Source organism: Pristiophorus japonicus, chromosome 21 (assembly GCF_044704955.1).
Source record: "Pristiophorus japonicus isolate sPriJap1 chromosome 21, sPriJap1.hap1, whole genome shotgun sequence".
Lineage (NCBI taxonomy): Eukaryota > Metazoa > Chordata > Chondrichthyes > Pristiophoridae > Pristiophorus > Pristiophorus japonicus.
In genome coordinates, this window is record NC_091997.1 from 79,771,363 (window position 1) to 79,915,541 (window position 144,179).

General features: G+C 48.6%; 1 long non-coding RNA gene across 1 annotated transcript; it reads left to right on the forward strand.

Annotated features, from left to right (window-relative positions):
* Positions 1 to 19,226: 19,226 nt before the first annotated feature.
* LOC139233732 (uncharacterized) lies at positions 19,227 to 85,761 on the forward strand. The gene is made up of 3 exons (XR_011588205.1): positions 19,227 to 19,304; positions 82,397 to 82,684; positions 85,596 to 85,761. It is a non-coding gene; the product is annotated as an uncharacterized lncRNA (long non-coding RNA).
* Positions 85,762 to 144,179: the final 58,418 nt, after the last annotated feature.

Here is a 144,179-nt window from a genome sequence, read left to right on the forward strand (position 1 = left end):
GGTATGTATGTAAACCTCACCAAAATGTAAGACTTGCCCACTAGGGGGCACACCTGTGGGAGACCTAAGGGTCACCTGTGCACCCTGGGGCAAGCAGGTATAACAGGTGATTCACCGCGCTGCTTCCTCACTCTGGAGTCTGAATAAAGAGACCAAGGTCACAACAGTTTGAGCTTGCGATACAGACCTGTGGATTTATTCTGAACATAACCCTCCACATCACGGCACAAATGGACTGCGGATGTCCAGGTTGGGCACTGGAACGGAGCTTGGGTTTTTGCACTAACTCGGGTGATATTTGGCTCAGTCAGTCGAAAATTCATATGACTGTGCTTTGTGAATTATAAAGAGGTCCTGTGGGTTATTGTGTCAGTTTTCTCTTGCAAGCGTGAATTATTGGCTGAATAATTTATTGTAATGCAGTACGTGTGCTACACTGTCTGTTTCAGCTCGCGTCCTATATGCAGCAACCCTTGCCAAAAAAAAACCCAGGAAGGAGCTTTAACACTTTGTACGTTACATTTTCTTCATGCCCAGTGTCGCAATATTAACCTTTCTTTTAAATTTGTCCACGGGGTGTAGACCGCATTTATTGTCCATCCCCAGTACATTTGAGCAGGTGCTGATGGGCCTTCTCCTTGAACCCCTGTGCTGATGCTGCTCCCACAAAGCCCCTCGAGCCCGCTCCGCCATTCAATTAGATCATGGCTGATCTGCAAGGACACCCTCAAGGCATTACAGGGGCGTCCTCAAAGCCTCCCTGATAAAGTGCAACATCCCCACTGACACCTGGGAGTCCCTGGCCAAAGATCGCCCTAAGTGGAGGAAGTGCATCCGGGAGGGCGCTGAGCACCTCGAGTCTCGTCACCGAGAGCATGCAGAAACCAAGCGCAGGCAGCGGAAGGAGCGTGCGGCCAACCAGTCCCACCCACCCTTTCCCTCAACGACTATCTGTCCCACCTGTGACAGGGACTGTGACTCTCGTATTGGACTGTTCAGCCACTTAAGAACTCATTTTAAGAGTGGAAGCAAGTCTTCCTCGATTCCGAGGGGCTGCCTATGATGATGATGATGGGCTGATCTGCACCTTAGCTCCATAGATCCAGATTCTTGTTGCCCACAACGCAGAAAATTCAATCTATCTCAGTCTTGATAACTCCAATTGTCTCAACATCCACAGCCTTTTGAGGGAGTGAGTTCCAGAATTCTGCTGCCCTTTGAAAAAGTGCTTCCTGATTTGGCTCCTGAATGGCCTGCTCCAATATTAAGAATTTGCCCTTGATTCTCCCACCAGAGGAAATAGTCTCTCTGTATCTAGTCTAGAGAATCCGCTTAACATTTTAAACACCTCGATCAGATCATCCGCAAACTTCTAAACTCGAGGGAATACAAGCCAAGCTTATGCAACATGTCCGCATAATTTAACCCTCTACGCCCTGGTATCATACTGGTCTTTTGTATTTGTGTTGTTAAAAAAGATATTGGGGCCGCTTTGGTCACTGAACGCTCCCGGTGAGGCGCCATGTTTGCGAGCGGTGCATCTTGGGAAATTGTGATACGCACCCCATGGTTTTGCTGCTGTGATTTCCAAAGTTTCTGGAGAATTGTGTGTGGCTGGGGCACTCCCAGGGCTTTCCTCATCACCCAGGTGATCGGGGTGTTTAAAATGTTAAAAGAATTTGAGAGAGTAGATACAAAAGAACATAAGAAATAGGAGCAGGAGTAGGCCATACGGCCCCTCAAGCCTGCTCCGCCATTTAATACGATCATGGCTGATCTGATCATGGACTCAGGTCCACTTTCCTGCCCACTCCCCATAACCCCTTATCCCCTTATCGTTCAAGAAACCATCTATTTCCGTCTTAAATTTATTCAATGTCCCAGCTTCCACAGCTCTCTTGAGGCAGCGAAATCCACAGATTTACAACCCTCTGAGAGAAGAAATTCCTCCTCATCTCTGTTTTAATTGGGCGGCCCCTTATTCTAAGATCATGCCCTCTAGTTCTAGTCTCTCCCATCAGTGGAAACATACTCTCTGCATCCACCTTGTCAAGACCCCTCATAATCTTATAAATTTCGATAAGATCACCTCTCATTCTTCTGAATCCCAATGAGTAGAGGCCCAACCTACTCAACCTTTCCTCATAAGTCAACCCCCTCATCCCCAGAATTAACCTAGTGAACCTTCTCTGAACTACCTCCAAAGCAAGTATATCCTTTCATAAATATGGAAACCAAAACTGCACGCAGTATTTCAGGTGTGGCCTCACCAATACCTTATATAACTGTAGCAAGACTTCCCTGCTTTTGTATTCCATCCCCTTTGCAATAAAGGCCAAGATACCATTGGCCTTCCTGATCACCTGCTGTAACTGCATACTATCCTTTTGTGTTTCATGCACAAGTACCCCCAGGTCCCGCTGTACTGCGGCACTTTGCAATCTGTTTCCATTTAAATAATAACTTGCTCTTTGATTTTTCCTGTCAAAGTGCATGACTTCACACTTTCCAAGATTATACTCATCTGCCAAATTTTTGCCCACTCACTTAGCCTGCCTATGTCCTTTTGCCGATTTTGTGTGTCCTCCTCACACATTGCTTTTCCTCCCATCTTTGTATCGTCAGCAAACTTGGCTACGTTACACTCAGTCCCTTCTTCCAAGTCGCTAACATAGATTGTAAATAGTTGGGGTCCCAGCACTGATCCCTGCAGCACCCCACTAGTTACTGGTTGCCAACCAGAGAATGAACCATTTATCCCTACTCTCTGTTCTCTGTTAGTTACCCAACCCCGTGAACTTTTATCTTGTGCAATAACCTTTTATGTGGCACCTTGTCAAATGCCTTCTGGAAGTCCAAATACACCACATCCACTGGTTCCCCTTTATCCACCCTGTTCATTACATCCTCAAAGAACTCCAACACATTTGTAAAACATGACTTCCCCTTCATAAATCCATGCTGACTCTGCCTGACCAAATTTTGCTTTTCTAAATGTCCTGCTTCTTTAATAATGGACTCCAACATCTTCCCAACCACAGATGTTAAGATAACTAGTCTATAGTTTCCTGCTTTTTGTCTGCGTCCTTTTTTAAATTGGGGCGTTACATTTGCAGTTTTCCAATCTGATGGGACCTCCCCAGAATCCAGGGAATTTTGGTAAATTACAACCAATGCATCCACAATCCCTGCCGCTACTTCTCTTAAGACCCTAGGATGCAAGCCATCAGGTCCAGGGGATTTATCTGCCTTAAGTCCCATTATCTTACTGAGTACCACCTCCTTAGTGATTGTGATTGTGTTAAGTTCCTCCCCCCCATAGCCCCTAGATCATCCACTGTCAAAATATTGTTAGTATCCTCTACCGTAAAGACTGATACAAAATATTTGTTCAGAGTTTCTGCCATCTCCATGTTCCCCATTACTAATTCCCCGGTCTCATCCTCTAAGGGACCAACATTTACTTTAGCCACCCTTTTCCTTTTTATATACCCTATAGAAACTCTTGCTATCTGTTTTTATATGACCCACGAAGCAAATACATTACACCTAGATACAAAAATCTAGCGAGCTCAGCCTTCAATCTACTCAACGACTGAGCATCCACAGACCTCTGGGATGGAGAATTCCAAGTTTGCAGATAAAGCAAAGATTTCAGAGAATGAAATGTAGGGTGCCGTGTTCGAGAAACTGAAGTGCTTTTGGTCCCATCTTGTTTGGTTAAATGCAGCCTGAGTGAGTCTGAGTGTGTGTTCTGAGTATACCTAACACCTCGCATACACTCTGTCGACAGGCTCTGACATGTAAAATCTTTGCCCCCCCCCCCTCCTCTCAACTTCCATTTACTATTGCGCAGAATGCCCCCTTGGGCCCAGAGGCCACCTCACACGGGCATTCGTCCATTTGTACGCTCTGCTGAAGCCGTCGCATCCTGTAACTCTTCAAGCACTCAAAAGCACTTAGCTGACGTGCAGCCCAGCCACTGATGCAAAATGCGCAACCCATTTGCCGGGCTGTGGCAACACGTTCTCTAAACTTTCCAGCCTTGCCTGCGAAAGACGACAGTTGCAGAACCTGCCACAAATGATTCTTACAATGGCAGTACTCCGTTCAGTCCGTTCAGACCAAACCCTGTTAATCCAGAGCCATGTTCCGTAATATAGGATAGGACTGGCATTTACACAGATTTCACAATCTCCGCTCGTCGCAAAGCCTTTTCAAGCCAATTAGGTAGCTTTGAAGTGTAGTCATTGCTGTAATCATCATCATAGGCAGTCCCTCGAGTCGAGGATGACTTGCTTCCATGTCAAAAAGTTCACGGGTATTTCAATGATGGACCTAAAATTCCAGGTCCCGAACTACATCTTGAAGGGTGGAAGATGCCTGTGTGTGGATTTTTTTTAACGTGTGGTGGCCGTTGCACACCAGCCACCGCACGGGCTTGACAGAGCTAGGTCTTGGTCCAGTGGCAAGGGTTAACCAAGATGACTGGACACCTGCTCTGCTGCACGGACCTAGTGCGCGCACATATCGCAGTGTGGGCTGGGCCCGTGCTGCCCCTGGGCCCTCGCCTCTCCCGGGCCCCGATCACATCCCTCTACAATCTCTCGCCGCTCCTTCGCCCCGACCTCGCCGCTCCTGCTGTACCTGCCCACGCTCCAATCACCGGCCTGGACCTTGATGACGTCCCTTTTCACTGCTCCAGCACGTGCTGCTCCCCAGAGTGGTATCCCGCCACGCTGCTCCTTCCGCTGCCCGGCCTGCTCCGATGGTGCTCGCAGGCCGGGGGCTCGTGCATACGTGCGTGCTGCGTTCAGGAGACCGACAGAAGAGAGCTCCCGCGCTCCTTATAGACCCGCAGTGTGAGCCGCCATCTCTCACCCGCTGCCTCAGACACAGCCACCTTACTGCTGTAATGTAGGGAGCCAATTAGCGCACAGCAAGCTCTCACAGACAGCAATGAGATAATGACCAGACAATCTATTTTAATGGCATTGGTGGAGGGATAAACATTAGCCAGGTCACCAGGGATAACTCCCTGCTCTTCTTCAAGTGCCGAGGGATCTTTTACAGCCACCTGAGAGAGCGGACGGGGTCTCTGTTTAATGTCTCATCTGAAAGACGGCACCTCCGACAGTGCAGCACTCCCTCAGAACTGCACTGGAGTGTCAGGTCTGGATTATGGGCTCAAGTCCCTGGAGTTGGACTTGAACCCACAACCTTCTGACCCAGAGGCGAGAGTGCTGCCCACTGAGCCACGGCTGACACACAAGATGGTGCAAGATGCCAGTGAGTTAAGCCTGCCGTATCGTTTAACTAACGGCAAAACTCTCCGCGGTGAGTTAGTCACAGATTCCAATCATTCTCGGCACAGACATTGAGGCAAAAACTGCAGGCAACTGATGAACCATCGACCCTCCCCTAAACAAGGAGTAAATGGGAGAATGATGCTGTGCTAAGATTCAGTGTGACATCAACATTTCCAAACACTCAAGGTAGCCCTGCACTACACATGTATAAAACTCCCTTACTTCTACTTTCAAGTTAGTGGCACTGAGAAGCAGACGGTATCCAAATGCAGACTGGTGCCTGACCTTTAGAGGTGGAGAGAGCTGCTGATCAGCTTCCAGAGGTCTCCTGACACAACAGAGTGCCTAGTAGATACGGTAGTCATGGCAACACGAGTAATTTTTTTGCCTCCTTAAGGTACAGTATTGTGTACAGTGTTGGTCTCCTTCCCTATAGGAGATATACTTGTCATAGAAGGAGTGCAACGGAGGTTCAGCAGACTGATTCCTGGGATGGCGGGGGGGGGGGGGGATTGTCCTATGAGGAGAGATTGAGCAGACACGGCGTAACTTCTCTAGCGTTTAGAAGAATGAGTGCCCTCCTCAGAGACATGGACCATGTACAGCAGGCACCTTAAAGCACTGGAGAAGTACCACCAATGCTGCCTCTGCAAGATCCTGCAAATTCCCTGGGAGGACAGACGCACCAACGTCAGCGGTCTCGCTCAGGCCAACATCCCCAGCATCGAAGCACTGACCACGCTCGACCAGCTCCGATGGACGGGCCACATCGTCCGCACGCCCGACACGAGATTCCCGAAACAAGCGCTCTACTCCGAGCTCCGACACGGCAGGCAAGTCCCACGGTGGGCAGAGGAAACGTTTCAAGGACACCCTCAAAGCTTCCTTGAAAAAGTGCAACATCCCCACTGACACCTGGGAATCCCTGGCCCAAGACCGCCCTAAGTGGAGGAGAAGCATCCGGGAGGGTGCTGAGCACCTCGAGTCTCTGCGCCGGGAGTACGCGGAAGCTAAGTACAAACAGCGGAAGGAGCGCACGGCAACCCAAGCACCCCACCCACCCGTCCCTCCAACCACCGCCTGCCCCACCTGTGACAGAGACTGTACGTCCCACATTGGACTCATCAGTCACCTTCGAACTCATGTTAGTATGGAAGCAAGTCATCCTCGACTCTGGGGGACTGCCTAAGAAGAAGAGAAGAATGAGAGGTGATCTCATTGAAACATACAACATTTTTACAGGGCTTGACAGGGTAGATGCAGGGAGGATGTTTGCTCTGGCTGAGAAGTCTAGAACCAGGGGTCACACAGTCTCAGAATAAGGGGTCGGCCATTTAGGACTGAGATGAGGAGAAATGTCTTCACTCAGAGGGTGGTGAATCTTTGGAATTCTCTACCCCAGAGGGCTGTGGGTGCTCAGTTGTTGAGTGTATTCAAGACAGAGATCGATAGATTTTGGGATATTAAGAGAATCAAGGGATATGGGAATAGGGAAAGTGGAGTTGAGGTCGAAGGTCAGCCATGATCTCATTGAATGATGGAGCAGGCTCGAGGGGCCAAATGGCTGACTCCTGCTCCTATTTCTTATGTTCTTAAGTAGTTGTTTAAGAAATAGATAAGAAATTAAAATCGAATAGAATCTTACAGGACAGAAGGAGGCCATTCGGCCCATCGTGCCTGTGCCGGCCGACAAAGAGTGATCCAATGAGTCACATTTCCCCCTGCTCATTCCCTATAGCCCTGCAAATTTCTGCTGTTCAAGTATTTATCCAATTACCCTTTTTGAAAATAACCATTGAATCTGCTTCCACCACCCTTTCAGGCAGCGCGTTCCAGATCATAACAACTCACTGCGTGAAAATAAATGTTAATACGACATTAGTGCTTTTGATCACAGGGATGTGCCATCACTGTATATAACACATGAGATTAAAGCAGAATTTAACATTGGCAGTTAGATATATTCTTCTGATCAACTTGGTTGCGTGTTTAACAGGAGCACAGTGAGCTCTTACAAACAGTGCACCATCGCCAAAATAAACTGGTGTCATTTGGGAACAGTTAAAGGGTATTGCACATCTGAATGCTTGGAAACAGGAAGTCCTTGACTAATGACACTGTAAGAATCGCTCATGCTCCTGACCAATGGACCAATCAAGACCAGTGTAAACCTCTCTAGGCCACAGTCTGCTATGCAAGCATCCACTGCTGACAATGTCTCAAACTTTTGCCGTTCATTGAATATATTTAAGGGGGAGATAGACATATTTTTGAACGATAAGGGAGTCAAGGGTTATGGGGAGCGGGCGGGGAAGTGGAGTTGAGGCCAGGATCAGATCAGCCATGATCTTATTGAATGGCAGAGCAGGCTCGAGGGACAAAATGGCCGACTTCTGCTCCTATTTCTTATGTTCTTATGTTCCCACAGATTGATGGACCTGGCTACCGCATGGAGTGCTTGAGGCAACTGGCACAGATACATTTAAGGAGAAGTTAGATAAGGACATGGACATCATCAACAACAATTTACACTTACATATATCCTTTAACGTAGTAAGACGTCGCTAGGCGCTTCACAGGAGCATAAGCAAACTAAATTTGGCACTGAGCTACATAAGATATTAGGACAGGTGAGTGTAGGAACGTTTTAAAGGAGGAAAGAGAGGTAGAGAGGTGGAGAGGTTTAGGGAGGGAATTCCAGAGTTTGGAGCCGAGACGGCTGAGTCCACGGCCACCAATGGTGAAGCGATTCAAATCTGGGTTACGCAAGAGGCCAGAATTGGAGTAGCGCAGAGATCTCGGAGGATTGCAGGGCTGGAGGAGGTTACAGGGACAGGTAGTGGGGCGAGGCCATGGAGGGATTGGAAAACAAGGATGAGAATTTTTAAATGAGGGACAAAAGAATAGAAGGATCTGCTGAAAGGGTGAGATGAAGTAAGCTGGGAGGAGGCTTGTGTGGAGCATAAACACCGGCATAGACCTGTTGGGCAGAATGGCCTGATTCTGTGCTGTAATTCTATTCTATTGTAACTGCCTACTGCCAATCTACAGACCCCAGCGTAGACCTTTCTACTGATAGAATCGAAGTTCTCATAAAATTAGAGCCAGGCATTCAGCAGTGAAATCAAGAAGCACTTCTTCAAAGGGAGTGGACTTCTGGAACTCCCCAGAAAGGCTGTGTATGCTGCAGGTCAACTGAAACTTTCAAGACTGAGGTCGATCGATTGTTATTGGGTAAGAGTAAGAAGAGATTCGGAGCAAAGGGGGGTAAATGGGTTGAAGTGTAGATCAGCCCTGATCTAATTAAATGGAGGAACAGGCTCAAGGGGCTGAATGGCCTGGCTTCTTTCTGATGCCACTTCTTTCTGACCTGCACATCACTTCTCAGGGTCATGTCCACTGCATTAAACTCTTCTGTAACTTGGTCGCAAAGTTTTGCTAGAAGACAGGGTTTCAGTTTCTTTTGTCCCATTCTTCCTTTGTTCTCAAGCACAACCCATCTCCTCACAATGATGTCGAGCAGGGGCTCAATTTCTTCTGCTAGAAATCTCTTGGCCCTTCTCCTTCTCCTTGTCCTTCCCTTGGATCTATCTTTTGAGGCTGAAATTTAAATGTCCATAGAAACATAGAAAATAGGTACAGGAGTAGGCCTTTTGACCCTTTGAGCCTACACCACCATTCAACAAGATCATGGCTGATCATTCCCTCAGTACACCTTTCCTGCTTTCTCTCCATACGCCTCAATCCCTTTAGCCGTAAGGGCCATATCTAACTCCCTCTTGAATATATCCAACGAAAGGCATCAACAACTTTCTGTGGTACAGAATTCCACAGGTTAACAACTCTCTGAGTGAAGAAGTTTCTCCTCATCTCGGTCCTAAATGGCTTACCCCTTATCCTTAGACTGTGTCCCCTGGTTCTGGACTTCCCCAACATCGGAAACATTCTTCCTGCATCTAACCTGTCCAGTCCCGTCAGAATTTTATATGTTTCTATGAGATCCCCTCTCATTCTTCTAAACAAGCCCAGTCGATCCAGTCTCTCCTCATATGTCAGTCCTGCCATCCCGGGAATCAGTCTGGTGAACCTTCGCTGCACTCCCTCAATAGCAAGAATGTCCTTTCTCAGATTAGGAGACCAAAACTGTACACAATATTCCAGGTGAGGCCTCACCAAGGCTCTGTACAACTGCAGTAAGACCTCCCTGCTCCAATACTCAAATCCTCTCGCTATGAAGGCCAACATGCCATTTGCCTTCTTCACCTCCTGTTGCACCTGCATGCCAACTTTCAATGACTGATGTACCATGACACCCAGGTCTCGTTGCACCTTCCCTTTTCCTAATCTGCTGCCTTTCAGATAATATTCTGCCTTCGTGTTTTTGCCACCAAAGTGGATAACCTCACATTTATCCACATTATACTGCATCTGCCATGCATTTGCCCACTCACCTAACCTGTCCAAGTCACCCTGCAGCCTCTTCGCATCCTCCTCGCAGCTCACACCACCACCCAGCTTAGTGTCATCTGCAAACTTGGAGATATTACACTCAATTCTTTCATCTAAATCATTGATGTATATTGTAAATAGCTGGGGTCCCAGCACTGAGCCCTGTGGCACCCCACGAGTCACTGTCTGCCATTCTGAAAAGGATCCGTTTATCCCGACTCTCTGCTTCCTATCTGCCAACCAGTTCTCTATCCACGTCAGTATATTACCCCCAATACCATGTGCTTTAATTTTGCGTAGCAATCTCTTGTGTGGGACCTTGTCAAAAGCTTTTTGAAAGTCCAAATACACCACATCCACTGGTTCTCCCATGACCACTCTACTAGCTCCAGATCCAGCTCCGATCCCAGTGTGTTCTCACAAGCTCTTGATCCAGACCAGGAAGTTCACTGGGGCTATGCGGACACACCCGTCATGTGGAAAAAGATTTCTTTTCCAGGCGCACGCTCACTGACTTTTTGGTGCACACTTGAATCTCCACCCCCAGATTCAACTTCGGGTACCACAGCACCATTTTACTTTGGCGAAAATTGTATTTTTTTTTCGGCGCAATTGGGCACAAAAAAATTCGGCAAAGAGGAAAATGGAGCCCACTAAAACCCCGGTTAATTGAGTTCAGGTTCCCCATGATGAGGCGTGCCGTTGTGAGCCTGCCTAATGAACTGGCAGGGTTCAGTTTGCTAATAAACCTTCTCGTTCCGCTTACAGCTTTGGTCTCCATATTTAAGGAAGGAGGCATTGGAGGCTGTTCAGAGAAAGTTCACTAGGTTGATTCCGGAGATGAGAGGGCTTGACTTATGAGGATAGGTTGAGTAGGTTGGGCCATACTCATTGGAATTCAGAAGAATGAGAGGTGATCTTATCGAAACATATAAGATTATGAGGGGGCTTGACAAGGTGGATGCAGAGAGGATAAATCCCCTCATAGGGGAGACTAGAACTAGGGGGCATAATCTTAGAATAATTTAAAACTGAGATGAGGAGGAATTTCTTCTCTCAGAGGGTTGAAAATTTGTGGAATTCGTTGCCTCAGAGAGCTGTGAAAGCCGGGTCATTGCATAAATTTAAGATAGAGATAGACAGTTTCTTAACCGATAAGGGAATAAGAGGTTATGGGGAGCGGACAGGGAAGTGGACCTGACTCCACGATTGGATCAGCCATGATTTTATTAAATGGTGGAGCAGGCTCGAGGGGCCATATGGCCTACTTCTGCTCCTATTTCTTATGTTCTTAAGTTCTTTACAGCAAATGTGTTGCTGTGAATTATTAAGCAAAGAACCCATGAAGCAAATACACGACAATACCTCCCATTTCCTGCCTGCCCCAAAAATAGGAAACAACCCAAGTCTTACTTCATTGGTTGAACTGTGTTTTATTGGTTGGGAAATAAGAGTAAAATATAAAATTACAGAGTAATTTGTTTCGTTCCCAAGGCCATTAATTAGTTCAGGTGGGAAAAAAACCCAGGGAATAATGGCTGTGCCAGTTTAAATTTTTAAGACTTCCGATATTTTCCTGCGTTTGTTAATTGAAATCTTTCAACTCAGTTTAGTGCAATTCAACAAAAAAAATATTTACAACTTGGTATCCTGTCATAAAAATGAAATATAGCCTCAAATATTTGTGCAACCGATTTATATTGGATAGGCCAAACGTGTCTGGCACTGAGCCTAAACACAGTGGAAAGGTGGATTTAACCACAAAAGGCTTTATGGGGGAAATCATTATAAAATGCCCTGTGGATGTAGGTTTAACCAGAGGGCTACAGCCTTCAAAAACTTGTTGTCCATTAACCTGTCCACTTTAATATACGTGGAAAAGAAACAGATTAAAGAATCACAAGGGAAATATCAGCTCCGTGAGTACTGGATAAATGAACGGTAGGTTTATGCTTTCAAACAGGCTTTTTGGGGCTGAAATTGATGGCCTTACTGCCCACTGCCGCTGACATTCCTCCTCAGGTTGTGCCCAGTGCCACTTTCGAAGTGGCCTGGAGCGGACGGGAGGGGAGAGCCACTGGGCGGGCGGCCGAGTGGCGTAAGTGGACACCTGCCCACCGAGATGCCAGATTGGTGCGGGCGGGAGTCGGCGCCAGAACGGGCGTGGACCACTGCGTGGAGGCCGGTCTGTCCCCGACGGTAGGTAATGAAGAGCTGAAAAAAAAAGGTTAGGGAACAATTTAAAATGTTTTCCTTGACAGCGACTTACCTTGATGGAGGTCCCCTGATGATTTTTTTTAATGTATTTTTTATTCTCAGGTCTTCGACCCTCCGTGGGCCCGACTTCATCTTCGGCGGCACTTGGGCGGCAAGGGCCTCTGCCGCCGAGAATGAGAGCTCCCGCCCGCTGACGCCCAGAGTGACGGCATGAGTCCCTCTTTTGCTGCCGGCCGCCCTTTCAAGGACCTTTTCGACAAACACCCCGCCCAGAGTACCATCAGGTATCTCAGCAGCCATCGGCGGTCCTCTGTGTGGCACTTGCCCTTCACCAATTTTGGCCCCCAAGTTTCTGAGTGTATTGTTACATTATCACCTCAAGACATCATTCGTTTACTCCACTTCCCTTTAGAATGTGAGACTGATTGGGCCAATTGTACAATCGAGGAGATGTTAACTCTGCCCTGAGCCTAAAGTCCAGCTGCCATCTTGAATTTAGGTTCTGTAGACCGATGATGATGACGTCATTGGCGCATGTTAATCAACAACAGCCTGCATTTATTCTTTTTATATTCGTTCATGGGATGTGGGCATCGCTGGCAAGGCCGGCATTTATTGCCCATGAGTAGGTGGTGGTGAGGCTTGGTGGGCCATTTCAGAGGGCAGTTAAGAGTCAACCACATCGCTGTGGGTCAGGAGTCACATGATAGCCAGACCGGGTAAGGGCGGCAGATTTCCTTCCCTGAAGGACATTAGTGAACCGGATGGGTTTTTAATGGCAATCTGGTAGTTCCATGGTCACCATAGCCTTCTGATTCCAAATTTATTTAATGGAATTGTAAATTCCCCAGCTGCCGTGGTGGGATTCGAACTAACATCTCCGGATCATTAGCTCAGGCCTGTGGATTACTAGCCCAGTAACATTGCCACAATGCTACCGTACTCCTCTGCACTGACAGCAGCCTCTACCCAAATACTCGATAATGTGCACTTTGAGTCATAGGGCTAGATTTTCCACTTTTTTTGCCTGCTTAATGCCTGCTTAACGCCCATTTTACCGCTGAAATGATGTATAACGCCCATATAATCACCCATTTAGCCACAAAATGGAAACTGATGGGCATTTTTCGGACACTTCTCGCCGAGCGTTACTTTCCCCGTGTGCCCACGTATTTTGGGCGGAATCATCAGAATGGGCGAATTCAATGCCCATAATATCGCCCAGCGTTAGTTTCCGCACGGAATTAACGCCAAGATTCAATAATACCGACCGCCCACCTATTTTTGTCGTCAAGATCACATTTGCCGAAACTAACGCCCAGGAGATCGCCCAGCATCACTTTCACCATCTCGCCCACATATCGCCCACAATATCGCTCGCCCAAAAAAACGCCCGGGAAAAGTGGAACTAACTGGAACTAATCACATGTCGCATCCTTTAAAAGTCTGCTCTGCTTCAACCTCGGGGGTGTTCAGATGTACTCTGGAGGTCTTTGGAGGTGATGTGAACATCTGTACAAACATCTTTATCATACTGTGAACGATTGGAGTTTAATAGGTGTCTTTGTTGGGACATTCCTTGTTTGTGACCAATCGGTGGAAAACAGAGAGCTATTGCAATGGGGCCTGTCCTGTCTCACCCTCTCTTGATGACCAATTACATGCAGCAGACTTGAGATCACCGAAGGTATGCTCCACAGCATTATGTGCCCAATGTAAGATGTGCCAGACTGATGAGGAGGACCAGACGTTATACGCCCCCACAAGTACGGGCAGAAGCATTCTTACCTCGACTTGCCTGACACCACCTGCCTTCGGAGGCTGCGCTTCCACAAAGACGTTATCACTGAGGTATGCCAGCTCATAAGGGGAGATCTGCAGCCTGCCAGCACCATCAGTACTGCACTGTCCGTCGAGGTCAAAGTCACCGTGGCACTGTCGTTCTATGCCTCGGGTTCTATCATGCCTCAGCTGGTGACATTTGCGGTCTGTCTCAGCATGCCACATATTGCTGCATTAGACATGTCACTGAAGCTCTGTATGCATGCATGAGAGACTTGATCAGCTTCCCTATGACCAGGGAGGCACAGAGTGAGAGGGCTCTAGGATTCTCCGAATTACAAACTTCCCCAATGTTCAGGGAGCAATAGACTGTACACGCATCGCGATGCGGGCACCTTTTCAGGATGCAGAGCTTTTCAGGAACCGCAAGGGATTCCACTCCATGAATGTCCAGCTCATTGTCGACCACCAGCAAATTATACTGGCAGTGAATGCTCAATTTCCGGGCAGCATCCATGCTGCTCACTTCCTGCATGAGAGCACTGTATCTGACTCGTTTAACAATCAGCCACAAGGTCAATGCTGGATGCTTGGCGACAAAGGATATGGTCGCGCCACGGCTAATGAGCTCCCTGTATGACACCTACACCGAAGCTGAGAGGCGATACAATGAGAGCCACAGAGCCACTCACAATATCATGGAGAAAACCATTGGCGTGCTTAAGCAGAGCTTTAGATGCCTGGACCGCTCAGGAGGCGAGCTCCAATACCACCCTGAGCAGGTAGCTCAATTCGTGATGGTATGCTCCATGCTACACAACTTGGCTATCAGGAGGGGATAAGAATTGTCTGAAGAGTCTGACAGTCCACCTCACCAGAGAGAGGAAGAGGAGGACGAGGAGGCAGACACTGACATCGGCCCAGACAATCAGGCTGATGCTGAAGCCATGCCCCCGCCCCCCCTGTGGACCACATGAAAGGGCCCGTGGTGGTGTGATAGTTGCAAGAGCTTTACATCAGGAGCTCATCAATGAGCGCTTTTCCTGAAAGAACGTTGGTGGTATTTACAAAGCTGACACACTGCTGGGTGTGCAGGTCATACATCAATGATGGGCATCACCTTGGTGACAGTTAAAGTTTAAGTTAATTGAAGTTAAGTGTAATTATACCCTTTGATGTTAAGGAATCATCAGCGTGTAACGGTGCAGCTATCTGAGCCAATGCGTAACAAGGTTTTGTTAAATAAAAAACATTTAAACCGAACATTTGTCTAAAATCATCAGTATGTCTGTAAAAACCAACCCTTCCCCCTTCCCTGCTTCTCCTCCCCACCTCTACCCCTTCCTCTCCTGACTCCAAGCCACCTGGCCGAGGAGCTCCTCAGGTGATGCTTCATTGGGCGGGGGGGGGGGTGCGGGTGGTGACGGCTGAAATGCTGCTTGGACGGATATGGGAGAGGACGATCCTGAGGTGGGAATGTGCTCTGAGCCAGAAGCAAGATGTTCCTCCTGGCTCTGATGTGTCGTTGGCAATGTGGGTGCGGCAACTTGGGGTGCAGTGCCATGCTCCGGGACCACTGGGAGCCCTCTGCCACCAGTGTTCCTGGCTACCAGCTCCAGGGCCTCCACCATCCCTTCCATGTTATATATTATTGGACAAAAACTCAGGCTTAGTAGCCTTTTTGCTGCCGGTGAATCTCCCTTGTGCCTCCCACAGCAGCCAAATAAGCACACACCACAGCTGTTGTGTATGCATGCCTGTTTACTGTGTGATGTCTGTAACACTGTATGCAACATTGAATGTACCCTTGTACTGTACACACCTTACCGGTACACTAGAGGGTGCTGTTGCTGGAGACCCAGGGGTTACCTGCACACGGCAGGTAACCCAGTATAAAAGGAACACACAGCTTGTTGTCAGCACTCAGGAGCCGCTAATAAAGGATTGCAGGTCTGCAGAGTTTAAGTACCATACCCTGCCTCGTGGAGTCATTACTAAAGATACCTACATACACAACAACTGGCGACGGGTATACGGGATCACGAACTGCACGCTCAACATGTCTAACCTCAGCAACTTTCAGCAATTTACAGAGGGGGAGGATTGGGATGCTTTTGTGGAAAGATTGGAACACTTCTTTATAGACAACGACCTGGACGGGGACACACCAGCCACACTACCGAACAAACGCAGGGCCATCCTGCTTAGCAGTTGTGGGCCCACCATCTACGGTCTCGTCAGGGACTTACTAGCCCCGGAGAAGACAACCACCAAGAGCTATGAGGAACTTGTAACAATCAGACAGGAACAACTAAAACCGAAAGAAAGCATCCTCACAGCCAGGCACCGGTTCTACACTTACCGCCGACCTGAGGGCCAGGAAATTGCCAAGTATGCTGCACACTTAAGAAGACTAGCTGCATCGTGTGAGTTTGGCGACCACCTTAATGAAGAACTAAGGGACATATTTGTCATCGGAATCGGCCACGAGGGCCTCCTACACAATTTGCTCTCGGCTGACATCACGGTCACACTGCAGAAAGCAATTCAAGTGAGCCAGGCCTACATGGTTTCGGCCGGCGACTCCAGGCAAATACTGACCCAGGACACTAAACCGGCGAGCGCAGTGCACCGCATGGACACTTCTCAAGGCAGAAATGCTGCCCCGAGTCCCGCAACCCTGAGTCCGCCACATGGGGCAAACCGGATGGCCCCGTGCTGGCGCTGTGGAGGAAACCACAGGGCCCACCAGTGCCACTACAAAGATTATGCATGCAAAGGCTGCAAAGAAAAAGGGCACCTTCAGAGAATGTGCAGAAAAGGCTGTACTCACTGTGTGTCTCTGATGAGTTGGCTAATCACCGGGTCTCCCACACAGATGAAGGTGAAGCTGCTCTAACCCTGAGAGAGGAGTATAGAATCTTTACCTGCTCCACCGGAAGTTCTCCGTGGATGATGTAAGTCGACATCGACGGGGTCCCAGTATCCATGGAGATCGACACAGGGGCGAGCCAGTCTGTGATGAGCCAAAAGACCTTTGAAAAAATCTGGAGGAATCCTGCCACTCGACCAAAACTGTCTCCTGTCCAGGCAAAGCTGCTGTCTGCAGCAAGACCACAGAATGACTGCAGCACCACAAGAACATGGAAGAAAAGATCACCACTACCAGAACAAGGCTGCAGTACCACAAGAACGTGGAAGAAAGGAGCACCACAAAATGGCTGCTGCTTGGTGAGCAGCAGACCTGCATTCAAAATGCGAGTCAACATGGAGGAGTATCATGTGACATCAAGCGGCCAATCGGACTTGAAAGCTCCTTTAAAGGAGATCGGTAACCAAAACAATTTAAAGGGGAAGTTCCAACTATTTGAGTACACGGACTTTAAAGCTAAACATGCAATTAAAGGGTGCAAGTATGAAAATGTATGCAATGTAACCATGAATTGTGATGCTGGTTTAACTAAGGTGACTAATGAGATGAATGCAGGTGTTAGTAAGGTTAAGAACAAGTTTATTATGCTTAACAATAATGATAGAGATTGTGAAATGCCTAATGTAACCATGTCTGTTGAAACCAGGACACCCAAAAGTGATGCAAGTGCTAGAATATGTGTAATGCAGGCTCAACTATGTGTGATCAGAGCCAAGGTGTCATGTATACCGGTAGGTCACTGCCAAAGGACATTGGGTCCTACAGGGACCATGCTAATGCCAATGGAATCCCCCTGTGGGAGACCCCCAGGTCCAGCAGGCTACCTGACCATGTAGCCTGGACCTTTTGGAACGAATGTGATGCCCCTTGCAGGACACACACACACGCAGTGGGAGCAGACCCACTACAGGGACAGTGGTCAATGGGCAGCCCAGCCACCACCAATGGCAACCTGCACCAGACCATCCCTACAGCCTCTGGCCACCAGGGCCAACACCAGGAGCATAAGGCCAATACCCTCCAGCTTCCCTGGCAAACCCTGGGATGACCTGACCCTCATCCCCATTGGTGGACATGGAGCCCACCCAGTCTTGTGGCCCGGCCCACCACCCCACAACTACCCACATCATAGTGTATATACACCACCCACTGCCGCCGTGGCTACCTCCCTGAGGGATCCCACAACAGTGACACCCACTTGGTCTGTGTGTGAGGGAGGGGAAACGTACGAGGTCAGCCTCAAGCACAGGGGTCACACCTGGCAACCACACAACCCTCACCACCACCTCCCATAGCCCACCACTGATCACCTCCCCTGGTCATGACAATAAGGATATGAAAAATGCTCAGGGGGGAGTATTGTTGTGTATGCATGCCTGTTTACTGTGTGATGTCTGTAACACTGTATGCAACATTGAATGTACCCTTGTACTGTACACACCTTACTGGTACACTAGAGGGTGCTGTTGCTGGAGACCCAGGGGTTAGCTGCACACATCAGGTAACCCAGTATAAAAAGGGACACACAGCTTGTTGTCAGCACTCAGGAGCTGCTAATAAAAGACTGCAGGTCTGCAGAGTTTAAGCATCACACCCTGCCTCGTGGAGTCATCACTAAAGGTGCCTGCATACACGACAACAGCCATACAAGCTTTCAGTCCCTCTGAGCTCCCTCTCTCTCTATCTCTTCTTCTGCGCATGTCATGATGACCCTTGACCTCCTGAATCGTGGGAATCGAGCGTTGCCATGCCGTTGCTAAAGACTGTGACATTTTACGGCAGAAGGTCCGAGAGATTTAACGCTACCGCCCATTTCATATCGCTCGCGGTAACGCCCAATTTCAAAAATGGAGACTAGGTGCTTTGAGAATGGGCGAGAAGCAGCGATCTGGAAATCCATTTTTACCGCCCACGCCGGAAATAACGCCCATTTTTTGGGTGATCTGCACAAAAGTGGAAAATCTAGCCCATGGCACGGAAGGAGGCCATTCGGCCAATCAAGTCCATGCCGGCTAGCATTGGGTTAATCGTTTCGATCCATCGCTTGTTTAGAGTCTTCTTTGCCTGGCGGAACCTGGTTGGGAAGCGAGAGAAATAGGCAGGATCGAGGGGGAAGGCGGAGGTGGGTAACTTTCACGGCAAAGTTAACCGACAGCACGGGCCAAGGTGACACCAGCAATGAACAAAAGGTCATTCTGCAGAGAGCGGAGGCAAAGTGGAGACTGCGGGCCAGGGAGGAACGAAAGCGGAATGCAAACTGGGAGACAGCTTTAGAAGCAATTGAGCCGAGATTTGAAAGCCGGCGTTTCGCTCCACAATAAGACACCACACACATCCCCAGTGAGAGTTCGAAAAGTGATCTAGAGACGCTAAGCTTTACCAGGTGTCCGTGTTGCTTCATTGAATCGATCCAGACAGCCTGGGATAACTTTTAACCGCAAAACCAGAGGGATAGTTCACGTGCTTCCTGCAGCTTCCCAATCCCATCGCACGCTCCGGTATGTTTGAGCTTTTGAGTGGCGAGGGATCGTGGCTGAGATTCGGTGGGTGATCGTGGCGGAGGTTCGGCGAAAGTTTGGTGCGGTGTAGCAGCAAGAGATCATGACGGAGGAGAGGTGAGAGATTGAGGCGGAGGTGTGGTGAGTGTTTTTGTGGCGGAGGAGCGGTGAGAGATCGTAGCTGAGGTGCGGTGAATGAGGGTACGGGGCCCAGAGGAGGCGAGGGCCCAGGGGCAGCACGGGCCCAGCCCACACTGCGATATGTGCGCGCACTAGGTCCGTGCAGCAGAGCTGGTCTCCAGTTGTCCTGGTTAACCCTTGCCACTGGATCAAGACCTAGCTCTGTCAAGCCCGTGTGGTGCCTGATGTGCAACGGTCACACGTTAAAAAAATCCACGCACAGGCATCTTCCACCCCCTCAATTGGAGTTCAGGACTGGAACATCGGGTCCTTCATTGAAACATCTGTGAACTCATGTGGAAGCAAGTCATCCTCGTTCGAGGGACCGCCTCTGATGATGATTTGCAGCGGTTGCAGACATTAAAAGAGACCAATCGCAATTAAAAATGATAATCACAGTGGAAAGAGAGGAAAAAAAAATCAGGATTGTCCAGGCTGGTCTGGGAAACTAGACAAGGTCAACTCCACAATCTTGGGCAAAACGGTTCTGGGATCATTATCTGCACCAAGGTACTCTCACAAATAGAGTGAAGAGCTGAAGTCACCCGGTCAAACAGCCCTATTTCCCACCTCCAATATTCTTATAACTAATTAACATGAGTGTTTACAGAATATGAACAAAAAAAAACGCAATTTTCTTTAATTCCCCCAATCCTTTTTCATCCTGGTTACAACAAGGTCCAGGAAATTCGTCCTTAATTCCTGGAGACTCCAGGACAACCATAGAATGGAATCACGGGCCGAAATTGATGGCCTTACTGCCCACTGCCGCCCACATGCCTCTGCTCGAACCGCCCAGTGGCACTTTCGGCGTGGCCGGGAGCGGGCGGGAGGGGAGAGCCGCCGGGAAGCGCCCGCTGACGTCAGCGGACGGCCGATGCGCGCGAGTATACTCCCGCCCACCGAGATGCCGGATCGGTGTGGCCGGGAGTCGGCGGGAGTCGGTGGTGGACCGCTGCGCGGAGGCTGCTCCTGAATGGTGAGGGTCAAGATCCTGTAAAAAAGGTAAGTGGAATGTTTTAAAATTATGTCTTTACAGGGACTTACCTGGATGGGGGTCCCCTGAAGGTCCTCAGATAGTTTTTCTTGTGGGTGGTGATTTTTATTTTTACCTCTTCGACCCTCCGTGGGCCCGACTCCATCCTCGGCGGCACTTGGGCGGCAAGGGCCTCTGCCGCCGGGAAGGAGACTACCCGCCCGCTGACGCCCAGGTTGGAAGATAATTTTTGAAAGGTAAAATTGAGCCTTCCTCCTCAGGCAGTGCATTGAGGATCCTAACCACTCGCTGCGTAAAAAAGGTTTTCGTACGTTGCCCTTGGGTTGGCAATGCTTGTCCTGAATGTGAGCTGCCCACCTGTTCTGCACAAGGACCAGGAGCGCTCTGACCAGAGGGAACAAAGAGCAGCAGCTTTTAAAGGGCTGCTGCCCGATCTCCAAGTAGCTGCTTGTTTCTGTCTGGCTGCTGCCGAGACCATGGAATCTCGGCAAGGGACTGGTGCCAGGCGTGCCGCCTCCGATGAAGAGATATCGGCAAGCCAAACAAATCATGGTCCTTCCAACACACTCCAAATGTAGCAAGCTTGGCTCTGAATGAGGCTGGGTTCTGGGGGTCTTGCTCTTCCCCGGGAGTTCCCTGGATGATCTGTGTGAAATTTTCTCCAACTGAATGTTGGGAAGGCCGAAGCCATTGATTTCGGTCCCCGCCACAAACTCCGTTCCCCAACCACTGACTCCATCCCTCTCCCCAACTTCTGTCTGAGGCTGAACCAGACTGTTTGCAAACTTGGTGTCATATTTGACCTTGAAATTAGCTTTCGGCCACATATCCCCGGCATAACTAAAACCGTCTATTTCCACTGGCATAACATCGCCCGTCTCTACCCTTGCCTCGGCTCATCCGCTGTCGAAGCCCTCATCCATGCCTTTGTTACCTCTAGACTTGACTATTCCAACGCACTCCTGGCTGGCCTCCCACATTCTACCCTGTGTAAACTAGAGGTGATCCAAAACTCGGCTGCCCCGTGTCCTAACTCGCACCGAGTCCCGTTCACCAATCACCCCCTCGCTGACCTACATTGGCTTCCGGTTAAGCAATGCCTCATTTTCAAAATTCTCATCCTTATTTTCAAATCCCTCCATGGCCCTCGCCCCTCCCTATCTCTGTAATCTCCTCCAGCCCCCGAGATGTCTGCGCTCCTTTAATTCTGCCCTCCTGAGCATCCCTGATTATAATCGCTCAACCATCGGTGGCCGTGCCTTCTGTTGCCTGGGCCTCAAGCTCTGGAACTCCCTGCCTAAACCTCTCCGCCTCTCTACCTCTCTTTCCTCCTTTAAGACGCTCCTTAAAACCTACCTCATTGACCAAGCTTTTGGTCACCTGCGCTAATTTCTACTTATGCGGCTCGGTGTCAAATTTCTATCTCACAATACTGTTGTGAAGCGCCTTGGGACGTTTCACTATGTGAAAGGCGCTATATAAATACAAGTCGTTGTTGTTGTAATGTGGGAAATGCAGTAGCCAATTTGCGCACAGCAAGCTCCCACAAACAGCAATGTGATAATGACCAGATAATCTGTTTTAGTGATGTTGATTAAGGGATAAATATTGGCTGGGACACCGGGGATAACTCCCCCTGCTCTTCTTCAAAATAATGCCACGGGATCTTTTACGTCCACCTGAGAGAGCAGGTGCGGCTTCAGTTTAGCGTCTCATCCAGAAGACGGACACCCTGCAAACATTCCCACACTTCCTGCGATCCCACTGGCCTAACCTCTGCAAGTCCGATCCGCTACCCAAAGAAACACAGTGGAAAAAGAAACAGTGCACAGCAGCGGGAGTAATAAGTCAACAAACAGAGAAACCTGATAGCAGATCGAGGAGAATATTGATAACCCCTTGGATTTCCCTCATGGGTGCGGGTCACCCCAGTTTCAAGACCTGCATTCTGAACAACAAACGTCCCGCTTGGAGGCAAAATATCTGCTTCCCATTCAAGTTCCAACTTTAGCCATTTCAAGTGTATCCAGTTACAGCCCTCGTAATTCTCAGCTCCCGCTCTTGGCCCTGCGTCACTCGCTCACTGTCAATGGGCCCATTCATAGCTTCATTCCGGAGGCCGTGCCTCCGGGGTTCTTCCCACAATACCGTTGCTGGCTCAGTCGCTCCAATCTTTTGGGAAGGAGTTTCAAAGCGCATTTGTCGTCTAAGTCGTAAGCGTTCTAAAGCGGCCCTTGCTGGCACATAACACACAGCACAAGGGAGCAAAGCACGTTGCGTAGGACGATCCTCTAATGTGTCAGCCGTGGCTCAGTGGGCAGCACCTTCGCCTCTGAGTCAGAAGGTTGTGGGTTCGGGTCCCACTCCAGGGACTGGAGCACAAATAATCCAGGCTGAGGGAGTGCTGCACTGTTGGAGGTGCCGTCTTTCGGATGAGATGTTAAATTGAGTCTCAGGCGGATGTAAAAAAAAATCCCGCAGCACTCTTTCGAAGAAAAGCAGGTGTCCTGGAGAATATTTATCCCTCAAACCGCACAACAAAAACAGGTAATCTGATCATTATCACATTGCTGTGTGTGGGCGCTTGCTGTGTGCAAATTGGCTGCTGCGTTTCCCACATTACAACAATCCAACAAGTACTTCATTGGCTGTGAAGCAATTTGGGGCGTCCGGTGGTCGTTTAAAGGTGCTATATAAATGCAAGTCTCGCTTTCATTTATTCTGAACAAGTACTGCAGTGGAGTGAGCCCGTTCCCATTTTGGTTTGTGACCATCTCGGTGAGACGGATACAATTTTCCACATGTAACCTTCTGAAAGACTGCGGGCAGGAAATGCTAATCTGGAATGGATAAAAAAAGGTTCGGTTAATTCTGTCATTTACAAAGTTGAGTTCGTTTGCAGAGGAAATTGTTAATAATTAAAAACACGCACATGATCTTGGAAAGTTCATCTGCGAAATGACATCGATGGAAAAGATATTAAAAATTTGAAAAAAAAATTGCTCAGTCAAAGACGGAGTAATCATTAAAGGAAACTTTCAGTCCATAAACATGCAACAGCTGTTTTACTCAATGCTGCACAAAAGCTGACTTGTTTTTTTCACAGCCGCTAAAACAAGTTCTGCCTAATTCTGAGGTCTCCTTGATCATAAAGGGTCATCATCATCATCATAGGCAGTCCCTCGGAATCGAGGAAGACTTGTTTCCACTCCTAAAGTGAGTCCTTTGGTGGCTGAACAGTCCGATACGAGAGCCACAGACCCCGTCACAGGTTGGACAGGTATTCGTCGGGGGAAGGGGGGGGTGGGACTGATTTGCCGCACGCTCCTTCCGCTGCCTGCGCTGGACCTCTTCACACTCGCGGCATTGAGATTCAAAGAGTTCAACGCCCTCCCAGATGCACTTTCTCCACCTCGGTACCGGTCTTCGGCCAGGGTCTCCCAGGTGTCAGTGGTGATGTCGCACTTTACCAGGTAGGCTTTGAGGGTGTCCTTGTAATGTTTCTGCTGCTCACTTTTAGCTCGTTTGCCGTGCAGGAGCTCCTCATAGAGCAATTGTTTAGGGAGTCTCATGTCTGGCATGCGAACTAAGTGGCCGGCCCAGCGGAGCTGATCGAGTGTGGTCAGTGCTTCAATACTGGGGATGCTAGCCTGGTCGAGGACACTGATGTTGGTGCGCCTGTCCTCCCAGGGGATTTACAGGATCTTGCAGAGATATCGTTGGTGATATATCTCCAGCGACTTGAGGTGTCTTCTGTACATCATCCATGCCTCTGATCCATACAGGAGGGTGGGTATTACTACAGCCCTGTAGACCATCAGCTTTGTGGTAGATTTGAGGGCCTGGTCTTTAAACACTCTTTTCCTCAGGCGGCCAAAGATCTAAAGAACCTAAAGAACAGGTGATGGATGAAGAAAGCACAGGAGATACAACAACTGGCCGACAGCCACGATATGTTAGGATTCTTCATTGCAGTCAAGGCCACCTACGGTCCAAACTCCCAAGGCCCCACCCCACTCCTGGCCAAGAACGGGGAAACACTCATCAAGGACACCGAGGCTGTCAGGGCCCGCTGGAAGAAGCACTTTGAAGATCTCCTCAATTGAGACTCTGCCTTTGACTCGAGTGTTCTCGACTCCATCCCGCAGCATGCGACCTGCCACCACCTCAGTGAAACCCCAACGCTGCACGAGCTAGGCAAAGCCATAAAACAGCTCAAGAATAACAAGGCTACGGATGCGGATGGAATTCCTGCTCAGGTGCTAAAGTATGGCGGAGAGGCGCTGTTGGCGTGGATACATGACCTCATCTCTTTCATTTGGAGGGAGGAGAGCATGTCGGGAGATCTCAGGGATGAAGTGATTGTGACAATCTTTAAAAAGGGGGACAAGTCCGACTGCGGCAACTACAGGGGAATCTCCTTATCAGCCACTGGGAAAGTTGTCGCTAGAGTTCTCCTCAACCGTCTTCTCCCTGTGGCCGAGGAACTCCTCCCGGAATCACAGTGCGGATTTAGTCCCCTACGGGGCACAACGGACATGATCTTTGCAGCGCGACAGCTGCAGGAAAAATGCAGGGAGCAGCGGCAGCCCTTATACATGGTCTTTTTCGATCTTACAAAGGCCTTTGACTCTGTCATAATGGGTATCATCAGTGTCACCTTCTGATTGGGCAACTCTTGCCATTGCTGCCAGTCTCACATCTCTATCTAACATTCATGCACTCAGCTCATTGAATGCAGGCACAAAGAAGTAGCACCTCACCTTACAAATCTCTGGTCAGGCCTCTGTAATGTATTTGCTTCATGAGTTCTTTGCTTAAGAATTCATAACAACACATTGCCATCAAGAACTAGTTGGTTTATTAACAAAGGTTTAACAATCACATTACATATTGCCAGTTCATCCACTAGGCTCACAACTGCATGCCTCATCGTGGATCCCCTAAACCCAACTGGCTGGGGTTTTATTGAGTCTTGTGTACATCACGTGACTGGTTAAGCCACTCACATTGCAACAGCTCTACAACTATTTTGATAGAACGTTACTTCAAGTGCCCCCTTTTGTAAGGGCACAAAAAACCACAACTTAACGAATGAACTGTAAAGGAAACCTTGACAAATCAAATTAAATAAAAATGTTGTGCCCTGTTGAAATGATGCACAGCAGTCCCTCCGGCGCCCACCTCTCGCGGAAGACCGCGAGCGCACCAGCGGACACCGCATGCTCCATCTCCAGGGACACCCTGGCTCGGATGTAACCACGGAAGAGAGGCAGGCAGTCGGGCTGAATGACCCCCTTGACCGCTCGCTGCCTGGACCGGTTAATGGCCCCCTTGGCCATGCCCAGGAGCATTCCTAAGGGGAGGCCTTCCGACCTGCCTGCTCCCCTCCGCACAGGGTGTCCACAGCAGCTCTCCAAACCTGTGAGCATACTTAAAGGTGCATACATTATAGTCTCGGCTGGAGTAATGTGTCCAATTCTGGGCACCACACTTTAGGAAGGAAGTCAAGGCCTTGGAGAGAGTGCAGAGGAGCTTTACCAGGGTGATACCAGGGCTAAGCGACTTCAGTTAAGTGTAGAGATTGGAGAAGCTGGGATTGTTCTCCTTAGCGCAGAGAAGGTTAAGGGGGAGACCGAATAGAGGAGTTCAAAATGACGAGTTTTTTTTAATAGAGCAAGTAGGGGGAAACTCTTTCCTCTGGCAGGAAGGTCGGTAACTCGGGGTCAAAGATTTAACATAATTGGCAAAACAACTCGAGGGGAAATGAGGAGAAAGGTTTTCACAGGGAGGGTTGTTGAGATCTGGAACGCACGATCTGAATGGGTGGTGGGAGCAGATTCCACAGCAACTTTCAGAAGGCAATTGGACCTGTATTTGAAGATGAATAATTAGCAGGGCTATGGGGAAAGAGCTGGGACTAAATTGGAGAGCTCCTTCCGTGAGCCAACACTGGCACGAAAGGCTGAATGGTCTTCTTCTGTGCTGTATTCTATGATTCTATATGTAATGGTATATGTAATGTATGCACCTTGTGAGTATGCTCACAGGTTTGTAGAGCTGTTGAGTTGGGAGGGGCTTAGCCAGTCACGTGATGTTCACAAGACTCAATAAAACCCCAGCCAGTTGGGTTCGGGGGGGGATCCAAGATGAGGCAGGTGGTTGTGAGCTTGGTGGATGAACTAGTAATGTGTAGTGTGATTGTTAAACCTTTGCTAATAAACCAACTAGTTCTTAATAGCGATGTGTTGCTATGAATTCTTAAGCAAAGAGCCCATGAAGCAAATACATTACAGTTTTCATCTCCACCCTTGTTGTCTTTTCTTTCTCCTTTGAGGTGGCAAGGGTTTAATATTGTTTCCACTGCTCTCACTGACTTTCACATCCTCTATTTAAAGACACTTTGCCCTCCTGATCCTTTGTACCTTCCCTCCACAGTGCTGTGTGGCCAGCTGATCCCGCAGCAATCCCCATCTAATCTGACATAATTTAACTCCCAGAGCAGCGCAGGCTCTCTTCGCAAGCCCTCCCTTTCTGTGAAGGACATCGTTGGCCTATCAACCCTACCCGGCTTCATTCAAGCTCTCTGTGCAAACTTCCAACGGCTTCTCCCAAAAGGCCCATTTGTGACTTTGTCCCCCCGCCCCCCACGGCCCAAACGGAAACAAAGCGGTCCCGGCAGAAGGTTTAGGTTGCAGTCCCCATGAGTAACACTTTAAAATTAACATATAGTCACATTAAGTTGTCAGCTGTGGCTCAGTGGGCAGCACACTCGCCTCTGAGTCAGAAGGTTGTGGGTTCGAGTCCCACTGCAGAGACTTGAGCACAGAAATCTAGGCTGACGCTCCCAGTGCAGTGCTGAGAGAGTGCTGTCTTTCGGATGAAACGTTAAACCGAGGCCACTGCAGTTTGATCCCAATGCATTAAAGAAAGAAAGGCTTGCATTTATATCGCACCTTTCACAGCCTCAGGACATCTCAAAGCACTCTGCTTTCTCAGGTGGACGTAAAAGATCCCATGGCACTATTTTAAAGTAAGAGCAGGGGAGTTATCCCCGGTGTCCTGGGGCCAATATTTATCCCTCAATCAACATAACAAAAACAGATTATCTGGTCATTATCACATTGCTGTTTGTGGGAGCTTGCTGTGCGCAAATTGGCTGCCGCATTTCCCACATTACAACAGTAACTGCACTCCAAAAGTACTTCATTGGCTGTAAAGTGCTTTGAGACGTCCTGAGGCTTTGAAAGGCGCTATTTAAATGCAAGCCTTTCTTTCTCTAATGCGTTGGGATCAAACTGCAGTGTCCGCTACATTGGCAGAGTTGTTAATCCATTTATTTAAAACCGGTTAGCGCCGCCATTGAAACAGAAATTCCAAACGAAGATGAAATTTCAAGAGCCAGGTGACTTGTTGATTAATTTCTGCGTTCAGGGAAGTACCACCCTGCTACTGTGCTCCTGTGGTAAACTGATATAAAAGCCCTGGGGTGGGCTATTTTAGTAATAGGGGCAATTGTCTGGCACAGCCCCCCTATCCGTGCCTCGCAGTGTTTGTGCCCAGCGCTGCCGCAGGGAGCAGAAGTGAATTTTGGGTCCGGGGCGCTAACAGGGCGACGTGCGCGGCAATGACGTCACGATCTCCGGGTGCAGGAAATCGGGGTGCAACACCGTAGCGCCGCCCAATATGGCGGGAGGCGGTGTCAGCGCCCCGCCCAGTCACTGACGCTAACGGCAGACGCAAATACGCCCAAGTTCTCCACCCCAGTCTCCGGATCAGACTCAGGGAAATGGTAGGAGTGTTTCCTGACCCCTGCCAAGAGAATGGAAGGGCCAATCAGGAATCAGTCATTGGTCCCGCTGGATTGTCTCCTGCTGGGGCCACCACTCGACCCAGAACGGGACCCGCGCCCGCTCCCAACCGACCTCAGCCTTGATGAACCTGTCGGGCTGCTCTGGGGGGTGGGGGGGGGGGATCACAAGGGGTGGCATCAAGGTGAAGCGCTTCCTCTTCCCCTCAGGGTCAGGAGTTTCTGTCCAAAGTAAATGAGACAAAAACTCCGTGGATCTGGAGCCCCTCCCCTGGTCACTACTCTGCCAGAATCCAAGACCCTTTCAAAAGGGGCGGAGCTCCTTAGATATTCAGTACGCTCCCTCCCACGCCATTCATAGAATCATAGAACGGCACAGCACAGAACGAGGCCATTCGGCCCATCGAGTCTGCGCGGCTCGTTCAAAGAGCAATCCAGTCAGTCCCCCTCCCCCGCTCTTTCCCAATACCCCTGCAATTTTTTTCCTTCAAGTATTTATCCAATTTCCTTTTGAAGGCTGCGATTGAAGCTGTATCCACGCCCTCTCAGGCAGCGCATTCCAAATCCTAACCATTTGCTCCATTAAAAAAAGGTTTTCCCCATGTAGCCTCTGGTCCTTTTGCCAATCACCTTAAATCTGTGCCCCTTCGTTAGTGCCACTTCAACTATTGGAGACAGTTTCTCCTCACTTGATCCGTCTAATTGTGATTTTTGAAAGCCCCTATTAAATCTCCTCACGGCCTCCTCTGCTCCAAAAGGAGACCAACCCCAGCACCTCCAGTCCATGTGCTGCCCGTGCCGGGTAAATGGCGCCCACACCAGGTCCCAGGGCCCCCGGTTGGCACACGTGTCCCGCCAAACGCACTTTGGGTCGGGTCGCCAACTCTGATTGGAGATATTCCAGGAGGTGTCATCACATGACCTCTTCCCTCCGACCGTCCCGCCCCCACACTTCTGCCATTGGTCGGCCGACATGCCCATCCTCGCAGCATGGAGGCCCCAACCAGCGACAGGTCGGGGCCATAAAAGGAGCGGCGAGCGGCGGCAATGGGCAGCGTGGAGGCGTACTACTTCAGGGAGCAGAGCGAGCTGCTGCAGGAGGGCAACGGCAGTGAAGAGTGACGTCATCAAGGTCCAGGTCGGTGATTGGAGCGTGGACAGGTGCAGCAGGAGCGGCGAGGTCGGGGCAAAGGAGCGGTGAGAGACTGTTGAGGAATGTGATCGGGGCCCAGGGGAGGTGTGAGTTCGGGGCCAGGGGCCCAGGGGGCAGCACAAGCCAGCCCACACTGCGCTGAGTGTGCGCGCACTAGGTCTGTGCAGCAGAGCAGGTCGCCAGTCGTCCTGGTTAATCCTTGCCACTGGACCAAGACCTAGCTCTGTCAAGCCCGTGTGGTGGCTGGTGTGCAACGGCCACCCCACGTTAAATAAATCCACGCACAGGCATCTCCCACCCTTCAGGATGTAGTTTGGAATCCGGAATATTAGGTCCTTCATTGACACACCTGTGCACGCATCCTTTTTTGGCGTGGAAGCAAGTCATCCTCGATACGAGGGACCACCTCTGATGATCCAGCCTCGCGGCACCCCCCATTCCTACACCCAATTGGACGATTCTTTGGTTGTCAGTCAAACAACCCTTTTCCCCCCATGTCCAATTTTTTAACAACTTGGCAACGAAAACGTTCAAAGAAAATATCTTAAAACACTATATTTTTTTTAATGCTTTTTCTGCTCAGTCATGATTTTCCTCCTGGGTTTGCTCGCAGCAGTGTCCTGCGGATTGGTGTTTAATTTCCTGGAGACCCCAGGACCACCCTGGAGTGTTGGCAACCCGACCTTCGGGCAATCACAGGCCCCACCACCGCTGCGGACAATCAACCCCACCGCTTGGCTCAGTTCCCTTTAACTGGCCTCAGTTGCCGTGGTTACTTCCGTGGGAAGATTGCTGTTGCTTTCTCCGCAATATATTTGGGGAGCAGAGAGTGCAGGAAGTTACTGAAGCCACGGCAGCGAGGGAAAAGATGTTCTGACGTCGCTCAGGAATGTGGGGGACACTTGAAGGAGCACATGGGAAAACCGGGGGTGTGGGATATAGTAACGCCAGACCACTGCACTGACACAACACAGAGTTGCAAAATGAATCTGTATTCATTACCAAACAGTGGTCCGTGACCATTTAGCTTTTACATTTTTGCTGTGCACTCAAACAATTATACGTTTGGCTTCTTCCTCAAGAAAACTGGTTATTTTCCCCTCACAACTATCCTTCTCTGCTGCACCCTTGTCCATAAGCTTTCTTTAAAAGTGATGAATTTTTTTAACGATTTCGTTCCCATGGTTTCGACTGTTCCCCCCCCCCCCCCCACACACACACACACACGGGAAATTCCACCAACGAAGTAATGCCATCCCCGCCTGCGACAACGACAAACGTCCCGGGTCGCACTTTCTTTCGGAGAAAGCTAATCAAGTTTTAAGTTTCCTTTTCTTCTGACGCTGCCACAGAGCAGAAGCAAAAACAAAAAGTCTGCTGCGTCTCTCCAGTCACAGTCACCCGCGAGGTTTGTTTACGTAAAGGCAGAGGAATGCGGCGACATTGAAACAATATGCGGGGCAAGGTCTTGGCCTCCAGCGGGTAGGCCCGATCTTAGGCCTCAGGCTCCATTTACTTGAGGCCAGCCAGCGGCCAGGAGTCGCCAGGCAGCTCGCCAGCCGAGGAGGGTCTCAGTATCCGGCCCTCCGCATTGCCGACAGCGGCTCTCAGCTGGATCCTAGGGTGGTAATGTTATTACGGCGTCACTAACACTTTGCAAGATGGCTCTTAACTTGGAAACTGTCATCATGTGACTCTGCCACATGACCCTTTTTATTATTTACGTCAATAGTTGCATTACCACAGTAGTCCACTAGGGGGAGCAGGAGTCCACTAGGGGGAGCTCTATTACAACCAGGAGGGGGGGCAACCTGGAGAAGGTGGGGAGGAGTGATCAGGCGGGGTGGGGGGGTGGGGCGGAGGTGATCAGAGTAAAGAGGGACGATCGGGGAGGAAGGGTTAGGGTTAGGATGGCAGATCAGGGGCTCTCAAGTAGACCCTCGGAGGGGGAGGGAGTGAGGTAGTAACTGGTAGCAACCGGTGGGGGGGGGGGGCGGTGAAGCGAACAGGAAGCAGGGGGCCGATCACTGGGAAGAGAGACAATCAGGAAAGAAAAACTTGCATTTATATAGCGCCTTTCACGACCACTGGACGTCTCAAAGCGCTTCACGCCAATGAAATACTTTTGGAGTGTAATCACTGTTGTAATGTGGGAAACGTGGCAATTTACACACAGCAAGCTCCCGCAAACAGCAATGTGATAATGAATCTGTTTTTGTTATGTTGATTGAGGGATAAATATCGGCCAGGAACCGGGGATAACTCCCAGGCTCTTCTTCAAAATAGTGCCATGGGATCTTTTACGTCCATCTGAGAGAGCAGACGGGACCTCGGTTTAACGTCTCATCCAAAAGACGGCACCTCCGACAGTGCAGCACTCCCTCAGCACTGCATTGGGAGTGTCAGTCTAGATTATGTGCTCAAGTCCCTGGAGTGGGCCTTTAACCCACAACTTTCTGACGCAAAGGCAAGTGTGCTACCCACTGAGCCACAGCTGACACAATGGGAGGGGGCCGATCAGAGTATAGAGAGATTATCGAGCAGGAAGGGAGGAGTAGATCAGGGGTCCTCAGGTAACTGTTATTGGCAGGCGGGAGGGAGCGGGAAGGAGGTAGCAACCAGTAGCGGGGGGTGGTGAACCGATCGGGAGGGTGGGGTGTGGCCGATCGCTGAGAAGGGAGATGATCGGGCGGAAAGGAGGGGCCCCCGGGCACCACTTGGTCTGACTTTGCCAAGATGGCGGATGGTGCATTTTCAGCGGGTAACGAGCCCACGCGCCCACCCGCCTTGTTGCACCTGAGATAACGGCGACGGATTTCCAGGCCGTTTATTGCACAGAATTGCCTGTAGTCGCCTTCAAAATGGGGATGCAGCGAATGAAGCTTGAACGCTCACCATAGGACCCATGACAACTCCCGTCCCCCACCCTCGCTGAGCGAAGCCCGGCACTGAATGGGACCAACAACCTTGTAAAAAAAAGATAAAATGGCATGAGAATGGCTACCAGTCTGAATTTCTCAGATTGATTTCCCCTTCTGTAATGTCTGCACCGGTGAGGCTGCTCACGGGTTTGTAGAGCTGTTGAGGTGGGAATGGCTTAGCCAGTCATGTGATGTTCACAAGACTCAATAAAACCCCAGCCAGTTGGGTCTAGGTCATCCACGATGAGGCAGGTGGTTGTGAGCCTAGTGAATGAACTGGTAATGTGTAGTGTGATTGTTAAACCTTTGCTAATAAACCAACTAGTTCTTAATAGCAATGTGTTGCTATGAATTCTTAAGCAAAGAACCCATGAAGCAAATACATTACACCCGCCATTGCAAAATATATGTGTGCGCGTAGTTGTAGCATGCTGTTCCATGTCTGATCGGCACAAGAATAAACTCTCGACTTGCCTGGATGAGTGCAACTCCAACAACTCTCAAGAAGCTCGACATCATCCAGGACAAAGCAGCCCACTTGATCGACACCCCATCCACCACCTTCAACAGTCACTCCCTCCACCACCGGCGCACCGTGGCTGCAGTGTGTACCATCGACTAGATGCACAACAGCAACTCACCAAGGCTTCTTCGGCAGCACCTCCCAAACCCGCGACCTCGACCACCTAGAAGGACAAGGGCAGCAGGTGCATGGGAACACCACCACCTCCACGTTCCCCTCCAAGTCACACACCATCCTGACTTGGAAATATAATCGTCGTTCCTTCGTCGTCGCTGGGTCACAATCCTGGAACTCCCTCCCTAACAGCGCTGTGGGAGCAACTTCACCACACGGACTGCAGCGGTTCAAGAAGGCGGCTCACCGCCACCTTCTCAAGGGCAATTAGGGATGGGCAATAAATGCTGACTTTGTCAGCGATGGTCATATCCCGTGTACATATAAAACAATCCGTACACATGGAAGGAAAATTGTCCATTTACTCCACTGAGTCCACTCCTTGTGTAAAGTCCTGTCCCCTCAGTACAGATTCACACGAGGCATGTAGTGAAGTCAAGGTCACTCTGGACCTGCACCTTTATTTCACAGCTCTGGAATGCTGCACTTGCCTGAGACCTGTCCTTATATACCTGTCTCTTGCAAGTGCACACCTGGTGGTAAGGTTTGCTGGTGGTTACAGGTCATATCTTATTACAGTCATGTGTAGCATGTTAGGATACAGTTATATATAATAATGTAAGATACATGACATCACCCTCCCCCAAGGTCTTATTGTCTTTATAGGTTCAGTCTCTCAGGTGGTTTACGCTCTCGCGTGGAGCGTCTGAGTTGTGGTTCACTTGTTTGCCTTAGTGTCTGTTTTTCTTTGGGTGTGGTTGCTGGTATCTCGCCTGGGCAGTCTGTTTTGATTTGTGTGATTGTTGTTGACTCGCCTGGGCTGTCTGTTGGGATTGCCCTTTCCTCAGGTTGTTCCCTCTGTCTGTCCACCAGGTGTGGTGCGAGTTCCACATTGTAGTCTGCCTCTGGTTCCGCAGTGTTGTTGGTAAATCTGCTTTTGACTTGGTCTACATGCCTCCAGCAGGTTTTGCCATTGTCCATTTGTACTGCCAGTTGCCTGTTTCCTTCCTTGCCCGTTACTGTCCCTACAAGCCATTTGGGACCCCTGCCATAGTTTAGTACAAACACTTTGTCCCCTATCTCATTCCATCTCCCCCTCGAATTTCTGTCATGGTACTCAGTCAGCTTACGACGCTTTGCCTCAACAATTTCGTGCATGTCTGGGAGCCTTGTTTTTCAAGTCTTTTTCATCAACAGTTGCACGGGGGGGATCCCAGTCAGTGAGTGCGGACGAGATCTGTATGCCAGCAGCATGTCTTGTTTAATGATTTGCACTGCTCTCTCCGCCTGGCCATTGGAGGCCGGCTTGAACGGTGCCGTCTTGATGTGATTTATGCCGTGGTCAATTATAAAGTCTTGGAATTCTGCGCTGGTGAAGCACGGACCATTGTCACTGACCAATATATCAGGGATTCCGTGCATTGCAAACATGGTTGCGAGGCTCTCCACAGTGGTGGAGGTTGTGCTCGAGTTTAAAATGGTGCATTCGATCCACTTTGAAAATGCATCTACAACTAGGAAGAACATTTTGCCCATGAATGGGCCCACATAATCTACGTGCACCCGCGACCACGGTTTGGTAGGCCAGGGCCAGGGGCTCAGTGGAGCCTCCCTGGGGGCATTGCTGAGTTGGGCACAAATGGTGCACCTTCGGACGCAGAGCTCCAAGTCCGCGTCAATACCAGGCCACCAGACGTGGGATCTGGCTATGGCCTTCATAAGAACGATCCCCGGGTGCTCGCGGTGGAGCTCCTGGACAAATGCCTCTCTGCCTCGCAGAGGCATGACTACTCGGCTGCCCCACATCAGGCAGTCTGCTTGTAGTGATAGCTCATGCATGTGCCTGTGAAAGGGTTTTAATTCCTTGGGGCAGGCATTGCGAGCCTCTGCCCAGTCACTGGTTAGGACACATCTTTTTATTCAGGATAACGTGGGGTCAATGGCCGTCGAGGCTCTGATTTGGCGAGCCGTCATGGGCGAACCTGTGGACTCAAAGGCATTGATTGTCATGACTATCTCACAGTCCTGTTCGTCAGACCCTTCCATGGTCGCCAGGGGTAGCCTGCTGAGTGCGTCGGCACAGTTGTCTGTGCCTGGTCTGTGCCTTATTGTGTAGTTGTAGGATGCCAGCATGAGTGGCCACCGTTGAATTCGTGCCGAGGCGTTGGCGTTTATTGCTTTGCTCTCGGATAGGAGGGACGTGAGGGGCTTCTGGTCGGTTTCTAACGTGAACTTGGCCCAGAAAAGGTATTGGTGCATCTTTTTGACACCGTACACGCACGCGAGCGCCTCCTTCTCTACCATTCCGTACCCGCGCTCCGCCTGCGAAAGTGACCTGGAGGCATAAGCTATGGATTGTAATTTGCCCGCACTATTGACATGTTGCAAAACGCACCCGACCCCATACGCTGATGCATCGCATGTGAGAACTAGCTTTTTACCTGGGTCAAAGAAAGTCAAAACACTGTTGGAACACAGAAGGTTGTGTCCCTTATTGAAGGCGCGTTCCTGGGCGTCCCCCAAAACCAATCGCACCCCTTCCTGAGTAGCACATGGAGAGGCTCCAGCAGCGTGCTTAAGTTCTGAATAAAGTTCCCAAAGTAATTGAGTAGCCCGAGAAAGGCGCGCAGTTCTGAGACATTTCGGGGCCTGGGTACCAGGCGAATTGCTTCTGTTTTGGACTCTGTTGGGCGGATTCCATCAGCGGCAATCCTTCTGCCCAAAAATTCAACCTCGGGTGCGAGAAACAGGCACTTGGATTTCTTGACTCGTAGGCCTACCCAATCCAACCGCTTTAGTAATTCCTCCAAATTACGGAGATGGGAGTCGGTGTCCCTGCCCGTGATAAGTATGTCGTCTTGAAATACAACCGTCCCCGGGATGGACTTGAGCAGACTCTCCATGTTGCGCTGGAATATGGCAGCTGCCGACCTGATGCCGAATGGGCATCGATTGTACATGAAAAGGCCTCGATGTGTGTTGATGGTGGTGAGTAGCTTGGATTCCTCAGTCAATTCTTGCGTCATATACGCAGATGTGAGGTTTAATTTTGAGAAACGTTTATATCCAGCCAATGTGGCAAATAAGTCCTCCGCTCTGGGAAGTGGGTACTGGTCCTGTAGGGAGACTCTGTTTATGGTAGATTTGTAGTCCCCACAGATTCGTACAGATCCATCAGGCTTTATGACTGGAACAATGGGACTTGCCCAGTCGCTAAATTCCACAGGTGATATAATGCCTTCCTGCAGAAGCCTGTCTAGTTTGTGTTCAATCTTTTCCCTCATCACATAGAGTACAGCTCTGGCCTTGTGATGGACCAGTCTAGCATCCTGTGTGATGTAGATTTTGACTTTGGCCCCTTTAAAGTGCCCACACCTGGCTGAAAGTGATGTTCAAATCGCTTTCTAACTGTTGAGCAGGAGGTCCGTTCCTCTAATGACATGGCATGGACATCATCCCATTTCCAGTTTAGTTTTGACAGCCAGCTTCTCCCCAGCAGTACTGGGGGGTCTCCGGGGACAATCCACAGGGGAAGTCGGTTCACTGTCCCTTTGTGTGTGACAGAGAGCATGGTGCTGCCGAGGACTGGTACGATTTCTTTGGTATAGGTCCTTAGTTTGGTGTCGACCCTTGTGAGTTTTGGTCTGTCTCTTTTATGCGGCCACAGTTATTCAAATTGTTGAGCGCCCATGAGAGATTGACTCGCTCCCGAATCCAGCTCCATGTTGACAGATAATCCGTTGAGTAGGACCCTCATCATTCTAGGAGGCGTCCTGTTGTAGGAGCAGCGTTGATCGTTGACAGAAGCAATTCGCCTGGCACCAAGGCTCCGGAATGTCTCAGAACTGCGCGCCTTTCTCGGGCTACTCAATTACTTTGGGAACTTTATGCAGAACTTAAGCACGCTACTGGAGCCTCTCCACATGCTACTCAGGAAGGGGAGCATTGATTGTCTTGGCCCGCTGTACATCGGTGTCCCGGGTACTGTCCCCACCATGTTCTGGTCCGCTTTCCGACCCATCCGATTCGTATACCAGCCGAGCTGCCATTTTTTTGCACATGCGAGTCAAATGCCCTGTATATTCACAATTTCTGCAAACAGCCTGCTGAAATCGACATCCCCTTGCCGAGTGCCCACCCCCACACCTCCAGCACAGACCTGTTCCATTGTTCAAATTGTTCCCAAAGAATGAGCTGCGTCTGGCTGATCTCTCTTGAGCTTCTCTCAGTTTGTAGTTGATTGCTCGCATTGTGGATTGATGAGGTGTGAACGGCTGTTCTTGTGGCCCTTGATGGCTTCTGCCTGCTGTCGAGAGCCTGTTCTCCTGGTTTTGCCTGAGTGTGAGGGTAGCAGCTTGTTTAGTGGTATGAACTTCTTGTTCCGATATTTCGTTAGTTGTCGTATCTGCATTGTAAATCAACCTCGTTTCTTCTTCCCCGACCAAGAATGTCTGTGCAACCAGTGCTGCTGCCTCTAAGATCAGGTTCTTGGTCTCTATGAGCTTTCGGAATAGGCCTGCGAGGCCTATTCCTTCAATGAAAAAGTCTCTCAGCATTTCTCTCCTCATTTCATTGGAGAACTCACATAAACTAGCCAACCTCCGAAGTTCCGCCACGAAGTCGGGTATGCTCTGGCCCACACAGTGTCTGTAGTTGTAGAACCTGTGTCTGGACATGTGTAGGCTGCTCGCTGGCTTCAGGTGGTCTCTTACCAGTGTGCTCAATTCTTCAAACGACTTGCTTGCTGGTTTCTCGGGTGCCAACAGATCCTTCATTAAAGCGTATGTTTTCGAGCCACAGCTGGTCAAGAGATGGGCTCTTCTCTTGTCTGCCTTATCGTCGCCTAACCAGTCTTTGGTCACAAAGCTTTGCTGGAGCCTTTCTATAAAGTCCTCCCAATTGTCTCCCGCATTGTACTTTTCATCTGATCCGTTGTTTGCCATTCTGTGGATTCTGTAATCCTGTAACTCGTCGCCACTGTAAAGTCCTGTCCCCTCAGTACAGATTCACACGAGGCATGTAGTGAAGTCAAGGTCACTCTGGACCTGCACCTTTATTTCACAGCTCTGGAATGCTGCACTTGCCTGAGACCTGTCCTTATATACCTGTCTCTTGCAAGTGCACCCCTGGTGGTAAGGTATGCTGGTGGTTACAGGTCATATCTTATTACAGTCATGTATAGCATGTTAGGATACAGTTATATATAATAATGTAAGATACATGACACCTTGCAATTTGCACAATCATGGACTTTTCACAATTATCCCCTTGGGGAAAGCACAGGTAAAGGTTCCACAAACATTAAACGTGTAAACCTTCTCCTTAACTCCCCAGATATATTGAGCAAAACATCGATTCAAGATTATCGATGTATGAATCGATACCATCCAAGTCGAATTCACCCATGGCAATGCTGTGTTACCCGTAGAACTGCAGGAATGGTGTCCAAGTTGATCATCTATTTGTCCGCGCATCCTTCTAACCTTCAGTCCTGTCCCCTCCAAGTCACACACCATCCTGACTTGGAAATATATCGACGTCCCTTCATCATCGCTGGGTCACAATCCTGGAACTCCCTCCCTAACAGCACTGTGGGAGCACTTTCACCACATGGACTGCAGCGGTTCAAGAAGGTGCCTCACCACCATCTTCTCAAGAGCAATTAGCGATGGGCAATAAATTCCGGCCTTGCCAGCAACGCCTACATCCCAGAATGAAGAAAAAGAAAAATCCAATTCTGACTATATTTGTTTTTTGTAAGTTCTGAATTTCCTCTTCCGGCAAAGTCTGAGAGATTTCAGCGTTTAAATGAGCATCCCTTGCACTTCAGTTCAACTCCAGTTCTTTGCAAGCTTTTTTTTTATCAGATCGTTAATGTTATGTATGTAACTATGTAATACTTGCCACCAGAGGGCGCGACTGTTGGAGTCCTAATGGTCACCTGCACACATGTGCAGGGTCAGTATAAAAGGTTGGCTGCCATGTTGTTTAGGCACTCTGGAGTTGTAATAAAGAAGACGAAGGTCTCACTAAGTTTAGCTCACAGTACTCAGCCTCGTGGAGTTCTTCTAGACACAATAACTGGCGACGAGGAACAGAATACAAACCTTCAAGCAGCCATGGCTGCCATTGGAATATTAGAGAGATTCGTAGAGGGTGATGATTGGGAAGCCTTCGTCGAGTGTCTCGACCAGTACTTTGTGGCCAACGAGCTGGAAGGAGACACTAACGCGGTCAAGCGCAGGGCGGTTCTCCTCACCGTTTGTGGGCCTAAAATCTGCTCGCACCGACAAAACTAACAGAGAAGGAACATACAGAGTTGTGCACACTGGTTCGGGACCACCTCAAGCTGAAGGAGAGTATCCTCATGGCCAGATATCGTTTTTCACGCACCATCGCTCCGGGGGCCAGGACGTGGCGGATTATGTGGCCGACCTGAGATGCCTCACGGGACCTTGCGATTTTGGAGCTGTGTTGGGGCAAATACTGCGGGACTTTTTCGTGCTGGGCATCAGCCACGAGGTCGTTCTTCGAAAACTGCTGGCTGCCGAAACCCTAGACCTGAGCAGGGCCATTGAGATCGCCCAGGTATGCATGGCCACGGACAATAACACCAAACAGATATCTTCTCTACATCGAAGCTCACTGGCAAGTACTGTGCATAAAATTACGTCTCTAGCAGGCCGAACTGCATATGGCAGGGCCTAAACGTCTGTGGCTGCAAGACCTGTGATGACTCAGAGTCCACCATCGGGGGTGAATGTAAATCCATTAGCACCGTGTTGGCACTGCAGGGGTAATCATCGGGCCTGTCATGTATTCAGCCAGCATTGTAACCCATGTATAATCTGACCCAAGTTGTACACTGTGAGAACAATGACCACTAGGTGGGAGACACTCCTAACCTGGGTCTTCAGGTACAAAAGGGGAAGCTCCACCCACCTTCATCACTTGAGTGCTAAGGAATAAAGGACAGGTCACAGACTGACCTTCTCTCAAGCATGGGCCTCGTGTGCATTTATACTGTATAGTAAGGACCTATCAGGGCCCATCAATGTCGATTCAAGCACTACGTGCGCAAAGGCTGCGTAACGATGGGACACCTCCCGCGAATGTTCAAACGTGCTGCGACATACCACGTGTCAGAGGATGATCGATCTGGTGCAGATCACGCAGCACAGGCAACTCAACCCGAGGAAGAAGTTTATGGGGTACATACCTTCACCACCAAGAGCCCTCCTATAATGCTAAAAATCAATTGAAATGGAGTTCCAATATTCATGGAGTTGGACATAGGGGCGAGTCAGTCAATAATGAGCCAGAAGACTTTCGAGAAACTGTGGGGCAACAAAGCACAAAGGCCCAAACTGAGCCCGATTAATGCAAAGCTGCCTACCTAAACCAGTCATTGGAAGTACGGCAGTAAAGATATCGTATGATGTAGCTGTGCATGACCTATCATTCTGGATTGTTTCAGGCAATGGCCCAACACTGTTCGGCAGAAGCTGGCTAGAAAAGATTAGATGGAATTGGAACGATATCAAAGCACTATCTTCAGTGGATGACGCTCCGTGTGCTCAAGTGCTGAGCAAGTTTCCCTCGCTATTCACACCAAGCATCGGCAACTTCACAGGTGATGTTGTGTATCTGTAAAGCATGCACTCCCATGTTCCGCCACCAGCAAGTGCATCCCCTGAAGTCCCAAGGGATCCCAGCATCCCTTGGGAGCACTGTATATAAGCCGGCCCCTAAGGCCTGTTCCTCACTCTGGAGTGTCTTAATAAAGATTGATGTCACTGTTACTTTAACCTCCCTGTGTGCAGCCTCATCTGTGTTAGGAACACAACAGGTGCCAAGGTACAGATCCATCTAGGCCCCGATGCACGGCCCATCCGTCACAAGGCTCGGGAGGATCCATACATGATGAGGGAGAAAAGTCGCGATCGAACTGGACAGACTCCAACACGAAGGAATCATATCGGCAGCCAAGTTCAACGAGTGGGTCAGTCCAATTGTTCCAGTGTTGAAAAGCGATGGCACGGTCAGAATCTGCGGAGACTACAAGGTAACGATTAACCGAGTCTCACTACAGGACCAGTACCCGCTGCCCAAGGCAGATGACCTGTTCGCAACGATAGCAGGGGGGGATGTCATTCAACAAGTTGGACCTAACCTCTGCCTACATGACACAGGAGCTGGCTGAATCTTCGAAAACACTGACGTGCATCAACACACACAAAGGGCTATTTATATACCACAGGTGCCCTTTCGGGATTCGCTCGGCTACAGCCATTTTCCAGAGAAACATGGAGAGTTTGTTGAAATCTGTTCTGCACACCGTTGTGTTTCAAGACGACATCCTGATCACCGGTCGTGACACCATCGAACACCTGCACAACCTGGAAGAGGTTCTAAGTCGCCTAGACAGAGTGGGACTCAGGCTGAAACGCTCCAAGTGTGTTTTCCTGGTGCCAGAAGTCGAATTTTTGAGGAGAAAAATTGCAGCAGACGGCATTAAGCCCACGGACTCAAAGACTGAGGCCATCAAGAATGTGCCCAGACCATAGAATGTGATGGAGCTGCTTTCGTTCCTGGGACTCCTCAACTATTTCGGTAACTTTCTACCCAGGTTAAGCACGTTGTTAGAGCCTTTGCACATGTTGCTACGTAAGGGTGACAACTGGGTTTGGGGTAAATCTCAAGACACAGCCCCTGAGAAGGCCAGGAACCTGCTATGTTCAAATAAGTTACTTGTACACTATGATCCATGTAAATGTTTAGTGCGAGCTTGTGATGCATCTTCATACGGGGTCAGCTGTGTGTTACAGCAAGCCAATGTATCGGGCAACCTCCAACCGGTTGCATAAACATCTAGAAGTCTGTCTAAGGCTGAGAGAGCCTATAGTATGGTCGAGAAAGAGGCGTTAGTATGTGTATATGAGGCTAAGAAAATGCACCAATACCTATTTGGACTTCGGTTTGAGCTTGAAACTGACCACAAGCCGCTCATTTCGCTGTTTTCAGAGAGCAAAGGTATAAACACCAATACTTCGTCTCGCATCCAAAGATGGGCACTAACATTATCCGCTTATGACTATGTTATCTGCTACAGACCAGGCACGGAGAACTGTGCCGATGCTCTCAGCCGGCTACCATTACCCACCACCGAGGTTGCAATGGTGCAGCCCGCAGACTTGCTACTGGCCATGGATGCTTTTGAGAGCGAGGGGTCACCCGTCACAGCTCACCAGATCAGGACCTGGACCAGCCAGGATCCTGTGCTATCATTAGTAAAGAATTGCATCCTAAATGGGAGTTGGTTGGTCGTTTCCAGGGAAATGCAAGATGAAATTAAGCCGTTTCACCGACGCAAAGATGAAATGTCCATCCAGTCGGATTGTCTCTTATAGGGTAATTGCGTGGTTTTGCCAAAGAAAGGCAGGGAAACGTTTATATGCGACCTACACAGTACCCACCTAGGCATTGTCATGATGAAGGCAATTGCCAGGTCGCATGTTTGGTGGCCCGGCATTGACTCGGACTTGGAGTCATGCGTGCATCAGTGCAACACTTGCTCGCAACTGAGCAATGCACCAAGGGAGGCTCCACTGAGTCTGTGGTCATGGCCCCCCAAACCGTGGTCCAGGGTCCACGTAGACTTTGCCGGCCCCTTTCTAGGAAAGATGTTCTTAGTTGTTGTGGACGCTTACTCCAAATGGATTGAATGCGTAATCATGTCATCCAGCACGTCCACAGCCACCATTGAAAGCCTCCGGGCCATGTTCACCACCCATGGCTTGCCCGATGTCCTTGTCAGCTACAATGGACCGTCTTTCGCCAGCTCGTAATTCAACAAGTTTATGACCCACAATGGCATCAAGCATGTCAGGTCTGCTCCGTTTAAGCCCGCGTCTAACGGTCAAGCGCAGTCCAAACAATCAAGCAGAGCATAAAATGCGTGACGGACGACTCCCTGCAAACCCGCTTGTCTCGCATTCTGCTCAGTTACCGGACGCAACCCTACTCGCTCACCGGGGTTCCCCCGGCAGAATTGTTAATGAAGAGAGCTTGGCTCATTAGACGACGAGGTGATCTAACAGTATTTAAAGAAGAACTGTGTTCTCTCTCTTGAGACGTTAGCACAGAAATCTAGGCTGATGCTTGAGTTAAGTGCTGAGGGGATGCTGCACTGTCGGAGGTGCCGTCTTTAGGATGAGTCGTTAAACTGAGGCCCCATCTGCTCTCTCAGGTGAATGTAAAAGATCCCACAGCACTATTTCGAAGAAGAGCAGGGGAGTTATCCCTAGTCTCCTGGGGCCAAAATTTATCCCTCAATCAACATAACAAAAACAGATTGTCTGGTCATTGTCACATTGCTGTTTGTGGGGGCTTGCTGTGCGTGATTTAGCTGCTGGGTTTCCTACTTTACAACAGTGACTACACTCTAAAGAAAGGAGTTCATTAGCTGTAAAGCACTTTGGGATGTCTGGTGGTCGTGAGAGGCGCTATATAAATGCAAGTCTTTCTTTAAGATTTTATTTTTTCCAAAATACTAGTGTATATAGTCGGATATCGCTCCATTTTGATGGACAAGTCTCTGTAAATCCCAGCAGTACTTTAACAGCAGCACCTAAGACCCAGTTGTTTCCCTTGGTCAATGTACAGATGAATGACTGTAAAATGATGCCAAGGCTTTTAAAAATAATCCTTTCATTGCTAGTTCTTCTGGGAGTGTTCGGGTTGTTTAAAATGGCCATAAATAAAATGCTCTCATCGACTCACCACTTTATCCTGCCATACGGGCTGGCTTGGATCTTTCATTTCTTCTCTGAAATGTTTTGTTGCTGTTCCCCTCAGACGTACTCGATGTTGCAAGAAATAATCGCAATCACTCGGCCTGTTTCCGAGCCGAGATGAAACCCTTCCATGAACGTTGGATTCATTAAACAATCCGTGCCATATGAACATAGGAAAAAGTTCCATCAAGCCTGCCTCACACTCATGATGGCCAGAGTATCATGACTAGATATTCAAACCCCGCCCCCCCATTCCCATCTGCCCCCACCCCCGACCTCTCACCCTCCTCCGCAGCCATGACATCTCCTGGGACAATGACCAATTCTTTGGCCTCAAGGTGTCAGCTTGGCTCAGTGGGCAGCTCCCAGGCACATGGTCGTGGGTCCATAGACCCACTCCAGAGACTTGAGCACTTAGAATCACAGAATCAGAGGACGGGTACGGCACGGAAGGAGGCCATTCGGCCCGTCGAGCCCGTGCCGGCTCTTTGCAAGAGCACCTCAGACAGTCCCAGTCCCCATCCGCCCTTTTCCCCGTAGCCCTGCACAAAAAAGGTTTTCAGGCACTTATCCAACTCTCTTTTGAAAGCCACGATTGAGTCTGTCTCCACCACCCTCTCAGGCAGCGCATTCCAGATCCCAACCACCCGCTGCGCAAAAAGGTTTTTTCTTACGTCGCCTTTGGTTCTTCTGCCGATCACCTTAAATCTGTGTCCTCTGGTTCCCTACCCTTCCACCAATGGGAACAGTTTCTCTCTATCTACTCTGTCCAGAACCCTCATGAGTTTGAAATATAGTCTAGATCAATGATCTAGACTTGAATATCAGGGGCATGATTAAGAAGTTTGCAGATGATACAAAAATAGGCTGTGTGGTTGATAATGAAGAAGAAAGTTGCAGACTGCAGGAAGATATCAATGAACTGGTCAGGTGGGCAGAACAGTGGCAAATGGAATTCAATCCAGAGAAGTGTGAGGTAATGCATTTGGGGAGAGCGAACAAGGCAAGGGAATACACAATAAATGGTAGGTTACTACGAAGTGTAGCGAAACAAAGGGACCTTGGAGTGCATGTCCACAGATCCCTGAAGGTAGCAGGCCAGGTAGATAAGGTGGTTAAGAAGGCATACGGAATACTTGCCTTTATTAGCCGAGGCATAGAATACAAGAGCAGGGAGGTTATGCTTGAACTGCATAAAACACTGGTTAGGCCACAGCTGGAGTACTGCGTGCAGTTCTGGTCACCGCATTGCAGGAAGGACGTGATTGCACTGGAGAGGGTACAGAGGAGGTTTACGAGGGTGTTGTCGGGAGTGGAAAATCTAAGCTATGAGGACAGATTCGATAGGCTGGATTTATTTTCATTGGAACAGAGGAGGCTGAAGGGAGATCTCATTGAGGTGTATAAAATTATGAGGGGCCTAGATATATTGGATAGAAAGGGCCTATTTCCCTTAGCAGAGCGGTCAACAACCAGGGGACATAAATTTAAAGTAATTGGTAGGAGGTTTAGAGGGGATTTGAGGGGAAATTATTTTCACCCAGAAGGCGGTGGGGGTCTGGAACTCACGGCCTGAAAGGTTGGTAGAGGCAGAAACCCTTACCACATTTAAAAAGTACTTGGATGTGCACTTGAATTTACGGACCAAGAGTTGGGAAGTGGGATTAGGCTGGATAGCCTCTTGGTCGGCCGGCGCGGACACGATGGGCCAAAATGGCCTCCTTCCATGCTGTAAACTTCTATGATTCTTTGATTCTATGATTCTAAGCTGGTGCTCCCAGTGCTCGCATTGAAGGAGTGCCTTCTTACCCTTTCGGATGAAGCCCTGTCTGCCTATCCATATGAGGATGAGTGCCAAGGTCCCACACCACTATTTGAAGAAGATCAGTGTGGCATCCTGGCCAACATTCCTGTCTCATCCAACCCTGAGAAAAAAATAGCCGGTCATTCATCCCATGTGCAGTCTGTGGGAAATAGTCTTGTACACGTTGTCCGCTGTGTTTGCAGTCACCAAATGACGTGTTATTATTCATGTCAGTAGTTGCAGTACATCAGTTGTCCACTAGGTGGAGGAGTAGACCACTAGGGGGAGCTCTATTGCAGCCTGCACTTTGAAAGTTTGTTGGGATGTGATGAGGTGCTATACAAATTCATTTTCTTCATAATGGTAATTTTAGTGGAAAAACTGGATGCTTCTCAAAATCTCCATTATCAATAGGAGCAATTTCACTCTCAGGCTTGTTAAACTACTTAAATCGACACAATTGAGCCATGAAATAAATAGATTTGAATCAAAATCGATATTAAAATGTGTCTGCACACAATTTTATTAACTTATGTAAAATTAATATTAATAATTTCCCTACATAACAACAAAGACTGCACTTCATAAGAACATAATAGGAGCAGGACTAGGACATACAGCCTCTCGAGCCTGCTCCGCCATTCAATACGATGATGGCTGATCTTCGACCTCAACTCCACTTTCCCGCCCGATCTCCAGATCCCTTGGTTCCCCTCGTGTCCAAAAATCTATCATAGAATCATGGAAACATAGAAATTAGGTGCAGGAGCAGGCCATTCGGCCCTTCGAGCCTGCACCGCCATTCAATAAGATCATGGCTGATCATTCAACCTCAGTATCCCTTTCCTGCTTTCTCTCATACCCCTTGATCCCTTTGGCTGTAAGGGCCACATCTAACTCTCTTTTGAATATATCTAACGAACTGACATCAACAGCTCTCTGCGGTAGAGAATTCCATAGGTTAACCACTCTCTGAGTGAAGAAGTTTCTCCGCATCTCGGTCCTAAATGGCTTACCCCTTATTCTTAGATTGTGACCCCTGGTTCTGGAACTCCCCAGCAACGGGGACATTCTTCCTGCCTCTAACCAGTCCAATCCCATCAGAATTTTATATGTTTCTATGAGATCCCCTCTCATTCTTCTAAACTCCAGTGGATACAAGCCCAGTTGATCCAGTCTCTCCTCATATGTCAGTCCTGCCATCCCGGGAATCAATCTGGTGAACCTTCGTTGTACTCCCTCAATAGCAAGAACTTCCTTCCTCAGATTAGGAGACCAAAACTGTACACAATATTCCAGGTGAGGCCTCACCAAGGCCCTGTACAACTGTAGTAAGACCTCCCTGCTCCTATACTCAAATCCTCTAGCTATGAAGACCAACATGCCATTTGCCTTCTTCACTGCCTGCTGTACCTGCATGCCAACTTTCAATGACTGATGTACCATGACACCCAGGTCTCGTTGCACCTCCCCTTTTCCTAATCTGTCACCATTTAGATAATATTCTGTCTTCCTGTTTTTGCCACCAAAGTGCATAACCTCACATTTATCCACATTATATTGCATCTACCATGCATTTGCCCACTCACCTAACCTGTCCAAGTCACCCTGCAGCCTCTTAGCATCTTCCTCACAGCTCACACCGCCACCCAGCTTAGTGTCATCTGCAAACTTGGAGATATTACATTCAATTCTTCATCTAAATCATTGATGTATGTTGTAAAGAGCTGGGGTCCCAGCACTGAACCCTGCGGCACCCCACTAGTCACTGCCTGCCATTCTGAAAAGAACCCATTTATTCTGACTCTCTGCTTCCTGTCTGCCAACCAGTTCTCTATCCACGTCAGTACATTATCCCCAATACCATGTGCTTTAATTTTGCACACTAATCTCTTGTGTTGGACCTTGTCAAAAGCCTTTTGAAAGTCCAAATACACCACATCCACTGGTTCTCCCTTGTCCACTCTGCTAGTTACATCCTCAAAAAATTCCAGAAGATTTGTCAAGCATAATTTCCCTTTCATAAATCCATGCTGACTTGGACCGATCCTATCACTGCTTTCCAAACACGCTGCTATTTCATCTTTAATAATTGATTCCAACATTTCCGCCACCACCGATGTCAGGCTGACCGGTCTACAATTCCCTGTTTTCTCTCTCCCTCCTTTTTTAGAAAGTGGTGTTACATTAGCTACCCTTCAGCCCATAGGAACTGATCCAGAGTCAATAGAATGATGGAAAATGATCACCAATGCATCCACTATTTCTAGGCTAACTTCCTTCAGTACTCTGGGATGTAGCCTGTCAGGCCCTGGGGATTTATCGGCCTTCAATCCCATCAATTTCCCTAACACAATTCCCTGACTAAAAAGGATTTCCTTCAGTTCCTCCTTTTCGCTAGACCCTCGAACCTCTAGTATTTCCGGAAGGCTATTTGTGTCTTCCTTAGTGAAGACAGATCCAAAGTATTTGCCCAATTGGTCTGCCATTTCTCTGTTCCCCATTATAAATTCACCTGATTCTGACTGCAAGGAACCTATGTTGGTCTTCACTAATCTTTTTCTCTTCACGAATCTATAGAAGCTTTTGCAGTCAGTTTTTATGTTCCCTGCAAGCTTCCTCTCATACTCTATTTTTCTGCTCCTAATTAAACCCTTTGTCCTCCTCTGCTGAATTCTAAATTTCTCCCAGTCCTCAAGTTTGTTGCTTTTTCTGGCCAATTTATATTCTTCTTCCTTGGATTTAATACTATCCTTAATTTCCCTTGTTAGCCACAATTGAGCTACCTTCCCCTTTTTATTTTTACTCTAGACAGGGATGTACAATTGTTGAAGTTCATCCATGTAATCTATAAATTTCTGCCATTGCCTATCCACTGTCAACCCTTTAAGTATCATTTGCCAGTCTATCCTAGCGAATTCACATCTCATACCTTAAGTTCAGGACCCTAGTCTCTGAATTAACACTGTCACTCTCCATCTTAATAAAGAATTCTACCATATTATGGTCACTCTTCCCTAAGGGGCTTCATACAACAAGATTGCTAAATGGTCCTCTCTCATTACACAACACCCAGTCTAGGAAGGCCAGCTCTCTAGTTGGTTCCTCAACATATTGGTCTAGAAAGCCATCCCTAATACACTCCAGGAAATCTTCCTCTACCGCATTGCTACCAGCTTGGTTAGCCCAATCTATATGTAGATTAAAGTCGCCCATGATAACTGCTGTACCTTTATTGCACACATCCCTAATTTCTTGTTTGATGACATCCCCAACCTCACTACTACTGTTTGGTGGTCTGTACACAACTCCCACTAGCGTTTTCTGCCCTTTGGTATTCCACAGCTCTACCCATATAGATTTCACATCATCCAAGCTAATGTCCTACCTTACTATTGCGTTAATTTCCTCTTTAACCAGCAATGCTGCCTCACCTCCTTTTCCTTTCTGTATCCTTCCTGAATGTTGAATACCCCTGGATGTTAAGTTTCCAGCCTTGGTCACCCTGGAGCCATGACTCAGCAATCCCAATTATATCATAATCGTTAATAGCTGCCTGTGCAGTTAATTCATCCACCTTATTATGAATACTCCTCGCATTGCGGCATAGAGCCTTCAGGCTTGTCTTTTTAACACTCTTTATCCCTTTAGAATTTTGCTGTAATGTGGCCCTTCTTGATTTGTGCCTTGGGTTTCTCTGCCCTCCACTTTTACTATTCTCCTTTCTACCTTTTGCTTCTGCCCCCATTTTACTTCACTCTGTCTCCCTCCATAGGTTCCCATCCCCCTGCCATATTAATTTAACCCCTCCCCAACAGCACGAGCAAACACTCCCCCTAGGACATTGGTTTCTGTCCTGCCCAGATGCAGACCATCCGGTTTGTACTGGTCCCATCTCCCCCAGAACCAGTTCCAATGTTCCAGGAATTTGAACCCCTCCCTCTTGCGCCACTCCTCAAGCCACGTATTCATCTGAGCTATCCTGCTAGTTCTACTCTGACTAGCACGTGGCACTGGTAGCAATCCTGAGATTACTACCTTTGAGGTCCTACTTTTTAATTTAACTCCTAGCTCCGTAAATTCAGCTTGTAGAACCTCATCCCGTTTTTTCCCTATATCGTTGGTACTTATATGCACCACGACAACTGACTGGTCACCCTCCTTCTACAGAATGCCCTGCAGCCGCTCCGAGACATCCTTGACCCTTGCACCAGGGAGGCAACATACCATCCTGGAGTCTCGGTTGTGGCTGCAGAAACGTCTATCTATCCCCCTTACAATAGAATCCCCTATCACTATCGCTCTCCCACTCTTTTTCCTGCCCTTCTGTGCAGCAGAGCCACTCACGGTGCCATGAACTTGGCTGCTGCTGCCTTACCCTGGTGAGTCATCTTCCCCAACAATATCCAAAGCGGTATATCTGTTTTGGAGGGAGATGACCGCGGTTTTTAATGTACTCAATGACGATCGATCGCAGTTTTTAATATACTCAACGACTGAGCATCCACAGCCCTCTGGGGTAGATAATTCCAAAGATTCACCACCCTCTGAGTGAAGAAGTTTCTCCTCATCTCAGTCTGGGGGCATAATCATAGAATAAGGGGTTGCCCATTTAAAATTGAGATGAGGAGGAATTTCTTCTCTCAGGGGGTTGTAAATCTGTGGATCCGCTGCCTCAGAGAGCTGTGCAGGCTGGGACATTGAATAAATTTAAGATAGAGATAGACATTTTCTTAACCGCTAAGGAAATAAGAGCTTATGGGCAGGAAGCAGGGAAGTGGACCTGAGTCCATGATCAGATCAGCCATAATCATATTAAATGGTGGAGCAGACTCAAGGGGCCAAATGGCCTACTCCTGCTCCTATGTCTTATGTTCTTATGTTCTTAAATGACCGACCCCTTATTCTGAGACTGTGACCCCTGGTTCTAGACTCCCCAGCCAGGGGCTGGACTTCATTGGCTGTAAATATACTTCAAATGTACTTCATTGGCTGTAAAGCATGATGGCTCAGTGCCACCACCTTCTCGAGGACAATTAGGGATGGGCAATAAATGCCAGCCTTGTCAGCGACACCCACATCCCGTGAATGAAGTTAGAAAATATTACTGTTGTAGCTCAAGGCCCCTCAAGGGACGTAACGATGGACAGGGTTTCCCTGACAGGGCTAGTTGGGCAACGAATTATTCTTGTGCTATTCTTAGAAACCATCGAGAAAGCAGCTCGGCCAGAGAGCCCTGAGACCGGGTTGTGTACCTGCCCCGCTCGTCTGGCACCGTGGGCGGGCTGGGAATGCAGACTGGGGGACTGGAGGAGGAGAAAACAAATATTTTGATATTAATGAAATTGCTTCTACTTATATACGTCTATGCAACTAATTTTATGCTGACTGCAGATGCAGGAAGTACATTTTTCTGGGAATCTGTTAGCTATTAAAAAATCTTTTTTTAAACTAACTCCATTATTGAAGTGGGCTGACTCTTACCGCAACAAATAACATTTGGCAACTAGAGTTGTTAAAAAAACGATAGCTGAAATTTCCCATTTCACTTTGACTGTTCCAGCAACATTAATGTGCACATTCAGCGGGTGGGGCATTTGATCTGTTATTAGGGGGAATTAAATTATAATCCCATCAGCCCCCCCCTGCCCAAAATCCCTCAGGGAGACTGACATATCTCCCCCCTGACCCAGACTTCCTCTCCTTGTCAGTGTCAGCTGTGGCTCAGTGGGCAGCACACTTGCTTCTGAGTCAGAAGGTTGTGGGTTTAAGTCCCTCTCCAGGAACTTCAGCACATAAATCTAAGCTGACATTCCAGTGCAGTTCTGAGGGAGTGCCGCCCTGTCGGAGGTGCTGTCTTTCGGATGAGATGTTAAACTGAGGCCCTGTCTTCTGATGTAAAAGATCCCGTGGCACTGTTTCAAAGCAGAGCATCGGAGTTATCCCTGGTGTCTTGGCAAATGTTTATCCCTCAATCCCGATTTTAAAAAACCCACAGATTATCTGGTCATTAGCATGTTGCTTGTTTGTGGGAGCTTGCTGGGTGCAAATTGGCTGCCGCGTTTCCACATTACAACAGTGACTACACTCCAAAAGTACTTCATTGGCTGTAAAGCGCAATGAAACGTCCGGTGGTCGTGAAAGGCGCTATATAAATGCAAGTCTTTCTTCTCCTTATTAGACAAGTGACAGCTGTGGACGGAGACTCCGTGATCCAGGGGATCTCACTCCTCGGGCTCCAGTGGGACCCGGCAAAGTCGTGATGGTCAGTATGCCACAAATTCTATTCCCAGTGACTAGCGGATCTGTGGAACGTGGGAAAGCAGGAGCAAGGGGAGGCCATTCATTCCCTCGAGCCTATTCCGCCATTCAATGAGATCGTGGCTGACCTGCGACCTAACTGCACATGGGTCAGGCTGCTGACCCGTGCGGTGGACCCCGATTGGCTGAATTCCTTCAGCCGAGAGCTGGACCCGTTTCTGATTGGTCGCGTTAATCAGGGCCAGAGAGGTGTCCTGGTTTTTCGCCTCTCCCAGGGGATTACACGGCGGGGCGGGGTGTGCACGTATTGTGTAGCACAGGACATCACAAGTGTCTGGGACAAGCTCGATGGATCACTAGGTCCGACCCTGACTGTCATTTCTTTGTACATTGGCACACCCATTGTGTTGCACGCGTATTGTGTTCCACAAGGATGTGCATGGGCCCCTGAGTAGTCGTGGTGATCAGACCAGGCAAGAGGCCTGGACACCCAAAGACCCAAAACCTACTTACTCAGATTGGTCATGTCGCTCAGCGGGTGGGGTGGGGGTGGGGGTACAATAGGACCGCTAGGTTGCCGTCTATCTGGGCAACCCTCCTCCTAACCAGGCCACCCACAATAACGGGTGGGTGGGCGCCAGAGTTTCTGGCAGGTGGGCACAAAGAGTGACCCTTGCCCTCTGCGAGCAAGGATCCCCCCACCCCCCACTGCCCACTGACCCTGATAACTGTAGGCAGAGCCAATGCTGGAGGGAGACAGGAGGGTGCAACCCCCATCACAACCACCCAGATAACAACCAGAGGATGTTCGGGGGTGCCTTTGGTGTCAGCCGTGGCTCAGTGGGCGGCACTCTCGCCACTGAGTCAGAAGGTTGTGGGTTCAAGCCCCACTCCAGGAACTTGAGCTCATAAAATCGAGGCTGACACTCCCAGTGCAGTGCTGCACTGTCGGAGGTGCCTTCTTTCGGATAAGACGTTAAGCTGTCTGCTCTCAGGTGGATGTAAAAGATCCCATGGCACTATTTCGAAGAAGAGCAGAGGTTGTCCTGGCAAAAGTTTACCCTTCAATCAACATATCAAAAACAGATTATCTGGTCCATTATCACATTGTTGTTAGTGGGAGCTTGCTGTGCGCAAGTTGGCTGCTGCGTTTGCCACATTGCAACAGTGACTACACTCCAAAAGTGCTTCATTGGCTGTAAAGTGCTTTGAGACATCCGGTGGCCGTGAAAGGCGCTATATAGATGCAAGTCTTTTCTTTCTTGTTACTTATTTCGAAAGGAGCTTTATCCTAGATTTCCACCATGGAAACGACAGATCCTCCGCCCGGAGATATTACACCTCAAAGAAAGCTTCAAAACACGGGCCTTTTGCTTCCAATTGTTTTATTGGTGTTTCCGATACCGGGACTCGCTCTTATAATACTTTATTAGAACGAGAACCATATTTTCATTTTGTCCGATTTGATTTCATGGCAGTAATTGATATTTACCTTGCCCAGTGGAATGATAAAATCCACACCAGAGGAACATGATAACACACATGTGTGAATTCTCATGTAATCGTTGCCAGATGCACACAGCATTCTCGAATTCACATGAAAATGATAGGCAGGATAGAGGCAATGTTCAGTCCGTGAAAGAGTATCGTGCGACCTTTGACACCGAGCGTCCACCATTTTCTTTTTCTCGCTCAGAAGCCTGGGCCGAGTCAGATATTAGAAGAAATAAGCTCTAAGCTCAGTCCAAAGTGCAACTGAGCTTTACAAAGAGGCAGCTCTGGAAGCCTCTAAAACTGACACCGGTATGTTTAAAGCTGGCAAAATGGGCGTCTGAGCCACAGAGAGTCTTTCGAGTTTTCCTACACCACAACAGTGACTGCACTTCAAAAGCACTCATTGGCTGTAAAGCATGTCGGGCCATCTGGTGGTCGTGAACGGCGCTATATAAATGCAAGACTTTCTTCCTCATCCAAATACCCTACCTCGCACCGAGTCCCACTCACCCATCACCGCTGTGCTCGCTGACCTACATTGGCTCCCGGTTAAGCAATGCCTCGATTTCAAAATCCTCATTCTTTATTTTCAATCCCTTCCATGGCCTCGCCCCTCCCTATCTCTGTAACCTCCTCCAACCCCTACAACCCTCGGAGAACTCTGCCTTCCTCAAGCTCTGGTCTTGAGTGCATCCCCCACCATTGGTGGCAGTGCCTTAAACTTTGAAACTTGCCTGGTATATCTCTCTCCCTCTCTTTCGCTCCTTAAAACGCACCTCTTTGACCAAATGTGTCTCCTTCTTTGGTGCGGTCCAAATTTTTAAGATCTGATTACGCTCCTGTGAAACGACTTGGGATCTTTTACTATGATAAAGTTGCCATATAAATGCACATTATTATTATTGTAGCAAAGATTTTCTTCTTATTGAATTTAGCGCAAAGTGGTTGGCTGAGCATAGTGCAGGCAGGAAACCCGGGGAGGATTGCTCATTCATTATGGAGACTGTCTGATCTTTGAACCCTTAAATGAAACGGATGAAAAATTGGGCAGCTCTATGAGGCACCTTGCCCCAGCGGGATCCTTTACGCCAAATGCCATAAGAAGAAAAATTGCGTAAATGGTTTACTTGGTCTCACTCTCTTGTCTCTGAGTCAGCAGGTTGAGGGTTCGAGTCCCACTCCAGGGACTTGAGCACATAAATCTAGGCTGACGCTCCCAGTGCAGTGCTGAGGGAGTGCTGCACTGTCGGAGGTGCCGTCTTTCGGATGAGACGTCAAACCGAGGCCCCGTCTGCTCTCTCAGGTGGACAGAAACAAGCCCGTGGCACTATTTCGAAGAGTTATCCCCGGTGTCCTGGCCAATATTTATCCCTCAATCAACATCACTTAAGAAAAAAAACAGATTATCGGGTCATTATCACAGTGCTATTTGTGGGAGCTTGCTGTGCGCAAATTAGCTGCCCGCGTTTCCCACATTACAACAGTGACTACACTCCAAAAGTACTTCATTGGCTGTAAAGTGCTTTGAGACGTTTGGTGGTCGTGATAGGCGCTATATAAATGCAAGTCTTGCTTGATTTATTAGCCCACATTCACAAAAAAACCTTCAAGAAATTTGCATAGCGTCCCTCTATTTGTTGTTTGAATGTAGACGTAACAAGCACAATATTCATGATAGCTTCCAAACAAATTAGTTTTTAAATTGTTCTTGGGATGTAAGTGATGATGGCCCAACCATAATTATTGCCCATCCTTAGTTGCCCTGAGAAGGTGGTTGTAATGTATTTGCTTCATGGGTTCTTTGTTTAAGAATTCATAGCAACACATTGCTATTAAGGACTGGTTGGTTTATTAGCAAAGGTTTAACAATCACGCTACACATTACCAGTTCATCCACCAGGCTCACAATCACCTGCCCCATCGTGGATCCCCCGAACCCAACTGGCTGGGGTTTTATTGAGTCTTGTGAACATCACGTGACTGGCTAAACCACTCCACAAACCTGTGAGCATGCTCAAACAATTGTCAATACATTACAGTGACAGTGGGCCATTTTTTTGAACCGCGGTAGTCATGGTGATGGAGCTACCATGATGTGGGCAGGTACAGCAGGAGTGACGTGATCGGGGCCAAGGAGAGGCGTGAGTTTGGGGCTCAGAAGAGGCGAGGGCCCAGGGGCAGCACAGGCCAGCCCACACTGCGCTATGGGTGCACACTCGGTGTAAGGTTCAAAAATCCCCGGGTGCATTTTATGGAACACCCTAAGGACAAGAAAACTAATATGGGATCGTCCTATACATTTTAAGTGAACATTTTTGGCCAAGTTAAATCCTCAGACCAGGCAGGCTGGGAAACGTGTGGGCAGATACAGACATTGTGGAGTCTGGCTCACAAGCGAGACAGAGGCACTGGCCAATGGGGGAACAGTGCATTCTGGCAGGCCAATCAGGGGTCGAGTCGGACCTGAAGCGGGGAAATCCTCAACCAATGGGGACTACCCGGCCCAGTTCAAAAATATGACTTACCCCTAATCAAATTATGAATGTGGACCATCATCTACTTAATTAATATGGACAGTGGACAATAGTCCTGAGATCACTGCGGTGATGGCCCATCAAAGGGGAGGCCCAAACCGATTGACTCCTAGGACTGTTACACTGGACCAGCAGACTTTGAGGCACCAATGTGCACTGAAACAATACCCCTGTCCTCACACCTACCTGTACCTGTGACATCTTCTGATTAAATATTCAAAGCTATCTCCCCGCCCAAACTTACACAATGGACCACCAACTGAATTTGGGCGCGAAAAGGCCAGAACTAAATTGGATACAAATATAGGACCTACGGAACCACCGAGAGGGGAGAAGCAGCTGGAGCAGTAGGAGAAGGAGTCGAGGAGCAGTAGCAGTCACAGACAGACAGAAACCGAGAGAGAACGGAGACGGACTGTTACCGGCTGGGAAACCTACCATCGAACGGGCCCTGGACTCGACTTGTGTGCAGAATATACAACCCAACTACCGAGAGGCCCAACATCGCCTCAAGAAGCCGAGCCGCACACCGAACAACGCTCCGAGGCCAACCAGCTGAAGAACCAGAGACGGAAGTAACTGGGAGAGGCAACATTCACTCCAGCTACCCCGTAGACCAACCATCCTAAGGCTAACAAAATAACTGTCAAAAGGGATGGTAAGTATTATCCTGGGGTTTCTTTTCCCAACTGTCAGCCGAGGTCAGTCAGGTAAAAAGGGCGGTGGGGGTGGTCTTGGAAATGTCTTGTAAAGATAAAATTGTGTAAGGTTTTCGTTGTGTCCGTTTCTTCCCATAGATTTTCATAGTTTATAAGTGTGTGTCAGATATGTGTTTTGATGAAGTTTGACCTTGTTGGAAACTTACCGTGGTTAATAAATTGGACTTACCCGTTTTTTTTTTGTTCCCAGGACCACTCGTCTCTAAGTGTTTTGTTTTCCCTTGTGGAAGCTCATAATCCACCAAAATTCTGAGCTTAGAACCAGATAGGAGTGCTAGGGCGCTTCGCAGCCGCCAGTTTAGTGGTCAACGAGCCATAAGCTGCTGGACCGTCCCCTAGAAGGGACAGAGAGGCCCAATACACCAACGGCCACCAAAGACCCCCGTAATTGGGCAGAGCAAAAACCCCCTACATCGGTCTGTGCAGCAGAGATGGTTTCCAGTCGCCTTGGGTAATCCTTGCCACTGGACCAAGACCTAGCTCCGTCAAGCCCGTGTGGTGGCTGGTGTGCAACGGCCACTCCACGTTAAAAAAATCCACGCACAGGCATCTTCCACCCTTTAGGATGTAGTTCGGGATCCGGAATATTAGGTCCTTCATTGAAACACCTGTGAACTCATCCTTTTTTGGCGTGCAAGCGGGTCATCTCATTTCGAGGGTGATGATGATGGTGATGGAGTTACCGTGACGACGTTAGTTCAGGGTTATTGACCCAGCGACCATGAAGAAATGCCGATATATGTCTACATTGAGATGGTGTGCGACTTGGAGGGGGAACTTGGAGGTGATGGTGTTCCCAGGACATTGCTGCTCTTGTCCATCTGAGATCGGGAGGTTGGAAGGATATACAAATACATTCAGCGTTGGCCTAATATCGCTAACAACAGCAACTTCTGGTCTGTGACTTTGTGCCTTTAAAAAGTAGTTGGACAAACAGTCTATCTAAGTCCTGTTCATAATTGCTATTGCAGGCATTTCTTCAAAAGGATTATCTTAAGGAAAATAATGAATACTTAAAGCCATAAATTATTTACTTCAGATGAGCAAGGCTTTAAAATAGGCAGGTTATATACAGATTTGAGATGCTGATAACTTGTAGCTTTTGGATTTCCCCAGGCAACTTAATGATAGATCCACTTTTAGCCATCCCAGATGAAAGGTCATGAACTCTCAGTGTTCCATTCCCACGAATCTCTGGGGCCCTCCCTCACAAAATGAGCTTCCCAGTCCCTCTCTGTGAATTAAACTCAAAGTTCTTATGGCTGGAGGCAGGCTGTAAATGAATACATTTCCAGAGAGTTTGATAGTGGCGCTGTTAAGGTATTGAAAAGGAATGGTCATTGGGAAGGAATGTGGGACTTAAAGATATTTTGATGCCTTGGAAAAATGGTTTGCGAAGGAGTCGGGTTGGTTTGTCAGCACACTGCAATGGATCCAGTTCAACAACACCAATGTGTATTTATATAGCACCTTTAACATAGTAATATATCCCAAAGCGCTTCACAGGAGTGTTATGAGGTAACAAATTTGACACCGAGCCACATAAGTAGAAATTAGCGCAGGTGACCAAAAGCTTGGTCAAAGATGTCAGTTTTAAGGAGCGTCTTGAAGGAGGAAACAGGTAGAGAGGTGGCGAGGTTTAGGCAGGGAGTTCCAGAGCTTAGGGCCCAGGCAACAGAAGACACGGCCACCAAAGGTTGAGCGATTATAATCAGGGATGCTCAGGAGGGCAGAATTAGAGGAGCGCAGATATCTCGGGCGGGTTTGTGGGGCTGGAGGAGATTGCAGGGATAGGGAGGGGCGAGGGCCATGGAGGGATTTGAAAACAAGGATGAGAATTTTGAAAATGAGGCATTGCTTAACCGGGAGCCAATGTCATCATAGGTCAGCAAGCACTTGCTAAATGGCCACTGCATCGCAAACCTGTATGTGGAGGTGTTGGAGGGTCAAAAAAGGTAGCCTGCATTGCTGGAATCTGAGGGCAAAGAGAGCAGCGATAATCTTTTAAAAATTCATTCTTCAGGCATGTGTGTTGCTGACAAGGCCGGCATTTATTGCCCATCCTTAATTGCGCCTTGAGAAGGTGGTGGTGAGCCGCCTTCTTGAACCGCTGCAGTCCATGTGGTGAAGGTGCTCCCACAGTGCTGTTAGGGAGGGAGTTCCAGGATTGTGACCCAGCGACGATGGAGGAACGGCCGATATATTTCCAAGTCAGGATGGTGTGTGCCGGTTTTCGGATTTTTCCAAACTTCGGACCTCACTGTTGTCGCTCCTCGCCACCCACCCCCGCCCACCGATCCTCCGCCCCCCGCGGCTCCGTCACTCCTCACCACCCGCCGATTCCTGTCAATTCTTGCCACCCACGGCCCTCCGGCACGACACTTTTTACCGGTTTTTACCGGTTTCCTCGTCCCTCGCTGCCCAATGTCGCCGGATTGGAGACGCCCGGTGGTTGGGCTGTCGCCATCTTGGTGCCTCAAAAATGGCCAATTTTCGGACAATTCCGATTTCCGGACAGCCGGACTTGAGACGTTGTACCTGTACCCTTGTCCTTCTAGGTGGTAGCGGTGGCAGGTTTGGGAGGTGCTGCCGAAGAAGCCTTGGCGAGTTGCTGCAGTGCGTCTTGTAGATGGTACACACTGCAGCCACGGTGCGCCGGTGGTGGAGGGAGTGAAAGTTTAAGGTGGTGGTTGGGGTGCTGATATAGTGGACTATTTTGTCCTGGATGGTGCCATTGCAGTCGCACTCATCCGGGCAGGTGGAGAGTATTCCATCGCACTCCTGACTCGTGACTTGTAGATGGTGGAGAGGCTTTGGGGAGGCAGGAGGTGAGCCACTTGCCACAGAACACCCAGAATCGGACACAGAATCCAGCTCTTCAGATAGCAGTGTTACTCTGTGTTCTTGGAGATCTATGGGTAAAAGGGCTACTACAGATCTGGAAACAGACAATTGTTGTTGAAATGTGCGTAACATTGTGTACTGTATGCACCTGTGAGTATGCACAGATTTGTAGAGCTGTTGCACTGTGAGTGGTTTAGCCAGTCACGTGATGTTCACAAGACTCAATAAAACCCCAGCCAGTTTGATCTAGGTCATCTACGATGAGGTAGGCAGTTGTGAGCCTGGTAGATGAACTGGTAATGTGTAATGTGATTGTTAAACCTTTGCTAATTAACCAACTAGTTCTTAATAGTAATGTGTTGCTATGAATTCTTAAGCAAAGAACCCATGAAGCAAATACATTACAGATTGTAAAGTAAATTGTAATGATATAAGGGAAGTCTCCACTATGGAGGTCAGCCCATTACTGTCAAGTGTAACAATGTAACTTGAATCAACTTGAAACATAGAAACATAGAAAATAGGTGCAGGAGTAGGCCATTCGGCCCTTCAAGCCTGCACCACCATACAATATGATCATGGCTGATCATGCAACTTCAGTACCCAACTCCCGCCTTCTCTCCATACCCCCTGATCTCCTTAGCCACACTAACTCCCTCTTGAATATATCTAACGAACTGGACTCAACAACTTTCTGTGGTAGAGAATTCCACAGATTCACCACTCTCTGGGTGAAAAAGTTTCTCCTCATCTCGGTTCTATATGGCTTACTCCTTATCCTTAGAGTGTAACCCCTGGTTCTGGACTTCCCCAACATCGGGAACATTCTTCCTGCATCTAACCTGTCCAGTCCCATCATAATTTTATATCTTTCTATGAGATCCCCTATCATTCTTCTAAATTCCAGTGAGTATAAGCCTAGCCGATCCAGTCTTTCTTCATATGTCAATCCTGCCATCCTGGAAATTAGTCTGGTGAGCCTTCGCTGCACTCCCTCAATAGCAAGCACGAGACCTGGGTGTCATGGTACATCAGTCATTGAAGATTGGCATGCGGGTACAGCAGGCGGTTAAGAAAGCAAGTGGCATGTTGGCCTTCATAGCGAGGGGATTTGAGTACAGGGGCAGGGAGGTGTTACTACAGTTGTACAGGGCCTTGGTGAGGCCACACCTGGAGTATTGTGTACAGTTTTGGTCTCCTAACTTGAGGAAGGACATTCTTGCTATTGAGGGAGTGCAGCGAAGGTTCACCAGACTGATTCCCGGGATGGCAGGACTGACATATCAAGAAAGACTGGATCAACTGGGCTTGTATTCACTGGAGTTCAGAAGAATGAGAGGGGATCTCATAGAAACGTTTAAAATTCTGACGGGTTTAGACAGGGTAGATGCAGGAAGAATGTTCCCAATGTTGGGGAAGTCCAGAACCAGGGGTCACAGTCTAAGGATAAGGGGTAAGCCATTTAGAACCGAGATGAGGAGAAACTTCTTCACCCAGAGAGTGGTGAACCTGTGGAATTCTCTACCACAGAAAGTTGTTGAGGCCAATACACTAAAATTATTCAAAAAGAAGTTAGTTGTAATCCTTACTACTAGGGGGATCAAGGGGTATGGCGGGAAAGCAGGAATGGGGTACTGAAGTTGAATGTTCAGCCATGAACTCATTGAATGGTGGTGCAGGCTCGAAGGGCCGAATGGCCTACTCCTGCACCTATTGTCTATGTTTCTATGTTCTATGTCCTTCCTCAGATTAGCAGACCAAAACTGCACACAATAATCAAGGTGTGGTCTCACCAAGGCCTTGTACAACTGCAGTAAGACCTCCCTGCTCCTATACTCAAATCCTCTCGCTATGAAGGGCAGCATGCCATTTGCTTTCTTTATTGCCTGCTGTACATGCATGCGTACCTTCAGAGACTGATGTACCATGACACCCAGGTCTCGTTGCACCTCCTCTTTTACTAGTCTGTCACTATTCAGATAATAATCAGCCCTCCTGTTTTTGCCACCAAAGTGGGTAACCTCACATTTATCCACATTATACTGCATCTGCCATGCATTTGTCCATTCACTTAACCTGTCCAAGTCACCCTGCAGCCTCTTAGCATCCTCCTCACAGCTCATACCGCCACCCAGCTTAGTGTCATCTGCAAACTTGGAGATATTACACTCAATTCCTTCGTCTAAATCATTAACTGTTCAGCAGCAGCAAATTAATATGATTCCTGATGACTCAGTATATTAGGTAATGATTTGTGTAATGTATTTGCTTCGTGTGTTCTTGCTTAAGAATTCATAGCAACACATTGCTATTAAGAACTAGTTGGTTTATTATCAAAGGTTTAACAATCACACTACACATTACCAGTTCATCCACTAGGCTCACAACTGCATACCTCATTGTGGATGACTAGACCCAACTGGCCGGGGTTTTATTGAGTCTTGTGAACATCATGTGACTGGCTGAGCCAATCACAATACAACAGCTCTACAGAGCTGTGAGCACACTTACTGGTGCATACATTACAATGTGTGATACCTTAAACTTACAGATAATGTTTGGTTTCTGAAGAGCTGACCTTTTATTAGCATAGATGGACCACCCCCAGTATTTTCCCAACACAACAATTCCTAAATAATCCGTAGCGTGAAGTGCATCCAGACATTTCAAAGCACTGACAAGACGCTTATCAGAGACAAATCTTTATGAAACAGGTGTCAGCTGTGGCTCAGTGGGCAGTGCACTCGCCGCTGAGTCAGAAGGTTGTGGGTTCAAATCCCATTTCAGGATCTTGAGCACAAAAAAGTAGGCTGACGCTGCAGTGCTGAGGGAGTGCTGCACTGTCAGAAGGGCTTTCTTTCAGAGGAGACATTAAACTGAGGCCCTGTCTGCCCTCTCAGGTGGATGTGAAAGATCCCGTGGCATTCTTGTGAAGAAGAGCAGCGGAGTTATCCCAGGTGTCCTGGCCAATAATTGTCCTTCAACCAACAACATTTAAATAGATTATTTGGTCATTATCACATTGTGGGTTGTGAGACCTTGGCTGCTGTGTTTCCTTCACTACAACAATGACTGCGTTTCAAATGTGCTTTATTGGCCGTGAAGCGCCTTGGGACGTCTTGAGGTCGTGAAAGGCGCTATACAAATCCAAGTCTTTATTTCCTTTTTTTTATCAATTCTGACCCATGTTCATCCATCACCTCCTGTGATTAATTCGACTTCCCCTCATCCTCCAACCATTCAGCTGTTTATCGGATCACAAGCATTTCTCAATGTTGCTCAGTTACTTGGAATTGATAGCACAGAAGCAGGCCATTCGGCCCAACTCGGTCTGTACTGGCATTTATGCGTTTATGCTCCACAACAGCCTCCTCCCGCCCTATCAGCATACCCCTCTGTTCCTTTCTCCCTCCTGTGTTTATTTAGCTTCCCTTTAAAGGCATCTGTGTTTTTCGCTGCACCCACTCCATGTGGTTACACATTACATTACGTGATCGTGACGGAGGTGCGGCAAGAGATCGGGGCGGAGGTGCGGCGAGAGACCATGGCGGAGTTGCAGCGAGAGATCGTGGCGGAGGTGCGGCGAGAGATCGGGACGGAGGTGCGGCGAGAGACCATGGCGGAGTTGCAGCGAGAGATCGTGGCGGAGGTGCGGCAAGAGATCGGGACGGAGGTGCGGCGAGAGACCATGGCGGAGTTGCAGCGAGAGATCGTGACGGAGGTGCGGCAAGAGATCGGGACGGAGGTGCGGCGAGAGACCATGGCGGAGTTGCAGCGAGAGATCGTGGCGGAGGTGCGGCGAGAGACCGGGGCCCAGGAGCGACGTGAGCGGGGCCCAGAAGAGGCGAGGGCCCAGGGGCAGCAAGGGCCAGCCCACACTGCGATGTGTGCGCGCACTGGGTCCGTGCAGCAGAGCAGGTCTCCAGTCATCTTGGTTAACCCTTGCCACTGGACCAAGACCTAGCTCTGTCAAGCCCGTGTGGTGGCTGGTGTGCAACGGCCACCCCACGTAAAAAAGTCCACACACAGGCATCTGCCACCCTTCAGGATGTAGTTCGGGATCCGGAATATTAGGTCCTTCATTGAAACACCTCTGAACTCAGCCCTTTTTGGTGTGGAAGCAAGTCATCCTCGATACGAGGGACCACCTAATACTACACAGCCTTAGAGTGAAACAAACAAGTTCTCAGCTCATCCCAACACTCTCTCCTGACCCAGCACATACTGCGTGATTGGCATTCAGCTGGTTTCTGTAATGTTCCAGTCTTCTCATTAAAATGACTACATCGTGTCACCACAGCAGAGAAGCCGAAACGTACAAGTTGCTGGTTTGTTAATATTGGCCTAAAGGTCACATCCCCAAGTTTTAATATAATATAAAAAAAAATGTTTGAGACCTCTGGGAATTGGGAATGGAATGACCTTATCTGTAAAACCTTCCGCTGGCAGCAAGTGCAGGCATTTTTCCCAGACCATATAAGGAATAACGAGTGTTACGTAACCTTGGAAACCCCGTTCCCTGCAGCTGTTTTTTTCTGTTGACGGTTTTTGATTGGTGGAATTTGCTGAAGGCAGCAAGGATTGCGAGGGGGGGGGGGGGGCGGGGGTGGGGTGGGGGGAGAGGAGAAATGATAGCCCCACCAGCAAAAAGGAAACGTTTTATTTTTGATTCGTGTTTGAACTTTTCCCACCAGTTTTTTTAATGTGTAATAGGATTCCTATTTCCTTGAGGCTGGATTTAGAATCTTTCCCTTTTTGAAAAAAACAACATAGCCCTAATAGGCTTCAAAACAATGCAAAGAAATGCAGACTGTTTCACCACTGGTGGTGATCTTTCAGAAGCGCAGTGTGTTTGTTTGGGAGGCAGGGGGTTTTCTTAAGGTTAATGAGCTGATGAATAGATGACGTAACATGCTGTCTGCAAGAGTTGTTAACCCAGCAACTCTCAGTGTCGGCGGAGGTGCGGCGAGAGATCGTGGCGGAGGTGCGGCGAGAGACCGGGGCCCAGGAGCGACGTGATCGGGGCCCAGTTGAGGCGAGGGTTCGGGACCCAGAAGAGGCAAGGGCAGCACTCTCACCTCTGAGTCAGAAGGTTGTGGGTTCAAGTCCCACTCCAGGGACTTTAACACAGCAATCCAGGCTAACGTTCCAGAGCGCTGCACTGTCGGAGGTGCCGTCTTTCGGATGAGACGTTAAATCGAGGCCCCGTCTGCCCTCTCGGGTGGATGTAAAAGATCCCACGGCACTATTTCGAAGAAGAGCAGGGGAGCTGTCTCCGGTGTCCTGGTCAATATTTATCCCTCAATCAACATAGCAAATGTGGCCATTATCACATCGGTCGAGACGTGGACTATAAACAGTAGGCGAGCAGCGGCCATGAGCTGCGTGGAGGCCACCACAAGGTACAGCGCGAGCTGGTGCAGGAGGGCAACGGCTGTGAAGAGTGACGTCATCAAGGTCCAGGACGGTGGCTGGAGTGGAGGCAGATACAGCAGCAGCGGCAAGGAGCGGGGAGGGATGTGATCAGGACCCAGGGGATGCGTGAGTTTGGGGCCCAGGGGCCCAGGGGCCCAGGGGCAGCACAGGCCAGCCCACACTGCGATATGTGTGCGTACTTGGTCTGTGCAGCAGAGCTGGTCTCCAGTTGTCTTGGGTAATCCTTGCCACTGGACCAAGACCGAGCTCTGTCAAGCCCGTGTGGTGGCTGGTGTGCAACGGTCACTGCACATTAAAAAAATCTACGCTACAGGTATCTTCCACCCTTCAGGGTATAGTTCGGGTCCTTCATTGAAACACCTGTGAACTCGTCCTTTTTTTGGCGTGGAAGCAAGTCATCCTCGTTTCGAGGGACCGCCTATGATGATGATGATGATACAGTAGGCATCTCAAAGCGCTGAAGAAGTACCACCAATGCTGCCTCCGCAAGATCCTGCAAATCCACTGGGATGATAGGCACGCCAACGTTAGTTTCTCGGCAACATCTCCAGCGTCGAAGCGCTGACAACACTCGACCAGTTCCGTTGGGCGGGTCACATCATCCACATGCCCGACACAAGACTCCTTAAGCAAGCGGTCTACTCGAAACTCCTACATGGCAAGCGAGCCCCAGGTGGGCAGAGGAAACATTTCAAGGACACCCTCAAAGCCTCCTTGATAAAGTGCAGCATCCCCACCGACACCTGGGAGTCCCTGGCCAAAGACCGCCCTACGTGGAGGAAGAGCATCCGGGAGGGCGCTGAGCACCTCGAGTCTCGTCGCCGAGAGTGTTATGTATGTAAACCTGTAATTACCATGTCTAACCACCAGAGGGCTTATCCCTTGGAGTCCCAAAGGATCCCATAATTCCTTGGGAGCACCTGTATATAAGGAGGCCTCACAGGCTGGAGAGGCACTCTGAGATCTGTAATAAAGGATTATGGTCACACTTACTTTGAGCCTGCAGTATCTAATCAGACTCTTATCCAAGACATAACAACTGGTGACGAGATGCAAATGACGGACTCCAACGCAACAATGCAGAGAACTGTGGGCATCCTGGAGAAATTTTCGGAGGGAGATGTTTGGGAAACCTTCGTGGAGCAACTTGACCAATACTTCATGGCCAACGAGCTGGAAGGAGAAGCGAACGCTGCCAAACGAAGGGCGATCTTCCTCACTGTTTGCGGGGCATCAACGTATGGCCTCATGAAAAACCTGCTCGCTCCAGCAAAACCCACAGACAAGTCGTACGATGAGTTGTGCACACTGGTCCGGGAATATCTAGACCCAAAGGAAAGCATTCTGATGGCGAGGTATCGGGTCTACATGTACAAGAGGCCAGGAAGTGGCGAGCTACGTCGCCGAGCTAAGGTGCCTTGCAGGACATTGCGAATTTGAAGGACACTTGGAGCATTTGCTCAGGGCCTTCTTTGTACTTGGCATTGGCCATGAAGTAATACTTCGCAAACTTGTGACTGTAGAGACCCCAACCTTGAGTAAAGCCATAGCGACAGCCCAGGCGTTTATCTCCACCAGTGACAATACCAAACAAATTTCTCAGTACACTAGTGCTGCTGCAAGTACTGTGAACAAAGTAACGTTGTTTTCGAATTGAAATGTATGTGACAGGACTTACACGCCTGTAGCTGCACGTCTGCAGATGACTCAGAGTCCGCTATCAAGCGTGGTGAATACAAGGCCATTAACACCTTGCTGGCGCTGCGGTTGAGCCACCTTCCCCGTTTTATTTTTATTCCAAACAGGGATGTACAATTGTTGAAGCTCATCCATGTGATCCTTAAATGTTTGCCAGTCAACCCTTTAAGTATCATTTGCCAGTCTATTCTAGCCAATTCACGTCTCATACAATTCCTTTCCTTTCCTTTCCTTTCCTTACCTTTCCTTAAGTTCAGGACCCTAGTCTCTGAATTAATTGTATCACTCTCCATCTTAATAAAGAATTCTACCATATTATGGTCACTCTTCCCCAAGAGGCCTCGCACAACAAGGTTGCTAATTAGTCCTTTCTCATTACACATCACCCAGTCTAGGATGGCCAGCCCTCTAGTTGGTTCCTCGGCATATTGGTCTAGAAAACCATCCCTAATACACTCCAGGAAACCCTCCTCCACTGTATCGCTCCCAGTTAGTTAGCCCAATCTATATGTAGATTAAAGCCGCCCATGATAACTGCTGTACCTTTATTGCACGCCTCCTTAATTTCTTGTTTGATGCTGTCCCCAACGTCTGTACACAACTCCCACCAGTGTTTTCTGCCCCTTGGTATTCCGCAGCTCCACCCATACCGATTCTACATCATCCAAGCTAATGTCCTTCCTTACTGTTGTGTTAATTTGCTCTTTAACCAGCAACGCCACCCCACCTCCTTTTCGTTCCTGTCTATCCTTCCTGAATGCTGAATACCCCTGGATGTTGAGTTCCCAGCCTTGGACACCCCTGGAACCATGTCTCCGTGATGCCAATTGTATCATATTCATTAATTGCTGCCTGTGCAATTAATTCGTCCACCTTATTACGAATACTCCTCGTATTGAGGCACAGAGCCTTCAGGCTCGTCTTTTTAACACGCTGCCTGCGCTTGATTTATGCATGCCCTCGCGGAGGTGCACCACCAGGAAGGGCTAAATCCGGTGTGCAACGTCCCTGGTTGTGACACCGGCGCGAGTTTGAGCTCCTGCCCGACCCGCCCGCCACGCAGTGACCGCCTGGGAACCCCTGGGAAATCGGGTGATCCAACAATACCGACAGCAATATGGAGAGGTAGCTAATGGACTCCTAACATCAGTGTGATTATTTTTTTCTTGTAATTCTTGCGTTGTGGTGGTGTGGGCGATGTTTTGGGAATGTTTTTGTGGGTTTTTTCCCAGGTTTTCTTTCTCCCCGGGTGTCGCTCGGAGCGCTCCCGGCCCGGCTCTTTAGCTCGGGAGTTTCCCACCCTAACGCCCCGAGAGAGGTGTACAACGCCTCCCTTAGCGCTGCCCCCCCATACTCAGGGCCCAGCTGCACAATGTTACCGACTGAGGCGCAAACTGTCCCCGGGTGCAAACTTTACCGCCCCAAAATCATCAAAGCCGAAAATCCAGTTCTCCCAGTGTCTTGACCAACATTCTTCTCTCAACCGGTACCACTAGAAAACAGATTAACTGCTCATTGTTCTTTTCTTGCTGTACCTAGAACGATGGCTGTGTTTGCTGCCGTAGCAACAATGGGTGCCGTTTACAGCCTTTCATTATATGTGAAGGGCTTTGAGCCATTTCTGAGAGATATGACGAGGTGCCACCTTAATGGCAATTCTTTCTGTCTTAACCCATTAAAGCTCTGCAGTTGCAGTAAGGCTCAATGAGGGAGTGTAATTCTTGTGAGAGGCAGCTCAGTGAGTCAGCCAGTTGTGGGTTCAAGTCCCACCCCAGGAACTTGAGCACAAAAATCTAGGCTGACGCTCCAGTGCCGTGCTGAGGGAGTGCCACCAGTGCTCACATCTTTAGCATCATAGAAGTCCTGGCCAGTATTTATCCCTCAACCAACATTAGCAAAACAGATTATCTGGTCATTATTTCATTGCTGCTTGTGGGATCTTGCTGTGCACAAATTACCTGCCGTGTTTCCTACATTACAACAGTGACTACACTTCAAAAGTGTATAATTGGCTGTAAAGCACTTTGGAACGTTCTGAGGTTGTGAAAGGCGCTATATAAATGCAAGGCTTTCTGTTTCTTCAAACTGTCTCAACACACGAATGATAAACACCGTTTGCCGTTATTGTGACAGACAAACCCGCGATGGCTGGTCTCACATCCACTACCTGTGTGAGCGATGAGCAGGCATCATGTGTATGAGTGGCACCAACTGTCCATTAATTCAGGGAACCTTTCGAATTGCAGACGGAAAATTCTGAAGACATGACGGGCGGCATTTTCGGCATGCTGCCGCCTCTGTTTCCGCCCCTGGAGGGGTGGTAATGGCGGCGATGAGCTCTTCCGGGCGGGCGGCCAACTTCTCGCGCCCCACCGGAGTTTTCGGGGTGGTTTCGGCGGCGCACGGAGCATTACCGCCCGGGAGAGGCGAGCCGGTGTGCAACGCCCCCTGGTTGTGACACCGGCTCGATTTCTGGCGCCTGTCCGACCCTTAGAGCTCCATAGCGCCCCCTGCTGGGACCGGCTGTGAAAGCGGGCGGTCCGACCTGTAGCGGCTGCAGTGAGGTAAGTAATGTCCACCTCACGTAAGGGTGATTATATTTTTCTTTTTTTTTTTGCGGTTTATGTTGTGGTGGTGTGAGCTATTTATTGGGAATGTTTTTGGTGTTTTTTTTTTAAGGTTTTTTTTCTCCCCGGGCCTCTCTCAGGACACTCCGAGGCCGGCTGTTCAGCCCAAGATTTTCGCTGGCTCAGCCGGCCTAGCGCCCTGAGAGCGGTGTGTAACGCCTCCCTTAGCGCTCCGCCCCACACTCAGGGCCCAGCGGTCCAATTTTGCTGACTGAGGCGCAAACTGTTCCCGGGCGCAAACTTTACCCCCCCCATCGCCATTACTGCCCCGAAATGAGCAGAACCGACAATCCTGCCCCAGGTGGTAACTGTAGCGAGCTCAGGAGGAACAGGGGACTTTGGGCCTCTCGTTCCCAAAGTTCTCCACCACTGTCTGGGTCTGTTGTAGACTTGTTGGTGGAGATGGGTTGCTATAATTGGTCATTAACTCCATTGACGAAGGCGAACTGCATGGACCTCGGTCTTTGTTCATCTAGCAATTCCTGTGTTCCTAAAGGGAGCTACCACAAACTGTGAATAAATTAACTGTACTAAACCATATCTTAAAACCCTTCACCAGAAACAAACCCAGAGCGCAGGAAACTGATGAGATCAGATTGTTTGCACGTTTTACACCTGACCCATTCAAAGTTGGAAAGTTAATCAGGCGGGTGTGTAAAAGAAAAAGGAAAGACTTGCATTTATAAAGCGCCTTTAATCTGTTTTTGTTATGTTGATTGAGGGATAAACATTGGCCAGGACACCAGGGATAACTCTCCTGCTCTTCTTCGAAATAGTGCCATGGGATCATTTACATCCACCCGAGACCTCAGTTTAACGTCTCATCTAAAAGACAGCACCTCTGACAGTGCAGCACTCCCTCAGTACTGCACTGGGAGTGTCAGCCTAGATTTATGTGCTCAAGTCCCTGGAGTGGGACTTTGAACCCACGTCCTTCTAACTCAGAGGCGAGAGTGAAACCCACTGAGCCACAGCTGACTAGCCAAGTTTAGGCAGCCTGCCCTCATAGTTTAACCCTCTGAGCTTTCAATTGCAAATAAAACCCAGCAGAAGGAATCGTTTGTCAGCTCCAATTCCCAGCTAGGTTTCTGTACTGTCTGGCACCAGGAGTGGCCCTGGCAAAAGCGCTGATACGCCTGGCTCGAGTCTTTGAGAGGATAAGCCAAGCCACAGAGATTGTGCTGAGATCACCCTGTGAGAGGTTTAATAGTGTGACCTTACTCTCAACTCATTAATCACCTGACTGGAACTAAACACATAGCAAATAGACTGTCTTCAGTTGAAATGCTATTCTTTATATTTACAACATGTTGGCATTTCAACTTTAACCTTTAGAAATTCCACAATCGCAGTACTGACAGACTCCAGACTGAGCCCTGATCCTTATTTACACAGTCTGTTCTGAAATCCCTAGCGTCGATCATTTAGAGAGGATGCATGGTCACATCATTCAGTAATATTAACGAGTCCCTGACTATATGTTTTTCTCTGACAGTTATCTTACTACTGAATGAGAATGATGGGTACACATTTTCACCAATTGTGCAAGAGTTCAAAATGCCGAAGGAGAAGAAGGCGTTTAATTTCAGTCCGGGGCCTGGATGAGTGCAGCTCCAACCTCACTCGGGAAGGTCGACACTATCCAGGACAAAGCAGCCCACTTGATTTGCATCTCAGCCACCACATTTGGCTAGGCCAGGAGAGCAACTGAATATCCCGTTGCTTAAGAGCGTCCTAAGAGAAGCCGCCCTACAAAAAAAGAAGAATTGGGACAACAAATGAAGATAAATTGCAAAAAAAATATTTCTTTATCAGTCACCCATAAGGGAATAAGGGGTTATGGGGAGCGGGCGGGGAAGTGGACCTGAGTCCATGATCGGATCAGCCATGATCGTATTGAATGGCGGAGCAGGCTCGAGGGGCCGTATGGCCTGCTCCTGCTCCTATTTCTTATGTTCTTATCGCACTTATCTCATGCAGTCGCTCCTTCCGTTAGCGCTCCGGGACAGCTCCGCACGGCAGTTTTCTCTGGCGGGGTCACTAGGGGACGCTACGGATGCCACGCAAAGCCAAATTTGGCTTCCGTGTTGAACCGGGGGACATTGCACACCGGCGCGATGCTCCCGGGCGATGCTCCTCAGCGCCGTCGGTGCCGCCACGCTGAATTTGCCGAGCGGCGCGAATGCCGATGCTCGCGGCTGCAAACCCTTTAGCGCCCCTGTTCCCACCCTCGCCAGGAGCGCCGTCCAATGTATATGCTTAGGTGAGCAGTGGGACATGAGAACTCACGACCTGCTGACAGGCACGAGTAAAGTTCGCTGACTCAAGCTGGCACATATGGCTCTCATTTTATCTCGTTTCCGCAATGGCCAATGTCGATTCTTCTGAAGTTATTTCGAAGCTCTTCAAGGCGATTTGAAAGGTTACCCCCAAATTTAAGATAAACTCATTTTTGGTGCATTCCTTCAGACTTTATACACAATGTAAGGCAAGAAATGTGCCTTCATATTGCTCTTTTCAAATTCATCTAGTTCCCTCACATATGGACGTTCCTAGTGCAGTAAGCATTTGAAACTCCGGATTTTATATTGAGAACAGTTCATTTGGAAAACTTAAAGGAGGAGAGGGAGAGGTAGAGAGAGGGAGAGGTTTAGGGAGGGAATTCTACAGCTTGGGGCCCAGGTAGCGGAAGGTACGACCGCCAGTGGTGGAGCGATTACAATCGAGGGTGCACCAGAGGGTGGTGAGGCTGGAGGAGTTTGCAGTGATGGGGAGGGACGAGGCTTTGGAGAGATTTGAACACAAGGATGAGGGTTTTAAATTCGAGGTATGGCCAGCGTAGGTCAGCGAGCGCCATTAAAACCTCAGGTGAAGGAAAATAAAAACATTGTTTCTAAGGCACGCTCCTTCCGTTGCCTGCGCTTGTTTTCTGCACGCTCTCGTTGCCGAGAGCGTGCAGAAAACAAGCGCAGGCAACGGAAGGAGCGTGCGGCAAACCAGACTCCCCGCCCACCCTTTCCTCCAACCACTGTCTGTCCCACCTGTGACAGAGGCTGTAATTCCTGCTTTGGACTGTTCAGTCACCCGAGAACTCACTTTTAGAGTGGAAGCAAGTCTTCCTCGATTTCGAGGGACTGCCTGTGACTGACTGAATGAGAGTAAAGGAGGCGCAGAAGACGTGGAATCCCCTGGAAGCTAAATCAAATACAACATCTGGAGAGAAAAAAAACATGGCTGGATGGAATGCAGGAAGCAGGTGCAATAATGTCGGAATATTGCTGAAAACCACTTTCGTGCAAGCAAAGTCCATGTCCGGAGGTTGCTAGAGTTGGTCAAGAAATTGAGGGGAGCCTAATTCTCTCAGAAGGTACATTCTCCCAGATCCTTGCGCTCAAGGTTTTGAGAGGCACAGAGTTTGAAAGCAAGGGGATGAGTCCCGCTACTCTGCAAAGTATTAGGGCGGGATATCCCGGTCTTTGCGCTCGGGGTTTCGCCCCGGAGCGGCGTGAAAGGCGGCGGTAAGGTCTCCAGCGCCCCGTCGCGATCCTCCGGTCGGGTTTTGTGGCGGTGCTGAGCCAGACCGTCGGGGAGAGCCACGCCCAGGTGTGCAACGCCTCTGGTTGTGACACCGGCGCGAGTTTCGAGCTCCTGCCCGACCCGTGCGCCCGGAAGTGCGCCCCGCAATGACCGCCTGGGAAGCCGGAGCAGTCCTGTGATTCCGGCAGCGGAGAGGAGGGTAAAATACTCCAAAAGTAAGTATGACTGTTTTAAGTTTTTGTTCGATTTGTGTTGCGTTGGTGTGGGCAATGTTTTAGGAAGGTTTTTATAGGTTTTTAAAGTTCTCCCCACCGGCGTCTCTCGGAGCGCTCCCGGCCCGGCTCTCGAGCTTGGGATCGCCCCATGCTAACACCCCAAGGTAGGTGTACAACGCCTCCCTTAGCGCTGTGCCCCCTGACTCAGGGCCCAGCTGCCCAATGTTACTGACTGAGGCACAAACTGATCCCGGCCGCTAACTTTCCCGCCCCGCCGCCATTATCACCCCGAAATCATCAAAGCCAAAAATCCAGCCCTGTGTGTTGGTTTAAGTGATTACACTTCACAGTGTAGTGGTCGGCTATCCAGGATGATACCCTTGTTAAACGTGAGGAGGCCATTGGCCCTGAATTTCCACGATGTCCGAAGCCCTGTTTTCGTGCAGAAGCAAACGCCATTCGCCAGCACGGAGATTTCCTGGGTGAGTTCATTTGCATATGAGCATGTGCTGGTTCTGGAATAATTCATGTGTGAAAGTGTAAGCAGCCAAACCCCCAAGGAATTTGAGTGCCACAATGGAGTGACTGTTTAAAAGCACTCGGCAAACCTCTGTCTTCAACACAGACAGATAGGTAAGGTTACAGCTATATCAACGATTTGGATGAGGGGACCAAATGTAATAGAATCCACGTTTGCTGATAATACAAAGCTAGGTGGGGATGTAAGTTGTGAGGAAGATGCAAAGAGATTTCAAAAGATATAGACAGGCTAAGTGAATGGGCAAGAACATGGCAAATGGAATATAATGTGGAGAAATGTGAAGTTATCCACTTTGGTTGCAAAAATAAAAAGGTAGAGTATTTTTTAAATGTTGAGAGATTGGGAAATGTTGGTGTTCAGAGGGACCCGGGTGGCCTTGTACACCAATCACTGAAAGTTAACGTGCAGGCACAGCAAGTGATTAAGAAAACAAATCCTATACTGGCCTTTATTACAAGAGGATTTGAGTACAAGAGCAAAGATGTCTTACTGCAATTATATAGGGCCCTGATGAGACCACACCTGGAGTATTGTGTGCAGTTTTGGTCTCCTTACCAAAGGAAGGATATACTTACCATAGAGGCAGTGCAGCGAAGGTTCACCAGACTGATTCCTGGGATGGGAGGATTGTCCTATGAGGAAAGATTGAGTAGACTAGGCCGATATTCTCTAGAGTTTAGAAGAATGAGAGGTGATCTCATTGAAACATACAAAATTCTTACAGGGCTCGACAGGGTAGATGCAGGGAGGATGTTTCCTCTGGCTGGGGAGTTTGGAACCAGGGGTCACACAGTCTCAGAATAAGGGGTCGGCCATTTAGGACTGAGATGAGGAGAAATTTCTTCACTCAGAGGGTGGTGAATCTTTTGAATTCTCTGCCCCAGAGGGCTGTGGAGGCTCAGTCTCTGAGTATATTCAAGACAGAGATCAATAGATTTTTGGATTTTAAGGGAATCAGGAATAGGGGATAGTGCAGGAAAGTGGAGTTGAGGTAGAAGATCAGCCATGATCTCACTGAATGGCGGAGCAGGCTCGAGGGGCCGAATGGCCGACTCCTGCCTCTAATACTTCTGTTCTTATGCTCTTATCTTAAATGCTCTCTCTCTCAGCTTTGCTCAAATCTCCCCAATGCCATCGCCACCACACGTCTTTATGGCCTGGCAATGAAGGTGGCACATGCGCCCACACAGGGAGAGCGATTTGGTTAGATAGTGCCGCTCGGCAAATTGAGTGTGCCGGTACCGGTGGCGCTGAGGAGTATCGCCCGGGAGCGTAGTGCCGGTGTGCAACGTCCCCAGTATCCACACGGAGGCAACATTTCATTTGCGCGACACCCTTAGCGCTCCCTGGTGACCCCACCTGAGAAAGCTGGCATGGGGAGCTGTCCCGGGGCGCCAGGGGAAGGAGTGACTGCGTGAGGTAAGCGTGAGTGATATATATCCAGGTATAACGTCTGAAATCCGGATACCTCGGGACCGAATCATAGAAACATAGAAACATAGAAAATAGGTGCAGGAGTAGGCCATTCGGCCCTTCGAGCCAGCTTCGCCATTCAATTAGTTCATGGCTGAACATGCAACTTCAGTACCCCATTCCTGCTTTCTCCATACCCCTTGATCCCCCTAGTAGTAAGGACTACATCTAACTCCTTCTTAAATATAATTAGTGAATTGGCCTCAACAACTTTCTGTGGTAGAGAATTCCACAGGTTTACCACTCTCTGGGTGAAGAAGTTTCTCCTCATCTCGGTCCTAAATGGCTTACCCCTTATCCTTAGACTGTGACCCCTGGTTCTGGACTTCCCCAATATTGGGAACATTCTTCCTGCATCTAACCTGTCTAAACCCATCAGAATTTTAAACATTTCTATGAGGTCCCCTCTCACTTTCTGAACTCCAGTGAATACAAGCCCAGTTGATCCAATCTTTCTTGATAGGTCAGTCCCGCCATCCCGGGAATCAGTCTGGTGAACCTTCGCTGCACTCCCTCAATAGCAAGAATGTCCTTCCTCAAGTTAGGAACCCAAAACTGTACACAATACGCCAGGTGTGGCTTCACCAAGGCCCTGTACAACTATAGCAACATCTCCCTGCCCCTGTACTCAAATCCTCTCGGTATGAAGGCCAACATGCCATTTGCTTTCTTAACCGCCTGCTGTACCTGTATGCCAACCTTCAATGACTGATGTACCATGACACCCAGGTCTCGTTGCACCTCCCCTTTTCCTAATCTGTCACCATTCAGATAATAGTCTGTCTCTCTGTTTTTACCAACAAAGTGGATAACCTCACATTTATCCACATTATACTTCATCTGCCATGCATTTGCCCACTCACCTAACCTATCCAAGTCACTCTGCAGCCTCATAGCATCCTCCTCACAGCTCACACTGCCAACCAACTTAGTGTCATCCGCAAATTTGGAGATGCTACATTTAATCCCCTCGTCTAAATCATTAATGTACAATGTAAACAGCTGGGGCTCCAGCTCAGAACCTTGCCGTACCCCACTAGTCACTGCCTGCCATTCTGAAAAGTACCCATTTACTCCTACTCTTTGCTTCCTGTCTGACAACCAGTTCTCAATCCATGTCAGCACCCTACCCCCAATCCCATGTGCTTTAACTTTGCACATTAATCTCTTGTGTGGGACCTTGTCGAAAGCCTTCTGAAAGTCCAAATATACCACAAGAGTTCCCCGTTGTCCACTCTACTGGAAACATCCTCAAAAAATTCCAGAAGGTTTGTCAAGCATGATTTCCCTTTCACAAATCCATGCTGACTTGGATCTATCATGTCACCTCTTTCCAAATGCGCTGCTATGACATCCTTAATAATTGATTCCATCATTTTACCCACTACCGATATCAGGCTGACCGGTCTATAATTCCCTGTTTTTTCTCTCCCTCTTTTTTTAAAAAGTGGGGTTACATTGGCTATCCTCCACTCGATAGGAACTGATCCAGAGTCAATGGAATGTTGGAAAATGACTGTCAATGCATCCGCTATTTCCAAGGCCACCTCCTTAAGTACTCTGGGATGCAGTCCATCAGGCCCTGGGGATTTTTCGGCCTTCAATCCCATCAATTTCCCCAACACAATTTCCCGACTAATAAGGATTTCTCTCAGTTCCTCCTCCTTACTAGACCCTCCGACCCCTTTTATATCCGGAAGGTTGTTTGTGTCCTCATTAGTGAATACCGAACCAAAGTACTTGTTCAATTGGTCCGCCATTTCTTTGTTCCCCGTTATGACTTCCCCTGATTCTGACTGCAGGGGACCTACGTTTGTCTTTACTAACCTTTTTCTCTTTACATATCTATAGAAACTTTTGCAATCCGCCTTAATGTTCCCTGCAAGCTTCTTCTCGTACTCCATTTTCCCTGCCCTAATCAAACCCTTTGTCCTCCGTGCCGGATTTTGGGTTTTGCCGGATTTCGGACCTTGCCGCTCGCCGAAATGTCCGGTATTCGAACAATTCCGTTTTTTGGAAATCCCGGATTCGGGACGTCGCACCTGGATTTATTATTTTGCGATTTAACTGTATTTGGGGCGAGTAATGTATCGGGAATATTTTTTGTGAAATTTGTTCTGATTTTTTTTTTGGAGGGAGGCCTCTCTTAGGGCGCTACTAAAGCGGCCCTTTAGCTCGAGATTTTCAGTTGTTCACCCGGCCTAGCTACCTGAGAGAAGTGTGGGACACCTCCCTCAGAGCTCCTCCCCACTCTCAGGGTGCAACATCTGAATTTTGCTGGGCCTGGCGCCAAAAATTTCCTGGCACTAAATTTAACGCCCGCCCGACATTAGCGCCTTAGGAATGCTCGAACCGAATTTCTCGCCCAGAGTGTTGGAAGAAGGAGAACAGGGAGGTTCTCGGAGGAAGACCTTGATGTTTAAATGTTTAACATCATGAGGTATTTAGATAGAGTAAATAATGGCGGAAGGCTGGATAAGCAGAGTTCACAGATTTAAGGTGATTGGCAGCAGAACCAGAGGTGAAGTGTGGAAACATTCTTTTTACGCAACGAGTGGTTAGGATCTGCTGCCTGATAGGGTGGTTGGGTCAGACTCAATAGAAGCCTTCAAAAGGACAATTGGATAAATACTTGAAGGAGATAAAATTACAGCGATATGGAGAGAGCGGAGGAGTGGGACTGACTGGGCCAACACAGTCTCGATGGGAGGAATGGCCTCCTTCTGTGCCTATACTATTCTACGATTCTATGTCCTCTTGCAAGAGGTGCAACAAAGGAGACACAGCTGGAACTATGGGTCCTCTCATCATCATAGGCGGTCCCTCGAACGAGGACGACTTGCTTCCACAAGAGCTCACAATGAAGGATCCAATGTTCCACTCCTGAACTCTGTTTTGTATGTATAATATATGTATGTACCCTGTACACTCAATGTACAGTTACATAAGACCACTGAATGTATCTCCACACTGTATACACTATGCCTGTACCACCAGAGGGTGCAACTGGTGGAGACCTAGTTACCTGTACACATCAGGTAACCAGGTATAAAAGCGAGCTCACCTTACTGTACCCTCATTCAGGAGCTGCAATAAATGGACTAAGGTCACATAGTTCAATACCTTACCTCATGGAGTCATTATTAGAGTGCTTACAGGCACAATAAACTCCAATCGAGGGGGTGGAAGATGCCTGTGCATGGATTTTTTTAACATGTGGTGACCGTTGCACATCAGCCACCACATTGGCTCGACAGAGCTAGGCCTTTACACAGTGGCAAGGGTTAACCAGGATGACTAGAGACCAGCTCTGCTGCACTGACCTAGTGCACATACATATCGCAGTGTGTGTCCTTAAAGCCTGATACAGCAGCAAACCATGGGACACGGAGAGAGGTGGAACTGGAACTGTCGGCCATCTCTTATATTGCGCACAGTGCTGAGGGTCAGACCTAGTGGGCCCCTGGCCTGAGCCAAGCTGCCGAATTCTCCCGGCCTGGTCACATTGCTGCTACTGCTCCTCTGCCATTATAGAAGCGTGGTGTGATGTGCCCATGGGGAACAGCAACCCTTGCCCCCAGCTTGAGCAGAGTGTGGGTCTGGGGGCCGAGGGAAGTCGAGGTGTTTTTCTGGGAAGAGAGGAAAGTAAAGTGAAGTTCAGATGTCAATGATTAAAAATGCAAAGGAAGAGGTTAAGAAAGGTCGATCAGAAAAAACAAGACTTGCATTTATATAGCGCCTTTCCCGACCACCGGACATCTCAAAGCACTTGCAGCCAATGAAGGACTTTTGAAGCGTAGTCACTGTTGTAATGTGGGAAACGCAGCAGCCAACTTGCGCACAGCAAGCTCCCACAAACAGCAATGTGATAATGACCAGATAATCTGTTATGTTGGTTGAGGGATAAATATTGGCCAGGTCACCGGGGATAACTCCCCTGCTCTTCTTCGAAATAGTGCCGTGGGATCTTTTACATCCACCTAAGGGGGCAGACGGGGCCTCGGTTTAACGTCTTATCCAAAAGACGGCACCTCCAACAGTGCAGCACTCCCTCAGCACTGCACTGAGAGTGTCAGCTTAGAATTTGTTGTGTGCTTAAATCCCTGGAGTGGGACTCGAACCCACAACTTTCTGATGTGGAGGCGAGAGTGCTACCCACTTGTGATATATTCACAGAACACAGCACACACAGCTTCCTACATGGCAGGCAGCTCTCTCGGAAGCCTCCGGAAACTGCCTGGTTCTGTTTAATTATTAACTCTGCAGTTGCAGTACACAATACGTCCACATCCACAGTGTGGAGCTACAAACATTACAAGCTTACAGACATTACACCACTGAGCCACGGCTGACGAATAAGCGATCGTCTCCGCTGCTTGCCAATTCGGAAGTGCTAGACCTGGGGTTTTTTGCGTGTAAAGTAACAATGATTACAGCAGTGGCGATAACCCAGGAATCTTGTACAGGTAGAGTGATGCTACGTAAATGAACCCTGAGGGACTTCAACCGGCCTTACATTAGCACTGCTGAAAATATCAAGGACATTTATGTGCAGCACATACCGACTTAATGTGTTAAAACGCAAGTTTCCTCGATCTCTTTGGCATAATGTCATAACTATGGCGTTAATGTCAAAGATTGCAAGGAATTTTACCCCCCTCCACTCCAACCCACACACACACATTCTGTTTGCACAATGTTGTTATAGGTTTTGGAAAACATAGGCCGGGAATTTTCTCGGATCTGTTCCCGCTCATTCACCATAACTTCACTGCGAAAGTGACAGAAACCCGCATCTCTGGCGCAGTAATGGCAGCGGAGCAGGAACAGCATCAAGATAGTTCACCGGCTACAGTCTTCAATGGGAAAATCTGCGGTCTTATGCAACAGAATCAATAGTCTCCAGTAGAAGAATGTATAGCCTTCAGTGGGAGAATGTATAGCCTTCAGTGAGAGATCGTCCAAATACGAATTAGAAACCTCATGTAACTGCGCCTCTAATTACATCCAAATGCAAATCCCGATTCAATAAATATGTACATTCCGCAGTCATGTGGGAAAAGTGAAATTGAAAGAAGAAAGAAATAGTTGAAAAGAGCGAGTGGAAGGAAAGATTTACTGGCCCGCAAATGCGCTCAATGTCTTTAGTGGGACTTCAGTTTGACGGAGGAAATCTTGTTATATTCTCACCAATTTTCCGTCTTCACAATTATCCACCAAAGTTATTCCAGGGGAAAGCCTTGTGCAAGATATCGCCTCACTCCACTGACCATTAACCACATTGCCCTCCTATTTAACATAAGTTAACCTCACAGCCCATGAAAGATTAAATGACATGTCTATTATTTGTCGTACGTACATATTCCCATACATGTTAATAATAGAATCATACAATCTTACCACACAGAAGGAGGCCATTGAGCCCATCCAGCCTGTGTTGGCTCTTTGGTAGAGCTATCCAATTAGTCCCACTCTCCTGCTCTGTCCCCATAGCTCCTCAAATTCTTCTAATTCTCTTTAGTATCTGGTTCCACAGCACAGCCCTTTCACACAGTGCCATCCAGAGCATAACAACTCGTGTAAAAAATTTTCTCCTCATCTCGTTTGCCGTACTGTGTATGCAAGACAGAAATATGGTGTCTCTTGATTATCCACCAATTTTACTTATTCACTGGTGTAAGGGCCTGATCCATGTATTAGCTGTGCCTCAGTGGGTAGCACTCTCACATCTGAGTCCGAAGGTTGTGGGTTCAAGTCCCACTCCAGGAGCTTGAGCACATTAATCTAGGCTGACACTCCAGTGCAGTGCTGAGGGAGTGCTGTACTGTTGGAGGTCTTTTGGATGAGACATTAAACCGAGGCCCCGTCTGCCCTCTCAGGTGGATGTAAAAGATCCCACGACACTATTTCGAAGAAGAGGAGGGGAGATACCCCCGTTGTCCTGGCTAACATTTATCCCTCAATCAACATAACAAAAAAAACAGATTATCTGGTCATTATCACATTGCTGTTTGTGGGAGCTTGCTGTGTGCAAATTGGCTGCCGCGTTTCCCACATTACAACAGTGACTGCACTCCAAATGTACTTCATTTGCTGTAAAGCGCTTTGAGACGTCCGGTGGTCATGAAAGGCGCTATATAAATGCAAGCCTTTCTTTCTTCTTTCCTCTATGGTGGATAATGGAGGTTCCTCTCTACTTTCACCAAGTTCCGCTTGACCCACGCTGACCTACATTGGTTCCGGGTTCCTCAACGCCTCAAATCTTAAATTCTCTTTATGGCCGCACCCCTCCCTCTGTCCTGGAGATTCCTGGGTCCTGTTCCATTAGTGTGAGCATGGCAGAGCGAGCGGGAGCTCTGCTCACTTTGACCCAGGTCGGAGACGCCCTCCCAATCCTGACCACTCTGCACCTTGTAAGGAATCGTGGATCGGAAGAAATAGTCTGGTGCCAGTTCCCCAGTTCAGCAGTCTGTTTAAGTTGAGGACACAGAAGGATCCCAGTCATATCAGGAAAAGAGTTGTACAGAGGTCAGAGGTCAGAGAGAGAAAAACAGACCTTCAAGGTCTAGCTATGGCGATAAGGGATTTAGTAAGGAGCCTTAAAGCTAAGCAAGCTGTCTCTTGGAAGGGCAACAAGACAGAGATAATGAAGAAACCCTGTGATTGGACAATTGAATGGGTAAAAAAATGATTGATGCAAGGAATCCACCGGCCCGCCAAAATAAGGTATAAAAATGGGCAACCGAGAAATAAAAACAGGCGGACTGAGGAGAGGGTTTCGTCAAGGTGGGTCTCACATGGGCTTCGGCCTAACACCTTGGTCAAGCTCAAACCTCTGAGGTGGACCCCAGGCTGGCTTGGCCTAACACTTCTGCCAGCTTGGGATCTGCTCAGAGACCACCGCTCTGTCTCAACGTCCATCTGTTCCGGTCCGGGGCGGTACATCGTTCTCATGTGTCACGGATTGTATGTCTACTATATCTAACTCAATCGCATGTTGTATCTGATTATGCTGAAAACTGCCGCTCTTTAATAAAACGCCTTACAACTCCTAAGACCCGTTTGGGTAATCTGTGTGTGTAACCTGTGATCCAAACCTGAAGTCTTCCTGAGGTCTAACTGGGCCCAAGAAACATTTTTTTTTTAAAGCCTTTGGGCCAGACTTTCTCGAAAGGCTGAGAAGAACCAGCTAACCTTTGGTGAAAAAAGCTGTTGAGAATTTCCATTTTAAAGTTTAAAGTAAGTAAAACTAATCACCCGGCAAGAAAATGGGCATTGCACACTCATTGTCGGTGGTTTGCTCGGCGGCTAAGCGCAAAGTTAACAATATGGGCGGTCGTTACCGGAATGGACGGTAAGTAGTAAAATTTAGTTCCAGGCTGCGGTTGGGCCTAGGGAGGGAGAAAATTATTTTTTTTAATTTTCATTAAAAAAAAATGTACAAAGCATTCCCAAGACAGTTTTAACCCGAATCGCCGTGTTAAAATTATAAAAAAGTAATTAAATAATCATTAACTTATCTTTCTTTGCAGGGCACCCCGCTTACCGCCCTGTTTAAACAGCTTTTACAGGGCGGGTCTCTCGGCGATCTGGACGCCGGCGGTTGAGGCCAAACTTACGTCCTGGCGGTTGTTCTCGGTGTTGCACGTGGGCGGTCTGGTCCCGGTGGGCGACTTCAGATGTGGGCGATACCAAGGAAAAAACTTACCTGAAAACTCTCGCCGGGCGGAAAACCGGCTGTACCGCCGAGAAAATCGTCAACAATGAAGCCAAAAGTCTGGCCCATTGTCTCCCACTGGAACCAACTCCAACTGAAGAAGGTAATTGATCCTGCTGGGTTTGATGACCTTATTCCAGTCAATATTTCGGACCTTCAAAGGCCTCAAAGGGACTCTCGTCAAGTGTCAACTGATATGAGTTTTGCTGAGGCCTTCCAAGGGAGGGGTTTCCTGATGTAGCCCACAAGCTATGCCTGGCATGGCCCACTTGATGTTCAGAGGGTGGGCAGATCAGCCGTGCCTTCACCGTACTGCCGCCCCACCGAACAAAATTTAACGGCCAAGTCTAAACCAAGTTCTGGTCTATATTATGCTTTCCCTGGGCGGAAATAAGACTTGCAACCAAGAGTGTAACATAGCCAAGTAACGATACAAAGATGGGAGGAAAAGCAATGTGTGAGGAGGACAGAACAAATCTGCAAAAGGACATAGACAGGCTAAGTGAGTGGGCAAAAATTTGGCAGATGGAGCATAATGTTGGAAAGTGTGAGGTCATGCACTTCAGCAGAAAAAAAAACAATTATTATTTAAATGGAGAAAAATTGCAAAGTGCTGCAGTACAGCGGGACCTGGGGGTACTTGTGCATGAAACACAAAAGGATAGTATGCAAGTATAGCAAGTGATCAGGAAGGCCAATGGAATCTTGGCCTTTATTGCAAAGGAGATGGAGTATAAAAGCAGGGAAGTCTTGCTACAGTTATACAGGTGAGGCCACACCTGGAATACTGCGTGCAGTTTTGGTTTCCATATTTACGAAAGGATACAGTTGTTTTGGAGGCAGTTCAGAGAAGGTTCACTAGGTTGATTCCGGAGATGAGGGGGTTGACTTATGAGGAAAGGTTGAGTCGGTTGGGCCTCTACTCATTGGAATGTAGAAGAATGAGAGGTGTTCTTATCGAAACGTATAAGATTATGAGGGAGCTTGACAAGGTGGATGCAGAGAGGAGGTTTCCACTGATGGGGGAGACTAGAACTAGGGGGCATGATCTTAGAATAAGGGGTCGCCCATTTAAAACTGAGATGAGGAGGAATTTCTTCTCTCTGAGGGTTGTAAATCTGTGGAATTCGCTGCCTCAGAGAGCTGTGGAAGCTGGGACATTGAAAAAATTTAAGACAGGAACAGACAGTTTCTTAACCGATAAGGGGATAAGGGGTTATGGGGAGCGGGCAGGGAAGTGGAGCTGAGTCCATGATCAGATCAGCCATGATCTTATTGAATTATGGAGCAGGCTCAAGGGGCCGAATGGCCTACTCTTGCTCCTAATTCTTATGTTTTATGTAACCTCTCACAACCCAGGCATTTTGGGGCCTACCTCTGTAACCTTCTCCAGCCCTGCACTCACCCGCCACCACCCCTCCCCATCCAAACACTGTCCCACTTAATCTGGCCTCACCTTCTTTGGCTCGGCATCTTCTTTTTCACGTCTGTGAAGCACCTTGAGACGCTTCTCTATGTCGAAGTGCAAAATGCTGCCTTGGATCACTCTTTGCAACAGCCCTGGGGCACACACACACAGACTCGGGACAGAGATACTCCTTTTAAACATGTTTCATTAGAATGTACAAGCATAGGTCACATCAACATGCATTCAAAAGGCAACCAGCACAAATACTTAATACAGCTAGTTGCGATTATCACATTTGCCCACCAATGGAACAGGCCATTATTGACATTCCATTTGATCGGTTATGCTTTCTGAACAACATTAATCAAATCCATATTACATAGCATAAAGTTTCCACATAGTCAGCACGAGTCAATAGCCCGTGCTCGAGCTGCACTCCGCTTCGCGATATCGTCAAGAAAAGCAACATCATGGTGCCTCCGCTGACTGGGGCGGGGGCAGGGGGCAGGCAGGGTATGGGCAGGGGGCGGGGGCAGGCAGGGGGTGGAAGCAGGGGACAGGGGTGGGGGCAGGGAACGGAGGCAGGCAGGGGGCAGGGACAGTGGATGGTGGGCAGGTGCATGGGGCAGGGGGGAGGTGGGCAGGGGGCGGGGACAGGCAGGGGCATGGGCAAGGTGTGGGCTGGTCAGGGGGCGTGGGGAAGGGAGTGATAAGGAATGTAAGCTGCAAACTCTTTCAACCAGGCACATTCACTTCAGGGAGCCATAAAGGGCTTCCAACTCTGGTTGGAAGTATTCCTGAAGGAACAGCAATATATTTTCAAGTAAGGATGGTGTGTGACTTGGAGGGGAACGTGGAGCTGGTGGTGTTCCCATGCGCCTGCTGCCCTTGTCCTTCTCGGTGGTAGAGGTGGCGGGTTTGGGAGGTGCTGCCGAAGAAGCCTTGGCGAGTTGCTGCGAGTTCTGAAGTTGCTAATGTCAATGTTTGGACCAAAGGGTGGCAGAGTGCATGGGAAGAAGATGAGTTATTGCGGTCAGTGATCTTGCAATTTCTGTGCAGGAAGCCATGCTCAAAGGCATGAGTTGGAGATTGTAGCCCCTGTTTTCTTTTCTCCATCCCCACAAGGGTGTCTTCCCAGCCAGTCTGCAGGACAGAGGAATAATTGCCCCCACCACCACCATCAGTGTTCCTGAGGTTTACCTTAAATGTGCTTGCAGTACGAGGTCAGAACAGAAAGGTCAAAGCTGCAAAGCGTGAAGTGACAAACAGATAGATCAGGAGTCGGCTCGAGGCCACTTCGGGAATTTTCAGGAAAGACATCGTCAAATTCTAAATTTAGTCTCCCCAGTAGGGAGGAGACCATACCATAACTAATGAAGGGAGAAAGATTAAAGAAACAAAATAGAATGGGATTGGTCTCAATCATGGCTCAGTGGGTAGCAAGCTCACCTCTGAGTCAGAAGGTTGTGGGTTCAAGTCCCACTCCAGAGATTGGAGCACACAAATCTAGGCTGACACTGCAGTGCAGGGTTGAGGGAATGCTGCACCGTTGGAGGTGCTGTCTTTCAGATGACATGTTAAACCAAGACCTTACTTGCTTTCTCAGGTGGCCATAAAAGATCTGGTGGCATTATTTGAAGAAGAGCAGGGGAGTTCTCCCCAGTGTCCTGGCCAATATTTATCAACGAAAGAGTTGTCGACCTGTTGCAGTGTGAGTGGCTGAGTCAGTCATGCGATGTTCACAAGACTCAATAAAACCCCAGCCAGTTGGGTTCAGGGGATCCATGATGAGGTATGCAGTTGTGAGCCTAGTGGATGAACTGGTAATGTGTTGTGTGATTGTTAAACCTTTTGCTAATCAACCAACTAGTTCTTAATAGCAATGTGTTGCTATGAATTCTTAAGCAAAGAACTCATGAAGCAAATACACTACAGCTGGTTACAGATCCTATTACTGATCCTTTGCTTGAAGAATCTAGTTGTAGAAAGAAGGTGGGATATTACTCATTTATGAAGAAAGGTTTATTCCGTGAATTGGTGTAACCATGCTGAAATTTATCCTTGCCCAGGAAGTATTGATTTTACACCGGCTTCACAGGCAATAGTGAAGGTATAGAGCAGTATCATAGTGTCACTGGCACTTTCCAATGATGGAACTTCATCTCCAATTGAAGCCCATCGAACAGTTGGAGGTTGTTAGAGAAATCTAGCTACATAATTTTCATAAAATGAGCTACCTGCAGTTTTAAGAATTCTGTGCATTCTGATTTGAATTAGCATGTCGAAACCTGGCTAGTAGTACTATTCTTTTGTAAACTTCTTAGAAGGTAGTCTAATATTACTTGCTTTGAAATTATTCCAGCTTCCACTCTGAAGATTTTAATTCAATTTGTGTAAAAAAAAGCTCCCCAATATTTTAATCCCGATGAACACTTATGCTATAAACATAATCCTTAAAACGTGCGAATTGTGTATTATTTTTGCATACTCATCTACTAGAACAACCACAGCTTGGCGCCTTTAACTTAGTCTACGTTTCTATGTCTATGTAAAACAACCTGAGCAGCTTAGTGCCAGCTGTGGCTCAGTGGGTAGCACTCTTGCTGCGGAGTCACGAAGGTTGTGAGGTTCAAATCCCACTCCAGGGACTTGAACACATAAATCTAGGCCGACACTCCCACTGCAGTGGTGAGGGAGTGCTGCAGTGTCGGAGGTGCCGTCTATTGGATGAGATGTTAAACCGAGGCCCCGTCTACTCTCTCAGGTGGACGTAAAAGATCCCATGGCATTATTTCAAAGAAATAGAAATACTCCTGTCTGGCCTCCCACATTCGACATTATGTAAACTTGAGGTCATCCAAAACTCAGCAGCCTGTGTCCGAACTCGCACCAAGTCCCGCTCACCCATCACCCCTGTCTTGTATGCATGCTTGGGATTACTAGCCACTAGGTGGGGCCACTGTTGGAGGTTATTGGGCTGTATGTATGTCTGTGCAGCCCAGGTATAAAAGGCCAGCCATCTTGTAATGTAATCCCATAATAAAGCAGAGCCAGGTTTGTATCTGTGTTAATTTACCGCATTCAGTCTATCGAGTTATTACATGCATAACATTTGGTGACGAGGTAACTTAAGAACCTTCGCATGCAAAAATGAGCACAATTGGAATTCTGGAGAGATTTGTGAAGGGAGAGGACTGGGCAGATTTTGTAGCTCGCCTGGACCAGTACTTCGTGGCCAACAAAATGGAGGAATCCACTGATGCAGTTAGGCGCAGGGCGGTCTTCCTCATGGTTTGCGATCCGAAAATCTATGGACTCACAAAGAATCTTCACTCGCCTGCAAGTCCAATGGACAAGGACTATGAGGAATTGTGTGCTATGGTATGTGACCATCTCAAACCAGAAGAAGGCATCATCATCTCACAATATCGATTCTACAAGCATGTTCGTTCTGAGGGCCAGGATGTGTCGGAATTCGTTGCCGACCTAAGACGTCTAGCTGGACCGTGTAAGTTCGAAAACACATTGGGAGACATGCTGTGGGACTTCTTTGTAATCGTCATCAACCACGAGGTGATCCTGCGTAAGCTACTGGTGGTAGAAACGTTGGATTTGAGCAAGGCCATTGTCATGTATTCAACCAGCATTGTAACCCATGTATAAACTGACCTAAGTTGTACACTGTGAGAACACTGACCACCAGGTGGGAGACACTCCTAACCTGGACCTTCAGGTATAAAAGGGGATGCTCCACCCACCTTCATCACTTGAGTGCTAAGGAATAAAGGACAGGTCACAGACTGACCTTCTCTCAAGCATGGGCCTCATGTGCATTTATACTGTATAGTAAGGACGTATCAATGGCGACAAGAAACTGGGATTTAAACCACGCGAGCATGGCCACCAGCAGAACAGACGAGAGGTACTGTGTTAAGGAATGGTTGGGACAGAGATTCAACATTGTTAAAGCAGCACACAGTTCTCCAGGCAGACAAGGGCAGTCAGGCATGCCCCAACATGTAGTCGAACCCAGAGGGGGAGTTCGACAGAGACAATGGCAAGCTGAACAGCGATTCACGGCATTGCAAGGGACAATGGGGCCAGTAATGGGGCCATCAACACCTGTTAATGGTGCATTCAAGGACAATAACAGGGGCAGTCAGGGACGATCAACTGGCAAGGGATCTTTTGTTTCAAACCGCAACTCATGCTGGAGGCGTGGAGGCACACATTCAGCCGGAGTTTGCAGAGATGAGCAAAATACCTGCAGAAATTGCAGAAATGGACACTGGGGGAAATCGCTGGAAGCTGAAGTTCAGCGAGTTCATGTGGAGCACGTATACAGTTCATACACCAGGACGCCACCGATAATGATGAAAGTGCTCCTCAATGGCATCCCAGTATCAATGGAGTTAGACACGGGTGCCTGCCAGTCCCTGATGGGTATCAAACAGTTCGAAAAGTTGTGGGCATCCAAGGCCAGGAGGCCAAAATTATCGGCGATTGACGCACAGCTACGGACTTACACAAAGCAGATCATTCCAGTGTTAGGCAGCGCCACGGTAGTCGTGACCCACAAAGATTCGGAGAACAGGTTGCCACTCTGGATTGTCCCAGGGGACGGTCCCGCACTACTGGGGAGGAGTTGGCTTGCTGTCATGAACTGGAAATGGGGCGATGTCAATGCAATTTCCTCTGTGGAGCGAGTATCATGCTCACAGGTTCTGGACAAATTTGACTCATTATTTCTACCCGGCATTGGCACTTTCATGGGGGCCAAGGTAGTGATTCACATAAACCCAGACGCCAGACCAGTACACCACAAGGCCAGAGCGGTGCCGTACGTGATGCGGGAAAAGATAGAAGGCGAATTGGACCGCCTGTTGAGGGAAGGCATCATCTCGCCAGTCGAATTCAGTGACTGGGCGAGCCCGATTGTGCCGGTGCTCAAGGCGGATGGGTCGGTCAGGATATGTGGCGATTACAAGGCCACCATCAATCGGGTGTCACTCCAAGACCAGTACCCGCTACCGAGAGCGGAGGACCTCTTTGCGACGCTATCCGGTGGCAAACTTTTTTCAAAATTGGACCTGACCTCAGCTTACATGACCCAGGAGCTGGCAAGTGAGTCAAAGAAGCTGACCACCATCACGACACACAAGGGGTTGTTTGAGTACAACAGATGTCCGTTCGGGATTCGCTCGGCCGCCGCGATCTTCCAACGAAATATGGAAAGCCTCCTCAAGTCGATTCCAGGGACGGTGGTTTTTCAGGACGACATCCTCATTACGGGTTACGATACTGAAGAACACCTCCACAACCTGGAGGAGGTGCTACGCAGACTGGACCGGGTAGGTCTGCGACTGAAAAAGGCAAAGTGCTCCAGAGGTAGAATTCCTGGGGATGAGGGTAGCAGCAGACGGGATCAGCCCTACTGCATCCAAGACGGAAGCGATCCAGAGAGCACCCAGACCCCGTAACACGACGGAGCTGTGTTCGTTCCTGGGGCTCCTGTACTATTTTGGTAACTTTCTTCCCAAATTGAGCACGCTGCTAGAGCCGCTACATGTGCTCCTACGCAAAGGTCGCGAATGGGTCTGAGGGGACAGCCAGGAAAGGGCTTTTAACAGAGCACGCAATTTGTTATGTTCCAACAATCTGTTAATGCTAAATGACCCATGTAAGAAACTTGTGTTAACGTGCGATGCGTCATCCTATGGTGTCGGGTGTGTGTTGCAGCATGTCAATGCCAAGGGTCGGCTACAGCCGGTAGCTTATGCCTCCAGGAGTCTGTCCCAGGCAGAAAGGGGCTACGGGATGGTAGAAAAGGATGCGCTCGCATGTGTATATGCGGTAAAGAAAATGCACCAGTACCTGTTTGGCAGGAAATTTGAGCTGGAGACAGATCACAAACCCCAAACGTCCCTTTTGGCCGACAACAAGGCCATAAATGCAAACGCATCGGCCCGCATACAGAGGTGGGCACTCACGTTAGCCACCTATGACTACACAATTCGGCACAGAGCGGGCACCGAAAACTGCGCTGATGCACTCAGCAGGCTCCCACTAGCCACCACTGAGGGGGCTACCGAGCATGGTGCTGAGATGGTCATGGCTGTTGAAGCTTTCGGAAGCGAAGGCTCACCCTTGACAGCCCGTCAGATTAAAGTCTGGACAAATAGAGACCAGCTATTGTCTCTAGTCAAGAAATGTGTCCTGAATGGGGACTGGGCAGCCACGTACAGGGCATGCCCTGAGAAAATTTAAACCATTTCACAGGCGCAAGGATGAACTCTCGATTCAGGCCGATTGCCTACTGTGGGGAAACCGTGTAGTCATGCCCCAGATGGGCAGAGAGCTGTTCATCAGAGAACTCCACAATGGGCACCCGGGCATTGTCACGATGAAGGCAATTGCCAGGTCACACGTTTGATGGCCAGGGATAGATGCAGATCTGGAACTTTGTGTTCGCAGGTGCAACACGTGTGCCCAGCTGGGCCATGCGCCCAGGGAAGCCCCCATTAGTCCCTGGCCATGGCCCGCCAAGCCTTGGTCACGCATCCATGTGGACTAACCAGGTCCTTTCATGGGGAAAGTGTTTTTGGTTGTAGTAGACGCCTACTCCAAATGGATTGAGTGTGACATTTTAAATTCAAGCACATCCTCTGCCACGGTAGAAAGTCTACGGGCAATGTTCGCCGCCCACAGTCTACCGGACATCTCGGTCAGTGACAATGGCCCATGCTTCACAAGCACTGAATTCCAGGACTTCATGGCAGGCAATGGAATTAACCATATTAGAATGGCAAAGTTCAAGCCGGCCTCAAACGACCAGGCAGAACGAGCAGTGCAGATAATCAAACAGGGGATGCTCAGATTCCAAGGGGTTTCCCTACAAACCCGCTTATCACGCCTCCTGTTGGCCTATAGATCCCGACCACACTCGCTCACAGGGGTTCCACCCGCAGAGCTACTAATGTAAAGGATGCTCAAAACCCGATTATCCCTTATACACCCCACCATGAAAGAAATTGTCGAGAGCAGGCGCCAGTCACAATATGACTACCATGACAGGAATGCGAGGGCGCGATGTATTGATGTAAATGATCCTGTTTTTGTCCTCAACTATGCTGCAGGGCCCAAATGGCTCGCAGGCACTGTGGTTGCCAAAGAGGGAAATAGTTATTCTGGTAGTTAAACTTACCAATGGACAAATCTGCCGCAAACATGTGGATCAAACAAAAAGGAGGTTCAGCAACCCCATAGAAGAAGCAGAGGAAGAACACGATATAGAGTTCACTCCACCACAGGTGACTGAACACCGGAACCAAAGGGAGGAGAGCCCAGTCACTGTGAGCAGTCCGGACAGGCCTGAGGCACTGCAAACAGCAGACACTCAGGCCAGTGCCCAACAACCGGAGCCCCAACTCAGGCGCTCTAAAAGGGAGCGTAAACCATCAGAGAGACTCAACCTGTGATCCCAATAAGACTTTGGGGGGGGGAGGTGATGTCATGTATTCAACCAGCATTGTAACCCATGTATAAACTGACCTAAGTTGTACACCGTGAGAACACTGACCACTAGGTGGGAGACACTCCTAACCTGGACCTTCCGGTATAAAAGGGGAAGTTCCACCCACCTTCATCACTTGAGTGCTAAGGAATAAAGGACAGGTCACAGACTGACCTTCTCTGAAGCATGGGCCTCGTGTGCATTTATACTGTGTAGTAAGGATGTATCAGCCATCACGATTGCCCAGGTATGCATCACGACGGACAAAAAAATTAAAGCAGATATCATCGAAAAATCGGAACTCGGCAAGCACTGTAAACAAGGTTATATCATCATTTGACAGAGTTTCATATGGCAGGGCCTACTCGACTGCGTATGCGAAACCTGTGGCTGCCCAAAGTCTGCCAACGGGAATGAATCTGATTTCACCGTGTTGGCATCATGGGGGCAATCATCGGCCTCATCAGTGTCGGTTTAAACAGTACATTTGTAAAGGCTGTTCTAGACTGGGGCATCTCCAGCGCATGTGTCCGCAACTGAGCAAGCGTGCTGTGACACACCACATGGAGGATGATGACCAGTACAGCGCGGATCCGGATATGCAATCCGAGATACCAGAGGAGGAAGTGTATGGACTGTATTCGTTCCTAACAAAGAGCCAACCGATATTGATTAATGTGAAACTTAACGGTGTGCCGGTACCGATGGAATTGGACACGTGTGCGAGTCAATCAATAATGAGCCAGAAGAAATTTGACAATCTGTGGGATACTAAGGCTGTGAGGCCTAAGCTGAGTCCAGTCAATGCCAAGTTGGGTACGTACACTAAAGAACTCATAATGGTGATTGGCAGTGCAGTAGTCAAGATGTCGTGTGATGGTGCGGTTCATGATTTACCGTTATGCATTGTTCCAGGCAATGGTCCAACGCTGTTCGGCAGGAATTGGCTAGAAAAAATCAAATGGAATTGGAACGCTATCAAAACGTTGTCATCGGAGGATGATACTCCATGTGCTCAAGTGCCGAGCAAGTTCCCCTCGCTGTTTCAACCAGTCATCGGCAATTTCACGGCAGCAGATCCACGTGGACTCGGATGCAAGACCCGTCCATCATAAAGTTCGGGCGGTTCCGTACGTGATGAGGGAGAACGTTGAAATCGAACTGGACAGACTCCAGCGTGAAGGGATCATATCACCGGTCGAATTTAACGAGTGGGCCAGCCCCATTGTTCCCGTGTTGAAGAGTGATGGCACTGTCAGGATTTGTGGGGACTACAAGGTTACGATCAACTGAGTTTCGAAATAGGATCAATACCCGTTACTGAAGGCTGATGACCTGTTTGCAACGCTAGCCGGGGGGAAGTCATTCACTAAACTGGATCTGACGTCAGCCTACAGGACACAGGAGCTGATCGAGACGTCGAAGAAACTTATGTGCATCAACATTCATAAAGGACTGTTTATCTACAACAGGTGTCCTTTCGGAATTCGCTCAGCTGCAGCCACATTTCAGAGGAACATGGAGAGTCTACTGAAGTCCATCCCTAGAACCATCGTATTCCAAGGTGACATCCTGGTCACAGGTCGTGACATCACTGAACATCTGAATAACCTGGAAGAGGTTCTACATTGTCTGGACAAAGTGGGACTCAGACTGAAACGTTTGAAGTGAGTCTTCATGGCACCGAAGTCGAATTCCTGGGGGGAAAATTGCTGCCGACAGCATCAGACCTAAGGACCCGTAAACCAAGGCCATCAAAAATGCACCCAAGCCTCAGAATGTGACGGAGCTGCATTCGTTCCTTGGTCTACTCAACTACTTCGGTAATTTCTTACCTAGATTGAGCACTTCATTACAGTCACTGTACGTGCTGCAAAGAAAAGGCGACAACTGGGTTTGGGGTGCGTCTCAAGATAGAGCTTTTGAGAAAGCTACTAATCTGCTTTGCTCTAACAAACTGCTGGTACATTATGATCCGTGTAAGCATCTAGTATTGGCCTGGGATGCTTCGTCATATGGAATTGGTTGCGTGCTCCAACAAGCCAATGAGTCGGGTAAACTACAACCTGTTGCGTATGCTCCTAAAAGTTTGTCAAAGGCGGAGAGAGCCTTCAGCATGGTAGAAAAAGAAGCATTAGCCTGTGTGTATGGGATTAAAAATATGCATCAGTACCTGTTTAGTCTTCGGTTTGAACTGGAAACAGATCACAAGCCACTCAGTTCATTGTTTTCTAAAAACAAAGGTATAAATACCAATGCAACGTCCCGCATCCAGAGGTGGGCGCTGACATTATCTGCCAATGATTATGTCATTTGCCATAGACCTGGCACCGAGAATTGTGCCGATGCACTGAGCCGTCTGCCGTTGCCCGGAGGTGGAGACGCCACAACCTGCAGACCTACTGTTAGTAATGGAGGCTTTTGAAAGTGAAGGAACCCCTGTCACGACTCAACAAGTTAAGACCTGGACCAGCCAGGACCTGATCTTATCGGTTTTGAAACGTTGTGTCCTTAGTGGTGATTGGCCTGTCATACCCAAGCAAATGGGTGATGAGACCAAACCTTACAACCGTTGCAAAGACGAACTATCCATTCAGTCAGATTGTCTACTGTGGGGTAATCGTGTTGTTATGCCTAAGAAAGGCAGAAAGAAATTTGTACATGATTTACATAGCACGCATCCAGGTATTGTCATGATGAAAGCCATTGCCAGGTCTCATGTATGGTGGCCTGGAATTGACTCTGATCTGGAATCATGTGTGCATCAGTGCAACACTTGCATGCAGCTCAGTAAAGCACCAGCGGAATCGCCGCTGAGTCTGTGGTTGTGGCCATCTAAACCATGGTCCAGGATCCACATCGACTTTGCAGGTCCCTTCCTGGGAAAGATGTTCTTAGTTATGGTGGATGCATATTCTAAGTGGATAGAGTATATAATCATGTCATCCAATACATCCACAGCTACCATTGAGAGCCTTTGTGTCATGTTTGCCACTCATGGTCTGCCTGACATCGTTGTAAGTGACAATGGACCTTGCTTCACCAGTCAGGAGTTTCAATAGTTCATGAAACTCAATGGTATCAAACATGTGAGGTTAGCACCTTTCAAACCCACATCTAATGGTCAAGCAGAGCGTGTGGTCCAAACCATCAAACGGAGTATGAAATGTGTAACTCAAGGTTCACTGCAGACTCGCTTGTCATGCATATTGCTTAGTTACAGGATGTAGGAGGTGGTGTCTGGGGTCAGGTTCACCTCTGACCTTCTGAGTGGTTCGAATCACTCCCACTCCCTGGGTTCTAGACTTTGGATTTATTTGGGGATGTGATAAAGTGCAAGAGACAACTGCTTTGGTGCAAAGAACTTCGATTTTATTAAGGACAAGAAAATACAATGTCAAACTTGTAATCATTCAAATAAAGAACACTATAACACACATTCAAAGGGGTTACAGAAATAACACACCTCCCACCTCCCAATGCCTAACTCTGACTAGGTTAAACTCGAGGGCAAATAGGGACTATGCTCATCAATCTTTTATTGTCAGTTGGCGGTGGTTCGCGATTTCGGGGTTCGCTGGACTCTGTCGGTTCTGCTTGCCGTACCCCGAACGTCATAGAGGACCTCTCACTGCATAGTCTTCAGTTGGGTGGTGTCCGCTGATGCGGTAGCACATGTATTGGACTTATGGGGTGAGTACCCACTTTCTTTCATTAGCAATAGGTTTTAAAAGTCTCTCTAGTTAATGCTTCACCTGTTGGTAGTCAGGACTAGATTGTTGAGTGGAAACTTTCGAATCTTCGGTTTCTTCTTTGAGGAGTTTTGTTTCGGAGTTGGTCGATCGCGGTGTTTTCGATGGTACCACGCTGGCTATGGTCGGTTGCTGCCGCGATGGTGATGTCCGGAGTTACTGGGGCTGCTTTCTCTGCCATGGTGATGTTCTTCCTTTTTCACCAATAGCAGGGCAGTGTGGCGACAGGAGTGTCATCGAGGCTGGAGAGGCTTGTTAAAACTGCTACGGTGGTTTCTCTCCTTTCTTCCTCTGATGCATTGCCAGACATTTGTTAAAACAGGGCCCCAGTTATACTTTGGGAGCTGTTCTAATCTTCACGCCAAATCAACCCTGATTCTTTGTTTAATTTTTGGCGGGCTTGATATCTCTTTGTCATATTTTGGCGGGCCCATTAATGTTAACCTGTCTCGGATGTGTCGATCTTTTAAATTTGTTTCTTGATGGGGAAAAATTAGCTTTGGTATTTGCAATGTCTGCCTAGGCCTGGGTTCTCCATGCGGGCTGGATGTGCCATTGTCATTATGTATATACTGGATTGGTTTCTTGCTCAGGGTGATGGCTGGCTATCTCTGGGTTGATTGTTGCTATGTTAATGTCTCTCGGGGAGAAGGGTTTTCGAGTTTACATAATTCTCCAGACAATTTGTTTTAGCTTCAATACCCCAGCCAGTTTTAATACCCAAACTGGTTTCTTTTGAAGGATAGTCATCCTTCCCACAAGGACTCAATCTGCCTTGTAAAATCCCAAATTTGATTAAAACTCATAGTTTCTTCCATGTGCACTTCAGGATCTCAAACTTCCTGGTTGATAGTTTCAAATTAAATTTCCTTTCCAATGAGTCCAAACACTGGGGGGGGGGGGGTTTCCCATGAATTTTGCAACCTTACAAGAACAAGACCCCACACGCTTATCCGGGTCCCCCCTGATGAACTATTGATGAAGAGAAGTCTCAAGACCGAGTTCTCTCTTGTCCACGCTGACTTGAACGATCATATTGAATGTAGACGTCAAAGTCAGCAGTGGTATCATGATCGCGCTGCTGTGTCACGTGACATTTCTGTTAACGATCCTGTGTATGTACTAAATTATGGTCAAGGTCCCAAGTGGATCGCCGGTACTGTTACGGCCAAGGAGGGTTGTTGCGTATGGAGAAAGAATCAGACTGAACACTGTGAGCTCAAAGTAAAGTGTGACCGTAGTCTTTTCTTGCAGGTCTCCAAAGTGCCTCTCCAACCAGTGAAGCCTCCTTAAATACCTATGCTCCCAAGAGATTATGGGATCCCTTGGGACTCCAGGGGATGAGCCCTCTGGTGGCTGTACAGAGTAAATACAAGTCCACAGAGAAACAGAAACATAGAAAATAGGTGCAGGAGTAGGCCATTCGGCCCTTCGAGCCTGCACCGCCATTCAATAAGATCATGGCTGATCATTCACCTCAGTACCCCTTTCCTACTTTCTCTACATACCCCTTGATCCCCTTAGCAATAAGGGACATATCTAACTCCCTCTTGAATATATCCAATGAACTGGCATCAACAACTCTCTGCGGCAGGGAATTCCACAGGTAAATAACTCTTTGAGTGAAGAAGTTTCTCCTCATCTCAGTCCTAAATGGCCTAACCCTTATCCTTAGACTATGTCCCCTGGTTCTGGATTTCCCCAACATCGGGAACATTCTTCCCGCATCTAACCTGTCCAGTCCTGTCAGAATCTTATACATTTCTATGCGATCCCCTCTCATCCTTCTAAACTCTAGTGAATAAAGGCCCAGTTGATCCAGTCTCTCCTCATATGACAGTCCAGCCATCCCTGGAATTAGTCTGGTGAACCTTTGATGCATTCCCTCAATAGCAAGAACATCCTTCCTCAGATTAGGAGACCAAAACTGAACACAATGTTCCAGGTGAGGCCTCACTAAGGCCCTGTACAACTGCAGTAAGACCTCCCTGCTCCTATACTCAAATTTCCTAGCGATAAAGGCCAACATACCATTTGCCTTCTTTACCGCCTGTTGTACCTGCATGCCAACCTTCAATGACTGATGAACCATGACACCCAGGTCTCGTTGCACCTTCCCTTTTCCTAATCTGCCGCCACTCAGATAATATTCTGCCTTCGTGTTTTTGCCCCAAAATGGATAATCTCACATTTATTCACATTATACTGCATCTGCCATGCATTTGCCCACTCACCTAACCTGTCCAAGTCACCCTGCAGCCTCTTAGCGTCCCCCTCACAGCTCACACCGCCACCCAGTTTAGTGTCATCTGCAAACTTGGAGATATTACACTCAAGATAAATCTGCCGCAAACACGTGGATCAAACAAAACGGTGGTTCAGCAACCCCATAGAAGAAGCATAGGAAGAACACGATATAGAGTTCACTCCACCACAGGTGACCGAACACCGGAACCAAAGGGAGGAGAGCCCAGTCACTGTGGGCTGTCCAGACAGGCCTGAGGCACCGCAAACAGCAGACACTCAGGTCAGCGCCCAACAACCGGAGCCCCAACTCAGGCTCTCTACAAGGGAGCGTAAACCACCAGAGAGACTTAACCCGTGATCCCAATAAGACTGTGGGACGAAGGTGCTGTCATTGTAATCCATGTATAAACTGACCTAAGTTGTACACCGTGAGAACACTGACCATTAGATGGTGAACTTGTGGGAGACACTCCTAACCTGGGCTTTCAGGTATAAAAGGGGAAGCTCCACCCACCTTCATCACTTCAGTGCTGGCTAATAAAAGACTGGTCACAGAGTGACCTTCTCTCTAGTATGGGCCTCGTGTGCATTTGTACTGTGTAGTAAGGACATATTAAATTCCTTCATCCAAATCATTGATGTATATTGTAAAGAGCTGAGGTCCCAGCACTGAGCCCTGTGGCACCCCACTAGTCACTACCTGCCATTCTGAAAAGGAACCATTTATCCCGGCTCTCTGCTTCCTGTCTGCCAACCAGTTCTCTATCCACGTCAGTACATTACCGCAATACCATGCGCTTTAATTTTGCACACTAATCTCTTGTGCGGGACCTTGTCAAAAGCCTTTTGAAAGTCCAAATACACCACATCCACTGGTTCTCCCTTGTCCACTCTACTAGTTACATTCTCAAAAAATTCCAGAAGATTCGTCAAGCATGATTTCCCTTTCACAAATCCATGCTGACTTGGACTGATCCTGTCACTGCTTTCCAAATGCATTGCTATTTCATCCTTAATGATTGATTCCAACATTTTTCTCACTACTGATGTCAGGCTAACTGGTCTATAATTACCCGTTTTCTCTCTCCCTCCTTTTTTAAAAAGTGGTGTTACATTAGCTACCCTCTAGTCCATAGGAACTGATCCAGAGTCGATAGAATGTTGGAAAATGATCACCAATGCATCGACTATTTCTAGGGCCACTTCCTTAAGTACTCTGGAATACAGACTAACAGGCGCCGGGGATTTATCAGCCTTCGATCCCATCAATTTCCCTAACACAATTTTCCGCCTAATAAGGATATCCTTCAGTTCCTCCTTCTCACGAAATCCACTGTCCCCTAGTACATTCGGAAGGTTATTCATGTCTTCCTTCGTGAAGACAGAACCGAAGTATTTGTTCAATTGGTCTGCAATTTCTTTGTTCCCCATTATAAATTCGCCTGAATCCGACTGCAAGGGACCTACATTTGTCTTCACTATTCTTTTTCTCTTCACATATTTCTAGAAGCTTTTGCAGTCAGTTTTTATGTTCCCTGAAAGCTTCCTCTCGTACTCTATTTCCCCCTCTTAATTAAACCCTTAGTCCTCCTCTGTTGAATTCTAAATTTCTCCCAGTCCTCAGGTTTGCTACTTTTTCTGGACAATTTATATGACTCTTCCTTGGATTTAACACTATAATCAATTTCCCTTGTTAGCCATGGTTGAGCCACCTTCCCCATTTTATTTTTACTCCAGACAGGGATGTACAATTGCTGAAGTTCATCCACGTGATCTTTAAATGTTTGCCATTGCTTATCCACCGTCAACCCTTTAAGTATTACTCGCCAATCTAACCTAGCCAATTCACGAGCCATACCATCGAAGTTACCTTTCCCCAAGTTCAGGACCCTAGTCTCTGAATTAACTGTGTCACTCTCCATCTTAATGAAGAATTCTACCATATTATGGTCACTCTTCCCCAAGGGGCCTCGCACAACAAGATTGTTAATTAGTTCTTTCTCATTACACATCACCCAGTCTAGGATGACGGTCTGGAAAACCATCCCTAATACACTCCAGGAAATCCTCCTTCACCGCTTTGCTATCAGTTTGGTTAGCCCAGTTAATATGTAGATTAAAGGCGCCCATGATAACTGCTGTACCTTTATTGCACACATCCCTTATTTCTTGTTTGATGCTGTCCCCATCCTCATTACATAGAAACATAGAAACATAGAAAATAGGTGCAGGAGCAGGCCATTCAGCCCTTCTAGCCTGCACCGCCATTCAATGAGTTCATGGCTGAACATGAAACTTCAGTACCCTCTTCCTGCTTTCTCGCCATAACCCTTGATCCCCCGAGTAGTAAGGACTTCATCTAACTCCCTTTTGAATATATTTAGTGAATTGGCCTCAACTACTTTCTGTGGTAGAGAATTCCACAGGTTCACCACTCTCTGGGTGAAGAAGTTTCTCCTCATCTCGGTCCTAATTACTACTGTTTGGTGGTCTGTACACAACACCCACTAGCGTTTTCTGCCCTTTGTTATTCCACAGCTCCACTCATACCGATTCCACATCATCCAGGCTAATGTCCCTCCTTACAATTGCATTAATTTCCTCTTTAACCAGCAACGCCCCCCCGTCAACTTTTGGAGACTCACCCCAGGGAGACGTAAGGGAATTGTGTCTTTCACTGTGGGAAAGCTTTTCTGCAATTGCATTCCTCAGTCCTTGTTGTAACATAATCCCTGGAGCCCAGGCATTTTTGGTTCTATTGAAGTGTCATTCACACAACTCGTCTTTAAACAAAATCAACTGGCAAAGTCCTGGGATGTGGTCCCAATGAGGAAGGTTGTAAACATAACAGGGAATGCGTTGCCCAACATTATCTTGTGAAATCTTGATCTACACCATCTGCTCCAATCTCGTATTCTGTATAAATTATGTTTCCGAGCTAAGTGTCAGGCTAGCTGAGTTGGTAATTGTTTTCGGTCCCCGCCATAAACTCCGTTCCCTAGCCACTGACTCCATCCCTCACCCCAGCCAACTCCTATCTGAGGCTGAATCCGACTGTTACAACCTGAAGTGTGCTCCCGACCGCATATCCGCAGCATAACTAAGACCGCCTAGTTCTGCCTCCGTAACATCGCCCCTCTCTGCCCTTGCCTCAGCTCATCGGCTGCTGAAGCCCTCATCCATGCCTTTGTTAACTCTAGACTTGACCATTCCAACGCAATCCTGCCTGGCCTCCCACATTCTACCCTACATAAACTAGAGGTAATCCAAAACTCGACTACCCATGTCCTAACTCGCATCAAGTCCCGCTCACCCATCACCCCTATGCTCGCTGACCTACATTGGCTCCCGGTTAAGTAACGCCTCGATTTCAAAATTCTCATCCTTACTTTCCAATCCCTCCATGGCCTCGCCCCTCCCTATCTCTGAAATCTCCTCCAGCCCCACAACCCCCCGAGATGTCTGCGCTCCTCTAATTCTGCCCCCCTGAACATCCCTGATTATAATCACTCAACCATCGGTGGCCATATCTTCAGCTGCCTGGGCCCCAAGCTCTGGAACTCCCTGCCTAAACCTCTGCGCCTCTCTACCTCTCTTTCCTCCTTCAAGATGCTCCTTAAAACCTACCTCTGTGACCTGCGTTAATTTCTACTTGTGTGGCTTGGTGTCAAATTTTTATTGCATAACACTCCTGTGAAGAACCTTGGGATGTTTCACTATGTTAAAGGCGCTATATAAATACAAGTTGCTGTTTTTGTTGTTGTTGTTGTTGAATTACAAGATCTGTAGGTTCAAGCTCCACTCCAGTTTTTCATGCATAACATGCAGAAGTCGTTCTTTCTCGTGTGTCTTTGAAATGACCTTTAGGGAATATAGGCATGGAAATGCTCAGCAGGTTCACATGATATTGCTTTGCGCGTTATTTTAACGGAAGCAGGAATCCATTTAAATCAAACGGAGGCTGTACCAGATTCGCAGGCAATGGAATTTCTTACAGATGTCTTATATATTTGTAAATTAATATTGGCTCAGTGCTAGAACTCTCAGCTGTGAGTCCGAATTTTGTGGGGTTCAGTCCCACTCCAGAGACTTGAGCACATAATCTAAGCTGACACTCCAATGAGGTGCTGAGGGAGCGCCGCACTGTAGGAGGTGCCGTCTTTCGGATGAGACGTTAAACCGAGGCCCCGTCTGCTCTCTCAGGTGGACGTAAAAGATCCCATGGCACTATTCAAAGGAGAGTGGGGAAGTTATTCTGGCCAACTTTTATCTCTCAATCAACATCCCTGAAGGAGATTAACTGTTCATTTCTCTCATTGTTGTTTGTGGGACTTTGCTGTGTGCAAAAAAGTGTCAACTGCAGCTCACGGGTAGCACTCTCACCTCTGAGTCAAATGGTCGTGGGTTAAAATCCCACTCCGGAGATTTGAGCACAAAAAATCTTGGCTGACACTCCAGTGCAGTGCTGAGGGAGTTCTGCACTGTCGGAAGTGCCGTCTTTTGGATGAGATGTTAAACCGAGGCCCCGTCTGCTCTCTCAGGTGGATGTGAATGATCCCATGACTCTATTTTGAAGAAGAGCTGGGGAGTTATCCCTGGTGTCCTGAGGCCAATATTTATCCCTCAGTCAACATCACTAAAAACAGATGATCTGGTCATTTTCACATTGCTGTTTGTGGGAGCTTGCTGTGCGCAAATTGGCTGCTGCATTTCTTTACATTACAACAGTGACTGCACTCCAAAAGTACCTAATTGGCGGTGGAGTGCTTTGGGACGTTCTGAGGTCATGAAAGATATTATTTAATTTCTAAGGGAGGACTCTCTTATTGACAAATTGATTTGTGCTTCATCATTGTTGAAAATAATCGTGAGTTGCTTCGTGACATATCTAAATAGGAAATAGGAATCATAGAAAAATCATGGAAACATTACGACACAGAAGGAGGCCATTCGGCCCATCGTGTCCATGCCGGTATGAAAGAGAGAAAGGGGGGGACATTGAGCTTCTGACCTGAGCTAAACGTATTCCTTTGTCCATTAGATGTTTGTAGGAGTGGGCAATTGGAATGATGCAAATTCTATTGAACAATTCCCATCGGAAAGCTTTGAATATTTTCAGCTCCAGCATGCTATTCTATATATATCTTGAAAATATATATCATGTCGCTTTTAAATCAGATCTTGTCAGACACTAATATTTGTTTCAGTCAGAGCTGGTTTCAAAGTTCACCCACGAACAATACCAAGCAACAGGCAGTGTGCATGTCACGACACACCTCTTCAATTGGATTTCCAAAGCATTAGAAAACAGAATGGCCCAACAAGAGGTTAGTTATTGTTTGAGCAACTGCATTTATTGCACAATACTGAACCAGATAGTTGAGGGGAGTTTCCACAATCCATTCCTCTCAGGGAGGGCATTGCAGGAAATCCTAGTGGTGGAATATCTTAGGCTGAATGCCCGTTATTTCCTGGGATTACCTCACTGGGGGAGTCTCCTCACTAGGAGGGTCACTCATTGGAGGAGGGTCTCCTCACTGGGAGGGTCTCCTCACTGGAGCGTCTCCTCACTGGAGCGTCTCCTCACTGGGAGCGTCTCCTCACTGGGAGCGTCTCCTCACTGGAGCATCTCCTCACTGGAGTGTCTCCTCACTGGGAGCGTCTCCTCACTGGAGCGTCTCCTCACTGGGAGCGTCTCCTCACTGGGGCGTCTACTCACTGGGAGCATCTCCTCACTGGAGCGTCTCCTCACTGGAGCATCTCCTCACTGGGGAGTCTACTCACTGAGAGCATCTCCTCACTGGAGCGTCTCCTCACTGGAGCATCTCCTCACTGGGGCGTCTCCTCACTGGAGCGTCTCCTCACTGGAGCATCTCCTCACTGGAGTGTCTCCTCACTGGGAGCGTCTCCTCACTGGAGCGTCTCCTCACTGGGAGCGTCTCCTCACTGGGGCGTCTACTCACTGGGAGCATCTCCTCACTGGAGCGTCTCCTCACTGGAGCATCTCCTCACTGGGGAGTCTACTCACTGAGAGCATCTCCTCACTGGAGCGTCTCCTCACTGGAGCATCTCCTCACTGGGGCGTCTCCTCACTGGAGCGTCTCCTCACTGGGAGCGTCTCCTCACTGGAGCGTCTCCTCACTGGGGAGTCTACTCACTGAGAGCATCTCCTCACTGGAGCGTCTCCTCACTGGGAGCGTCTCCTCACTGGGGCGTCTCCTCACTGGGGGTGTCTCCTCACTGGGAGGGTCTCCTCACTGGAGCGTCTCCTCACTAGGAGGGTCTCCTCACTGGGGCGTCTCCTCACTGGAGCGTCTCATCACTGGGAGCGTCTCCTCACTGGGGTGTCTCCTCACTGGAGCGTCTCCTCACTAGGAGGGTCTCCTCACTGGAGGGGTCTCCTCACTAGGAGGGTCTCCTCACTGGGAGGGTCTCCTCACTGGAGCGTCTCCTCACTAGGAGGATCTCCTCACTGAGAGGGTCTCCTCACTGGAGCATCTCCTCACTAGGAGGGTCTCCTCACTGGGGGGGTCTCCTCACTGGGAGGGTCTCCTCACTGGGAGGGTCTCTCACTGGGGCGTCTCCTCACTGGGACTCTCTCCTCACTGGGAGGGTCTCCTCACTGGGGGGTCTCCTCACTAGGAGGGTCTCCTCACTAGGAGGGTCTCCTCACTGGGACTCTCTCCTCACTTGGAGGGTCTCTCACTGGGAGGGTCTCTCACTGGGAAGGTGTCTCACTGGGAGGGTCTCCTCACTAGGAGGGTCTCCTCACTGGGAGGGTCTCTCACTGGGAGGGTCTCTCACTGGTGTCTCCTCACTAGGAGGGTCTCCTCACTGGGACTCTCTCCTCACTGGGGGAGTCTCCTCACTGGGACTCACTCCTCACTGGGGGAGTCTCCCCACTAGGAGGGTCTCCTCACTGGTGGAGTCTCCTCACTGGAGCGTCTCCTCACTAGGAGGGTCTCCTCACTGGGGGGGTCTCCTCACTAGGAGGGTCTCCTCACTGGGAGGGTCTCCTCACTGGAGCGTCTCCTCACTAGGAGGATCTCCTCACTGAGAGGGTCTCCTCACTGGAGCATCTCCTCACTAGGAGGGTCTCCTCACTGGGGGGTCTCCTCACTGGGAGGGTCTCCTCACTGGGAGGGTCTCTCACTGGGGCGTCTCCTCACTGGGACTCTCTCCTCACTGGGAGGGTCTCCTCACTGGGGGGTCTCCTCACTAGGAGGGTCTCCTCACTAGGAGGGTCTCCTCACTGGGACTCTCTCCTCACTTGGAGGGTCTCTCACTGGGAGGGTCTCTCACTGGGAAGGTGTCTCACTGGGAGGGTCTCCTCACTAGGAGGGTCTCCTCACTGGGAGGGTCTCTCACTGGGAGGGTCTCTCACTGGTGTCTCCTCACTAGGAGGGTCTCCTCACTGGGACTCTCTCCTCACTGGGGGAGTCTCCTCACTGGGACTCACTCCTCACTGGGGGAGTCTCCCCACTAGGAGGGTCTCCTCACTGGTGGAGTCTCCTCACTGGAGCGTCTCCTCACTGGGCGAGTCTCCTCACTGGGGGGTCTCCTCACTGGGAGGGTCTCCTCACTGGGAGGGTCTCTCACTGGGGGGTCTCCTCACTGGGAGGGTCTCCTCACTGGGAGGGTCTCCTCACTGGGACTCTCTCCTCACTGGGAGGGTCTCCTCACTGGGAGAGTCTCTCACTGAGGGAGTCTCCTCACTAGGAGGGTCTCTCACTGGGAGGGTCTCCTCACTGGGAGGGTCTCCTCACTGGGGGGTCTCTCCTCACTGGAGGGGGGTCTCCTCACTAGGAGGGTCTTCTCACTGGGGCCTCTCCTCACTGGGGGTGTCTTCTCACTGGAACTCCCTCCTCACTGGGGTGGGGGGGAGTCTCTTCTCACTGGGACTCTCTCCTCACTGGAATATCTCTCCTCTTTTGTAGGGGCTCTCCTTATGAACTGTATCTCCACTTGGATCTGGAGTTATCCCTCTGGTATGTCAGAGATTGCAGACTTTGTTAAAGTGCATATTGAAGCAGGGGTTGTTACCAAGATAGAGAATAATTGACGGGGGCTGGGAGGTTCAGTGAACACAACATTTGTGCAGACATGGCCATCACTATTGACTCAGCCGTCAAGAGATTTGAGAATAGTCCTGACACTAAATGCTATTGCCCTGCGATTTCACTGAGAGTATGAGCTATACTGCCCATAGACAAGGTCCTCCAAAGAGATGGTTGTCGACAGCTGTGCTAACCAGCAAAATCAAAATTCACGTAAAAAGCCAAGGGCTGGATTTTCCGGTCCTTTGCGCTCGGGGTCTTGCCCCGAAGTGGCGTGAGATGGGACGGCGAGGTCTCCTGCGTCCGGTCGCGAGCTTCGGGTCGGGTTTTGCGGCAGCGATGAGCGGCAGTGGGTGTGCAATGCCTCTCGTTGCCACAACATCCGAGTTTTGACTCGATCCCGATCCATCCGCCTGGAATCGCGCGACCGACCGGGAAACCAGAGTGGTCCGGCCATGCTGACGGTGGTGAGGACGGTTAACGTGCTGTACCGGTGAGTGCGAGCGTTTGTTCTTTTAATTTATTTCAGCGATTTGTGTTGTGGTGGCGTGGGCAATATTTTGGGAATATTTTTTGTGTTTTTTTTTTAAAGGGTCCCCCCCCTCCCAGGCCGTTCTCGGAGTGCACACGCCTCGACACTTTAGTTCGCGTGGTTACCATTTTTGTGCCTCGAAAGTTGTACAACGCCTCCCTTCGCGCTGCGCCCCTTGACCCAGGGCCCAGATGACCAAATTTCCTTACTGAAGCCCAACCTATTCCCGGCCGGTAACTGTCCCGCCCCGCCTCCGTTTTCGCCCCAAAAACAGAACGGTCAATGTGTCTTGTATCAAATAGACGTCCATCGCTACGGGACGTAGTTCGGTGGAGGAAGGTTGCAGGGCAGTATTGAAGCCATCAAAGACTCCTGTTTGTCTGCAGCTCAGTACCGCAGTAAAGGTGCAACTAAGCTTCTGGTAGTCCGGCCTTTGAGTCAGACCATCGTGAACCGCACTTCAGAGACCTGAGCACGTAGTCTAGGCAGACCAATCAGTGCAGTGCTGAGGGATTGCCGTGCAGTCAGAGTCTTTCGGATGAGGTGTGGAAACGAGGCCCTGTTTTCTTGTTCAGTTGGACCAAAGGAATCCCGTGGCACTATTCGAAGAACAGCAGGCGAGTCCTGCCAGTGTCCTGGTCAAACATCTATCCCTCAATCAACATCTCCAAAAATAGATTACCTGGCCAGTTATCTCATTGCCGTCGGGGCTGGGGGAGTGGAGGGGGTGAGGGCGGGACCTTTCTTGTTTTGCAAATTGGTTGCTATGCTTTCATAAAAAACGATACTGACTGCACGTCAAAAGCAATTAATTGGCTGCGAAGTGACTTAGGATGTCTTGAGCATGTGAAAAATGCGCTATAAATTCTCTCGTTTCTTTTCAGCCTTTCCGAAAGAAAAAAGAAAGACCGAGACGAGGTTACACAAGCCTGACTTAACCGTGCCCAGTTTGGCTGCTTTCTATCAAAATAGCCAAATCCAGCTAATCTTCAAATTTGTTCCTATCCCTTCTGCTCAAGGCCCCCTCTGAGCAAGGGATTACTTGAATGAAGGACTGGGAAGCGGAGGCGGGGTGGGGGGGCGGTGGGGGAGGATTAAAGTCTGAGGCAGACCGTCAGGTTTGATGGATTTCATCTCGGCTTTAAGCAAAGCAGTGCTGCTTTTTTGAAAAACTTTCATTGTTCCACTCCTTTGGAGCAAGACAGATCGCCTTAAAGATTGTAAACTGGTCGTGCGGCGCAGAAAATGCCCACAAAGTAAAATAATTGCACTCCGGGTACAGCCGATGGACATGTCAGTTTAGCTTCAGGCTGACGTCTTGAAGTCCAGCAGAAGGCGTTGACTTGTGCCGTACATTATGGTTATATTTAGATCCTTGTGCAGTGCGTTTGCACACGCGAGCATCTGAGCCGCCACTTGGTGGCGCTGTAGAGAAGGGCAGAAGTACGGTGTCAGGGTGAACATCCTCATAGGCTGTCCCTCGAAGCGAGGATGACTTGTTACCACGCCAAAAAGGGATGAGTTCACAGGTGTTTCAATGTTCCAGATCCCGAACTACATCTTGAAGGGTGGAAGATGCCTGTGCGTGGATTTTTTTAGCGTGTGGTGGCCGTTGCACACCAGCCACCACACGGGCTCGACAGAGCTAGGTCTTGGTCCAGTGGCAAGGGGACGACGGGAGACCAGCTCTGCTGCACGGACCTAGTCCGCACACATGTTGCAGTGTGGGCTGGCCCTCGCCTCTCCTGGGCCCCGGTCACTTCCCTCCACAAACTCTCGCCGCTCCTTCGCCCCTCCTGCTGTGCCTGCCCGCACTGCAATCTGCGACCTGGCTTCGCAGCCATTGCCCTCCTGCAGCAGCACGCGCTGATCCCCGCAGTGGTATGCCGCCGCACGCTGCTCCCTCCAATGGCCCCGGCCGGGACTGCGCACTGAGTGGCTGAGTCTACGTAACCGGCGATGGCCAAAGGAAGTGGGAAGAACTGTAGCAAAAGAAAAGCAAATGGGAATACTAAGTGAAGAAATAAAGACTTGCATTTCTACAGACCCTTTCATGACCTCAGGATGTCTCAAAAGTGCTTTAACCATCATAGGCAGTCCCTCGAAATCGAGGAAGACTTGCTTCCACTCTAAAAGTGAGTTCTCAGGTGACTGTGCAGTCCAAAACGGGAATTACAGTCTCTGTCACAGGTGGGACAGATAGTCGTTGAGGGAAAGGGTGGGTGGGTCTGGTTTGCCGCACGCTCCTTCCGCTGCCTGCACTTGTTATCTGCATGCTCTCGGCGATGAGACTTGAGAAGCTCAGCACCCTCCCGGATGCACTTCCTCCACTTAGGGCGGTCTTTGGCCAGGGACTCCCAGGTGTCAGTGGAGATGTTGCACTTTATCAGGAAGGTTTTGAGGGTGTCCTTGTGACGTTTCCTCTGCCCACCTGGGGCTCGCTTGCCGTGTAGGAATTCCGAGTAGAGCGCTTGCTTTGGGAGTCTGTGCTTTACAGCCAATGAAGTACTTTTGGAGTGTAATCACTGTTGTAATGTGGGAAACATAGCAGCCAATTTGCACACAGCAAGCTCCCACAAACAGCAATGTGATAATGACCGGATAATCTGATTTTGTTATGTTGGTTGAGGAATAAATATTGGCCCCAGGACACCGGGGATCACTCCACTGCTCTTAACAATAAAGATAACTTTTATTTATATAGCACCTTTAACATAGTAAAACGCCCCAAGGCATTACACAACAGTGTTACAGACAAAATGGATAAATTTGACACCGAGCCACAAAAGAAGAAATTAAGGCAGATGACTAAAAGCTTGGTTAAAGAGGTAGGTTTTAAGGAGCATCTTAAAGGAGGAAATAGAGGCAGAGAGGGAGTTCCAGAGCTTGGGGCCCAAACAGCTGAAGGCACGGCCACCGATGGTTGAGCAGTTCAAGAGGGCAGAATTTGAGGAGCACAGACATCTTGTGCGGTTGTGAGGCTGAAAAAGATTACAGAGATAGAGAGGGGCAAGGTCATGGAGGGATTTGTAAACAAGGGTGAGAATTTTGAAATCGAGGCGTTGTTTAACCGGGGGCCAATGTAGGTCAGGGAGCACAGGAGTTGTTATGTATGTAGCAACTCGATAGACTGAATACTGTAAACTAACACAGGTACAAACCTGGCTCTGCTTTAGTAGGGCCCAAAGTGATTACATTACATGATGGCTTGGCTTTTACACCTGGGCCGCACACACGTGCGTACAGCCCAATGGCCTCCGTATGTTGCCAATGGCGCGCGGCGTGCACAGGAATTGCAGGATGGTCATTCAGGGAAACAATGTGGTGCCTCTATCTCTCACCTTGGCTTCTCTGCTGGGAGTGCGGAATCACCCACAGGGTTAAGGAAGCTGTAATGAGCCTGGGGAACACAATGGGATAACTGCGATAGTATCACAGCATGATACAGCACAGAAGGAGGCCATTAAGCCCATCGAGCCTGTGACAGCTCTTTGGTCGAGCTGTCCAATTGGTCTCGCTCCCCCGTTCTTTCCTCATAGCCCTGTAAATGCTTTTCCTTTAATATTTATCCAATTCCCTTTGGATGTTTCTATTGAATCTGCTTGGACCGCTTGCTGGTAAACTTTATGCCGTGTTTACAGTGAAAGTCTGAGTATTCATTCTCAGTGTGGAGGGGACATGCTCTTCGTTAAATGTCATTGGCTGTAAAGCACTGTGGGACGTCCTGAGGTCGTGAAAGGAGTTATGTAGTATCAGCCGTGGCTCAGTGGGCAGCACCCTTGCCTCTGAGTCAGAAGGTTGTGGATTCAAGTCCCACTCCAGGAGCTTAAGCACATAAATCTAGGCTGACACTCTCAGTGCAGTGCTGAGGGAGTCCTGCACTGTTGGAGGTGCTGTCTTTTGGATGAAGCATTAAACTGATGCCTCTGTCTGCTCTCTCAGGTGGATGTAAAAGATCCCATGGCACTATTTCAAAGAAGAGCAGGGGAGTTATCCCCGGTGTCCTAGCGCCAATATTTATCCCTCAATCAACATAACAAAAACAGATTATTTGGTCATTATCACATTGCTGTTTGTGGGTGTGATGTATGTAGCACTCAGATCACTGACTCCACACGGTCTGGTGTTGTAGTAACTGCTGTGACCTTAGTCCTTTATTGTGTAACTCCAGAGTGCCTCTCAGGTGTGGTGGGCCTTTTAGACTCTGTCTTGCAGGTACTTTCAGGTCTCCCACCACAGCGCCCTCTGTGGCACACCATTGTAACTATACATTAAATGTACCTGGACAATACAGAACATCTCAGTCGCCCCCCCACCCCCCCTCCCCAGTTCCAAAAGCACATTGCGGGTAACCTCGGCCTTGTTTGTCTTGGTTGATTTGTGAGTGTGAGTCCATGACCATCCACTTCCCTCTTCTCCCCCATGTGGAGATTATGCTTGCGATCCAGTGCAAGCATGTGGTATTTGCAGTCCTTACATGGGTGATGAAATACACGAGCATAACCGCCGACAGAAAGCAGGTATACATAGACAGTACATTTGTATGTCAAAAGGTTGCAGCTACACTGAACAGTTATTTAATCCCAGCTCCTCTGGGTGAAGTACGGTGATGGTATACTGCCGCTTTTTGCCCAATGTAATGGGCTGTGCTGAGACAGGGTATCGCAACTAGTGCATTGCCTCTGTTCTCAGAAAGTAGTTGCCTTAGCAGCTCATCTGCAGCCGCTGAACGATTGCATGAATCACATAAATCGAAAATCGCATTAGTCCATTAGTCATGTTAGTCACGGATCCATTACCCTTTTACTTGTACCTCATGGTCTTAACTATTTTCGTAATTCATATCCATTATTTTAAACACAGTAACCATTCAGCATTAAAATATTAACTCTTATCATAAATCCGTCATCCTACAATCACATTGCTTATTTAGACTCGCTCTTGCCTTACAAAAGTCTCTTTGTGGGGACCGCCAACAGTGTAAGGCCCTTTTAAGACTCCAGGGTGCATTTCCCTTTTAAGACGCCACCTTGTGTTTTCCACGAGGCTTCCACTGGGCGCCGTCATTTTAGTTGCTCTGCTTGCCTTTCTCTGCAGAGCTCTGCTGCCACGAGGCTCACCATCATCTTGAGCTCACTGGCGTGACGTTTTGCTCTCTTCGTGCAGTTGTGGATGGAGTTTAAAGAAGGAATAGAAGGAATAAAGAAGAAGGAAGAAAAACGGCCAAGAACAATTTGATCTTAACTCTGGCAGAAGTGGTTCTTTGGATTCGACCAGACATAGTCCCTGTGAGAGCGGCCTCCGTAACTGCTGTCGTATCTGCCACTCTGGCTCTTGTACCCGCCCGAGTAATTGCGTTCTCCCGAGTCACATCGGCCGCCGCCGTAGCCTCCGCTGCCGCTTTGGCCTCCGCTCCTGTCGTTGTCCTCGTAACTGCCGCCTCTCCTGCGGCCGCCGTAGCCGCCACCACCGCAGCCGTGACCGCCGGCTGACTTTTTCTCCGCGTGGGCCCCCCGGACTTGCCGGCCATCGGTGGATTTCCCGTTCATCGCCTGCAGCGCCCCTCCGGCTCCCACCTCAGCGATCGGCCTGTACTTACAAAACTGCTCTTCCCGGGTCTGCTCGTCTGTGTGGGGATTTAGACTGCCGATGAACTGCTTCTTTCTCCTCCAGCTCGGTCGGCGCTGCTCTTTGGGAACCCGGGGGACAGCGGTCTGTGGAGGAATGAAGTCTTCCCAGCTCCCACGGACCTTCCTCATCCACCTTCTGCCGAGGTAAACTGTGCGTCTCGCCCCCGTGAGATACCTGCACATCCGCTCTGCCAAGAATGGGTATCAGTTCCTTGGTGTAGGTACGCAGCTTCGCCGTGACCGGGACCAGCTTGGATCGTGCAGCTGAGTTGACCCACAGTTTATCAAAAGTTTCCTGACTCATCAACGACGGACCCGATCCAGTGTCCACTTCCATACTCACGGGGACTCCGTTAATCTTGATTTCCATAATCACTGGGGCCGAATCATCGGTACGAGTATACAGTCCAAACGCCTCATCTTCTTCTGCCTGCTCTTCGCTGGGATCCTCTACCATCTCCTCAACCACACGGGGAGTTGTGTTTCTTTTGCACATACGCTGAAGGTGGCCTTTCTTGTGGCAGGCATTGCACGTATACTCCGCAAACCTGCACCTGTGAGCCCCATGGTTTCCTCCGCAGCATCAGCATGGTGCTACTCGATTAGCCCCCCCCCCCCCTCGGCGGACTCTGAAAATTCCAGAAGATTTGTCAAGCATGATTTCCCTTTCACAAATCCATGCTGACTTGGACCTATCATGTCACCTCTTTCCAAATGCGCTGCTATGACATCCTTAATAATTGATTCCATCATTTTACCCACTACTGATGTCAGGCTGACAGGTCTATAATTCCCTGTTTTCTCTCTCCCTCCTTTTTTAAAAAGTGAAGTTACATTGGTTACCCTCCACTCCATAGGAACTGATCCAGAGTCAATGGAATTTTGGAAAATGACTGTCAATGCATCCGCTATTTCCAAGGCCACCTCCTTAAGTACTCTGGGATGCAGTCCATCAGGCCCTGGGGATTTAACTGCCTTCAATCCCATCAATTTCCCCAACACAATTTCCCAACTAATAAGGATTTCCCTCAGTTCCTCCTCCTTACTAAACCCTCTGACCCCTTTTATATCCGGAAGGTTGTTTGTGTCCTCCTTAGTGAATACCAAACCAAAGCACTTGTTCAATTGATCTGCTATTTCTTTGTTCTCCATTACGACTTCCCCTGATTCTGACTGCAGGGGACCTACGTTTGACTTTACTAACCTTTTTCTCTTTACATATCTATAGAAGCTTTTGCAGTCCATCTTAATGTTCCCTGCAAGCTTCCTCTCGTACTCTATTTTCCCTGCCCTAATCAAACCCTTTGTCCTCCTCTGCTGAGTTCTAAATTTCTCCCAGTCCCCGGGTTCGCTGCTATTTCTGGCCAATTTGTATGCCACTTCCTTGGCTTTAATACTATCTCTGATTTCCCTTGATAGCCACGGTTCAGCCACCTTCCATTTTTTATTTTTACGCCAGACAGGGATGTACAATTGTTGTAGTTCATCCATGCAGTCTCTAAATGTCTGTCATTGCCCACCCTCATGGCCAATCCCCATAACAGGTGTGTGCCAAAATCACACGGCGCCGTGAGTCTCCTGAGGTCCGCAGCATATTTGGTGACATCCTGGCCTTCAGGTCTGCAGTGATGCTAGAATTTGTGCCTGGCCGTGAGGATGCTCTCCTTTGGTTTCAGTTGGTCACGAATGAGTTCAATCAGCTCCTCATATGACTTGTCCCTGGTGCTCGCGGGTGCCAGCAAATCCCTGACGAGACAGTAAACCTCATCGCCTCAACTGGAATGCAATATCACCTTACGCTTCTCTCTCAGTGCGTCTGTGCCCCCCGTCAGGTCGTTTACTGTAAAGTAGTACGCGAGACTTTCCGTAAAGGCCTCCCAATCATTGCCCACCGTAAAATCCTTTAACGAGCCCAGAGTAGCCATGGTTGAGTGAAGCTCGTCCGTGTCCTCGTCGCCAATGTGATGTATGTAGCACTTAAATCACGCAGTCTGGTGTTGTAATAACTGCTGTGACCTTCATCCTTTATTGTGCAACTCCAGAGTGCCTCTCAGGTGTGGTGGGCAGCCTTTTTATACTCTGTCTTGCAGGTACTTTCAGGTCTCCCACCACAGCGCCCTCTGTGGCGCACCATTTAATGTACCTGGACAATACATAATAGTGGGAGCTTGCTGTGCGCAAATTGGCTGCTGCATTTCCCACATTACAACAGTGACTTCACTCCAAAAGTACTTCATTGGCTGTAAAGCGCTTTAAGATGTCCAGTGATCATGAAAGGCGCCTTATAAATACAAGTCTTTCTTTCTTTTCTGTAGGACGAGGGCACCAGACCGGAATACTGTCTAATAGGTTGCACACAGAATGTTGCTTGCACATCTGCACGAATGGGTTTTTCACTCGAGTCAATAACAGATCTGTCGAAGCAAAAGCAAAATAATTACAAGTTCTTCTCTCATTCTGACTTTGCTAAACGTTCATAGAGTCTGCAGAGTATGGCGACCCCCCAGTGACTCCTGTGTTCAGTTATGTGGCGAGATTGGAGAAACTTGTTCTCCTCGGAGCAGAGAAGGCCAAGGGCATATTTGATAGAGGTGTTCAAGATGATGAGGGGTTTGGATGGAGTAGATAGTGGGGAACTGTTTCTGCTGGCGGGAGGAATGTTGACCAGAGGACACAGATTGAAATTGATTGGCAAACGAGCGAGAGAGGATTGCCGGGAAATCTTTGTATGGCAGCGAGTTATGATCGGGAGAGCACGGCCCGACGTGGAGGTGGGACCAGATTCAATAGTAACTTTCAAAAGGGAATTGGATATATACTTTGAAGGAAAACATTTACAGGGCTATGGGAAAAGAGCAGAGGGGAGTGGGACTAATTGGATCGCTCTTTCGAAGAGCCGGCACAGGCACGATGGGCCGAATGGCCTCTTTCTGCACTGTATGTGTTATATATGCAGACTATAGATATACTCTCTGTGTAGTCACTGTATAGCTGCATAAGATGGAGATTTGTTACCTGAAGTGCTATCAATAAGGTTTACACTGTGTATACACTATGCCGGCACCACTAGAGGGTGCAACTGGTGGAGACCAGGGTTTCCTGCCCCTGTGGCAGAGACTGTCCACCAGAGGGAGACCTGAGGGTCACCTGCATAGGTGTACAGGGCCCAGTATAAAAGGCTGCCCACCATGCTTGTGCCTCACTCTGGAGTTACGAATAAAGGACCAAGGTCACTACAGTTTGAGTACAACACATTGCCTCGTGGAGTCATTCTTAAGTACATTACAGATATAACACTATGGTTCTATGACCCACTGCGTAACTGGGTTGCCAGATCTGGTGGATAATTGGCGCAGGCAAAGGTACCTACTCTCTCAGCAACTCTGGTCTTGGAGGGTGGGCAGGATCCTGCTCCTGATCCATTACTTCAGCTGGAAGCTGACGTGAATCAGTTCGGGCACAATCAAGCTCAGTTGCAATGGGCACCAGGGATCCAATCGCGCTCGGACACTCATCGTCCAGTCTCCCACTTCGAGGCATGGCCACTTCGACAGGTTACCGTCTGGCTGTTCTATCTTTGTATACTCGTGAGCCAGGAGGACACTGAGAAGAGTAGAGGAACAGAGGGACCTTGGAGTGCATGTCCACAGATCCCTGAAGGTAACAGAACAGGTAGATAAGGTGGTTAAGAAGGTATACGGAATGCTTGCCTTTATTAACCGAGGCATGGAATACAAGAGCAGGGAGGTTATGCTTGAACTGTATAAAACACTAGTTAGGCCACAGCTGGAGTACTGCGTGCAGTTCGGGTCACCACATCACAGGAAAGATGTGATTGCACTAGAGAGGGTGCAGAGGAGATTTACGAGGATGTTGCCTGGACTGGAGAATTTTAGCTATGAGAAAAGATTGGATAGGCTGGGGTTGTTTACTTTGGAACAGAGGAGGCTAATGGGAGACCTGATTGAGGTGTGTAAAATTATGAGGGGCCTAGATAGAGTGGATAGAACGGACCTATTTCCCTGAGCAGAGGGGTCAACAACCAGGGGGCATTGACTTAAAATAATTGGTAGGAGATTTACAGAGGATTTGAGGGGAAATTTCTTCACCCAGAGGGTGGGTGGGGGTCTGGAACTCAGGCCTGAAAGGATGGAAGAGGCAGAAACCCTCACCACATTTTAATAAGTACTTTGATGTGCACTTGAAGCGCCATAACCTACAGGGCTACGGACCGAGAGCTGGGAAAGTGGGATTAAGTTGGATAGCTCTTTGTCGGCCGGTGCGGACACAATGGGCCGAAATGGCCTCCTGCCATGCTGTAAATTTCTATGACTCTGTGAACCACCTTCAGGAAATGAGGGAAGGGGAAGAAATATTGGAGGGATAAATTGTGCTATTAGTTTTCCTCAAACAGCAATGTGGTATTAAAACTGACATCATGGAGTGGGGGAGGGGGCGGCTGCCATAATTTGGTATTCCAGCAGGGAGTGATCCTCCCTGCGAACACTGCTCCCCATGGGGACCACTGGATCACGGAATGGCCTCCCATCAGCTCACAGTCAAAGAATGTCAGGATACGTTCAAAGTGAATTCATTTCTCTCGGTGCGCTGGGAGCACGTGCTCAGCGGGCCTCCGTGTTTACCTCTAGTGAACGGCGGACTCCCTCCAACTCATGCCTTGAGGATGGTCACACTTTCAACATTGATCCTCGGCTGAGGGAGGGGAAGTTGCGGACGGAAGCTGAGAAAACGGCAGAGTTGCCGGTAATACAAAAGGCCCCTGAGCTGTCTGAGCTGCTCCGAATTCCCTCCCTCAAACTCTCCGCCTCTCTACCTCTCATTGCTAGAGGGTACGGCAGCATAGTGGTTATGTTGCTGGACTAGTAATCCAGGGAGCTCGACTAATTAACCAGAGACATGAAATTCAAATCCCACCATGATAGCTTGGGAATTTAAATTAAATAAATCTGGAATAAAAAGCTAGTAACCATAAAACTACCAGACTGTCATTAAAAACCCATCTGGTTCACTAATATCCTTTAGCGGAAAGATATCTGCTGTCCTTATCCAGTCTGGCCAACATGTGACTCTGGACACACACACAGCAATGTGGTTGACTCCTAACTGCCCTCTGAAATGGCGGCTCAGCACCACCTCTTTGAGGGTAATTAGGTTTGGGCAATAAATGCCAGCCTTGCCAGTGACACCCACATCCCATAAATGAGTAAAATAAAAAAATGCCTCCTTTGATGCTCCTTAAATCCTGCCTCTTTGACCAAGCTTTTGATCACCTGTCCTTGTGTGACTCGGTGTTGTGTTTGATAACGCTCCTTGGAAGCGTCCTGGGACATTTTACTATGTTAAACCATGCTGCATCAGGAGAAATTAGGGCAAGTGACCAAAAGCTTGGTCAAAGAGGTAGGTTTTAAGGAGCGTCTTAAAGGAGGAAAGAGAGGTAGAGAGGCGGAGAGGTTTAGGCAGGGAGTTCCAGAGCTTGGAGCCTAGGCAACAGAAGGCACGGCCGCCTACCAGAAACAGTGGTAGAAGCAGAATCTATAATAGCTTTTAAAAGGGAGCTGAATTAATATTTGTAAAAGAAATAGCAAAAGCTAATGGGGAAAGGGCGAGGGAATGGGACTAAGTGGGAAGATCTCATTTTCTATATTACAACAGTGAATACACTGTAAAGCGCTTTGGGACATCCTGAGGTCGTGAAATGTAAGTTCATTTAATTTTTTTTCTTTCATTTTGAGGGATAGCACAGGGGTGATGGGCCGAATGGTCATCTTCTATAAAATGTTATGATTCAGTGCATTAAAGGCATGTATAGGATGCTTTGCCATTTTTTGGGCTCCTTACAGGTTAACTCAGCATCATTTAATTCATCTTTAACCATCTGTTGCTCCATAAAGAATTCTTACATAAGAATTAATAATCAGCTGGTGTACTGTGTCCAAGTCTGGGCGCCTCACTTTAGAAAGGATGTTAAGGCTTTGGAGAGGGTGCAGAGATTGACCAGAATGGTATCTGGGGCGAGGGAATTCACTGATGTGGGGAGGCTGGGGTTGTTCTCCTCGATGCAGAGAAGGTCAAGGGACGATTTAACAAAGGCATTCAAGATCATGAAGGGTTTCTGATGGAGTAAGCAATGAGAAAGTATCTCCACAGGCAGAAGGCACGGTAACCAGAGGACGCAGGTTTTGAGTAATTGGCAAACGAGCCCAAGGAGAGAGGAGGAGACATTTTTTTTACGCAGTGAGTTGTGATCTGGAACGCACTGCCTGAAAGGGCGGTGGAAGCAGATTCGATAGTAACTTTCGAAAGGGAATTAGATAAATAGTTGAAGGGGAGAAAATTTGCGGGGCTGTGGGGAAAGAACAGGGGGACTGATTGGATCGCTCTACCAAAGAGACGATGCAGACACGATGGGCCGAATGGCCTCCGTCTATGGGGGGGGGGGGGTGGGGGAATTCCACAGCGCCCCATTTGGGGGTCGGTAACAGCCGTGAGGCGGGAGTCCCTGCGCCGGGCACACAGGTCCCGCCCTGCTCGCGATATTGGTGTGGAAGTGGAGCGCGAAATAACTGGCGGCACTTGCCCTGTGCGGTGCTACAGCGGCGGGAGTATTGGAGGGGTGGGGCACAGCGCTACGCGTTGGGACGTGTAGCCCTGCCGGATAGAAGGGATCCCCCCCTCCCCTTCATTAACGGGAAGGGTCCAATTGCAGATTCTGCGGGCGGCTACCTGGACCACCGGGGAGCGGGGTGCCATGGCATCGGCTCGGCACTCAGTCAGAATGCCGGGCTGCAGCGGGTCCTAACACGTGAGACGGACGATTGTTTTTTTTCTCCGTGCGTGTCACCTCCCCTTTAACTGTCATTGCCCGGCGTGGCCTCAGGGGGCGCTCCCGAATTTTTGTTCCGGGGGGAGGAGGGGGGGAAAACGGGTCACCGCGCACAGCGATGACGTCATCATCGCCGGCGCTACCGGTGACCGCCGCCGCTAAACTACCGCGGAATTCAGGGGCACTAACGGGAGGTGCAAACGGCCCCAATTTTCCCCCCTATGATTGTATGAAAAGGGTAGCCAAGTGGAATGTCACGTGACGTTGTCTCCCCTGGTTACCACACAGCACATGTGTCACCGTGATTGTTTCTTCAGTACAGCCGCCCCCATGTGCTGACAGGCCCCCCCCCTCCTATAATTGCCGGCAGGAGCACAAGTAAGTGAAGATTTTGCCGCTTAAACAAACAGAACGAACAAGGCCTGATTTATTGCGTCAAGCAACAGACTGGGGATGGCGCTGAAAAGCTGTAACTCAATCCCGTGTTTACACAGCGTGCATAAACCGTTCAACCCTCAGAGTCGCCGTCTGTGGCAGCAACATCATCGGTCAGAGCCTCATCGGCTCTCCTGCCCCTGCCCACCCCCCTCATCCGCCGTTTGTTATTGCACATACATTATCAATCAGAGCACCAAGCTGTTATTCAGTGAAGCAGCCAGATCCTCAGCTGCCGAGCTGTGACGGGAACTGAGGTCGCGCTCGCTGGGGAGTGTTCAGAGCGCATTAGATACTCCTTCGAGTGGCCCGTACATCTCCCATACACTGCGCTTACGGCAGACAAGAATCTCAGAGATTTATGCAGTTACATGACCTTTTACATCACTGGAGTTCATTGCTCATGTTGCCTTTATTGGAAACAGCTGCCTGCTCTTTTGGAATAACAATGCAATAATTGCACATTTTTGTGGTTTCTCTATATGCCTGACCTCAGTTACAAGATTCTAACATCTTGGTTACGGTCTTTAGCTGCTTAGACCTATCGCACAGCGATATTTATTTGAGGGGCGGGCGCTGTTGGGGGTCAGTTAGCTTGTTTCCACCATTTTGAGCCCCGCTCCATGTACACAGCTTAATGTCCGTTCCAAAATAACTGCACCTGAATTAGGAATGATTTCAGTCAAGGTTTACCTCCACCAGAACATCGGATAAAGCTGTAGCTAGTTTCGGCCACTGCCTGTAATGTATTTCCTTCACGGGGCCCAAGGCCAGAGTTACGCCCACTTTTCTCGGCCATAAATACTCCAAAAATATTTGTCCCAAGTTTGCCCGCTGTATTTTTCAAATTTGGCGCCGTGCAACCTATCCAATCGCCTCGCGGGGGCGGAGCCGGCTGCCTGCGCCGAAAAAAACACTGCCACACCTTCTGCGCATGCGCGGGGGAAAAAAATTAATGTTTTTGACGTGATCCCAATGGACCTGCATATGCAGTACAGCTCCTGGTCTGCAATCAGCCATTCTTTTAAAGAGCCAGTTGTGTGTGTGAGAACGTAGAGTGCTGTGTGAGAACATTGGAAAATTCGGAGCAGCAGTACAAGATGCAATGTGGCGCAAGGATCAAGGATTTCTTACAGGATGAAGTGGTTACTGTGATTGAGGCCAGATGCTAGGAGCTGGACACCAGCAGAGGTCACATAAAAGTTCCACCCAAAGAAATGAAGAAACGCTGGAACCAAGTTGCAGACAATCACTGTGCACTGGTGACCACCCCAAGATCCGGAGGCCAGTAGAATAAGAAGTGGCAGGACCTTGATCGAGTAATTAGTGTAAGTAATATTTTCATTTATTCAATGCAATTGCAATTGTAACATAAATGTGATGAGCTGTATATGTCCCACCAAGCAGAAAGGCACCCTTTCTTAAAAGTTGTATTTTCGTCTTTGTAGACGAAAGTGGCACATAACAAAAGGGAAAGAACTCGAACAGGAGGAGGCCTGGCAAATCTGCAGCCACTGACACCCTTGGAAGACAGGGTCGCTGCTTTGATGGGTCCTGCCTGGAGAAAAACAACCGCCACTGCACAAGCTGGGCCCACACTCGAGGGAGAGGGTAAGTCCTGCCAATTCCACAGTCTGGCTTTGTTAAATGTTAAGTACTGTGCGGGCTAGCCACGCTTCGGTTCATGGGGATGTCTCCGTCAGCTACGCTTCAGTTGATGCAATGTTCTATCATTCATCGTGGTCCTTCAAATCAGCCTGCGGCCTGCGCTGTGTGAGCCTACTCATGCCACCCACCCTGCCCCCTCCTCTGCTGCTAACCATTTGTCTGTTATGTTATATTTTGCAGAACTTGAGGCCAACCCTGACGATGCAGAAGAAGATTCAGATGAGGACGAGGCTGAAGAGGAGAACATCTTCCGAACCCAACTTCCAGACCAAGGGTGCACGTAGACTACGCGGGCCCATTCATGGGCAAAATGTTCCTCGTAGTTGTAGATCCATTTTCAAAGTGGATCGAATGCACCATTTTAAACTCGAGCACCACCTCCACCACTGTGGAGAGCCTTGGAACCATATTCGCAACACACGGCATTCCTGACATATTGGTCAGTGATAATGGTCCGTGCTTCACCAGCGCAGAATTACAAGATTTTATGATTGACCACAGCATAAATCACGTCAGGACGGCACCGTTCAAGCCGGCCTCCGACGGCCAGGTGGAGCGAGCAGTGCAGATCATTAAACAAGGCATGCTCAAAATCCAAGGTCCCACTCTGCAGGGTCGCCTGCTGTTGGCATACAGATCTCGTCCGCATTCATTGACCGGAGTTCCCTCCGCGCAACTATTGATGAAACGGACCTTAAAGACAAGACTCTCATTAATCCTCCCAGACATGAATGAAATCATTGAGGCAAAGCGCCGTAAGCTAACTGAGTACCATGACCGAAATTCGAGAGGGAGATGGAATGAGATAGGGGACAAAGTGTTTGTGCTAAACTATGGCAGGGGTCCCAAATGGCTTGCAGGGACAGTAACAGGCAAGGAAGGAAACAGGCTACTGGTGGTACAAATGGACAATGGACAAATCTACCGGAGGCATGTAGACCAAGTCAAAAGTAGATTTACCAACAACACTGCTGAGCCAGAAGCAGACTACAATGTGGAACTCACACCACACCTGGTGAACAGACAGAGGGAACAACCTGAGGAAAGGGCAATCCCAACAGACAGCCCAGGCGAGATACCAGCAATCACACCGAAAGAAAAACAGGCACCAAGGCAAACAACTGAACCACAACTAAGACGCTCCACGCGAGAGCGTAGACCAGCTGAGAGACTGAACCTGTAAAGACAATAAGACCTTGGGGGAGGGTGATGTCATGTATCTCACACTACTGCACATAACTGTATCTTACTTACCATGCTATACATGACTGTAACTAGAGATGACCTGCAACCACTAGCTTACCTTACCACCAGGGGTGCACTTGCAGGAGACACTGGATAGCTGTCCCAGACAGGTATATAAGGACAGGTCTCAGGCAAGTGTGGCATTCGAGAGCTGTGTAATAAAGGTGCAGGTCCTGAGTGACCTTGACTTCAGTATGTGCCTCGTGTGAATCTGTGCTGCAGGGACAGGACTTTACAGTGGGGTGCAGCGAGGCATACCCAGAGTGAGGAAGGGACGGAGAACTCGACCGCGCTCTCCTGAGGTGCAGCATCTAACAGACGTAGTTCATATGATGACAATGGGTGCGGAGTTGTAACTGTTGTTCTCAAATTAAAAGATACTTGTAAGTTATGTAAATTTACAAATTTAAAAGTTAGTAAGTGATCTTGAAGTTTTTATGTGATCTTAGAATTTGTAAGTGATCTTAAAGTTTGTTAGTGACCTTAAATGAAAACTTTAAAGTTTGATACAAGAATAATGTTATTAAAATTAAGTTAAGTACAAAGAACTGTTTGTTAAACTTTTGAATAAAATATATTTTAAATTAAAACTGAATCTTTTACATTACTTGTTCCATTATTAACACAACTTTTGGAACTCAAGAGGAACCATTTCTATTATTTGTTCGATTATTACCATAACTTTTGAAGTAACCAAGAATCATTTCCATTATTCGTTCCATTAACACAACACAACATTACGGAACAGGTCCAAACAGTAAAGATGGTCCATGTGCCTTCAGGCAGCAAAACGTTCACTGCTGCTGGCTCAAGGCTCCAGCAATCATTAAAGAGGCACAATGGCCCGCCCTCCTCCGCCATCATGCTCCAGGTTCAGGTACTTGCATGACTTCTTTGTCCTCGTCCTCATCCTCTTGCTCGTCACCTGCACCTTCCTTATAATTATCATCAGCTACTCTCACCTCAGGTGGTTCTTCCACTACCAGGTGCTGCTGCCTCATGATGGCTAAGTTATGCAGCATGCAGCACACAACAGTGAACTGACCGACAGTCTTAGGGGAGTATTGTAAGTAGCCTCCAGAATGCTCCAGGCATTGGAAATGCAGTTTCAAGATGCCAATGGTCCTCTCAATGATGCTGCGTGTCGCAATGTGCGACATGCTGTATTCCAGGTCAGCTTCCATCCGGGTTACGCGTAGGGGCGTCATGAACCAGGTGGCGAGGCCGTACCCTTTGTCTCTCAGTAGCCAGCTCTGCCCTTCTGGCTGCTGCTGAAACATGGCAGATGTAACGTTCTTGCATAGGGTGAATGCATCATGGGTGCTCCCAGGGTGTCTTGCATCGACTGACATGATACGATGCATGTCGTCACACACGAGCTGTACATTAATGGAGTGGAAGCCTTTTCTGTTCCTGTACATCTCGGAATCCTCCAAAGGTGCTCGCAAGGCGATGTGGGTACAATCAATGCAGTCCTGTACTTTTGGGAAGCCAGCAATCCTGGAGAAGCCCACAGCCCTTTCACGCATTGCCTGGCGGTCATGGGGAACATTATGTAGTCATTCCTCCGGGCATATAGTGCAACTGTCACCTGCCGAATGCAGACATGTGTTGCATGTTGAGAAATGGCATGCACATCACCAGTTGTGGCCTGGAATGATCCTGATACATAGAATGAAAGTGCAGCTGTAACCTTCACTTCAACTGACAAAGCAGTCCTCCTGACACTTCTAGGTTGCAGGTCTGCTTTCACCAACTCACAGATCTCTTTGCGGAAATGCAGCCTTCTGACACAGTCTGCATCACTCAGGTGCAGGTATGAATGCCTGTCTCGATATACCCGAGGTGTGTAAGGCCTCCTGCCCAGCACCCTACGGGCTCTCAGGTTCCTCATGAGATGACGTCGAATCAATTGTCTCCACCACAGCATCATGATGCAGAACACTTGTACAGGGTATGGCATTGTCAGTATTGCCCCCATGCTTAAATTTTACCTTTGCAAAAAGCTCAAAATGGCAGGAAGGCAGGATGGGTTCTTTGTTATCTCTCCCTCCCCCCAAGGTCTGTATGGAGCACACCCAGGTCTGAGCAAGCGCAGTGATCGGGAAGAGCCCTCCTCCCCTCACCTAACCCCCCCCCCCGGGCTCATTGCAGTCTTGTGACTTGTTCCGATCACGTTCAACAGCATCTTCAACCCCCCCATCCCCCCGACCTCCCTAACCCCGCCCCTCACGACCCCCCCAACCCTCTGGGCTCATTTGTTGCATCGTGCCATCTTCCGATCACCACCTCCCCACCCCCGGGCTTGTTTTGCAGCCGAGCCCCGAGCCCCCGTGTCCAACGTGGGGCCGATTCTGCCGGCAGACGCTCTGACCCTCCAGCCCTCTTTGAAGATGTTCGGTGGTGGCGTGAGTTAAAAAAACGATAAAATCTTCAGAATTCCATCAAACTTCCATCTGCTCCGTTGTAAAGCAAAAAAAAAAATTAAATCTTTATTTATGCATGTTTAAAGTGTTCTTAACTCCCTCTAAAATGTCGGTGAAAACAATGGCGTCTTTCTGCTCCGATTTCTCAATGTGCGGTGCTTTCTGTTAACTCACCAGAAGGTTTTTCGGGAGTGGCCAGATACGCCCACCTCAGATACATTTTTTGGGGCAAACTTTGAAAAATGATAAAAACTGGTGCAGACATGAGGTCAAAAAAAAACGTACCTAAAATAACCGTAACTAACTCAGTTACGCTGGTGCAGATTCCTTGCGGAAACTTTAATTTAAAAACTTACGCCAAAAAAGCGATGCAAGTGACCGGGGAAAATTGAGCCCAAGGGTTCTTTGCTTAAGAATTCACAGCAACACATTGCTATTAAGAACTAGTTGGTTTATTAGCAAAGGTTTAACAATCACACTACACATTACCAGTTCATCCACCAGGCTCACAACCACCTGCCTCATCGTGGATCCCCCGAACCCAACTGGCTGGGGTTTTATTGAGTCTTGTGAACATCACGTGACTGCCTAAGCCACTCCCAACTCCCAACGCAACAGCTCGACACTATTTTGGTTAGAACTTTTAAATCAAGTACCCCCTTTTAGTAAGTGTTATATATGTAAACTTGTATATACCCTGCATAGCCACCAGAGGGCTCATCCCCTGCAGTCCCAAGGGATCTCATAATCTCTTGGGAGCACAGGTACTTAAGGAGGCCTCACAGGTTGGAGAGGCACTCTGGAGACCTGCAATAAAAGACTACGGTCACTCTTTACTTTGAGCTCACTGTATCCAGTCAGATTTTTTCTTCATACATAACAGTAAGGGCACTAGAAGCCACAAATTTCCAAATTAACTAGGAACTTTAACCAATCAAATTAAATTAAAATTTGGTTGCCGGGGGTGATGATGCACTCCAGTCCCTCCGGCGCCCACCTCTCGCGGAAGGCCGCGAGCGTATCGGTGGACACCGCGTGCTCCATCTCCAGGGACACCCTGGCTCGGATGTAACCGCGGAAGAGAGGCAGGCAGTCGGGTTGAATGACCCCCTCGACCGCCCGCTTCCTGGACCAGTTAATGGCCACCTTGGCCATGCCAAGAAACAGTCCTACGAGGAGGCCCTCCGACCTGCCCGATCCCTCTGCACAGGGTGCCCAAATATCAGGAGTGTGGGACTGAAGTGCAGCCAAAATTTAAGGAGCAACCCCTTTAAATAATTGAAGAGAGGCTGCATCCTGGCACATTGAGTGTACACGTGGAACACGGACTCCTCCAGGCTGCAGAAATGACAGGTGGCCTGGGAGTCAACAGCTCTACAACTATTAAAGTTGTGCACTTTAATCAAGTGCCCCCTGGTTAATGGGGGGCACATTCCAAACAGTTTCAAACAAGTGCCCCCCAACAGCTCTACAACTATTTAGTGTTGTATCAGTAATCAAGTGCCCTCTGATTAAAGGGAGGGTCACACTCAAAAACTTTGCAATTGCCCCCTTGGTTTTTTTTTTGAGGGCACCAAAAACACAAATTATACAAGTGCTCCCTGGCTAAAAGGGGTGGGGCACCAAAACCGATAAACTTAAAAAAAATTAAACTTTTGACGTGTTTCAAATTAAAATTTGGTTGCCGGGGGTGATGATGCACTCCAGTCCCTCCGGCGCCCACCTCTCGTGGAAGGCCACGAGTGTACCGGTGGACACCGCCTGCTCCATCTCTAAGGACACTCTGGCTCGGATGTAACTGCGGAAGAGAGGCAGGCAGTCGGGCTGAACGACCCCCTCGACCGCCCGCTGCCTGGACCGGCTGATAGCCCCCTTGGCCGTGCCCAGGAGCAGTCCTACGAGGAGGCCCTCGGACGTATCCGCTCCCCTCCGCACAGGGTGCCCAAAGATCAGGAGCGTGGGACTGAAGTGCAGCCAGAATTTGAGGAGCAGCCCCTTCAAATAATTGAAGAGGAGCTGCATCCTGACACATTGAGTTCACACGTGGAACACGGACTCCTCCAGACCGCAGCAATGACAGGCGGCTGGGAGTCAAACGTTAAACCTGTGAGCATGGTCACAGGCGCATACATTATACTGCTGTAAATGCCACCCCCTTCGCCGCTAATTTCAGTGCGAGACGTTGGCATCCTGTTCCGGCAGGGCTGAGCTTCAAAGCTCACGTCCTACCCATCAGCGGGACCACTTACTGCCAACACTGCAACACCACCTACCTCTGCCTCTCCGTCACTGAAGGCCGAGACTTGATTGCTCCAGTGTGCTCTTTGCTGGCTTGCCGCCCGCCTCCTTTGAAACGTATAAGATTTTGAAGGGGCTTGAGAGGATGCAGAGAGGATGCTTCCACTGATGGGGGAGACTAGAACTAGAGGGCATGATCTTAGAATAAGGAGCTGCCCATTTAAAACAGAGATGGGGAGACATTTCTTCTCTCAGGGGGTTGTAAATCTGTGGAATTCGCTGCCTCAGAGAGCTGTGGACATTGAATAAATGTAAGACAGAGATAGACAGCTTCTTAACCGATAAGGGAGTAAGGGGTTTTGGGGAGCGGGCGGGGAAGTGGAGCTGAGTCCATGATCAGATCAGCCATGATCGTATTAAATGGCGGAGCAGGCTCGAGGGGCCGTATGGCCGACTCCTGCTCCAATTTCTTATGTTCTTATGTTCTTCCATGATCCCCAGCATGTCCAAAACTCAAGGATCCTGCCCCGCACCAAGATCCACCCGCTCATTAACTCCATCCTCAACCACCTACATTGGCTCTCTGACTCGAATAGATTGAATTTAGAAACCTCATTGTCACCTTCAAAACCCTGCATAGCCTTTCCACATCTTATCTCTGCAAAATAAAAATATAAGAATTAGGAGCAGGAGTAGGCCATTCGGCCCCTCGAGCCTGCTCCTCCATTCAATAAGATCATGGCTGATCTTCTACCTCAACTCCACTTTCCTGCACTGTCCCCACATCCCTTGAATCCCTTAGTATTCACAAATCTATTGATCTCTGTCTTGAATATACTCAAGGACTGAGCCTCCACAGCCCTCTGGGGTACAGAATTCCAAAGATTCACCACCAGTGAAGAAGTTTCAACTCATCTCGGTCCTAAATAGCCAAACCCTTATTCTGAGACTGTGACCCCTGGTTCTAGACTTCCCAGCCAGAAGAAACATCCTCCCTGCATCTACCCTGTCAAGCCCTGGAAGAATTTTGTATGAAATCACTACTCATTCTTCATAACTCGAGAGAATATCGGCCTAGTCTACTTAATCTCTCCTCTTGGACAATCCCCCCATCCCAGGAATCAGTCTGGTGAACCTTTGCTGCACTCCTTCTATGACAAGTATATCCTTCCTTAGGTAAGGAGACCCAAACTGTACACAATACTCCAGGTGTGCTCTCACCAGGTCCCTATATAATTGCAGTAAGACGTCTTTACTCTTATAGTCAAATCCTCTTGTAATAAAGGCCAACATACCATTTGTTTTCTGAATTGCTTGCTGTACCTGGATGTTAACTTTCAGTGATTGGTGTACAGGGACACCCAGGTCCCTCTGAACACCAACATTTCCCAATCTCTCACCATTTAAAAAATACTCTGCTTTTGATTTTTCCCACCAAAGTAGATAACTTCACTTTTCTCCACTTTTGCCATGTTCCTGCCCACTCACTTAGCCTGTCTATATCCCCTTGAAGCCCTTTGCATCCTCCTCACAACTTACATTGCTCCTTCAACCTCCTTCTACAGCCTTCCCCAACCTTCTCTCCCGATCTCCTCTGACCCTCTATCCCGACTTCCCCAATCTTCTCTCCCGACCTCCTCCAACCCTCTATCCCGATCTCCTCCAACCCTCTATCCCGACCTCCTCCAACCCTCTATCCCGACCTCCAACCCCCTATCCTGACCTCCTCCAACCCTCTATCCTGACCTCCAACCCTTTACCCTGACCTCCTCCAGTCTTCGATCCCGACCTCCTCCAACCCTCTATCCTGACCTCCAGCTCTCTATCCTGACCTCCTCCAGCCCTCTATCCCGACCTCCTCCAACCCTCTATCCCGACCTCCTCCAGCCCTCTATCCCAACTTCCTACAGCTCTATATCCTGACCTCATCCTGGAGGTGAAAGCCTTAGGTTCATTCCGGATCCTGTTAGATGACTGAAGACTATTTTTTTTACATGCAAGCCATAAATTGGGCACATTGACTTCAGTAACCAAATTCCCAATGTGTGTGAAGCTCAGCACGTGAAGCACTCAATGGTGAAAGTTATCCCAATTTGTTTTTCTGGATGGACAACTCTTAAGACGGACGGATCTTGTGATGTCACTGTTGATACCAGGCAAGATCTCAAGCCAAGAGGCTTTATTGCTTTGTTTATGTATTGTTCCTGACTGACGCAGCACCGTGAAGCATTGCGAGGATCAAACAGTGCATCAGCAATGCACAGAGGGCATGTTGCCTATTAATATGCTTGAAATAATATCGATTATTCAAATAGAACAATATGGCTTGATTATCCTTTGCCTTGCTCCAGGAGGAAATAGCAGAAAACCTGTCGTTTCTCGAGGATTTTGAAGCAAAATAAACATCTCGTTCAAAGGGAACGGCAGGAATTCGGAATAATAAGTGCTATATCTCTCCAACTGTGTCCAAGAGAGCAGTTGAAAATACTTCTGACAACGAGTGTCAGCAATACACAGCTGCGGTCTATCTGTAACCCAGCCCTGGAGTCTCTTAACCGTTGGAATAAAATAGAGAACATTTCAAACAGTGTTAGCCCTGCCTTCGTTGTCAGCGAGGGATAATTTTTCAAGCAGATTTGCGTGTAGGCCGTGACAATAAAAGCATAAAAATTAGAATCAAGAGTAGGCCATATGGCCCCTCGAGCCTGCTCCGTCATTTAATACGATCACGGCTGACCTTCAACCTCAACTCCAATTTCCCGCCCGAACCCCATATCCCATCATTCCCTCAGAGTCCAAAACTCTATCAATTTCTTGAATATACTTAATTGTCATGTATGTACATGCTGTTTGCAGCCACCAGATGGTGTCATTGTTGGAGGCCACTGAGCAGCACGCACATGGTGCTGCTCTGGTATAAAAGGCCAGCCATTTTGTGAGTCAGGCACTTTGGACCTAAATAAAGCAGAGCAAGGTTGTACTTTGCTTAGTTAAACAGTACTCAGTTTGAACCTTTATTTCATATGTAATATTACCAACACAGCATCCACAGCTCTCTGTGGTAGAGAATTCCAAAGATTCACCACCTTCTGAGCGAAGAAATTTCTCCTCATTTCAGTCCCAAATGGCCGACCCCTTATTCTCAGACTGTGACCCATTTCTAGACTCTCCAGCCAGGGGAAACAATTTCTCAGCATCTACCCTGACAAGCTCTCTCAGAATCTTGTATGTTTTAATGAGATCACCTCTCATTCTTCTAAACTCCAGAAAGTATAGGCCCATTCTGCTCAACCTCTCCTCATAGGGCAGCCCGCGCATCCCAGGCGTTGATCAGGAAGTGGTGCTCATAATTTCCCAGTATGCACCATGTGCTCAGAGATTCAGGGAGCGATTTTGATCAAGGCCTCCACCCGCCCAAGTGCCGGCCCAAAGTGCCGCCGATGGCCTCCGAGGTACGGGACGATACGTTGGGCGGGGTTTCCGTCGACGAGGTCCTGCGAAGGTCAGCGGGCGGCGAATGGACGCCGTGCGCCGTCACTCTGGGTGGTCTCATTCTCGGCGGCGGAGGGGCTTGCCGCCCAAGTGCCGCCGAGGATGGAGTCGGGCCCCACGGAGGGTCGAAGACCTGAAAAAGAAAATCAACAGGAAAAAATGTTTTTTAAACTGTCCAAAGACCTTCAGGGGACCCCATCCAGGTAAGTCGCTGTTGAAATATATATTTTTTTAATGTTCACGTACCTTTTCTTCAGATTCTTCCTACCTAACGTCGGGGACAGACCAGCCTCCAGCCAGCGGGCCACCCCCGTTCTGGTGCCGAGTCCCGCCGAGTTTCGGCAAATTTAGTCCAGGGACGAAAGCGGTGCGATAAAGGCCTTGGGAGGGGGGGGGGGGGTGAAAAATCGCAAAAACATTCACAGAACCCTTAGCTAGCAAATCACTGAAAAAGAATTAAAAATGTGAAATCTTTAACTTACCTTTTTTTTGCGGGTTTTCACACTTCCCGCTGCTGGCAGAGCTGCACCGGCAGGTTTGACCCCGTCACTATTCTGGGCGCGGCGTACGCGTCGGGAGAGAGCCGAAAGTCCGACGGTGATGCACGTCGGCTCACCTCTCCCCGGCAGTACTTGAGAGCGCCGCCGCAAACAAGGAACCGAGGATCCCAGCCGGGCTGAGCGACCGGGTTTTTGCCGCGGAGGGTCAAATCGTGGCGAGAACCCGGTCACAAACCTGCCGAAAATCCGGCCTTTTATGTTGCAAAAAAACACTCCTTCTGAATGTACTTAAGCGCTTTGGGATGTTTACCTCGGCCACAGGCGCTATGTAATTGCAAGTTGTTGCTGTACTTACAATGTTGGTACCCATGGCGACCAGAGCATTTCTTACCCAGAGGAGGTTTTTCTCACTATAAAAATTTTACGCCGATTTGCTTCCCCATTGGTCAATGGAACATGAAGTTGCATATTCAAGAATCACTTGTGCGCTTGATGACAGGCATTTATAAGTCACAAGAGAAAGTATTTTGGTCTTTAAAACTATTACTGCTGGACTATATTAGTTTAAGGACTAGGGGAGTCAAGAACAAGCCTTCAGAATGAAGTGGGGTTAGAAAGTGGGCGATAGTTGGACCCATATGACCAGAGGTAATTTAGTCCCCATTTTAAAGTCACATATTATGTCCTTATTTGTCTTTAATATTCTGATTTTATTTTATTGTTTGCAGATAAATAACAACAACAACTTGTATTTATATAGCGCCTTTAACATAGTGAAACGTCCCAAGGTGCTTCACAGGAGTATTATGAGATAACAATTTGACACCGAGCCACATAAGTAGAAATTAGCGCAGGTTGGTCAAAGAGGTAGGTTTTAAGGAGCGTCTTGAAGGAGGAAAGAGAGGTAGAGAGGCGGAGAGGTTTAGGGAGGGAGTTCCAGAGCTTGGGGCCCAGGCAACAGAAGGCACGGCCACCGATGGTTGAGCGATTATAATCAGGATTGCTCAGGAGGGCAGAATTAGAGGAGCGCAGACATCTCAGGGGGGGTTGTGGGGCCGGAGGAGATTACAGAGATAGGGAGGGGCGAGGCTATGGAGGGATTTGAAAATAAGGAGGATAATTTTGAAATCGAGGCGTTGCTTAACCGGTAGCTAATGTAGATCAGCGAGCACAGGGGGTGATGGGTGAGCGGGACTCGGTGTGAGTTAGGACACGGGCAGCCGAGTTTTGGATCACCTCTAGTTTACATAGGGCAGAATGTGGGAGGCCAGCCAGGAGTGCGCTGGAATAGTCAAGTCTAGAGGTAACAAAGGCATGGATTGAAAGACAAAGTTAGTTGCAGCATTGGAGGATCTCCATAGTGCGGGTTAAGGAGCTGGGAGATGCAAAATTGAGGTGCTACAGTGCTACCACTGATGAGAGAGTGTAACTGCAGTGTGTCCAGTTTACATAGGAGGTTTCCGTTCTAAACGTGGGTATGAGGATTTATAAGAGAAAAGTTGACACAAGCGTGTGACAAAAATATGGCAACAGGAAGGTAAGGTTTTGTGGAGAGGATGTGTGGGCCAACAACAGGTTTTAATATAAACTAGGTGGTCTGTTTAGAACGTGAGTGAAATAAATTAGAATGGCCTCAGTTGTCCAAACGTGTTTCACAAAATAGGAGTCAGCCATTTCACTCAGAAATTCTATAAAAGATCAGCAGTTGCCTTATTTTAGGGAGCCCGGTTTTGTAAAAGTAGGGAGTGAGGTAATAATAATTCCCCGTGGGCTTTTGGAGTGTCAGCAGTGGCTCAGTGGGTCTCACCCTTGCTTCTGCGTCAGAATCACAGAAGGAGGCCATTCAGCCCATCGTGCTTGATCTGGCTCTTTGGTCGAGCTATCCAATTAACCTCACCTCCCTGCTCTTTCCCCGTAGCCCTGTAAATGTTTTCCCCTCAATTATTTATCCAATTCTCTTTTGGATGTTACGATTGAGTTTGCTTCCACCGTTCTTTCAGGCAGCGCGTTCCAGATCACAGCTCACTGTTAAGAAAAAAAGCTTCCCACCTCTTGCTTCTGGTTCCTTTGCCAACCACCTTAAATCTGTGTCCTCTGGTTACCGACCCTTCTGCCGCTGGAAACAGTTTATCTTTATTTACTCCATCACAACCTTTGATGATTTTGAACACCTCTGTCAAATCTCCTCTTAACCTTCTCTGCGCTAAGGAGAACCATCCCTCTAGTCACCACCAATACTCCCTGCAAATTTTTCCATGCTGCCAATGCCATGGGCTTTAATTTTGCGAACACATCCATTATGTGGTACTTTATCGAACGCCTTTTAAAAGTCCATATACACAACATCAACCACACTACCCTCATCGACCCTCTCCGTTACTTCGAAGAACTCGATCAAGTTAGTCAAACACAATTTGCCATTACAACTCCAATTTATTAGCCCATACGTTTCCAAATGCCAATTAATTTTGGCCCAGATTATTGTCTCAAATTTCCCACACCACTGACGTTGGGCTGACTGGCCTGTAATTGTCGGGCTTATCCCTTCCCGTTTTTAACCAGGGGTGTAACATTTACAATCCGACAGTCCTCTGGCACTGGCCCCCATATCCAAGGATATTTTCACTTTAATCCCCTCAGTAACCTTGGTTGCATCTATTCCAGACCGGGTGACTTTTCTACACTGAGGACTGCAAATCTTTTATGTACATCTGCTTTATTTGTGACTATTACATTACACAATACCTCCCACATTACAACAGTGACTACATTCAAAAATAAATTCATTGGCTGTAAAGCGCTTTGAGACGTCTGGTGTTTGTGAAAGGCGCTATATAAATGTGTGTCTTTCTTATATCGTTACTGCCCCCTCCTTTACTGGGTTATGGGTTCAAGTCCTGCTCTAGAGACTTGAGCACAACAATCTAGGCTGATGCTCCAGTGCAGTGCTGAGGGAGTGCTGCACTGTCGGAGGTGCCGTCTTTCAGATGAGATGTTAAACCAAGGCCCCATTTCTCAGGTGGACGTAAAAGATCCTATGTCCACTATTTCGAAGAAGAGCAGGGGAGTTATCCTCGGTATCCTGGCCAAATGATTATCTCTCAATCGACATCACTGTAAAAAACAGATTATCTGGGTCGTTATCACATTGCTATTTGTGGGAGCTTGCTGTGCACAAATTGGCTGCTGCCTTTCCCACATTACAACAGTGACTGCACTTCAAAATAGTACTTCATTGGCTGTAAAGTGCTTTGGGATGTCCAGTGGTTGTGAAAGGTGCTATATAAATGCAAGTCTTTTGTTCAACCCCAGTGCAGGCTCTAAAACTGAATGCACTCCGATTCAGTCTCCTGGCACTTTCCCACTCTGCGCGCCATTTCCACGATAACATTTCCATGATTATCACTAATTAACTGTTTTTTTTTAATAGTTTGTTGTTGAAGTATGTGCTCCAGATTCAAACACCCGCAAAATTACTCATTTGTTATTGGACCTAAGGCTGTTTTATTGCTTCTTTGATAATTCATTCCATCATGTTGCTCACTGCCTAGGCCAAGAGCCTCATTTTATTTTAATTATAACAGGATTAGCTATTTTCCCTTCTTCTGCTGCCTTTTATGTGCACGTTAAGATGTAAAAATGTGTCCTCTGTGCCCAATTTCTCCGGTACTCCATCTGGTCCTGTTTATTTTAATCAGGATCCAGATAGTCTGGGTTTTTGTTTTTCTTATGCTCCGTGGAAAGTCTTCCATACCTGCAGTAAGCAAGTATAATCGGCACCTCAGATGGTGAACACTGCTGTGGGCAACTAGTTCCTACACTGCTGCACCACTTGCCAAATCTGGCTGGGATCTGGGACCATGATTAATATAATATTTTATTAAAGTGATTATGCTGTTATGAATTTACAATGCAACACGATGTGAAGCCACACATGGAGGTGTATGTCACACTATTGGCACTGACCGTTGAATGCCAGTTGGAATTAGATTTAAGGAACAACTCAAATGAGCAATGGGCGTCAGCACTCTCGCCTCTGAGTCAGAAGGTTGTGGGTTCGAGTATCACTGCAGAGCCAATTGGGACTGGGTTTTCGGCTTTGCTGATTTCGGGGCGGTAATGGTGCCGGGGCGGTAAAGTTTGCCCCCCGGGAACAGTTTGCGCCTCAGTCAGCGAATTTCACCAGCTGGGCCCTGAGTGTGGGGCGAAGTGCTAAGGGAGGTGTTACATACCTCGCTGAGCAACTGACAACCCCGAGCTAAACAGCCGACCTTGGAGTGCCCCTAAGATCATCATCATAGGCAGTCCCTCGGAATCGAGGAAGACTTGCTTCCACTCTTAAAATGAGTCCTTAGGTGGCTGAACAGTCCAATACGAGAACCACAGACTCTGTCACAACTGGGACAGACAGTGGTTGAGGGAAAGGGAGGGTGGGACAGGTTTGCCGCACGCTCCTTCCGCTGCCTGCGCTTGGTTTCTGCATGCTCTCGGCGACGAGACTCGAGGTGCTCAGCGCCCTCCCGGATGCACTTCCTCCACTTAGGGCGGTCTTTGGCCAGGGACTCCCAGGGGTCGGTGGCGGTGTTGCACTTTATCAGGGAGGCTTTGAGGATGTCCCTGTAATGTTTCCTATGCCCAACTTTGGCTCGTTTGCCGTGAAGGAGCGGCAGAAGACTGAAAATCCAGCCCAAGTAGCACAAAAGGCTGAGGGTGTGCTGCACTGTCGGAGGTGCCGTCTTTCGAATGAGACGTTAAACCGAGGCCCCGTCTGCTCGCTCAGGCGGATGTAAAAGAACTCATGGCACTATTTCAAAGAAGAGTTCTCCCTGGTGTCCTGGCCAATATTCATACCTCATCACTGAAAGCACTACACCATCACAGTTTATTTTCAAATCACTGAAGCAGAGTATCTAGTCATTGTCACATTGCTATTTGTGGGAGCTTACATTACAACATTGACTACACTGCAAAAGAGAACAAGTCTTTTAGATGACACATTAAACCAAAGCCCCGTCTGCCCTCTCAGATGGACGTAAAAGATTCCACAGAGCTAAAGAAAGATTTGCATTTCTATAGCGCCTTTCACAATCACCGGACGTCCCAAAGTGCTTTAGAGCCAATGAAGTACTTTTTTGGAATATAGTCACTGTTGTAATGTAGGAAACGCGGCCGCCAATTTGCGCACAGCAAGCTCCCACAAACAGCAATGTGATAATGACCAGATAATCTGTTTTATGATGTTAGTTTGAAGGTAAATATTGGCCAGAACACCGGGGATAACTCCCCTGCTCTTCTTCGAAATAGTACCACGGGATCTTTTAAACTCCTGAGAGCAGACGGGGTTTAACATATCATCCGAAAGCTGGCACCTCCGACAGTGCAGCACTCCCTCAGCACTGCACTGGAGTATCAGCCTAGATTTATGTGCTCAAGTCTCTGGAATGGGACTTGAACCCACAACCTTCTGACTCAGAGTCAAGTGTGCTACCCACTGAGCTGTTGATACTATTTTGAAGAGCAGGAGAGTTCACCCCAGTGTCCTGGCCAATTTTAAACCCTCGTCATTGGCTGTGAAGCGCTTCGTAACGTCCTGGGGTTGTGGCAGGCGCTATATAAATGCAAGTTATTTCTTTAACGTTTTGGTAAGGGTTTGGATTGCCGCAGTTACATAGTGAACTGCTCGCAGCTTTTGCGTACAGCGTTATTTCAGGGCCTCCTCTTCTGGCATTTGGGCCTAACACGGATTGGCAAGCCTTGAGCCGCAAACTCGGCCTTAATAGCCTGTGCCGGGCAGTGACCTGTTCCCCCACCGGTTGCTATGGTAGCGTTCCAATACCGGCTGGCGGGCTTTGGGCCTGTGTTGCTGGTGCAATCAGCCTGTTCTTCGGGGACAAGGCCTAACCCCAGCCACCAGACACTGCACACAGGAAGTTCATCCTCCCAAGCCTATGCGTCCGCCGTTTTGGAACAGCAGCCTGCTACCTCGGAGTAACAACCGAAAGTCATTCTTTAGATTCACTTTCTTTCTGCGCTTCTTTCAAGAGTGAAGCACGCTGTCGGAGGGGCCGCCTCTCGGAGGAGAACGTTAAACCGAGACCCTGCCTGCTCTCACAGCGCACTGTCGATGTTCAAACGGCACGGATTTCCATTGAGGTGTGACGGACCAGTGTATCACTGTAAGACGTTTCGAGTGTGGGAATAACACCGGCACTTGGAACAAGGAGCTCTGGGCTGGGTTTTCAGCTTTGCTGATTTCGGGGCGGTAATGTCGGCGGGGCGGTAAAGTTAGCGCCCGGGAAAAGTTTGCGCCTCAGTCAGTAACATTGGGCACCTGGGCCCCGAGTGTGGGGTGGAGCGCTAAGGGAGGCGTTGTACACCTCTCTCAGGGCACTAAGCCGGCTGAGCAAGTGAAAATCCCGGGTTGAACAGCCGGCCTCGGAGTGCTCTGAGAGAGGCTTCGGGAGAGAAAAAACCTGAAAAAAAACATCAAACACATTCCCAATAAATAACTCAACATAAATCGCCAAAAAAAAATCAAATCAAAAAACAATCGCGCTTACCCGAGGTGGACATTACTCACCTCACTGCAGCCGCTACAGGTCGGACCGCCCGCTTTCACAGGCGCTCCCAGCAGGGGGCGCTACGGAGCGCCACGGGTCGGGCGGGAGCCAAAAAGTGGAGCCGGTGTCGCAACCAGGGTGCATTGCATATCGGCTCGCCTCTCCCGGGCGGTAATACACCGCACCCCGCCGAAACCGGCCCCGAAAACCCCGGCGGGGCGCTGGAAACTGGCCGCCCGCCCGGGAGAGCTCACCACCGCCATTACTGCCCCTCCGGGGGCGAAAACAAAGGCGGCAACGAGCGGAAAATGCGGTCCTATTAATAAGATTTATGTTGAAACTAATGAAATAGAACGGCGCATTGTCGTATTAATGTTGCTGCAGCGAGTTTGTTCCTGGCTTGCTGCAGGAATTAAACACACCGAGTAGGATGCCACTAGTCTTTAAGGTGCGAGTATTTAATTCTGGGAGAGGAAGGAGAACTGAAACATATAGTAAAATCACTTATCATATGATGTTTAACTGGTCATGTGGTGACGTAATAATCAGCGGACATCAAGTAATTTGACACTCCCAGTGCAGTGCTGAGGGAGTGCTGCACTGTCGGAGGTGTCGTCTTTCGGATGAGACGTTAAACCGAGGCCCCGTCTGCTCTCTCAGGCGGAAAAGATCCCATGGCACTATTTCAAAGAAGAGCAGGGGAGTTATCCCCGGTGTCTTGGCCAATATTTATCCCTCAATCAACATCACAAAAAAGCAGATTGTCGGGTCATTATCACGTTGCTGTTTGTGGGAGCTTGCTGTGCGCAGATTGGCTGCCGCGTTTCCCACATTACAACAGTGACTACACTCCGAAAGTACTTGGGCTAGAAATTCCCCAGTGCATAAACAAGAATAAAAATGTCCCCGTTTTTTTAAGGGGGGGAAATTTGGCCACAAAATACGGCAGTCCTTAAAAAACGCCATTACATGACGATTGGTGTTAAAAACCGCGATGTCGGCAACTTTAGTCCAAGGCGAAAAATACAGTCCCTGGGAGGGGAAAACACAAAAATAAATTGCAAAAAATAAAAAATCAACAATCACAAAACATTTACAAGACCCTCAGCTAAGTAATTGCTGCAAAAGAATTAAAAACTAAAAACTTTAACGGCCTTTTTTGCAGGTCTTCCTACTTACCGATGTTTCTGAGGTGCAACACCTGCTTTTCGCGTGTGTTTTGTTCTTCCAAAAACAGATTCGCGAATGGCCAAACTTAGGCGGTACGTTTTTTTTAGAGATTTTTTTCGTGTTGCACATTGGCGATCCGCTTTTTGTCGATATTTGAAAACGCCATTCTTAAGGTTTGGGGAAATTTTATGCAATTCAGTTTAAGAACAAAAAAGCACTTTTAACGTGAATAAATTACGTTAAAACATGCGCCAGGCTGGGGAAACTCTAGCCCAGAGAGGCAGTGGTTGCGAAAGATGCTATATAAATCCAAGTCTTTATTTTCATTTTAAGTATTACCTTAATGGGATTGGAATCACACAATGCAATATTAATAACAAATATGGGACCAATACAACAAACTGGTTGATTCAATTAGTAGACCAAGCCCTTTCATAAGACACATTAATGCATTCATATTAATAACAAGCAACACAGTACCAACCCCGTGTTTACAAAAGGTGTGACGAGTTATGCAGATATATATATAAATCAAAAAAAGCCCAACTTCGTGGGACAGTTTGGAGTTTGGAGCGAGAGGCTGGAGCTGTGGGCAAATCAAAAAGAGCTAGTCACTGCAACAGCAGAATCAACAACGATCTCGAGAGGGCAACAAAACCATAGTGGGTGACAAAACTAGACGTCATCAGAATGCAGGTAGATGATTGGTGGCATCTCTTGGAGTGTGGTGGGGCCTAGCGGAGGGGTCGGGAGCCAGGAGCAGGAGCGGGAGAAGCAGAGGACGGAAGCGGCAAGGAATGGAGGTCAGAAGCAGAGAGGAGCGGAGGTCGGGACTGACAAGGAGCGAGGTCAGGAGCGGCGAGATCCGGAGGTCGGGACCGACGAGGTCCGGATGTCGGAAGCGGAGAGGAGGAGGTCTGGATGGGCAAGGTCCGGAGGTCGGAACCGGCGAGGTCCGGAGGTCGGAAGCGGAGAGGAGGAGGTCTGGATGGACGAGGTCCGGAGTTCGGAAGCGGAGAGTAGGAGGTCTGGATGGGCGAGGTCCGGAGGTCGGGACCGGCGAGGAGCAGAGGTCGGGATGGGCGAGGACCAGAGGTCGGGATGGGCGAGGTCCGGAGGTCAGGACCGTCAAGAAGCGGAGGTCGGGATGGGCGAGGTCCGGAGGTCAGGACCGGTGAGGAGCGGAGGTCCAAAGCAGCAAGGAGCGGAGGTCAGGACCGGCGAGGTCCGAAGATCAGAAGCGGAGGGGAGAGGGCGGACGAGGCACGGAGGAGTGGAGAGGTCAGAGCCCAGAGGGGGGCAGCGAGGACACGACCAAGGGACGGTGCAGCACGGGCCTATAGCGAGGCTGTGGGAAGGAGGAAGGAAGGAGGGCAGTAGGAGTATGTTTGGGTGTGTATGTGTATTGGCTCATGCGGCAGAGCCTGGTCTCCAGTCACCTTGGATCCCTTTGCCACTGGACCAAGACCTCGCTCAGTCAAGCCCGTGTAGTGGCTGGTGTGCAACGACCACCTCACGGGAAAATAATTCATGCACAGGTATCTTCCACCCTTTAAAATGAAGTGGAACATCAGGTTCATCAGACACCTGAGTACTCATTTTTAGTGTGGAAGCAAGTCATCCTCGACCCCGAGGGACTGCAGATGATGAAGATGATGATATACCACTCAGTTGGGTCTGTGCAATATGCAGAAGTTGTACTCTCCCGATCGAATTCAGATTCGTAAGCAATACATCACCACAGTTTGTTTTCACATCTTCATCGCTGATGAAAATGATGAACACAAGTGTCTTTAGTTGTAGAGGAGACAGAGTTAAACGGAACAATACACAACACAGCGTACTAAATGTTAAGGTGATCTGCAGAGGTAAGTGTTACAAGAACAATAGCTTGCATTTTCTTTTTACTCGTTCCGGGATGTGGGCGTCGCTGGCAAGGCCGGCATTTATGCCCATCCCTAATCGCCCTCAAGAAGACGGTGGTGAGGTGTCTTCTTGAACCGCTGGAGTCCTTCTGGTTATTGTTTCTCGTAGCCATTTGCTACAACTGAGCGGCTTGCTAGGCCATTTCAGAGTCAACCATCATCATCATCATCAACATAGGCGGTCCCTCGAACGAGGAAGACTTAGCTGCCACATGAGTTCACAGATGTTTCAATGTAGGACCCAATGTTCCCACATTGCTGTTAAATAGCATCTTTAAAAAAGTAAAACATTCCGATGCACTCCACAGGAGCGATTATCAAACAAAACGAGGGAAAGGAGTAGGCCGTTCAGCCCCTGGATCCTGAAACGCCATTCAATTCGATCATGACTGAACTGTATCTGATCCCCACCCATCCGCCTTGGTTCCGTAACCCTTAATACCCTTCCCCAACAAAAATCTGATAATCTCAGTTTTGAAATTTTCGACTGACTCCCACCTCCTCACCCCCCCTCCCACCCCCCCGCCCCGAGCCTCAAGAGCTTTTTAGAGAAGAGAGGTCCCAATTTACATTGCCCTGGAGTGACATGATTCACCCCCTGATTGCCGAGAAACTCCCCTCTCTCCTACTCCATTTAAAAAATAAACTTCTAAGCAGGGCAAGTAAATTGCCCCATTATAAGTGCGATATATTATTTACGACATCAGTAACAACACAGGCTACAAGATGTCTCCACCAGGAACTTGTCATCATGTGACTTGCCACATAATCCTTTTATTGTATTTACAGCAGCAGTTGCATTACCGCAGTAGTCCACGAGGTGGAGCTATATATTATAATAACATCCAAATGGGGCTGCCAATTCAAGTGGGGGGGGGGGGGGAGCGGTTCTGACCAGTAACTAATGACTTGCTGCAATAAATCTCTCTCCCCTAACTGTACAAGGCAGTTTGAGGACCGTAACACTCGAGTGTGCAGGGGTCTGATGGACAGGAGTTACACTGGCAGCTTTCGCTGTGCTCGCTGGCTAGGGATAACGGAACAGATCTGTGCTCACCGACGGACAGACAGACTGGTAATAGGGGGCAGCCAATATCTCCGGAGTTCACCAGCTGGAGGCTCTGTACAGTTTTCTTTGCACCCGGCAGCACGGCGGTGCGCATTAATAAGAACATAAGAAATAGGAGCAGGAGAAGGCCATAAGGCCCCTCGAGCCTGCTCCGCCATTCAATAAGATCATGGCTGATCCGATCATGGACTCAGCTCCACTTGCTTGTTCGCTCCCCATATCCCCATAACCCCTTATCCCCTTATCGTTTAAGAAACTGTCTATTTCTATCTTAAATTTATTTAATGTCCCAGCTTCCACAGCTCTCTGAGGCAGCGAATTCCACAGATTCACAATCCTCTGATAGAAGAAATTTCTCCTCATCTCAGTTTTAAATGGGCGGCTCTTTATTCTAAGATCATGCCCTCTAGTTCTAGTCTCCCCCATCAGTGGAAACATCCTCTCTGCATCCACCTCGCCAAACCCCTCATAATCTTATATGTTTTGATAAGATCACCTCTCATTCTTCTGAATTCCAATGTGTAGAGGCCAAACCTACTCAACCTTTCCTCACAAGTCAACCCCCTCATCCCCGGAATCAACCTACTGAACCTTCTCTGAACTGCCTCCACAGCAAGTATATCCTTTCGTAAATATGGAAACCAAAACTGCACGCAGTATTCCAAGTGTGGCATCACCAATACCCTGTACAGCTGTAACAAGAGTGCCCTGCTTTTATACTCCATCCCCTTTGCAATAAAGGCCAAGATTCTATTGGCCTTCCTGACCACTTGCTATAACTGCATACTATCCTTTTGTGTTTCATGCACAAGTACCCCCAGGTCCCGCTGTACTGCGGCACTTTGCAATCTTTCTCCATTTAAATAATAACTTGCTCTTTGATTTTTTTTCTGCCAAAGTGCATGACCTCACACTTTCCAACATTATACTCCATCTGCTAAATTCTTGCCCACTCACTTAGCCTGTCTATGTCCTCCTGTAGCCTCTTTATGTCCTCTATGTTTCTATGTTTCCTCACACATTGCCCTTCCTCCCATTTTTGTATCGTCAGCAAACTTGGCTACATTACATTCAGTTCCCTCTTCCAAGTCGTTAATATAGATTGTAAATAGTTGGGGTCCCAGCACTGATCCCTGCAGCACTGATTGCCAACCTGAGAATGAACCATTTATCCCGACTCTGTTTTCTGTTAGTTAGCCAATCTTCCATCCATAATATATTATCCTCAACCCCATGAACTTTTATCTTGTGCAGTAATCTTTTGTGTGGCACCTTGTCAAATGCCTTCTGGAAGTCCAAATACACCACATCCACTGGTTCCCCTTTATCCACCCTGTTTGTTATATCCTCAAAGAATTCCAGCAAATTTGTCAAATTTGTTAACCTCGAGTGAGGGAGTGTATCCTGGCGGGGCCCTCAACCTGTGCAGTATAATGGGCCTGTTGGAGAAGTGAGTCTGAGACAGAAGCACCACATTGAAAAGTTTGACACCGGAATTGTAAAGCCTTCGAACGATGCTGGGCTCGGGAGAATTTGCACAACCCCTTCAATGACATTGTTAACTGGAGTCTATTGCTATGGTTACTGAGAAGCTGATATTGATTGTTAAAATATATTAGCTGAACCATTCCATCATGCAATCGAATCTCCCTCTCTTCCTCTATTCCTATGATCCTCTGACCCTCTGTTTCTCCGACCCTCTGTTCCTCTGTCCCTCTGTTCCTCTGTTCCTCTGTTCCTCTGTCCCTCTGTCCCTCTGTTCCTCTTTCCCTCTGTTCCTCTTTCCCTCTGTTCCTCTGTTCCCCTGTTCCTCTGTCCCTCTGTCCCTCTGTCCCTCTGTTCCTCTGTCCCTCTGTCCCTCTGTTCCCCTGTTCCTCTGTCCCTCTGTCCCTCTGTCCCTCTGTCCCTCTGTTCCTCTGTCCCTCTGTTCCTCTGTTCCCCTGTTCCTCTGTTCCTCTGTCCCTCTGTTCCTCTGTTCCCCTGTTCCCCTGTTCTCCTGTCCTTCTGTCCCTCTATCTTTCTGTTCCTCTGTTTCTCTGTTCCTCTGTTCCCCTGTTCCCCTGTTCTCCTGTCCTTCTGTCCTTCTGTCCCTCTATCTTTCTGTTCCTCTGTTCCTCTGTGTCATGTATGTATTCTTGGATTTACTAACCACTACGTGGCGCCACTGTCGGAGGTCATTGGGCTGTGCGCACGTGTGTGCTGCACAAGTATAAAAGGCCAGCCATCTTGTAATGTAATCATTTTGGGTCCTAATAAAGTAGAGCCAGGTTTGTACCTGTTCGGAGTTTACGGTATTCAGTCGATTGAGTTATTGCACACACAACATTTGGCGACGAGGTAACAAGAACCTTCACATGCAAAAATAAGCACAATTGGAATTTTGGAGCAATTCATGGAGGGAGAAGATTGGGAAGACTTTGTAGCCCGCTTGAACCAGTACTTCGTGGTCAACAAAATGGAGAAAGAGGCAGACACAGTTCGACGCCGGGCGGTCCTCCTCACGGTTTGCGGTCCGAAAATCTATGGACTCATAAAGAATCTCCTCTCGCCCTTAAGTCCAATGGACAAGGACTATGTAACGTTGTGTGCTCTGGTACGTGACCATCTCCAACCAGATGAAGGCATCTCAAGATATCGATTCCATTCAATCTGAGGGCCAGGATGTATCGGAATTCGTTGCCAACCTAAGACGTCGAGCTGGACCGTGTAAGTTCGAAACTGCGTGGGAGGCATGCTGCACAACTTCTTTGTAATCGGCATCAACCATGAGGTAATCCTGCGTAAGCTATGGGCGGCGACGACGCTAGATTTGAGCAAGGCCATCACGATTGCCCTGTCATGCATGACGATGGACAAAAGCTTAAAGCAGATATCATTGAAAAATTGG